At 37.4% G+C, this 143,870-nt stretch overlaps 12 protein-coding genes, 3 non-coding genes and 2 pseudogenes across 15 annotated transcripts; 7 read left to right on the top strand and 10 right to left on the bottom strand.

The window, feature by feature from the left end:
- The first annotated feature begins 1,189 nt into the window (after positions 1-1,189).
- LOC112089175 lies at positions 1,190-1,955 on the top strand. The gene is made up of 3 exons (XM_024160151.1): positions 1,190-1,437; positions 1,527-1,746; positions 1,803-1,955. Exons 1-3 carry the CDS (start codon positions 1,190-1,192, stop codon positions 1,953-1,955), a joined length of 621 nt encoding a protein of 206 aa, XP_024015919.1.
- A 5,911-nt stretch (positions 1,956-7,866) lies between these two features.
- LOC112089591 lies at positions 7,867-7,974 on the bottom strand. Its single transcript, XR_002901224.1, has one exon. It is a non-coding gene; the product is annotated as a small nucleolar RNA R71 (small nucleolar RNA).
- Positions 7,975-34,140: 26,166 nt separating this feature from the next.
- LOC18025650 lies at positions 34,141-46,478 on the bottom strand (annotated as a pseudogene).
- On the bottom strand, positions 44,925-63,431 carry LOC112089174. Its single transcript, XM_024160150.1, has 6 exons — positions 63,261-63,431; positions 63,135-63,197; positions 62,279-63,035; positions 60,567-62,168; positions 45,472-51,595; positions 44,925-45,255 (listed from the first exon to the last, which is right to left on the bottom strand). Exons 1-4 carry the CDS (start codon positions 63,429-63,431, stop codon positions 60,895-60,897), a joined length of 2,265 nt encoding a protein of 754 aa, XP_024015918.1. The 3' UTR covers positions 44,925-45,255; positions 45,472-51,595; positions 60,567-60,894.
- Positions 62,848-62,954, top strand: LOC112089593. Its single transcript, XR_002901226.1, has one exon. It is a non-coding gene; the product is annotated as a small nucleolar RNA R71 (small nucleolar RNA).
- Positions 63,432-67,249: 3,818 nt separating the features above from the next.
- LOC112089173 (meiosis-specific protein ASY2-like) lies at positions 67,250-73,178 on the top strand. The gene is made up of 7 exons (XM_024160149.1): positions 67,250-67,315; positions 70,677-71,490; positions 71,573-71,704; positions 71,782-72,099; positions 72,297-72,415; positions 72,493-72,681; positions 72,726-73,178. Exons 1-7 carry the CDS (start codon positions 67,250-67,252, stop codon positions 73,176-73,178), a joined length of 2,091 nt encoding a protein of 696 aa, XP_024015917.1.
- An 887-nt stretch (positions 73,179-74,065) lies between these two features.
- Positions 74,066-79,692, bottom strand: LOC112089172. Its single transcript, XM_024160148.1, has 2 exons — positions 76,545-79,692; positions 74,066-76,443 (listed from the first exon to the last, which is right to left on the bottom strand). The coding sequence occupies exons 1-2, from the start codon at positions 79,690-79,692 to the stop codon at positions 74,066-74,068; spliced, it is 5,526 nt and encodes a 1,841-aa protein (XP_024015916.1).
- Positions 79,693-80,549: 857 nt separating this feature from the next.
- Positions 80,550-81,150, bottom strand: LOC18025649 (oleosin 1). Its single transcript, XM_024160316.1, is given in 2 exon segments — positions 80,550-80,844; positions 80,846-81,150. Coding segments are annotated over 2 exon segments (411 nt in total). The 5' UTR covers positions 81,100-81,150; the 3' UTR covers positions 80,550-80,687.
- Positions 81,151-81,495: 345 nt separating this feature from the next.
- On the top strand, positions 81,496-83,454 carry LOC18025648 (NEDD8 ultimate buster 1). Its single transcript, XM_006408764.2, has 3 exons — positions 81,496-82,267; positions 82,345-82,447; positions 82,534-83,454. Exons 1-3 carry the CDS (start codon positions 81,528-81,530, stop codon positions 83,389-83,391), a joined length of 1,701 nt encoding a protein of 566 aa, XP_006408827.1. The 5' UTR covers positions 81,496-81,527; the 3' UTR covers positions 83,392-83,454.
- A 5,576-nt stretch (positions 83,455-89,030) lies between these two features.
- Positions 89,031-91,199, top strand: LOC18025647 (serine/threonine-protein kinase Aurora-2). The gene is made up of 9 exons (XM_006408763.2): positions 89,031-89,158; positions 89,665-89,772; positions 89,851-89,997; positions 90,081-90,176; positions 90,264-90,359; positions 90,448-90,544; positions 90,629-90,746; positions 90,845-90,917; positions 91,059-91,199. The coding sequence occupies exons 1-9, from the start codon at positions 89,123-89,125 to the stop codon at positions 91,158-91,160; spliced, it is 873 nt and encodes a 290-aa protein (XP_006408826.1). The 5' UTR covers positions 89,031-89,122; the 3' UTR covers positions 91,161-91,199.
- Positions 91,200-91,342: 143 nt separating this feature from the next.
- Positions 91,343-94,750, bottom strand: LOC18025646 (endoribonuclease YBEY, chloroplastic). The gene is made up of 12 exons (XM_006408762.2): positions 94,311-94,750; positions 93,938-94,189; positions 93,769-93,864; positions 93,411-93,588; positions 93,229-93,297; positions 93,053-93,153; positions 92,849-92,941; positions 92,678-92,749; positions 92,314-92,433; positions 92,177-92,227; positions 91,900-92,088; positions 91,343-91,731 (listed from the first exon to the last, which is right to left on the bottom strand). Exons 1-12 carry the CDS (start codon positions 94,713-94,715, stop codon positions 91,564-91,566), a joined length of 1,794 nt encoding a protein of 597 aa, XP_006408825.1. The 5' UTR covers positions 94,716-94,750; the 3' UTR covers positions 91,343-91,563.
- Positions 94,751-96,614: 1,864 nt separating this feature from the next.
- On the bottom strand, positions 96,615-98,941 carry LOC112089171 (annotated as a pseudogene).
- A 1,214-nt stretch (positions 98,942-100,155) lies between these two features.
- On the top strand, positions 100,156-101,223 carry LOC112089170. The gene is made up of 5 exons (XM_024160147.1): positions 100,156-100,340; positions 100,432-100,552; positions 100,640-100,816; positions 100,905-100,958; positions 101,023-101,223. Exons 1-5 carry the CDS (start codon positions 100,156-100,158, stop codon positions 101,221-101,223), a joined length of 738 nt encoding a protein of 245 aa, XP_024015915.1.
- Positions 101,224-110,321: 9,098 nt separating this feature from the next.
- LOC112089169 lies at positions 110,322-113,855 on the bottom strand. The gene has a single exon (XM_024160146.1). It carries the CDS (start codon positions 113,853-113,855, stop codon positions 110,322-110,324), a length of 3,534 nt encoding a protein of 1,177 aa, XP_024015914.1.
- A 1,441-nt stretch (positions 113,856-115,296) lies between these two features.
- On the bottom strand, positions 115,297-116,145 carry LOC112089168 (uncharacterized protein At4g02000-like). The gene has a single exon (XM_024160145.1). The coding sequence runs from the start codon at positions 116,143-116,145 to the stop codon at positions 115,297-115,299; it is 849 nt and encodes a 282-aa protein (XP_024015913.1).
- Positions 116,146-134,491: 18,346 nt separating this feature from the next.
- On the top strand, positions 134,492-138,361 carry LOC18025643. Its single transcript, XM_006408759.2, has 12 exons — positions 134,492-134,783; positions 134,856-134,946; positions 135,023-135,147; positions 135,235-136,152; positions 136,226-136,499; positions 136,577-136,703; positions 136,780-136,904; positions 137,402-137,483; positions 137,572-137,689; positions 137,823-137,986; positions 138,060-138,180; positions 138,311-138,361. Exons 4-12 carry the CDS (start codon positions 135,973-135,975, stop codon positions 138,317-138,319), a joined length of 1,200 nt encoding a protein of 399 aa, XP_006408822.2. The 5' UTR covers positions 134,492-134,783; positions 134,856-134,946; positions 135,023-135,147; positions 135,235-135,972; the 3' UTR covers positions 138,320-138,361.
- Positions 138,362-140,501: 2,140 nt separating this feature from the next.
- LOC112089585 lies at positions 140,502-140,609 on the bottom strand. The gene has a single exon (XR_002901219.1). It is a non-coding gene; the product is annotated as a small nucleolar RNA R71 (small nucleolar RNA).
- Between the last annotated feature and the right edge of the window lie 3,261 nt (positions 140,610-143,870).

The following is a 143,870-nucleotide window of genomic DNA, read 5'->3' as shown; positions in this document are numbered from 1 at the left end:
GTTCGCGAGATCGAATTGAAGGCAAAGCAAGAAATATGAGGTACATCTAAACCCTAAATCGAGTCAGTACTTCAATTTCGTGGGTGTGTTTGATGAATATTGCTAACATCGAAGAGTGTTGTGTTTGTGCAGCGGAGATGATAATGTGAAGCTCCACATTGACTATGTAGGTTCAATGTCGAAGGTGCGGAACAAGTTATGTTATAAAGGAGGATTGACGGCTCCTATGGTGGTAGACTCTGATTTACTCACCTTTTCTATTTTCGAAGATTTTAGTAGAAATCGGGAAGTTGCGAACGATGTGGTGAGATTGTGGTATAGACTTCCTACTGAGAATATGTCGATGGTTAGATATGTATTTGAGGATAAGGATCGTGAGCTTATGAAGATGGCATTAGAGGAGAAGGATTGTAGAGAGGTTCACATCTACATTGAGCATAGTGAGATTCCACCATCTGTAGGTGTTGAGACTAGAGCGGAAGATGATGATGGTGAGAATGGTGATGATAAAAACAGTAGTGATGAAGAGGGTAGAGAACAAGAGAGTGACGAGGAGGATAGAGAACAAGAGAGTGACAAGAGTGATGTTAAACAGTGAGCAAGAAAATGAGGAAGAAGAGAGACATGAAGAAGGTGCTTTAGTGGTTAACAGAGAAGAAGAGTGTGGAGTGCCACCTGAGGATGACAATCAGATATTAGGTGAAGGAGATGATGACCCACGGTTTGACAATATGTTGGCATTACTCGAACAAGAGCCTTCTCCTGTATTTCATGGTGAGACTACTCATCCTATTGCAGATGACGAAGGTGTGGATAGTGACATTGAAGGTGAGAGACCAAAGAAAGATGGTGGATACCCAGATTCTCCAGAAGACACTGATGAAGAATGGGCTAATTGGAAGAAGACAGATGACCGTGGAAGGAGGTTCAAAGGAAAGAGTAAGGCTGATTATGGTTAATGCAAACTTTTAACAATGGAGATGAGTTCAAGGATCAACTATTGAGGTATGTTTTGAAAACTCAATATGATGTGAAGTTGAGTAAGTGGAACTCTAAAAGGTATGCAGCGATATGCACACATGAGAAATGCAAATGGAGGATCTACTGTTCGGTGGAGAAGCCAATACGGAAATGGATGGTCAAAGTATATGAAAAAAAACACTGTCATTTGCCTACGGGAAGAGCTAGGATGCTGAAACAAGGTACTATTGCAAGGCTTTTCAAAGAGGAAGCAAGGCGACGACCAGAGATAAGGAGTTCTGATATTAAGGATGAGCTAATGCACAGGTACAAGATCTCAGTTTCAATCTTCAAGTGCCGAAAAGCAAGGAGAATTGCATTGGATATGGTTTTGGAGACTCAGAAAGAACAGTTTACTAAGTTGTGGGACTATGAAGCTGAGTTTTTAGGTCTAATGAGGGAGTTAGGACCGAGATTGTAACCATTAAAAAGGATGGAAAACAGGTGTTCGAGAGATTTTATTTATGTTTTGAATAGCTGAGAAGAAGTTGGAAGAAATATTGCAGACCTTTGATAGGGCTTGATAGTGCTTTCTTAAAATGGGAGTTGAAGGGAGAGATACTAGCTGCTGTTGGTAGGGATGTAGAAAATAGGATTTATCCTATAGCTTGGGCAGTCGTTAGAGGGGAGAACAAGGATTCTTGGGAATGGTTCATTAAGAAGTTGAAGGCTGATTTAGATTTGGGTGTAGGAGATGGAGTTACATTCATATCTGATAGGCAAAAGGCACTCTTCATCAATGCTTATGATAAATACTAATGAATTTTGTACGTCTTATGCAGCGTCTAAAAGTAGCTCTTGCTACTGTTTTTTCAAATGCTGAGCATAGAAATTGTGCAAAACATGTTTACAGGAACTGGAAAAAGAAATATGGCAATGTTGATTACAAGCCATTTTTCTGGAATGTGGCATACAGCAAAATAGTGGGAGAGTAGCAACTTCATATGGATGAGCTCAGAGCATACGATGCAGAGGCACACGATGATTTGTTAGCTACGGAGCCAAAGACTTGGTGCTTTACTTTTTTCACTGGAAATGAAAGGTCTTCTAATGTATGCAGCAGTTTGTCAGAGAACTTTAACAGGATCATTAAAGGAGCTAGAGAACTGTCTCTGATAAACATGTTGGAGGTAATTAGGAGACGGGCTATGTAACGTATAGCACGCAGATTGAAGAAATCTAAGGCGTATATATTGCCTTTTCCAAACAAGGTCGGAGACATATTAGAAGCAAATAGAGAGGAGAGCAAGGACTGTTCTGTGCTTACATGTTCAGACAATTTTGTTGGGGTCGGTTTCATCCCAACCGGTCAAAACCATGTCAAGAATAAAATTTAACTATCGGGAGAGCCGATGGTAAGGGCCGAACTCCCACATAAGAGGAGGAGGCCGAGCTGTACCCAATGATGCAGATGGGTTGAGCCGTGAGGAGGCGATAGGTGAGCCGCGCATGAGAGAAGATGGGCCGAGCTGTGCAAGAAAGAGAATGGACCGAGCCGTTACCTTTCGCAAATGGGCCGAACTGATCCTTCCGAGATGGGCCGAACTGATCCTTCCGAGATGGGCCGAACCGAAGTCTTGAAGGAAGAAAGCCCATAAAAACCCTAGGCGATGTCTTGAGGCGGTGGCCGCATGAAGCGATAAGGAAATGTTCCTAAAATCTCTCCAGAGATTCTCGGCTAGGCGGTTTAGAAAGTTAGTATAAATAGACAATGTATGCAATCCATTCTGGAACTGGGGCAACCCTAAGCAACAAGACCTAAACACTTTCACAGCAATAAAAACCCTCTTTCGATCTTACTGTTCTTGCGATTACCCTAGAAATTTCGGATCCCTTAGTTTTTCCTTACAAATTTTTGGTAGTACGAGTTTTGGCTCACACAATTTGGTGCTGTCTGTGGGGAGTCGAAACTTTCTTACTCTAAATCGACAATACTTTAAGATCCGAAGAACATGGCGAGCAACACCCTCGACGATAACAACAACAACAACAACAACGAAAACGGCACGGAGAAGGACGCTCCAGCATCAGGCACAACGACAGCAACGCCCGAAACCCAAGAGGAGATGCGAAACATGATGGCTGCGTTGATGAAGAAGATCGACGAGCAGGACAAAAGAAATGAGGCGATTACAGAGAGGCTCGACGCGATGACGGCCGAGCGACGACAACCAACTTGGAGAGCCGGAATCTCCGACCCGATGGATGGAATCCGGAGACGCTTCAATTTCTCAACGCCTGCAGAGGCCTCGGGGAGCGGCGCAAGAAACCCCTTGGCTCCACCAATGTTTCGTCCCCTCGGCGGACAGACTCCCGCGGCAACCCGAGTCAACATGACCGAGCCGCCTCCACTCCATCGGAACTCAAGGCGACGAGCCGGCGAAGAGGAGAATGACGCGATCGACGTGGACACCCTACAGAACGATGAAACCACGAACTCGCAACAAAACGGCTCGGCTCGGCGAATAAGCCAAGAAGAGCTCGCCTCAGCACTAAACGGCGTCCGGACTGACGAAATCACCGATCCGGCTCGCGGCGACAACCCGACTGAAGAAGAAGAAAACCTCCAATGGATCGAGCAGGCGGAACGCGAAGACGAGCCGAGGAGAGAATAGCGGGAGCGACTCCCACAATCAAAGGGAATGACTCACGCGCAAACCCTCGAAATCAAAGAGCTGCGAGCCTCGATGGCTCGGACAGTAGCCGAGATACGCGCCATGAAGTCTCAAGTGCATAACGCGACGAGTGCTGCGCTCGAGATCGATCGGATGCTTGAAGAAACCCAGAGAACACCATTCAAAGCGAGAATCACAGAGGCTAAGATTCCCGAGCCCGGGAAGGTGAGAATCCCGTTCTACGAAGGAACAACCGATCCCAAAGCACACATCACAGCGTTTCAGATAGCAATGGGACGAGCTTTCACAAAGAACGCTGCCAAACTAACCGAGCAGGAAGTAGATGCCGGATATTGCTTGCTCTTCGTGGAACATCTCAAGGGAGCCGCGCTCGAGTGGTTTTCGAGGCAGGAGCGCAATTCAATCGGCAGATTCCAACAGCTCTCCGCCTTGTTCCTTAAACAATACTCGATGTTTATGGATAGAGGAACTTCTGATGCCGACCTGTGGACGCTATCCCAAAGACCGAACGAAGCGCTTCGGGATTACATGGCAAGGTTCAAGGCGGTCGTATCCAAAATAGAAGGAATAAGCGACAAGGCTGCACTCGAAGCTCTGAAACGGTCTTTGTGGTACAAATCCGAATTTCGATGGGAAATGGCACTCAACATGCCACAAACGATTCAGGATGCCTTGCATCGGTCATTAGACTTCGTCGTAAACGAGGAAGAGATGAAGAATCTGGACGAGCAGTACGAAGCAACGAAAGCAGCGATCCGAAGCTCAATTTTGACGCGCCCCTCAGAGAAAGGCAATCCGTCAAACAACGCAACAACGCAGAGCTCGAACGAACCTAGAAGCGGAGGTGCTCATAACTACCAAGTAGGCACTGAACGCGGAAGAGGAGAGCCGCACAACAACACTTGGGTAAGAAAGCCCACTAACTACGACGAAAAGGCATTCTGCGAGTATCACCAGACCCACGGGCATTCAACGGCACAATGACGAACTCTAGGAGAAAAAATCGCAGCTAAGATGGCGGCAGGAGAGCTCCAGAACGCGGTTAACCTCAAAAACCTCGTCCCTAATGAACCCGCAAATCCCCCCCGACGGGCGATAACACCAGGCGCGACAGGAGAGGCGAACTTGAAGAGCGATCCGAGCCCAGGCAAAGGATCAACATGATTATGGGTGGATCTCAATATTACCAAGACACGGTGTCCTCCATCAAAGCTTATCAGCGCCGAGCCGAAGCGAAGGAAAATTGGACAGAACCGACCGATATCCCGATATCCCGATCGATAGACCACACAACGACCCACTGGTGATCGAATTGACGATCAGGGATCACGATGTAGCGAGGGTGCTCATCGATACTGGAAGCTCGGTAGACGTCATTTTCAGGGAGACACTCAGAAGGATGGGAATCGATCTCTCCGAGGTGACGGCAATCCCCAAACCTCTAACCGGATTTTCAGGAGAAACAACGTTAACTATGGGAACAATTAGGCTCCCTGTAGTAGCTGGTGGAGTCACTAGGATCGTCGAATTCTGCGTCACCGATCACCCAACAATCTACAATGTGATTATGGGAAGTCCATGGATCAACGCGATGAGGGCGGTCCCTTCCATCTATCACCTCTGCCTCAAATTCCTGACTCCAGCAGGCATAAAAACAATCTGGGAAAATCAGAAGGAGTCGCGAATGTGCTGCTTAGCGGAGCACAAGCTGAGGAACCCCGTCACCGACGCACAAGCAGACATAGATCGCAAAAAGATGAAGACGGATCGAGAGCCTGCGAACGAGCTCTCGAAACTCTTATAGCAATTACAGATCATGGAGAGCCGCGAAACGCGCGCCGAGCCGGTATGTGATGCGGTGGACTCGGTGTGCATAGACGAAGCGCGTCCAGAACGATGCGTCGAAATCGGAGCAAAACTAGAAGAACCTCTGAGAAGTGATAACACCGTATTTTGACCACTTTTATGGATCATAATTGTATTTATGCAGGTGTTTTAACTCTGTTTTCAAAGGTTTTTAAAGTGTTTTCAATGTTTTAGAGTTTCAAAAGACTTTATAGGAAACTTGGGAAAAAGATATGCAATTTGGAACAAATGAGCAATTTTGGATAAATGCAGACCGTCAGAAGTATGACAAGCGATGAAGACCTTCTCACCGCCTGATCACCCCCAAAATTTGAGAAAACATAGAGGATCCAACTAGCTTCCTAATGCACTTGGTTTGGAGACAATCCAATGGTTAGATCTTCAGATACTCACGATGCAAGAATGACAGAAAATGCAGTTCCGGAAGAGAGCATGTGCCGGGACCGCGGCCAACACCCATTTTCCCGCGGGTAGAGCCACCGCGACCGCGGACTTTGGTCGTTCACTTTCCCGACGACTTAATTAAAGCCCAGATCAATTCCTTTCGTTATTTTGGAAGCCCTAACTGTCCAGAACCACCCTAGAAGCTATAAATACCCCCTTTAGGTCATTCCTAAAGGTGTGGAGAGGACATAAGATAGAAAGAGAGAGAGATTTCGTGGAACCCTATAGAGGAGGCCGCCGCCGTCGATCCCGAAGAAGGAGCCGCCGCTGGAGAGCATCATCGCGCCTCCACCTGCAACTCTGTTCTTCGTTTTTCTTCCTTCTTTTCTTTAATTTCCTGCAACTTTCAATACTCTGTGATGATTGTTTACAATATGTTTGAGTAGTTACCCAGTTGGGTTTAAAGGGATTTTTCAAAGGGAATTTCATGTGTCTTTGCTTATGAATCGATAGATTTAGGATTTATAATCTTCTAGATGTTCTTTGTTTGCCTTTAATCTTACTGCGTGATTCTCTGCTGGCCACTTAGAAGCCGATCTGATATGATATGTTGCGAAAGTTTTCATTGATTGTCTGAACTAGGGTGAAACGAGCAATTCTTCTATTGGAGTGGAAACCTACCTGTAATTGAGTTGTGAATGTTGATGAGTCTTGTCCTGCTATTGCATCTTCTCCCTTCCAGAATCAGAATGGAAACCTACTGATTAGGGTTGCGAGAGATAGTTGTTTAGTGCTGCGAAAGTAGGCTATTCATACTTCTGTGCCTTGAGTTCTAGACCATACGTAGTTGATTACCTTTATCACTTGTTTAAAATCGACCTAGCATAGACCATGAACCCCTGCGAAACCCCTTGAGCCCCCAACGTTTGTCTTTCATTGCTTACAACCTTTAATTTAGTTTGCTTTTCATTTGCTTGTTCTTTGCTTTCAATCGCCTAGTTTAATCGCCATTTAGTTGCCTTCATTCGCTTTTGTTTAATCGATTTTTACTTGCTTTTATTTGCTTTCACTTTCAATTGCTTTTACTTGTTTAGCTTTCTAGTTTAGATTTAGTGACAACAAAAACCCAAAACCAAAACCAAAACCCTTTTAGTTCTAATCTGATTTAAGCGTTGCAGTGAATTCGTACTGAAACAACTAAGTCTCTATGAATCGATACCCTAAGTACTACAGCGCACATCTGTGCACTTGCAGACATTTAGGGGTTATAAATTTAAAACCTGAAGCTTAGTAAAACGAAAACCGACCAACCCCGCTTTTGCTCGCAACCAAGTTTTTGGCGCCGTTGCCGGGGACTTTGATTTGTTTCGTTGCGAATCCCAGCTTAAATCCATTAGAACACTTGTTTATTTTTACTTTTTCTTTTGAAATTTTCAGGTTTCTCTACAATGAGAGACCGGGAACAAGTTCCCGGAACTTTTGGTGATCCACCATATCATGTGGATGGTGATCCAAACGATGATGACCTGACTGATGATGAGTTTGAAGAACCAATTTATGATGACAATGAGCTGATCGGATCGGTCAAACACAAAGATGATGATGAACTGATTGGAAGTTTCGATTCACTCAAAAAGTTCATGGGAGATCGAAGAGCTATTCAACCAGCCTTACCTGAGGATGGCAAAACCGAAATTAAGGTACCCCATATCCATTTAGTTCAACAAAATCAATTCTCTGGTTATTCATTCGAAAACCCGATAGACCATATCGAGACTTTCGAAGAATTATGTGCAACCATTACAACAAATGGGGATTACCACAAGTGTAGTCTTTTCCCATTCTCTCTTAGAAATAAGGTCGGCACATGGCTAAAATCTTTGCCACCTGCTTCACTAAAAACGTGGGCAGCGTGTAGAACTGCTTTCCTAAATCGTTTTTACACTAGAAATCGTTCAAATCACTTAAGAAAGAAGATAAGAACTTTTAAACAAAAAGAAGATGAAGATCTTTTAGATACTTGGGAAAGATTTAGGGAATACCAAAGAGATTGTCCACACCATGGATATGCCGAGGAATACCTGCTAGGTATCTTCTATCGCGGTATAACTCCAGAGTTACGACACTCTTTCGACATAGCAAGTAATGGAGATTTCACAACTAGATATGTAGAAGATGCTCACGTTTTCATTAAAAATTTAGGAAACAGCATCCGAAATCAAGTAACCTTTGGTAATTCTGCACTTCCTGAGAAGAAAGAAGAAATTTCAGAAGTTATAAAGTGTCTCCGTCATATAATGAGTCATCTTGGATTGCAACAACCAAACAAGGCACACAATACGTGTAACTTTGAAGGTTGGGACAACCCAATGGATTCTTATCGTCAAGGGATGGTTAACACTGCAGAAGTCTATCAAATTCAAGATTTTCCATTCGTTTCTGATCACCGCGGGTCCATTCATCCGGACCGCGGCCAAGCAAGGTTTCACCGCGGTCGTAGCTGTTCTGACCGCGGCCAAGACCTATTTCACCGCGGTCGTGAGCCTCCTGACCGTGGGAAACTGTCTTTCGAATCTGCCTGGAAATCACCTTCCGAACCAATCTCGGCTATTCAATCTAATCCTGTTTCATACCCTAGTTTTCCCTCTTCTGAAGCTGAAAACCTAAACAAAAAGAATTTAGAGCTTGAAAAATCTATGTCTCAAGAGATTAGTGATCTTAGATCTGAACTAAAAGAGATGCAGAAGGATCTCGATACCCTCCTTAGCATAATGGTCAAAACTAATTCTAAAAACTTAGAAAATTCTGAAGAGGAGCTAAGTGAAAATTCTTTCGAAAGCTCAAGTGAAGCAGATCCCTCCGATCATGTGAAAGCTATCACACTTAGGAGTGGATTAGCTTACAAAGAGCCTGAATTTCCTAAAGATCCCGAAGTTGAGAAAAAGGATAAGGAAAAAGAAAAAGAAAAAGAAAAAGAAAAAGAAAAAGAAAGAATCACGAATGAAGATGTTGAAAAAGAAGTGGTAGGAGAAAAGGATGGAGAAGAAGTAAGAGAAGATTCATCCCAAGAAATTATCGGAGAAGACCCGATTCCACCTCCACCAACTCGTGTCTACAAACCTAAACCTCCATATCCTAGAGCCTTAAGAGCCCCTAAGAAAGAGAAAGAAAAAGCTAAGCTGAAAGAGTTGATTGATCAGTTAAATGTGAGATTACCTTTTGTAGAAGCTTGTGCTATGATTCCTGCTTTAAGAAAATACATGAAGGATATTCTAACAAATTCTTTAACTCTTGAAGAAGGCGTTATGATGATAACCCATGAATGTAGTTCTATCCTGCAAAGCCCTATCCCTGAAAAGAAAAATGATCCTGGAAGCTTTGTACTTTCATGCACCATCAATGACGTAGCTTTTGAGCGTGCTCTCTGTGATTTAGGTTCTAGCATAAACATGATGCCTCTTTCAGTAGCAAAACGTTTAGGACATCACATTTTCAAGCCCACTAAAATTTCCTTAGTATTAGCTGATCGTTCTGTTAGACAACCTGTAGGTATCTTAGTAGATGTTCCCGTCAAAATCGAAAAATGTTTCATATCAACTGATTTCGTAGTTCTAGAACTAGAAAAAGAACCTAAGGATCCACTTATTCTTGGACGACCATTCCTATCTACAGCTGGAGCCATAATAAATGTTCCTGAAGGAAAAATTGACCTTCATCTAACCGGCCTAGCTATGCAATTTGACATGAACAAAAGTTTCGATAAACCAACTCTGGATGGCAAAATTTGTTGGGTTGATGAGTTAGACGGAATTATTGAGGAAGTCTATGAAGATCTGCTTCTAGACGACCCTTTAAGTGTCACGCTTTCACCCGCAAAAGATGAACGCAATTTCCTTGAAGAAATTTCAAGTGAGTGTGCGCGTATGCTTGATAAATCCGAAACCTATAGGAAACCTCTGCACTATCTAGATCTTAAGGACCAAACAAACATTCCTACACCTCCTAAAGACACCGCTGCAGCAATTAATGATCCTTGGAGCGAGCTTAAAGCCCCTAAAGTCGAGCTTAAACCTCTTCCCGTCGGACTTAAGTACGCTTTCCTTGGACCAAATTTTACTTATCCTGTCAAAATAAACTCTGATTTGACGGAAGAAGAAACCACAATGCTGTTGACTGAGCTGAGAAAGCATAGAAAAACCTTAGGATATTCACTTGATGACATACCTGGAATCTCTCCAGATCTTTGTATGCACAAGATAAATCTAGAGGATAATGCTAAAAACTCAATCGAAAGTCAAAGGAGACTGAACCCTAATCTCATGGATGTTGTCAAGAAGGAGATTATGAAGCTTTTAGAAGCTGGAATAATCTTTCCTATCTCAGACAGTACTTGGGTTAGCCCAGTTCATGTTGTTCCAAAGAAAGGAGGAGTCACTGTCATTAAAAATGATAAAGATGAAATGATCGCTACAAGAACAGTAACTGGACATCGTATGTGCATCGATTACCGGAAACTGAATGCAGCAACTAGGAAAGATCATTTTCCACTTCCATTCATAGATCAATGCTAGAAAGATTAGGTAATCACCCCTACTATTGCTTCCTTGATGGATACTCCGGATTTTTCCAAATTCCTATTCGACCGGAGGATCAAGAAAAAACGACATTCACTTGTCCATATGGCACGTTTGCTTACATATGTATGCCTTTTGGATTGTGTAATGCACCTGCTACCTTCCAGCGGTGCATGATGTCGATCTTCACAGATTTTATTGAGGATTTCATGGAAGTATTCATGAACGATTTCTCTGTCTATGGATCTTCTTTTGAAAAATGCCTAGGCAATCTTGGTAAAGTTCTGCAAAGATGTGAAGATAAGCACTTAGTATTAAATTGGAAAAAATGTCACTTCATGGTACGAGACGGAATCGTGCTTGGGTACAGGATTTCGGGAAAAGGAATTGAAGTTGACAAAGCCAAAATCGAGGTCATGACAAGCCTACAACCACCACAAACGTAAAAGGAATTAGTAGTTTCTTAGGACACGCAGGATTCTATAGGCGATTCATAAAAGATTTTTCTCAAATAGCTAGACCTCTTACGCATTTGCTTTGCAAGGAAACGAACTTCGAGTTCGATGATGAGTGCTTAGCCGCGTTTCATAAGATCAAACAAGCCCTTGTCTCCGCTCCAGTCGTGCAAGCACCTGATTGGGAACTCCCGTTCGAAATAATGTGCGATGCAAGTGACTATACGAAAAGATAAGAAACTGCACGTAATCTACTACGCAAGCAGAACTCTAGACGAAGCTCAATGCAATTATGCTACAACAGAGAAAGAACTTCTAGCTGTCGTATTTGCATTTGAGAAATTTCGTTCTTATCTCGTAGGATCTAAGGTCATAGTTCATACTGATCATGCTGCAATCAAGTATTTAATGTCTAAGAAAGATGCTAAACCTCGGTTGATAAGATGGATCCTCCTACTGCAAGAATTCGACATCGAAATTCGAGATCAGAAAGGAGCAGATAATGGAGTGCAGACCATCTTTTACGAATTCGAGTTGAAGAAAGATTTCCTTTAAATGACAATTTGCCTGTAGAAAACATCTATTCTATAGATACAACCCCCACCAATGCTAATACCGCACCACCACGTCCTCTAATGAGACGAGCAGATGCTTTCAACACCCCATGGTTTAGGCACATAGCAAATTACTTAGCAGCTGATGTAGAGCCCCCACAATTTTTCGGGTATAGGAAGAAAAAGTTTCTGAAGGACATAAGACATTATTTTTGGGATGAACCCTATCTCTATAAGAGATGTGCTGATGGGTTATTCCGAAGATGCGTGGCTGAAGAAGAGATGGAAAGAATTTTATTCGGATGCCATAGCTCGTCTTATGCAGGACATTTTGCAACCTTCAAAACCGCTTCAAAAATCTTACAAGCAGGTTTATTGTGGCCTACTTTGTTCAAAGATACTCAAGCTTATATATCGCGATGCGATAAATGCCAAAGGATGGGCAACATAAGCAAAAGGAATGAGATGCCTCAAAATTTTATTTCTCGAAGTCGAAATTTTTGATGTCTGGGGAATAGATTTTATGGGACCTTTTCCTACTTCTTTTGGAAACCAATATATCTTAGTAGCAGTAGACTACGTCTCTAAGTGGGTTGAAGCAGTCGCTAGTCCCACCAATGATGCGAAAGTTGTCATGAAGCTGTTTAAATCTGTTATATTCCTGCGTTTTGGAGTTCCTAGAATTGTGATAAGCGACGGAGGATCGCATTTCATCAACAGAGTTTTCGAAAACCTTCTTAGAAAGAATGGAGTTACACATAAAGTTGCTTCTCCATACCATCCCCAAATCAGTGGTCAAGTAGAGATCTCAAACAGAGAAATCAAGTCGATTTTGCAGAAAACTACTGCAGTTCATCGCAAGGATTGGTATAACAAGCTTGACGACGCATTATGGGCATATCGAACAGCATTCAAGACACCATTAGGAACAACTCCATTCAATCTAGTTTATGGAAAAGCATGCCACCTTCCAGTAGAACTCGAGTATAAGGCGCAATGGGCTATCAAGGAGATGAACATGAATCTGAAAACAGCTGGAGAAAGAAGACTACTTCAACTTCATGAGTTAGAAGAAATCCGACACAATGCTTACGAAAACTCGAAGATCTACAAGGAGAAGACTAAAACATATCATGATAAGAAGATTATTCATAGAACTTTTGCTCCTAACGATAAGGTACTTCTTTTCAATTCTCGTCTTAAGCTTTTTCCAGGAAAATTACGTTCGAGATGGTCAGGACCCTTCACGATAAAGGAAGTCAAGCCAGCCATACGGAGCCATTGTCCTGTGGGACAAAACCGGAAACTCATTTACAGTGAATGGACAGCGTGTAAAGCCATATCTGGCTGAAGAAACAGAAGACGAAAGAGAAGTGATGTTTTTGATTGATCCATCATCGGCCAATGATGAGACCAAGGAGTGTCACGACCCCGGTTAAGTCAAATCGAGCAACAATGTCAAGCTAATGACTTGAAACAAGCGCTTAGTGGGAGGCAACCCACTTGGTATTTTATCTATTTCCCTTTGACCTTTATTTTCTATTTCCATTGCTTTGTTTCTGTTTCATTTAATTTCAGGTTTTTAATAAGGAAGAACAAAACAAAAAAGGACGAGCAGCACTCTCCAGCACGATAAGTTCACTTAAACATTTCAACATTTCTATTTTCTTTACCATTCTTTCCAAGATTTACCACACTGAGGACAGTGTGAAATAAGTCTGGGGGAGGATGTTCATCCGTTACTAATGAAATTTGATTTGTTTTGAGTTTGTTTTGGACACATAAAACTTTTTAAAATGTTTTCTAAAATGTTTTTTTCAAAATGTTTTTCAAAAATTGTTTTCAAAAATGTTTTTCAAAAAGTTTTCAAACCAGGAACACAGTAAACATTTCTATGACGAATTAGACCAGTGTGCTTCTACGCTATTTCCTCGTTTTTTGCTCTTTCGTGATTTAGGCTTAGACTAGGCGGTAGCTAAGTACTTGCATTACGAAATCCCACCAGAGGACTTCTATTCATGGAGATTCTTTCTGACAGGATATACTAGCTCATTTTATCTGGACTTAATTTTGACTTAATTCTCTCATTAAAGCGTTAAATCAGGGAAACGAATCATACATTCAGGACTCCTTTATCCTTTTACCACTTTTTGTTGATCCTGAATGGCTAGTTTATCTTTAGCTAGTTCCCCACCGAACCTAACCTCTTTCAAACCACATGCATTCTTGTTTTTCATTGTTCTATATGCAGATATGTGCAAAAACGTCGGAGAGAAAGAGGATCAACGCGGTTTTCAGTCACTGAAGACGGAGAGACCTGCGATTTCATTGGAATGATTCAACAAAAGGAGATAATTCAGTTTGCTTTGGAAAAACTTCAAAATCTTGGTACAATTTCGTCCCTTACACTATTTCTTTATAAAAGGTTATTTCCTCTCTAAAAAAAAAAAAAAAAAAAAAACGAAAAAGAAAATAAAAATATGAAGGGAGAGGAAATTAAAACCTTAGAGAGTCTAGGAGGATCGAATTTTATACTTGAGGCAAGCTTGATCTGATTATATGGAGTTTTGGAGATTATCTTTATGATTCCCGGAAAAGATCTAAGTCTGGGGGAACAGCTGTTTACAACAAAGGAGGAAGATTATGCAGCAACATTTGGCAAAGGAGAAGTGACTGAAAATCTGCGGTCATCAACAGGTCCTTCTCTCTCTTGCGGTTTTGCATAATATCTTGCATCCTCCATATTCTTCAGGTAACCCTAAACACCTAAGCTCCACCACTTAAATAGCCTTAATGCCAAACGACGTCTACCCTGAATAATGTCTTTGATGAGAATTCACTAATATACTTAATGAATGTAGAGAGCTAGTTGACTGGAAGTTAGATCTAAGTGTGTAGATTTTCGCATGACGGATTAACGGACTAGTTTGCTTGTATTTTGGTGAGAATTTTCTAGACTAGATCCAAATAGATGTTTCACGATAAGTTATGGTTTAGAAGGACGGTCACTGAGATATTGTTTAGTTCCTGCGATTTTTCAAAAATTTCTTTCCTGACTTAAGTTTGTTTGAGGACAAACAAAAAGGTAAGTCTGGGGGAGTTGATAACATCATATTTTGACCACTTTTATGGATCATAATTGTATCTTATGCAGGTGTTTTAACTCTGTTTTCAAAGGTTTTTAAAGTGTTTTCAATGTTTTAGAGTTTCAAAAGACTTTATAGGAAACTTGGGAAAAAGATATGCAATTTGGAACAAATGAGCAATTTTGGATAAATGCAGACCATTAGAAGTATGACAAGCGATGAAGACCTTATCACCGCCTGATCACCCCCAAAATTTGAGAAAACATAGAGGATCCAACCAGCTTCCTAATGCACTTGGTTTGGAGACAATCCAACGGTTAGATCTTCAGATACTCCCGATGCAAGAATGACAGAAAATGCAGTTCCGGAAGAGAGCATGTGCCGGGACCGCGTCCAACACCCATTTTCCCGCGGGTAGAGCCACCGCGACCGCGGACTTTGGTCGTTCACTTTCCCGACGACTTAATTAAAGCCCAGATCAATTCCTTTCGTTATTTTTGAAGCCCTAACTGTCCAGAACCACCCTAGAAGCTATAAATACCCCCTTTAGGTCATTCCTAAAGGTGTGGAGAGGACATAAGATAGAAAGAGAGAGAGATTTTGTGGAAACCTAGAGAGGAGGCCGCCGCCGTCGATCCCGAAGAAGGAGCCGCCGCTGGAGAGCATCATCGCGCCTCCACCTGCAACTATGTTCTTCGTTTTTCTTCCTTCTTTTCTTTAATTTCCTGCAACTTTCAATACTCTGTGATGATTGTTTACAATATGTTTGAGTAGTTACCCAGTTGGGTTTAAAGGGATTTTTCAAAGGGAATTTCATGTGTCTTTGCTTATGAATCGATAGATTTAGGATTTATAATCTTCTAGATGTTCTTCGTTTGCCTTTAATCTTACTGCGTGATTCTCTGCTGGCCACTTAGAAGCCGATCTGATATGATATGTTGCGAAAGTTTTCATTGATTGTCTGAACTAGGGTGAAACGAGCAATTCTTCTATAGGAGTGGAAACCTACCTGTAATTGAGTTGTGAATGTTGATGAGTCTTGTCCTGCTATTGCATCTTCTCCCTTCCAGAATCAGAATGGAAACCTACTGATTAGGGTTGCGAGAGATAGTTGTTTAGTGCTGCGAAAGTAGGCTATTCATACTTCCGTGCCTCGAGTTCTAGAACATACGTAGTTGATTACCTTTATCACTTGTTTAAAATCGACCTAGCATAGACCATGAACCCCTGCGAAACCCCTTAAGCCCCAACGTTTTTCTTTCATTGCTTACAACCTTTAATTTAGTTTGCTTTTCATTTGCTTGTTCTTTGCTTTTCAACTCGTCGACGACCAATTTGCGCGAGGCGGGATCTCCGGATGCCGGTTTGCGTTTCTTCTTAGGCGGCTCGTCCTTCTGAACAGCCACGCCTTTCCCTTTATCAGCGGCCGAACGTTTTCGGCTGGAATCATGTTTCTGAAGATGCGAAACCGAGGGTTTGACGACTTCGGAAGAGCCAGAATAGCAGAGTTGGAAGGAGTCTTACTCCGCGCCGCAGAATCATCTTTAGGTGCCTCGGGAATGATTTCACCTGGTTCCACCTCGGGTGCCCCTTCTTTCTCGTTCATCTCGGCAACGTTCGCCCCCACAACTCGGGACGCGCCCTCACCATCGCGGCTCGGCGGAACGTCTTGAGGAACAGCCTCGGCCTCCCTTTGAGCCGCTTCAGCGGTTCGTCTCACAGCCTCTTCTTCTTCACGCCTCTTTTTATCTCTGAGAGTAATGATCACCATTTTATCCCTTGTGTCTTCTGAGGAATTTGAAGATGAAGAGCTAACAGGAACTCCGGCACGAATGGCTCGTGCTCTTTCCACTCTCTCAAATGTAAAATGCTTCCTCCAGTTAACTTTCCGAGCCGCAAGAGAATCTCGAACAACAAAGAGGTCGTCGGGAATTGGAGGAAAAATGTTCCAAACTACAAAAACAACACGAAAACAACCAGCTCAGTAAGGGAAGATTATACGATAAAAAGTTCCGAGCCGAGGCAAAGCTTCGGATCGGCTACCAAGTGGTCCCCAAGCGGTCTTAGTTTTTTGAATGTAATCCTCGCCAACCGACGCTTTGTTCACCAAGACATAGAAAAAGCGCTCGGTCCAAAACTGATCCTTGCTTGGAAAACCACTTATGATCCGGCGATTGGGCTTGTTGGAGATATAAAATCGATCTCCCTTCGGAGCTTTTCTGATTTCCAACAAGGTGACTTGGTTCAATGTCGAGCCCGCATTCAAAGCTTCGAACCAGAATGCCGATCATGTGTCGCAGACCCCTCGGCATAATCTGCCCGATCGAGATCCCGTGTTTCCAGAGGTACTCAAGGATAACTCCGGGGATCGAACCAGAGAAAACAAAGCTCAAAAAACGCCTCGTACAGAGTAAAGTGATTCTCTGGGGGTTTGTCGGCTCGGTCACTCTTTTCTGGAAGGACGAATTCTACCGCCTCGGATATCCCCAAACGGCATCTCAATGCCTCGAGTGAGTCAGGGGAGGAGAGCGTGGAACCGGGCGGGTCATGTTTTTGTCTTTTCACTCGTTTTTGCCTCCTTTGCCCACACGAAGAAGCACCTCGGGACGCCATGAGACGTTCTAATTCGAGCTTCGCCTCAAACAGATCAAAGGGAAACGCTTCCTCCTCAGCTTTCACTGCGGCAGAATTAACATCTTCGTTATAAACGAGACCCTGAGGGCGGCTCGTCGAAACCGACGGCTCGTTATCTGGAGAAAGAGCGCCTGACGAACTTGAACGATTCGACGCCTCGTCGCTTTCAGACGAACAGTTGAAAAGGCTCGGCGAGACAGAAGCCTCGGAGGATCACGTTACACCTTTCACCTCAGCGTCTACCCAGCTCGCTCGTAGTTAAAGAGCGAATCTAACGAATCGTTAGAACAGTTCGACATGATTTACAGATGGTACGGAAAATACAATACTACGCGGCCAACTTTCGTCGGAAAAAGATCTGGGACGGCGGAGACCTCTGAACCCTAGCCGGAAAATAAATAAACTAGAGAGAGAAAGAAGAGAGAAGGGAGAGTTACCTTTTAGTGAAAACGAATGGATCTTAAGATTATGAGAAGGAACGAAGGAGCTCACCTATTTATAGGACAACCGAAGCGCGTGAAGTCTGCGTGGACCTCGGGATGACGCAAAGGTGTTCAAAAAGGGCACGTGAAGTCCGCGGCGAATGCATAACCTCTTGGCGCGTCCGTCATACACGTTAACACTCAAGATATCTTGGAGAGAACTAACAGCCGCTCTGTCCAGGTAAACCGAGCCCCCGACACAAGCTATGGTTATCTGAGATTATCTCATCAAGCTGTGTGAACCGAGCCGTGCTTTGTCGTTAAGGCTCGACAATTTCATAAGAACGCCTCGTCATCTTCGTTAACACGAAACTGCTCGGCAACTTTCTTAGAAAAACGCCTCGTCGTTACCTTGAACCACGGCTCGGCAACTTTCTTAGAAAAACGCCTCGTCGTTACCTTGAACCACGGCTCGGCATTATTAATAGAAACGCCTCGCCGTTACCTCGAAACACGGCTCGACATTATTAACATAAACGCCTCGTCGTTACCTCGAAACATGGCTCGGCATTATTAACATAAACGCCTCGTCGTTACCTCGAAACACGGCTCGGCATTATTAACATAAACGCCTCGTCGTTACCTCGAAACACGGCTCGGCATTATTAACATAAACGCCTCGTCGTTACCTCGAAACACGGCTCGGCATTATTAACATAAACGCCTCGTCGTTACCTCGAAACACGGCTCGGCATTATTAACATAAACGCCTCGTCGTTACCTCGAAACACGGCTCGGCATTATTTACATAAACTCCTCGCCGACACCTTCGAATACGGCTCGGCGCGGCCTACACCAAAACGCCTCGGCATAAACTCCGCCAAAACAGCTCGTCAACTGTCCCTCATATCAGTCACCTCGTCTCCATAACGGCTCAGCAATCTTGTTCCTGATACGCCTCGCCTGTAAACATCCCACGACTAGGAACGATAAATCTCGTCATTCTCACCTCCGAAACTGACAGGCTGGGGGGCTAACTGTTGGGGTCGGTTTCACCAACCGGTCAAAACCATGTCAAGAATAAAATTAACTATCGGGAGAGCCGATGGTAAGGGCCGAACTCCCACATAGGAGGAGGAGGCCAAGCTGTACCCAATGATGCAGATGGGCTGAGCCGTGAGGAGGCGATAGGCGAGCCGCGCATGAGAGAAGATGGGCCGAGCTGTGCAAGAAGGAGAATGGACCGAGCCGTTACCTTTCGCAAATGGGCCGAACTGATCCTTCCGAGATGGGCCGAACTGATCCTTCCGAGATGGGCCGAACTGATCCTTCCGAGATGGGCCGAACCAAAGTCTTGAAGGAAGAAAGCCCATAAAAACCCTAGGCGATGCCTTGAGGCGGTGGCCGCATGAAGCCATAAGGAAATGTTTCTAAAATCTCTCCCGAGATTCTCGGCTAGGTGATGTGGTGTGTGCTGTCGTGAGGGTTGTCAAGTTTTACCCTAAATGAAATCAGTAGCCGCAAGTGCACAGCTGATCGATTGTAGTACTTAGGGATCGAATCCACAGGGAAGGAGGATCTTTTCCTGCAAAAAGCCTTTGAAATAAGTATAAAGTAAGGAAGTCTAGAACCAAAACGGTTTTGTGGGGGTTTGGTAGTGTGTTTAAAATGTAAAAACGAAATATTAAAAGAGAATACGGGAATTAAATGACCTAATAACTAAACTTAACGAAAATGACTAAAAATGTAAAAAACGGATATCTAATTGCTTAAATGAAAATGAACTAAAAAAGGAAAGAAAATATTGAACTAAAGCTTGAAAGAAAAACAGTGTAAGTAATGGAGAAGAAAGCGTTGGGCTTCAGGGAAGTTTTCTCAGGGGTACGAACGATTCAAAACATTGCTAGAGAGTAAAATTGATAAGATCTTAGCTTAAACTTTTCGAACTGGAGTCACGGACGTATGAATACGCCACTGTCGTGATCATAGACAACTATCTTTCTTAATCCTGACCAGTAGGTTTCCACTCGGGCCCTGGAAGAGAAGAGATTCATTATGTTTAAGACTCGTCCTAATTCACAAATCGCCCATAGGTAGGTTTCCACTCCTATGTTTGTTTTGCTCTCCCAAACTAGATCTGATACCGGATGAACACTTTCGTATCACCAAGCATCTGGATCAGATTGTAGTTCATGACGCTACTCTCATGCAGTAAAAACGAATTCAGAAGAAAAAGTTCTAAGATTCGGCTCAAAAGCTCATGGAATCCTCATCGAACATATAAATCCCCATCGAAAATGCCTTAATCCCAACAATAAAACTACTCAGATATAATGAACGAAATCAAAGACATAGTATTAAGAAGTAGAATAGAAACCGAACTTGATAAAGAAGGAACAAGGGTTCAAGAGAACAATCTCTCTCTCCCTAAAAGCTAAAGCAAAAACAATAAAAGTATGAAGTAATGATAGATGGTATTCGGTTACACATCGTTTAGGGTTCCTAAGACATGTATTTATAGTGCTCAAGACCTCTCTGGATGTCACTTAGGGTTTCTCCAAATGTGGGCTTCAGAAATGGGCTTTTTGGGCTCGGAGGTTGATGGCCGCGGTCGGGAGTGCTCTGACCGTGGGGAATGAGTGGTTTGCCGCGGTCGGGATGCTTCTGACCGTGGGGAATGAGTGTTTGGCCGCGGGTGGAAGTGCTTGCCGGCTGGTTTACGGGACATCTTACTCTTCGCGTATCTTTTGATTGAACCGTTGGATTGCCAAGCTGTAAAGTGCACTGGAAAGATGATACTTCCATCTTTAAGGTCTCCAAATTTGAGCTGGATCAGACGGTGAGAAGGCCTTCAATCAGGGGTGAACTTCTGACGGTTTGACTCTGAGCTGCAATCTGGTTTTCTATCCATTTTGTTAAGCTTTTCCCTAAGTTACCTGAAAAGAGTCTTGGAACTACAAATACTAGAAAAACATAATAAAAGTACTTAAAAGCAATTAAAAACATTGAAAAAGTATTTCAAAACGATCCATAAAAGTGGTCAAAATACAGTGTTATCAACTCCCCCAGACTTAAACCTTTGTTTGTCCTCAAACAAAGCAAAAGCCTAAACTGGTTAAGTGAAAACAAAAATAGGAAATGCACAAATCTCATAGACATGAACTCCTAAACTAGGACCAAAGATAGTGCATCAATCCACAACTTAGTCTAGAAAATTCTCACCAATGCACAAGAGATACTAGTCCACTTTTTCCGTCTTGCAAAACTTAAACAATTTAAATCTTGATTCCAGTCAACTAGCTCTCTATATTCATTAAGTTCAATAGTGAGTTCTCATTAAAGACATCATCCAGGGTAGACGGCGTTTGGCATTAAAGGGCTATTTAAGTGGTGGAGTTAAAGTGTTTTTGGGTTACCTGAAGATCTGGAGAATGCAAGATAATATGCAAAACCGAAAGAGAGATAAGGACCTGTTGATGACCACAGTTTTCAGTTACTTCTTCTTGCCAAATGTTGTTGCATAATTCTTCCTCCTTTGTTGTAAACAGCTGTTCCCCCAGACTTATATCCTTTCCAGGAATCAGAAAATAATCTCCAAAACTCCATAAAATCAATCTCCAGTTGCCTTGGGACTTAAAATTCGACCTCTCTAGACTCTCTAAGGCTTTTATTTCCTTTCTTTTCTTATTTTTGGAATTTAGTTTTTTTTTTTTTTTTTTTTTTTTAGAATAGGAAAATGCCTTTTAAAGAGAGAGAGACTAGAGGACGAGATTGTACCAAAATTTGAGATTTTTCTAAGGCAAACTGAGCTTCCTCTTGTGTTGAATCCTTCCGGGAAGTTTTCTGGCAAATCACAGGTCTCTGTCCTTGGTGACTGAAAACTGCGTCGTTCCTCTTTCTCTCCAACGTTTTTGCACTTATCTGCATATAAGACAATAGAAAACAAGAGTGCATGTGGTTTGAAAGAGGATTGGTTAAGGTGGGGAACTAGCTAAAGATGAACTAGCCATTCAGGATCAACAGAGAGTGGTAAAAGGATAAAAGAGTCCTGAATGTATGATTCGTTTCCCTGGTCTAATGCTTCAATGAGAAAATTAAGTCCAAATTAAGTCCAAATAAAACAGAGCTAGTGTATCCCTTCATCTAAATCGAAATTATTCATCCTCTGGGGTACTTCGTTTCAAATGTGCTTAGCTACCGCCTAGTCTAGTCCTAAATCATGAATGAGCAAGTCACTAGGAACAGTCGAAAAGCACACAGTCAACCATCATTGATTCATGTTCACCATTCCCTTTTAAAACGTATTTTGTTTTGAAAACCGATTTTAAAAAACTTTAAGGAAAATGCAAAAAGTGAAGATAATGCAAGACTCATGAAAGAAAAGTTGTTAGAAAGGGATGAAATCCTCCCCAGACTTAAATCACACTGTCCTCAGTGTGAAACAAGTCGAGATTGGATGAGAAAAATGCATAGATAATCGAATTGGTAAGGAAAAAGAGAACTTACCTGGATCCGGGATGCTGGTGGAGATGAACCGGATTCATTCGAAGGGGTTTGGGAAGGTGATAGGTGGTGATGAAGGTGGTGGAAAGTGATGAATGAGGTGGAGGGTGATTGGTGAGGTGAAATGAGGTGAAATGGGTGGTTTGGGTCGGGTTTGGATGTCAACGACCAAGTGCCGCGGTCAGGGGCTTTACGACTGCGGCAACCAAGTGCTTGGCCGCGGTCAGGATCACGCGACCGCGGTCGAACATGTGTTTCCCGCGGTCTGAACACCTGCGACCGCAGGGGCTTATATCGCGGCCTCTTCCTGCTTCTCCTTGGTTCCTGCTGGGCCGAGCAGTCAGGTACCATCCTTCTTTTTGGTTTTTTCTGGTTTTTTGATTTTTTTTTGGCTTTTTTGTTTTATAAGAAACACCTGAAACTAAGAAAAAGAAAAAGATCGAAAGAAAAAGAAAGAAAAATTCTAAAGAAAGCAATACCTAAATGGGTTGCCTCCCATTAAGCGCTTCTGTTTTAAGTCGTTTAGCTCGACTTTTGGTGTTGGACGTGACTTATTCCAATGAAGAAGACTTTGTCCTGAGACAATTCTTTTTTGACATCTCCTTGCTTTGCTTAGCAGGTTCTTCGTCACTCCAAAGTTCTTCTTCAAACTCTTCTGCTGCAGAACGTTTTCCTGCTTAGCTGTTGTATGGAACAGTTTCTGTGAAGACATCTTTGTCGATATTAGCAAATGAAATCCTCCGGTTTGGCCAGTCCATTATAGCTCCGGAAATTGCTAGAAAAGACCATCCCAGAATCACTGGATATGTTGCATCTCTCGTCTCGACAATGTAGAAGTCGACAGGCACTATGCAATCTCCTATTCTCAAAGGAATTTCATGAGCTATTCCTTGAGGTGTTGCATTAGAATCATCAGCTAGACTAATCTTTGCTCTAGTCCTGCGCAGGTGTTTGATACCAAGTCTCAAAGCAATTGCCTTGGACATCATGTTAAGACAAGCTCCAGAATTACAACGCACGTTTTTAAACATTTCTCCTCTAATAGAACAAGAGATAAGAAACTGACCTACACCATCGATTTTGTGAAGTGTTCGAACAGGTTTACATTTTCTTGCATGATTGAACAAGTTTTCTATCTCAGGGATTGATTCTTTGCTCTCACAGAAGTAGTGGCCTATCATGACGTCCTTGCAAGCTCTGGCAAATGTGATTCCTTCAGGCAAATTTCGAACCACATCATTAAATTCATCGAGCTTTTCTTTGCTGATTCTGTTGGTGTAGTGGCTGCAGTCTTCCGGAATTTTGAGTTGAATCGCATAGACAGCTGCTTCTAGTGTTGTCATGTATCGAGCTCTCATAAAGTATCTATGGATATCCTCTTTAGACTCTTTGCAGTACCTGAAAAAGACTTGCAAACGACCAAGTTTCCAGATTTCATCAAAGCTTAAATGAGCAGGGAATGACCTGACTACGTTGTTGAACTCCATTAGCTTCTCTCTACTGATGTTGTTGGTGATCCATTGAATTTCTCCTGAGTCGTCTTCTGAGGAATATCCTGCGTTTGGATCTTCTACAAACAATCCATACTCTTCATCTTCAGAGTATTGTTCTTCATACTCATCTTCACAAGACAAAGCCATGTTGCAAGGCCATGACTTGTCCTTTTCTTCAGATCTTTGGGTGCTTATGGAGCAAACCAGTTGTTGATGGAGTGGTTTAGTTATCCCAGGAGGTGTACCAGACGTACAGATGCTTGTATGAGCTGAACGGGAGTGTTTTGGGACGTTTTTACGGTTAGCCTTGACTGCAGGTGACGCGACCGCGGGGAAGCGACCATGGGCCGCGGGTAGACCCAACACGACCGCGGGGGAGCGCTTGTTGGCCACGGTCGGAGCCAACGCAACCGCGGGGATTTGCCTCCGAGTTGCTCTGCTGCTGTTGCTTCCTCCTTTGCTTCCTGGATGGTCTCCTGGGTCTTCTGGCTTGATGTACTTCCTCTCTGGACTTGAGTCTTTAGTTTTGGTTGCTGGAATCTGATCTCCAAGTCCTTGCATGATCTCCTCAACCTTTTCTTCAACTTCATCAAGAGCATAGACTACTTTGTCCATGGTTGAGTCAAGCTCTTCAGTTTTGTCGATGACTTTGTACACCTTCTCTGAAACTTCGACTGTAAAGTCATAAGACTCGTTTCTTAGCTTCGTTTAAGGCTTTTTCCACGTCATCAAGTTTGAAATCCAGGTCCATGACTTTGTTTTTGGTGTTGCGAAGCTCATAGTTGTGCTTTGCTTGCTCTTCCTCCATGTTGTTGAACCTGTTAGCGATCATAGCTGCGTCCTTGGTTGCACGTTCTTCAATTGAATTGACTTGTGAGGCTAGGTTATCGATTTTTTCATTGAAAAGTTTCGATATCCCATCAATCCTTTCGTTTAGAGCAGTTGTAGCGGTTGCTTGAGCTTCTATGAACTGTCTGATCACGCCTTCGAGCTGACTCAGTCTGTTGCTGAGCTGGAAGTTCTCATCTTGCTGGAGAACTTGGTGAGGTAGGCGATACATAGAGTATCTAGGGTTTGCCATTTGAGGTGCGTAGGGCTCCTTCTGGAACGTTTTGTAGTTTTCGGGTTGAATTTCTTCGTAGAGATTGCGTAGATATTGCTTCTCTCTGCGTCTGGTAGCTTGAGGAGTGTTATAGAAACCTTCCTCATAGTGTATATTTTGATTTATAGGATCCATATCTTCTGAAATGGAAACAAAATAACCAAAAAATGGAAAATTGCAGAAAAGGGGGTTCTAGAGTCGCTTTACTAACCTTTCTCGGGGTTTTGCAGAAAAGAAAACGCGTGCCTTCCCCGGCAACGGCGCCAAAAACTTGATGTGGTGTGTGCTGTCGTGAGGGTTGTCAAGTTTTACCCTAAACGAAATCAATAGCCGCAAGTGCACAGCTGATCGATTGTAGTACTTAGGGATCAAATCCACAGGGAAGGAAGATCTTTTCCTGCAAAAAGCCTTTGAAATAAGTATAAAGTAAGGAAGTCTAGAACCAAAACGGTTTTGTGGGGGTTTGGTAGTGTGTTTAAAATGTAAAAACGAAATATTAAAAGAGAATACGGGAATTAAATGACCTAATAACTAAACTTAACGAAAATGACTAAAAATGTAAAAAACGGATATCTAATTGCTTAAATGAAAATGAACTAAAAAAGGAAAGACAATATTGAACTAAAGCTTGAAAAAAAATGGTGTAAGTAATGGAGAAGAAAGCGTTGGGCTTCAGGGAAGTTTTCTCAGGGGTACGAACGATTCAAAACATTGCTAGAGAGTAAAATTGATAAGATCTTAGCTTAAACTTTTCGAACTGGAGTCACGGACGTATGAATACGCCACTGTCGTGATCATAGACAACTATCTCTCTCAACCTTGACCAGTAGGTTTCCACTTTGGCCCTGGAAGAGAAGAGATGCATTATGTTTAAGACTCGTCCTAATTCACAAATCGCCCATAGGTAGGTTTCCACTCCTATGTTTGTTTTGCTCTCCCAAACTAGATCTGATACCGGATGAACACTTTCGTGTCACCAAGCATCTGGATCAGATTGTAGTTCATGACGCTACTCTCATGCAGTAAAAATGAATTCAGAATAAAAAGTTCTAAGTTTCGGCTCAAAAGCTCATGGAATCCTCATCGAACATATAAATCCCCATCGAAAATGCCTTAATCCCAACAATAAAACTACTCAGACATAATGAACGAAATCAAAGACATAGTATTAAGAAGTAGAATAAAAACTGAAATTGATAAAGAAAGAACAAAGGTTCAAGAGAACAAATCTCTCTCTCCCTAAAAGCTAAAGCAAAAACAATAAAAGTATGAAGTAATGATAGATGGTATTCGGTTACACATCGTTTAGGGTTCCTAAGACATGTATTTATAGTGCTCAAGACCTCTCTGGATGTCACTTAGGGTTTCTCCAAATGTGGGCTTCAGAAATGGGCTTTTTGGGCTCGGAGGTTGATGGCCGCGGTCGGGAGTGCTCTGACCGTGGGGAATGAGTGGTTTGCCACGGTCGGGATGCTTCTGACCGTGGGGAATGAGTGTTTGGCCGCGGGTGGAAGTGTTTGCCGGCTGGTTTACGAGACATCTTGCTCTTCGCGTATCTTTTGATTGAACCGTTGGATTTCCAAGTTGTAAGGTGCACTGGAAAGCTGATACTTCCATATTTAAGGTCTCCAAATTTGAGCTGGATCAGACGGTGAGAAGACCTTCAATCAGGGGTGAACTTTTGACGGTTTGACTCTGAGCTGAAATCTGGTTTTCTATCCATTTTGTTAAGCTTTTCCCTAAGTTACCTGAAAAGAGTCTTGGAACTACAAATACTAGAAAAACATAATAAAAGTACTTAAAAGCAATTAAAAAAATAGAAAAAGTATTTCAAAACGATCCATAAAAGTGGTCAAAATACGGTGTTATCACTAGGCGGTTTAGAAAGTTAGTATAAATAGACAATGTATGCAATCCATTCTGGAACTGGGGCAACCTTTAGCAACAAGACCTAAACACTTTCACAGCAATAAAAACCCTCTTTCGATCTTACTGTTCTTGCGATTACCCTAGAAATTTCGGATCTCTTAGTTTTTCCTTACAAATTTTTGGTTGTGCGAGTTTTGGCTCACACAAATTTGTTTGAGGTTTCACTCGGATGTAGCTACGAGGTATATCTTCGCCTGCGTCATTGTGTTTGTAGAGAATGAGACCTGACTGGCATTTCTTGCTCACATGCGGTTTGTGTAGTCAACAAGAACCACTAACAACCAGAAAAGTAATTTTTTTTTCAAGTATATATGTTTTCCTTGAATGAAACAGGGTTTAATGTAATAATCCTTTTATTGCAGCCATGTCGATATCTGCTACAGGACTGAAGTTTGGATAGAAACCTACCGAGACAACATCAAGCCAGTTAATGGGGAGATATATTGGGAGAATACAAATAAGGAACCAATTGGAGTTCCAGGATTCAGAATAAGATACCAAGGAGACCTAAGAAAAAGAGGATAAAGGCTGCGCATGAGTCTCCTTCTAAGCCAAAACGAGTTACAAAACATGGTAGAACAATGACATGTGGAAATTGCAAGCAGGTTGGACATAACAAACAAGGTTGCAAAAATCCTGCTTTTGTGGTCTAAGGTCCACCTCGCAAACGTGGAAGACCTTGAAACATGTTGTAAATGTAACCTCTTTCTCTCTAATTTTTGTTTTTTTTTTAATTAAAGTACTTGAGTAATGCTTTTTGTAAGGTGTTTGTTTCAAACCTTTCTATATTTGCACTCACAGGATGGTGAAGCTAATTCACATCCAAGAAAAAAACGCAACACTACTCAATCACAGCCTCAATCACAGCCTCAATCTCAGCCGCAATCACAAGCGTCCACCGTAGCTCCAGGTACTGCACCTCAACCATCCTCTGCAGCATCATCTTCTAATACTGCACCTGCTGGTGGACGTCGTGGTCATCCTCCAGGAAGAGGAACAACACGTAGGAAGGTGACAGTTCCAAGAGGTCATGGAGTCTTCATGTGTCCATATACCAATCGGGTCTTCGAATGCTTTGGTCCAAATTCAAGAGAGGTTGGTGGTAGCTCTTCATGAGGACCAAATTCACGGAAGTAGTTGTCTTCGAATGCTTTGGTCACCTCTGAATTATTTGCTTTTGTTGTTTGCTTTTCGTGGCTTTTGTTGTTTGCTTTGTTGTCTTTGGTGTCTAAACTCTAGTCATTTGTTTGCTTTGGTGTCTAATTAAACTCTAGTCATTTGCTGGCTAATGTAATGTTTTATTTTATTATAAAGTTTATAATATAATTTTAGTTAATGATATTTTTTGTACGTTTTTTGTTATTTAGAAAGTTGTATAATTTTTATTAATAATGATTAAAATTAAAGAGTATTGTTGGGGTCGGTTTTCACCCCAAGTAGATAAACCACCTCAGAATGGCTAAGTATGGAAGAAAGATAAGTGGGAGAGCCGTGGTCGCCAAGTGGGAGAGCCGTGGTCGCCAAGTGGGAGAGCCGTGGTCGCCAAGTGGGAGAGCCGTTCTCACCATGACAAGTGGAGAGCCGTTCTCACCAAGACAAATGGGAGAGCTGTGCAGATAGGCCAGTAGGGAGAGCCGTGAAAGAAGACAGGTGGACCGAGCCGCATCGAAAGAAATGGGCCGAGCCCCACTTCAACATGTTTGGGCCGAGTCGTGTATCGGTGCGGTGGGCTAGATCATGTCTCCATGGCAAGTGGGCCGAGCCGTGAAGAAGGCTAGATGGACCGAGCCGTAAAGAAGCTTGGACGGGCCGAACCAAAGCCTTGAGAGATGAAGCCCATGGAAAACCCTAGGCGAGATGCAAAGGCGGTCAGTCGCACGAGGCGATAAGGAAATATTCTGAAAATCTCGCCCGAGATTTTCGGCTAGGCGGTTTAGAAAGTTAGTATAAATATATGATGTATGCAATTCCTTCCGCCAACTTTTTGCAACCCTAAGCAATAAGAGCTAAACACTTTTACAACAAGAAAAACTTTCTTTCGATCTTACTGTTTTGGCGATAAACCCTAGAAGTTTCCGATCCCTTAATCTTTTCTTAGACAAATTTCTGGTTGTGCGAGTTTTGGCTCTCACAAGTATAATGTAATATTTTAAATTTTGTAAAATTAGATTTGAAGTTTTACTTTTAGAGACAAACACCATCAAACTTCAGATTTGAAATTTGGCCAACCTCAAATTTAAAGTTATTTTTAGAGATTGCCCCTAAGTTTTACTTTCTCTGAATGTGCAAAATTACTAATGTAAATCTATTTAAAATAATAGTTGCTCTTTATCATGTTATAAATAAATATATTATCATTCACCACGAGCAAATGAAATTCTTTATAACATTTGAAAATATGCCGGATAGTTTATATGCAACTTCACTGTTCACACCTATACTACATATATATAAGATATTTGTTTTTATGAGCACCATGGAAAATTTGATCTTTTTAACGTACAAAAACATAACAAGCAGCTCTACATTGCATCGCATGGAGATTTTCTGTATTAGTTTTACAAAATTCACACATTATTTTGGGAAAACTTTATAACTGGTACAAAAATATTAAACAAATATATGATAGGTATGACTTTTACTCTAATATGCTATGTATTTATAATATTTTTATTCTATTATGTTGCTCCCTACATGAATTTCTACACAATTGGAGAAAACATCTACTAAAAAAAAAAAAAAAAAAAAATCGAAGTCGCCGCTAAAAAAAAAAGAATTCTTTTAGCCTCTCTGGTGACCGGCGTTGTTGTTGGCACCACGAGAGGATGTTTTGTTGGTGTCTTTTTTTTTTGGGCTACATGCGATCTGGCTGGTCTTTTAGAAGAAAAAAAATAGATTTCATCAAGGGATTTGTGCCTCTGGAAGCTTTGTTCTTCTCGTTCTTTGGTGTCGGTGTGGTGGCTTCCTTGGTGCGGTGTTCTCGTTTGCAATTGTGCAATATGTGTTTTCTTGGCCACGTCTGGTGTTTTGAACTGCATCAGATTTGTAAGGATGTGGTTAAGATATCAGATTTAGGTCGTGTTTGGATCTCAGAGAAGTGAGTAATAAGTGCAGACTTTTCGCAAACACGGGCGTTTCTTTCAGATTTGAGTTGTGTTGGTTGATTGTGTTTTTGCGTAATTTTAGTCCCTACAGGCGGTTTCCAAAACCTAGTATTGGGTCATAGCAGTTTCCGAGTGGACTATATAGATCTATGTTCTCGTGGTTTCAGTACACTGAGAGCAGCTTCAATAAATTGAGACAAATATTATGAAACTCTTTCAGATCTCCACTCTTTAGGTTTATTAATGCAAATGACTAGTTTCTATCTAATCCAGAATTGATTGTTGCCATGCTATCTAATAATTTATTGGTTTATGTCTTATTTTTCTAGTGTTGTTTGATTAGCTGTCTAGTTGATTTTTACTTGTTCTTAACTTTAGATTGTTATAACTGCTGATAAGTGGTTTCTTGTGCCTGCTAAATCGCTAATTTTTACTATGGAATTGTTTAATCCTTTATATCATTTTCTAGTTGATCAATAAAAATCACCTAAGATCATCCAAATACTCGGTCAACAGTAGCACCTAAGATCATCTTAAACGGCTGAAGATGCGGATATTAACATAAAGCATAGTAAGGTGTTTAATTTATAATTTTTTATTTCAAGAGTATACGATCAAATATATTAAATTCATAATTCTAACTGTATAGATGAAAATTTATTGTTTTATTATTTTATTGTGTGAAATGTATTTTGATGTTTATAATATATTTCTGAATTAAGTTAAGTATATATCGATATACGTTTAACTGTAAATTTGATTATATATATTTAGATTACTACACAACCAATCTATATATTTATAAATGTTAAAATGGGTTAATTCTTCTGTTTAATATGTATCGAATCAATTTACTATGCTTTATGTTTTGACAAACGAACTGAAAAAGGACCGTAATTATAAAATATAATCATAACTCATCCGTTCATATTACTTTATTCATATACATATTTACTAATTTTGAATAGTTTAATTTTTAAATTGATTGATTATTATAAAAAATACAGTAACATATTCATTTATCATGAAAATATTAATTAAATTCAAATATTTAAATAGAATTTTAACTTAACCAAAGGAAAATTTAAATTTGAATTAATATCCTGTTTATTATTTTGATGAGAGACAATAACAATTAATTTTGTGATTTTGATAAGGAATCTAACCTATATTAAAAAAATCCAAAATTTAAATTGTTATTTTAGTATTTTTATACAAAATAAAATATACTTTTATTAGTATTGCACTAAATTGACTTGTTGGCAAGTAAAATAGTTATCCAGAAAAATTATACCATAATATGGAAATTTTCTTGTTTGGACACAAAGTGTGTCTCTAATCTAATAGTATTGATATCTTCGTTATCTAAGAATGATACTTAAATTTTTTGTTTATCACAAAAGTATTTTAGAATTAACAATGTCTGAATGATTCGAATAAAACAACCCAAAAAAACTTCCAAATGATTTTGTTGAAAAATCAAATTACCATGAAATTGTAAATAACACTCCATTCATTCAAAATAATAGATGTTTTATTGATTTTTTTTTCTCAAATTATGTGACTACCGAAAGCCCGAACATTCCCTGTGGACAAAGTCTAAACCATATAATTTAATTTTCCATTGGAGAGAAAATCTCTCCCAATGTGAATCGAATCGGTGACCTAAGATCCTTAGGTTTTCGGTAATCTAAGGGCTTAAACACTAACCCAACTCATCATTGGTAAAAAAAATTTTATCATTGGTTGATTTATGTTTAGGTGGATAGTAAATAATATTTTTTAAAAACAAAAAAAGTTATTGTAGGAATTAATTGATTAAAAAGGTAAGAAACTTATTAATTCTCTTATAGAGTTTTGCTGAATTTGTGTAAAATCTTTTTTAATTTACAGAGAGCTTTTTGTACTTCAAAAAAAATCATCAAAAAATTATATGTTAACAAACTTTATGAATCCAAAGGATATACATTAAAATCGGAAATTTTTTTTCTTCAATTAAATTGTAAAGAATTTATATCTCAATAACACTAGATTTACAAAATTACAAAATCATCAAAAACTAAAAGTTTTGATTAACAATAAATTTTGAATAGAATTTAAAAGTTATTAAACCTATAACAAGGGGTTGTATAAAACAATATTAGAATCTATAAACCAATAACAATGTAATGCTACAACTCATAAAAAAAAAAAAGATTCTACAAATTCTAACATCATTTAAAATTCAATCTTCACTGAACTCAATAAAACCTAACTAGGATACTAGCCCACACATGAATATTTTTCTAAAAATTGAATATAAATGGAGCGGTGTTAAGTCTATTGAAAGTTTGTTTTTTCGGTTCTGATGGGTTCATGTTGTTATACATATCCCTCACGCATGTGTAGGCAATTAACATTTTACATAAAATGAATGATATGTGTATTTTTTAATGAACAATGATTTGTGATTTACGAAAAATGGGATTACTGGTAAGGAGTGACCTTAATTGTTTTTCTCTAACGTATGATGAAGTTACCTTGACTTTATAGTGGAAGAAGTGATCGATTAATAATATTTTGTTCTGATACTCTGATAACACCGTATTTTGACCACTTTTATGGATCGTTTTGAAATACTTTTTCTATGTTTTTAATTGTTTTTAAGTACTTTTATTATGTTTTTCTAGTATTTGTAGTTCCAAGACTCTTTTCAGGTAACTTAGGGAAAAGCTTAACAAAATGGATAGAAAACCAGATTTCAGCTCAGAGTCAAACCGTCAGAAGTTCACACCTGATTGAAGGCCTTGTCACCGTCTGATCCAGCTCAAATTTGGAGACCTTAAAGATGGAAGTATCAGCTTTCTAGTGCACTTTACAGCTTGGCAATCAAACGGTTCAATCAAAAGATACGCGAAGAGCAAGATGTCCCGTAAACCAGCCGGCAAGCACTTCCACCCGCGGCCAACAACCAATTTCCCGCGGTCAGGAGCATCCCGACCGCGGCAAACCACCCATTCCCCGCGGTCAGAGCACTCCCGACCGCGGCCATCAACCTCCGAGCCCAAAAAGCCCATTTCTGAAGCCCACAATGATTCCCTCATTTGGAGAAACCTTAAGTGACGTCCAAAGAGGTCTTGAGCACTATAAATATATGTCTTAGGAACCCTAATCGATCATATTCTATCTTTCTTATTGTTTTAGAATACTTTTTTTGCTTTAGCTTTTAGGGAGAGAGAGATTTGTTCTCTTGAACCCTTGTTCTTTCTTTTTCAATTTCGGTTTCTATTCTACTTCTTAATACTATGTCTTTGATTTCGTTCATTATGTCTGATTAGTTTTATTGTTGGGATTAAGGGATTTTCGATGGGGATTTATATGTTCGATGAGGATTCCATGAGCTTTTGAGCCGAATCTTAGAAATTTTTCTTCTGAATTCGTTTTTACTGCATGAGAGTAGCGTCATGAACTACAATCTGATCCAGATGCTTGGTGACACGAAAGTGTTCATCAGGTATCAGATCTAGTTTGGGAGAGCAAAACAAACATAGGAGTGGAAACCTACCTATGAGCGATTTGTGAATTAGGACGAGTCTTAAACATAATGAATCTCTTCTCTTCCAGGGCCCGAGTGGAAACCTACTGGTCAGGATTAAGAGAGATAGTTGTGTATGATCACGACAGTGGCGTATTCATACGTCCGTGACTCCAGTTCGAAAAGTTTAAGCTAAGATCTTATCAATTTACTCTCTAGCAATGTTTTGAATCGTTCGTACCCCTGAGAAAACTTTCCTGAACCCCAACGCTTTCTTTCCCATTGATTTACACCGTTTTTCTTTAAAGCTTTAATTCAATATTGTCTTTCCTTTCAGTAGATTTTCATTTAAGCAATTAGGATATCCGTTTTTCTCATTTTTATTCATTTTCGTTAAGTTTAGTTATTAGGTCATTTAATTCTCGTATTTTCTTTTAAGATTTCGTTTTTACATTTTAAACACACTACCAAACCCTCACAAAACCGTTTTTGTTCTAGACTTCCTTACTTTAACTTATTTCAAAGGCTTTTTCAGGAAAAGATCCTCCTTCCCTGTGGATTCGATCTCTAAGTACTACAATCGATCAGCTGTGCACTTGCGGCTATTGATTTTAATTAGGGTAAAACTTGACAACCCTCGACACACCCACACGACCACGATCATACTCGTAAAATTCTATTTGACAAAGTAGCTAGATTCAATTAGAAAGTAAATTATTTATTCAAAATGAAAGTTTTATTAATTTAAAATTCAAATGACATATTTGATGAAAAAAAAAACATAAAAATAGTAAACTGAAACAATTATTAAAATTTATTATCAAATGCATAGTCAAAATCCTAAAAAACTAGTATTCTAGGTGATTAGGTGTTACGGAGAATCCAACCCAAACGTTCTTCAATGGACATGCAGACAAATACGTCTTTCATCTTCAGCTTATGAATCTTAGTTACCGCATCATACCGATATACTCTTCCAAGTTGGGAATTTCTTTAATAGCATCCCAAACATTATTCTTTTTTTTTTCAGTTTCTCGTACCTCTTCTTCTCTTTGATGCCTTTCTTCTCTTTGTTGAATAAGATTTATGAGATTAGTGCTAACTCCAATCGTTTCAGTTATTACCTTTTCAGAACGATCACCATGATTAATTGACTCTGATGGATTACCATGGGTTTTGACTCGCTTCCTAGAAGGTAGTTTTTCTTTAGGAGTTTCATATGATCTTTCGTTAGCTTCACAAACATTCTCCATATGAACATCTTCTCTTTCTTGAACATCATTTTCAACTTCAAAAGTTGCAGCATTTGAATCACCACCTAGTCCAAACACGTTGTTTCCTTTTGCAATAGCACTTTCAAAAATGATTTGTAAATCTTCAAAGTCTTCAAAAGTGTTACTCCGCATGTATTCATGATTTGGGTGTCCCTGAATCATTGTGACATATTCATTAGTGAAAAAAAAATTATGAAATTTTAATGATAATATTTAAGAGATTAAAAAATACCTTAAAATATTCTTCCCACACCTTAAAATTATGAAATTTTAATGATAATATTTAAGAGATTAAAAAATACCTTAAAAAATACCTTAAAATATCTGAAGCAGTGAATTGTTTTAAAATGGGATCCCACCCAAACCAGAGCTACATCGGAGAAGTTCTGCGTAGCTTTGATATTCTTTTTTCCGGCCAGCCGAGGTTTTTGTTTTTTATATTAGAACTGGCAGTATCCTCGTCTCAATCGTTGATTTGCTTATAGAACCATTGAGTCGCGCCATCCCTGTTTGATACCATCCACCAATAAACGTTTCAACAATTGACTTTCCTGGAATGTCCACGAGAAATATCTACCTTTTTTTTTTTTGTTGCGAACCTTCTCCAGTTTCCATCTAATTAAGAAAAAATTACATGAACATTAACGTACATAAACATACAGTGTGAAAATAATTCAATATATATATATATACATATATATATATGTATATGATAGAACATATGAAACAACATTAATTGAGAGATGGAAGACCTGTCGAGAAAAATGGAAAACAATTTATTATAAGTAAAAGTATACAAAACAATGTAATTGACTACAAGAACTACTCCTTTCAAGAATGCAAAAAATGATACCTTTTTTCTTAGTGGTATTGTTTTTTTTTTTTTTGCTTTGAGAGAGAGATGCAATGTTATATATATAGAAGGGAAATTACATAACAGATAAGTTTTGAGTTTTTAAATTTTTTTAAGTTATACTAATCTGTAGGGATTTTATGATATATGGTTGACTGGAAATTATGATGAACAATATTTGAAATTCAAATACCATTTTGTAGAGATTTTAGGATATATGTATAGATAACTAGAGATTTTACGATATATAATATTATATATTGATTAGAATTTGTACGACCAGGTGAAATGGATAGGAGAATAGCGTTTTGCAGTTGAAAAGATCTGTGAATGAGAATGCCCCTAATGTTTTGATTGTTACCTTTGGATGAAAAAAAGAGAATATTACGACCAATTCATAATTCCTTCCAATTCATAGCATAAAAGCACATAACTGTTTCTTTACATTTTACAATCAATTTTCTATTCAATTCTTTGTAAATGACGTTACCACTAAATCCACCAAATATTGAATAACACAGATATTTAATAGAATTAAAATACTCATGGATCCAATAACAATAGAATTTAAAGCATTTCAAAAAAATGACTACAAATACTTAGATCCAATAACACATACATTTAAAAGAATTGATGGAATACTTCATTGAATAACACAAGAATTTAATAGAAATATTATTTCCTTCAAATTCAGTCGAATTCTTTAATCCAACCCCCCCCCCTCCCTAAAGTTAAGAATACTTGATTGTTGTTATTCTTATATATATATAATATTTACTTTGAATAAAGAGAATAAAGTTGAAGATCACATATATGGGTGGAAGTACATTAATTTAATTTTGTTTCTAGATATTTAACAACATGTATATTGAAGTAAAAATTTGAATATATTATAGATAACGATTAATTAATTTCAACAAAATGCATCTTCTTTGTGAAGCAGTGAGAATGAGGTCAAATGTAACTTAATTGGTTTTAATTACAAAAGACTTTTCAGAAAATATGAAAAACACACTAGAAACAATGGATAGTGAACAATCTCTTTACTTACTCTATAAAATAAGAAACAGAATAGAAGATTTTCCAAGTAACCAACAATAAAAAAATTTGTTTTCTAAGAAAACTGCCTATAAACTCCTCTTCTGTTCTGATTTTCTGAGAGATGGACAAAAAACATATTTACATCAAATAATCTTCTTCATTTTGTTTATGACCTGTAATAGAAAAGAGAAAGTAGTTATTATGTTTTTTTTTCTAAACTATCTCTTCTGATATAATTGATTTTTTTGTGCGTCTTTCTAGGATCAGATCAGTATCAATAATAGTTTATTTGTTTTAGTTTTTACAGGTCTGAATGGAAACAAAATATTTTCATTGTATTACTTGTCAGTGCTCACTTGATAAGAAGTATATTGTCAGTACTTTCTACAAAATTCAATAGAGAGTACTGCCTATGTACTTCTTGTAGAGTGAGATCCAAGTAATGCCGAAAGTTTTTAAAAACCAAATTGTCTAATTAACGAATATAATCCTATTAAGTGGAAGTCGAAATGTTTTTCTGTATCATTTTTCCTGTTTAACCGCTAATTTAGATAATGCATTGTCATTTAAATTTCATTGTAAGCACTTTAATTAGGGAAAAAAAGATGTTATAGATGTCAGTTATATTTTAATTATTAAAAATACAAACATTTCCTTAGTAAATTTAAGATATTGTGAGATATTTATTTTCATGTGTGTTAAGCCAATAAATATATTTAGTCAGGTTAACAGTATATCAATATATTTATACCTCAATAAAGAATATTCTGATAATCTTTAACATTCAAAATTTCAGATTTATGAAATTGTCAAATGTGACATGTATATATTGAAATAAAATCTAACTGATTAAAGAATAGCTGAGTAACCTTTGAGTATATTCTGTTACATTAATTACGAATGTGCAGGCTTGAACGTTTGTAAAGATATAATGTAAATGGACCAATGTCAAGTATATTGAAAGTTATTATATATGTTTTTGATAGGCTGATATTGGTGTATATATCGCAATATTGATATAAAGATCACAACAATCTGCAAAAAATGTAGTAATTAACCAATGTTTTGCATTATTTTCCATATAGTTGACAAATTTTGGGGGCAACAACCATAAGATAAATACGTGACACATTTCTGGTTATCCATCGGTAACCGGGCAAACGAATATTCCATTGCAATTTAAAAATTGAGAGTTGAATTACAAAGATATCTGGAAAAGAGAGTCATAACACAAAAATTGTATGCATGAATTATATTGAATACCTAAACGAAAAAGGAGCATCGTAAACTATTAATTGTTGTCCTTCTTACTGCAAAAAAAATATATATATAAAAAAAAAATCATTATTGTCAATGACTTGTAAATTTGAAATGGTATAAAAAATCGTTAAATAACTAACCTTGAACATATTGAATTTTCTTTATGGAGGTAGATATTATAAATTGAATTAAAAAAACATTCAGAACCCCTGCTTTTATTTGTGAATAAACTCTTCACAACAAAATCTTCAATCTCAAACCATTAACCTTCGGTTAACAGAGGTTCGAATAAATCATGAAATTGTCTTCTAACTCGAACGTGTATTGTATCATCCTTTACAAATGAAATAATGAGTATAGTTTATATATGTTAAAAATAAAGTAGAAATACTTTAGTTAGTTACAGGTAACAATACATTTTTATTAGTACCTTCGCATCAGCCAGAAGCGATTGTAATGTTACACCTTGATGTGGTATATATTTAGTCCACTTTCTCAACAATTTAACACGGACCAACCATTCAGTAGAACTAGGTTAGAATATCCAACAATATTATAAAGTTCTAGATCTTTTGTGTTGTCTGGAATCTCAGCGCTGATGTACTTGTCAATGTTATCAGTAGTTCGTAATTTATTCTTATCTTTCAAGAATAACAAAATATGGGCGTGTGACAAATCCCTCTTCTGGAACTCTATCATGTACATAGATGAAAGAAATTAGATAAAAGTATAATCGGTCAGGAATACTGTTACATATAAATAAATGACAGAAGTTCAACAATGGATTAATATAACAATAAAACATGCCGGCAGCTGTTGGACCAAAAATAGCTTCTTTTTTCTTTGTTAGATCAGTCATCAGCTTATCCAGCTTCATCATGAAAACTCGGCATATAATGTCTGGTCTATCCTCTATTATGAGATTATATATCTAGAGATACCTTGTAATCTCAGGCCATTTTGGATTGCATGTAAATGTTATAAACAAATTCGAAAAACCAAAATATTTTCATTTGGCCATAACATCCAGATAGTGTTGATTCATATAACGTGATCCATTGGTAAAAGTCGCCGGCATATAAATTCTTGGTCCTTCTGAACTAAGGTTTTCGTCACCAGCTTCAGATGCCTTCTTTATAGTTGTATAGTTATTAGAATGAGTATTTTTCTGATTGAACCAAATATAACGTAGTCTACTGGATTCGATGATGGTATACGCATCCACAAGAAACTGTTGAAATAGTTGCTTCAGTATCTCGTAACTGAGGATGAAAATATTAGAGTAGCACAATGTAGAATGATTTTTAAATGCTCAACGCGTATTCTAATTTATTTATATATTAGAGAACAAATCTTGAGAATTTGTGACGTCAGACATAGGGAGGTTATTTAAAACAACACAAATTGAAAAAACAACCTCTGAACGAATATTCATATGATATCACACATACATATTAACAAAAATCATTACGATCTCTACCTATTTGGTTTGTTAAATCGAACAATGTATCAGTATTTTGCTAATTTGTGTGGGTGATAGTAGATGAGTTAACAATAGATGGTGACTAGTGGTATTGCCTACATCTACCACCTGCTCAATATGTAAGGTAAAGAGTGGTTTTAATGTGTTTAAAATAATTATACCAATGAATCTCGAGTGGTCATATATGTGGAATAATAGTCAGATTGATACTACATTACACTTTTGTAATGGTGGTGAATTTTGACAGATCTTATGTTGTCCACCTACAAAATTAATTTACGCAATCATTAAAATAATTTTTCAAATGATGAAAGAGTAGACATTTGAGAATTGGTTGAAGTGTATAGAAAAAAGAGAGTATCAGAAAGATTATTTACGTTTTCGAATATGTGGAGAATCTTTGTCAAGTTGAATGCATTGACGTATACCATTATCACTATGCATTTCAGTAGAAGATTGTCCAATTTTTTCACTCCTTGGTCTTCCACCTGATTATAGATGACAAAGTTTAAATGTTATTTGTATATCTGGAAGAAAAAAGGATTATTAAAGTGTGCTAACGTTTCAAGAGTGGTTGAGTTCTCCTTGTTTGATGAATTATTTCCATAAGCCATTTCAGAACTTTGGAGAGACTAAAATTTTGAGGCAAATCTGTATGACTTTTTTGAAATTTAAAAATGTTCCCCAAAGAATTTTTTTTTTTCCAATTTTAAAAAGATTTACAATTATTGCTTTCCAAAGATTACGTTCTTTTTTAAATTACGATTGACTATATATACATATAATTAAATTAAAAATCTACATTCTCTTGCAGGTTAAAATAAAATCTTCTTTCATTTTATCAGTAAATTTTTAAATTCAAATTAAAATTCAAAATACAGTTGACTATATATATAATTAAATTAAGAATCAACATTCCCTTTCGGGTTAAAATAAAATACTTTTATTTTTAAAAAAGTTAATACACACAATCCCAATATAAGTACTCCATTAATTATGCTATCTAGTTGTAACCGAATATTCATATACAATATTCAAGCACACACATGAGAAAATATTGATATATTTGATAAATGACCGACAAATTTTTTCAAAATTTTTAAAATTAACAATAAGATTTACATGTTATGTCCATTCGAATTAATTTATCGAATATTTACCAAACTCTGATGAACATATATAATGGAACGAAGGAAATAATTAGGTGTAAACACGGTATACATTACTTTTTCTAAAACAAATTTCAAGAACATAAATATAATAAGTAAAGGATTGCAAATAATGTATATTGAAAGAATGTAATTAGAAATAAAAATTCTTGAAGAAAATTATGGAAAAATGGTTTAAAGTTTTTTTTTAATGAAATTCCTTCCTAGGATGCTTGTTATTCACCGATCTTTCTTAATCTCTTTCATCGTTACGGTCAAGAATCTTCAGATGTTTCTTAGATTCCGGAGTCAGAGAAGATCTATAGGAAATATTATCAATGTCTTTAGAACTCATAGGCATCAACGATTACTACAAAAGAACAAAGTTGTGAACAACTTAGCAACTAAAAATATTTAAGCCAAATATTACTATATCCAATTAATTATGACATATTACATCAGATCTAGAATCCCAATCAGTCATAATAAAATACTAATTTGCTAAATTTAAAAGGAAATATACTGATGAGAACGTTTCTGTTGACCTTGTCGTCGTTGATTGACTTAAAATCAGTTAAATATTTTTCAAAAATGTTTGAAGGGAAATCAGTAATCTCTTTCGCCCGAGTGGTCCTGCAGAAACTGATATTGAATGGTAATGGAGTAGTCCTAAAAACACCATAGTACTTTTTGAATCAGAAGCAATTAATCGAAAGTGATTTCCCTTCAATAAGAAGACCCTGATGTTTTTCAATCAACTCTTCATCAATTGTGGCGTGAATCCTAGTTCCTTGTACAAAACAAAAATAGTATAAGTATGTAATCTAGAGATTGCGAAAATAACAGAAAATGGAGTACATACCTCTTCGTCCAGCAAAACCATTTCTATTATAAAACCCGACTGTTTGTTCTTCACTTTTCATAGGTAAAATATCTTATCCCTATCTTTCTGAATTTCAGTGGATAAATATAATTTTACAAAAAGAACTATAAGTGCTGAATGGCTGCGTACTATAGACATTTTGAGAAAAAAAATGGTATCTTTTTAGGATTTTGGAAGGCTTCAATATATAAGAAGAACAATTGAGCACAAGAAAACCTTAATTATTGATATTTGGAGGGATACTCATTAATTTAAAAAAGAAATGGAATTCAAATTCAGAATATTCATATTGTGCATAGAAGTAGGTGTAGTTCTGGAAATCTTTGACATTCAAAGTTTCAGACTGATTGAATTGCCAAATGTGACGGGTATATAATGAAATGAAATCTAACTGATTAAATATGAAATTAATATTGGAAAATCTAACTAATAAATATGTAATACCATCTCCATCGCCAAGTTATAGTGGGAATATAAGGGTTTTAAGCATTTAAAAAAAATCAGAAAAAGGATAAAACGCTTACATACTGGGTTGATAAACTCTTGTGGAAGAACTTCTCCCTTTTGGATATATAACCACGTGGCAGCACTTAATTGGAAGAAGCTTTTGGCAAAAAATATGTTCACCTCGTTTTGGGCTTCAGAAGGAAATTTTTTAAAAAAATCAGCCCATTAAATCAGCCCATTTAACACTTTAACAACTCCTAAAGAGTTTGAGAGATGGACTTCAAAAAAGAGAAGGGATTCTTAATTTTTAAAGATGTCAAATTTAATATTAAATAATGTTTAACAATCCCTCATGAGTATGAAGGTGGAGATGCTCTAATATTATATTTTCTTCCAAACGATTATTAGGCGAAACGTTTTAAAAACATTTTCAAAAATGTGAATGAATGGGCCGTATTTTCGTTTGAGCTTTTGGATGTTTTATAAAGAAAATAAAATGTGACGGGTCGGGTATAAAAGATCCGCGTGTTTATCCGTTTTTAATTTCTTCGAGTATTTATAATTGTTAAACAGAAAAAATTAAAAAAATATACTGAGTCACATTTCTTAACAAATCATGTTTTGCAAATTCAGCATCTTTGCCATATCACATTTGACGTGGAATAAATGTCATTATTAACGGGATAAAGAGCTCCAGGGAAGCGATCTAGTCAGCGAAATTAAAATAAATAAGCGATTTTTTAATATTTTCATTAATCTATATTCCCATTTAGTATATAGGATCCCCAGTAAACTTCCTTCAATTAATATAAAAAATTTTAGTTATCAATTATTTTAAGATTAAGAAAATATCTATTTTATCATAAATAAAAATGAACCATACAATGACTTCGTTGGGTAGGCAATTTGTACGATGCTTGGATATGTGAAGATTTGGTCCACTTCTAGGGATCCACTTGATTGTTACTCTTCCATTTATTTTCTAAATGCTTGGAGTCTTTGGACTGTGGAGCAAAGGTTATCCATTAAGGAGTACTTATCCCACGTGAAATACTCACAGCCAAAGATTCGCAATATTATACACAAAATTGTCACTAATCCGACCATAAATAAAATAAACGACAAGATTAATTATTATGAATTTAAAAAGCCTATTTGACATCTTTCAGATTGGCTCGGGAGACAAATCCTCTTAAATAAATATCACCTAACTTACTTTTTAAAGATAATTTTTGGTTCGTGGCTATTAAATTAAAGAAGCCAAAACTTTTCAACTTTTGCTTCGATTATAAGGCTCTGAATGAATAAACAATGATTATCACAAGCTATCATAAAGACTAAAGGAAGTAGAATCACTATCAATTATATTCTCATAAACTATATTGAGAAAATTACGAAAAAGGATGATTATCCATGTTAGAGGACAGATATTTTTTTTTAATTTCATATACTTGATTGATTAAAATATGGTTTCATATCTGAAACCTAAATACACATATTATATTTGTATTATAGCTGAAATTATGACGATCAAAATCTATAAATAAAAATAAATAGAGAACTTTATAAATAAAAATAAACAGAGAACTTTGGTTGTTTTTTTTATTGTAGAAGATTGGAAAATGATTATCAAACAATAATCAAAAAAATTGTTGTTCAACAAGATCAAATATGATTCATGAATGGTTTTAACATAAAATTTGCGGAGTAAACTTAATAGTTTTATAAAAATAAAAATAAGTATTTTAGTACAAAGCTAGTTGCAATAAGAAATGGTCGTCGAATGTTTTTTTACTCTTTGTCCTTGTTTTGATTTTATACTCCACGATTGTGTTTAATTTTACCGTTTATTTCATCTAATTAACCATATATTGTTTTAATTCCAAGGCTCCAACCATCAAGATCAAATGCCTTAATTCACTAGTTTGAATGAGTATTTGGTCTGGCTGAGATTGACTAACAGATTTGCAATTAATAACCTTTCAGCATTTGATACCTTTCAGCTCGGCTTGTCAGCTCATATACTTTCTTGATTTTGTCTGGTTTTTAATTATTGGGCTTATTTTTAGTAGACTGAATTTTCACCCTCACTGTTAGCCCTCTAATTCATTTGAAAGATATTTGGACCATTTGAAAGAATTCAAGGAGTTATCATTTATCTAACTAAAATCCTGGCAAACAAACTTTTTTTTTTTTCCTTTTTTCCCTTGCAAATCACTTGATTTTTGATTTGTTATCTGGATTTTCTCCGCTAATCTTTCTATCTACTTTCCTTTCTCCTTACCACTTTCTTCTTTAGATTCTCTTCTTTCCTCTTCAAATTCTTCATAATTCCAAGCTTCTCTTTTATCGATAAGTTGTTTCTCATGCGATTATTTTATTGCTTCTCTAGATATCTTCTTTCTCTAGAAACTTTTTTCCTATAGCGCTGTTATGGATATTTTCGTCAAGTACCGTTAGCTTCTTCTTACTACGCTAACTATCGACCATGACCATAAGATGGTTGATACCACTGATGGTTGTTGGACCAATTTTTAATGCAGCCCAATAACTCATTAAATATTGCTAAGTGTGAAAAGAAATTGATGCAGCGCATCATTACCTTGTCTTACACATATTAAGTTTTTGTGCTAGACAATGATTCGGTTTTCTATTTCTTTTGCGTTTTTTTACTTATCGATTGTTTTTCTTTTTCTCTTAAAAGTTATATTTCCTCTTTATATTAGGTTAGATGTTAACCTAATCGTTGAACTATTATTATAAATAGGTTTCTAGATATTTGTAAGAGATCAGCCATCTTTGAATTGAATTTATAAAAGAGTTTTCTCTTATTTTGAGCTTTTGCAATAAGAGTACTCTTCAAAACTCAACCCTAGTTTTGATCTATCGGTGATACATCAAAACATATCCCACTTATTCTTGAGCTTCTCGGGAAACTCTTAGAACAAGTTATCGTTACTAGCTTTCGCTTCTACATCAGAAATGAAACCCAACAGCTCATTAATATGTGAGGACATATCAAAAATCCTACATTGAAACTTTGAAAAAAGTTGGAGTGATATAAATATATAGACACAACTATGTCTTTAATCAAAAGTGTGAAGGAAAACCAAAGGATGTTCTTTTTAAGCCACGTTTTGGTTAACATTTCTCATCCAAAACATAATGATTTTTGGTCCAGATTCGAATTGAATTGATGACTTAATTCAGTCAACAGTCAATCCCGAAAATCTTGCCAATTGAATTGACGACTTCAATGAGTCAACAGTCAATGATCAATTGCTAAAATCTTGCCAAAAATCATGGCCAGTTAAAGCGTCATTAACACGCAAATTAATTGTGGATTCCTGTCAAAGCTCTCTTCTCATAGGCTATATATATGAAGCATGGAAAACCACATCATGCTAACGACATATGGAAAACCACATCATGCTAACGAAGCATGAAAAACCATTGGTCACACAGACATTTATGTGGTTTGCCTCAACCACCAAGCGATGAAGATCATCTTTTCTTCCAGGCATGACCCGCAGTATAATATAGTCGAACCCTATGTCTCCGCACAGGTCGATCACCTCGTTCGAACTACTCTACAATCATTAGCCAAGCAACTGAGATGAACAAACAAGTATGCTGGTGCTTCATCTAATGTTTTCTTTAATCAATTCACTTTCTCATGCTCCTATCTATATGCATCAATCATATTAGTGTTCGTACTTCGTGACACAAATTAACCAGAGTAGATCTAGATTCAACACATCAAAGATAAATAAATAGAGCAATATAAGCCAAGATCTAATCCTCACCTTGACATTTTTGCAGACCTGGAGCAAGGAGAGTGCGTGACGAAAGAATCAAAAATTCAACAAGAAGGTTGGGATTCTCAGTGACTTTTTCTCTCTCCGACAGCGGACAGCGGCGGCAGCGCAACGTCGGCGGTTGGCAGCATGATGGCGACGGATCAGCGGCGGCGGCTGAGAGCAGAGGGAATCTCTGTCTCTCAGAACTCTGTCTCTCTTTCTCTCTCTCTCTCTCCCTCTCTCTCTCTCTCTCTCTCTCTCTCTTTCTCTCTCTTTTCTCTGTGTGGCTGTAAATGATGATGAGGGGAAAAGTGAGAGGGATGCTCTCTATTTATAGGGAGAGAGGAGGGGTTGCTGGGGCGGGCTGGCTGCTGGGCCTGAGAATTGGGGATGTTACAACTCTTCCCCTATTGGAAAGAATTTGTAACCGAATTCAGTCCCTCCTCATATGTTTCCATTCCGTCCTGAAAGAGTTCAGGGTACTTGTTTCTCATCTGATGCTCCCGTTCCCATGTCTCCTCGCGAATATCATCTCTTTCTCAACTGACTTTCACCATTTTGGTCTTCTTACCATCAATCTTATTCTCTCCGAATTCCAAAATCTTAGACGGCTTACTTAGAACTGTTAGATTCACTTCCAGGTTGATTGGTGGGTTAGGCAGAATGGACTCTGGTTACATACTAACTTTCTAAGTAGCGAAATGTGTAGCGAAATGTGGAATACAACATGAAGTTCATATAACTCTTGAGGCAGCTGGAGTCGATATGCTACTTCACCAATTCTTTCGACTATGGGGTAGGGTCCCATATACCTCGGCTTAATCTTTTGCAGCTTCTGGGGCCTTTCATTTCCTCTAAAGGCTCAGTTTCAGATACAATACATCTCCCACTTCAAATGACAAATCTCTCCGACGCATGTCTCCATAACTTTTCTGGCGGTCATGAGCCTCTTTCAACCTTGACTTAAGCAATTTCACTTTCTCAGCGGCATCCTTTAACAAATCAGGACCCATTTCTCTCAATCCCCCCCCCACGGTTGTCTAACAGAGTGGCCTACGGCACGGTCTTCCATACAGTGCTTCATACGGAGCCATTCTGATGCTAGAATGATAACTGTTATTGTAGGAAAATTCCGCCAACGGAAGATACTTCCCCCAATTTTCTTCCCAGTCCAGAACACAAGATCTCAATAAGTCTTCCAAAAGTCTGAATTATCTTTTCTGATTTTCCATTGATTTAAAGATGAAAAACCGTACTCAGATGCACTTTCGTTTCCAACGTTTTCTGAAACCCTTTCTAAAACGAAGCTGTGAATTTCGCATCCCGGTCTGACATAATGCTGACCATAACTCCATGTAGTCTCACAATCAGGTTCAAATATTTTTGTGCCAAATTTTATGCTCCAGCAGTTTTCCGTATTGGCACGAAATGAGCAGACTTAGTAAGACAGTCCACAATTACCCAAATTGCATTTTTTTATCCAATATCATCGGTATACCTGTCACAAAATCCATGGTTACAATGTCCCATTTCTATTCTGGTAATGGTAAAATCTGAAGTAATCCACTAGGTGCCATGCGTTCCGCTTTTACTTGCTTACACATTGCATATTACAAGATCCATTTTTCTATGTCCCTTTTCATTCTTCCCTAATTATAGTATCTGTTCAGGTCGTGATACATCTTGGTATTTTTCGGATGAATGAAAATTTTTGAATTATGAGCCTGGCTCAACACTTCTTTTCTCAACTCCTCGTTGTTCGGAATACAAACTCGATTCTTATACATATAAGCTTAATTATTCGATGTGTGGTATCCAATCACCTGTTTCTCGACCATTTTTTTCAAAGCGTCATCCTTTCCGTGTTCCTATCAAATTTTCTGCAGTAGATCCGCATTTTCTAAAGCTTCTAGCTCCATGAAATTTTCTTCCCCTTCCATCACACACAACTGATGACTCGCTAAGGTCGCAGTTAGATTCTCCATTTCCTTTTTCTTAGCGATATAGCTTATGCGTTGGTTCAAAGCATCTGACACTTGATTAACCTTTCCCAGGCGGTAGGCAATATCCAGATCATAATCTGCCAACAATTTCATCCCTCTTCGCTGCCTCAATTTCAAATCACTTTGGGTGAAAACACATTTCAAGCTCTGGTGATCCGTGTATATTTGCACCTTCTCCCCGTACAAATAGGTGTGCCAGATTTTTAAAGCGAACACAACTGCTGCTAACTCCAAATCATGAGTGGGTCGTGCTTCCGCAACTGTCTCGAGGCATATGCTATGACTTTTCTTTCTTGCATAATTGCGCCATCTATACTCGTTCCACATGCATCAGTTTAGACCTCATACGGTATTACTGTCCTTGGAAGTACATATACTGGAGTTTTGGTCAAACACTTCTTCATCTCCTCAAAACTTTTAACTTCGAGCCTCAATCCATTCAAATTTTTCATCTTTCTTAACCAAACTCAACAATGGCTTTGACAAACTCGCAAAATCTGATACAAACCAACAGTAATATCCGGCTAGTCCCAAAAATCTATGGACCTCAGTAACACTTTTAGGAATAGGCCATTCTGTCACAGCATCAATCTTTTCCAGATCCGCTGCTACTCCTTCTTCTGAAATAACATGACCGAGAAATCCTATTTTCTTCTGCCAAAAGCTACACTTGCTTAATTAAGGGAAGAGCTGATCCTGAAGCACTAATTACAGATGTCAAGCATGCTCCCTTTCATTTCTCGAGTAACCAAAATATCATCAATGAAAACAATCACACACTTGTCCAAGTATATTCAAAAAAGATTGTCCATCAATTTCATAAATGCACAGGCACATTCGTCAATCCAAACGGTATCACAATAAACTTGAAGTGTCCTTAACGGGTTCGGAATGCCATTTTCTTTATGTCCTCTTCAGCTATCTGAATTTGATGGTAGCCTGATGCTAAATCAACTTTCAAAAACCACGATGCTCTTTGCAGTTTATCCAACAACTCATCGATTCGTGGTAACGGATACTTGTTCTTAATTGTCACTTTATTCAATCTTCCATAATCGATACAAAAATGAAAACTCTCATCTTTCTTCTTTACGAATAACAGTGATGCTCTCCATGGTGAACTGCTTGGTGAGATAAAAGCTTTGTCCGTAAGGTCTTCCAATTGCTTCTTCAATTCTACCATTTCAACTGGTGCTAACCGATATGCAGCCTTCAAAATAGGGGCCGTCCCTGGTTCTACCTTGATAGTGAAATCATCTCCTCATGACGGTGGCGGTCTAGTCAACAGTTCAAATAGGTGTGCGTACTTGTTGGCTACTGGTATATCTTCTAATCTCTCCATCTCTCCTTCTCCGGTCATGGATTTCGCCGTTAGATACGCCTCACATCCTTTCTCCATTAAATCTGTGGCATTAATCATCGAGATTATCGACACACCAGTGTCCGTCTTAATTCCTTGGAACGTTAACATTTCTTCTGGTCGTGGTATATAGGCTCGCGTCTTCTTACTGTCCATAATGACTTGGTAGTGCGTCAGCCAGTCCATTCCGAGAATTACGTCATATTGGCTCAACTTCATCTCCATTAAATTCTAGAAACTCTGCTCCTTCTAGCAGAACTGCTACATCCTCATGCACACCAATAAACCTCACTTGTTTGGTCCCGACAGTCTCAATTGCTTTCAACTTTGGTATGAACTTTCCAGTAAAAGTCCAACACTTAGTCAACATCGGGCTAACGAAACTATGCATAGCACCAGTGTCAAACAAAGTGTAAGCTATCGCTCCCCCTATGGAGACAGATCCTATATAATTTTTATATTGATGTCTAAGTATGCAATTTCTATTTTACACAAATTCACAAGCATCACGACCAGCTTTTTTAAATTAAATTAATTCATTTACGTACCAACTATTGGTGCTGCTCCTTCATTCTCAGCAAGCGCATACACATATAGTCCTACAGCTTGCCTCTTAGCCGGTGGTGCTGGTAACGATCCTTGATAGGCTGTGGGGCCAGTTGATTGAGCGGAAACACCTTGCACACCTTGGCATAATGTTCATGCTTTCCACACCGGTGACACTGATCGCCCTTTCCAATAGCACATCAATCCTTCTGGAGGTGTCCACCTCTTCAACACCCAAAGAATCTGATTACTCTACAACATCCAAAGTGTTTCTTTTCACAGCGGTTACACATTCGAGCGTTCTCGGAAGGAATGCTTCCAGACATGTCAATCCAAGTCCTCTTTCGTGTCTCCTGAACACGAGTAGCACGAGCCTGAATGCTCCTGGTCTTCTTCAGCTCTTCTTCAATACCAACTTCCTGAATAGCAGCTGTTTCCACTAACTCCACCAAGCTTGAGTACTTCTTGATCGAACAACGATTCTTCAGCTCCAACCTCAAATCTTTCATGAACTGACAAACCTAATCAGCCTGAGTGAAACTCTTCCTTGAGAATCTCTTTAATCTGTTGAATTTCTCCTTGTACTCTCTCACACTAATATTTCCTTGGCGCAAATCCTCAAAAGCACTTTCTATATGGTCCATTGCCTCTGGTGAAAAATACTCACGAGAAAATTCATCCTTGAAGTCATCTCATGTCAGCTCATAGTGTCCATGGACTCCTTCTACCACACCTTTCAACCAAACCAGCACCTCGTCTCTCAAGTTCTGATCCGCTAACTCCCTTCGATAACCTTTTGGGCATCTCATGCACTCAAAATTCTTTTCCAACTTCTTCCTCCAATTGTCAGCAGTGACAGGGTCAAACTTTCCCCCAAATGATTCTATGTTCATGTCTTTCAAGTGCCTTATTGCCTCATAATATGTTAGTCCAAACGCATTAGGCTGCACTGGAGGCGATGGTGGCACAATCTGTTGATGAAGCGGTGGAGGTGCATACTGTTGTTGCACATCCACTGGTGGCAGCACCAATTGCTGCTGATCATACGCTGTAGACGGCACAAACTAATAATGAGCAGGCGCAGGAGGTGGTACATTCTTCTGCTGAACATCCACTAGCGGGTTACGCTCATTCTGAAAGTTACCAAACATTTCCTGGTAACGACGCAACTCTTCCAACAATGCAGCATGAGCTTTAGCTGTTACCTGAGCAGGGTTCGCCCCATTGTGGTTTTCATCAAGCACATTGTTCCAACTCTCATTTACACTTCCTTGAGGTGAATTGACTTCATCCTGGTTCACTGGTGGAATTACAGCATGGACTGGACCTTTTTTGGCTTTCAGAGGCATCTGAAAATAGAATAATAAGAGAATCAGCAAGCATGTCGACCCGGTCCCGTCTAGACTAATCTTCCTACGAATAAAATCATCACATAATGAAAAAAACATTCTAGGTGGTGATTTTGTAGAACTTTAAAAAATCCACAAAGTTTTTTTTTAATTCGAAATTCAGAAAACCGTTTTTTTTTACTATTAATCCTAGAACTACTTTTCCTGATACCACTGTGTGAACACCCGACCCATCTACCAGACGAACCAGCCTAAACACCCGACCCATCTACCAGACGAACCGGCCTAAACACCCTCGATTTCATATCGGTTTACCACATTTACCAAATCCGAATAATACTTTTACTCCATTAATACATTCAAAGTCTTGCAAATAAAATCCATAACTTAATTTTTAAATAAACCGAAGCAAATGCAATTCTAGTCTTTAAAAGAAATAACTGAAATTCAAATAAAACTTCAGAAAAACCCTTCCAAATCAGCACACCACTAGGGACTACTCCTTGTATCCTTCGAGAGCGTAATCTTCATACTCACCTGAAATTAAGAATGAAGGGTGAGCTGTTGGGAAATTACTCAGTGAGGACCAAACCCACACTTTCACTACATTTATCCATCTATTTCCAAGATGCGAAGCCTAAAACTAAACATGTAACAAGCAGAGCTCTACAAGCACACAAGCAATTTCATGCGCACCGGATCATAATGCTAACAAGGCATAGAAACCACATCATGCTAATAAAGCATGGAAAACCATTGGTCACACAGACATTTATATGATTTACTTCAACCACCAAGCGATGAAGATCATCTTTTCTTCCAGTCATGACCCCCAGCATACAATAATCAAATCTTGTGTCTCCACACCGGCACTACAAGAAAATAGTTATATTGTGACAAAAAATTTGGTTACAATAAATATTATTTCATAACAATAAAGATATTGTGACGTCTTTGTAACGATTTGAAAATGGTAACAATATGATCGTCACAAAAAAATTTTGGTAACAAAAACGTCACAGCGTTTGCTACGAATTTAAATAGTAATCATTTCATCACAAACTGTAACAATATAAACAAGTAGCAAAATTATTACAATTAGCTACTAAAAATAACATCACAAAATCGTCTTATTATGTGACTATCAATAAGTCATAATTCCGTTGCTCATTTGGGTGAAATTCTAGTCTCAAATTGTTACAAGAAAAGACTAAAAAGTGATCACTAATACGTCCTCATTTACGACTATTTCTGTCTCAAATTTGTCACACTTTATCACTAAATTATCATCATAAATACCCTTTAAATAGCTGATTTATCATATTAAATTTGGTTCTATTTTTCACTAAATTATCATCACAACATTTCATTTTAATTAAAAACTGATTTTTAATCTCAAATTTGTTACAAATTTACATAGTTATTTTTAAGATTAACTACCAAAGTATGTCAAAAAAGAAAAAAAACATACATATTAATAACCGTATACAGTAATAAAAATTATATCAAAATCTAAACTAACAATTTGAAAATAAATTACAAAAGGAAACATAAAATAATACTGTTCTCATATGCGGCTTTCTGATCTGCTCAAAGTTTAATCCCTAAGCTACTCTGCAAGAGCACAGATGTGCAGTTGTAGTATAATAGGGGTCGAACCACAGAGACGAGAGATTCGCTCAATAAACTCTATAGGCTTGAATTACGCTAAGAAAACACAATGAAATTAAAAGCAACAATGAAAGCAAAACGGTTGTAAACTCGATGGAAAAGAATTAGGCTCAGGATATTTCTCAGGAAATCACAGAATGCAGATTAATCGATAAATCAGGGTTCAGGGTTAAGCACAGTTCTTGAACTCAAATCACGAAATTATAATTAACCAACTTCCGTTGCGAGAATTATCTAAGTCTAAATCCTATAATTCCAAATTCCTTTGCAAATCCTAAAGACATAAACCAGCTTTAATGCTCAAGTTCGATATGTTCACAAAGTATCTAAACCGAATTCCTTTGCGAATAGCTACTTTGCTCACCCTAGGTTCTTTCCAGTTATTCAATTACACTTCCGTGTCAATCAATTAACCTAAGATCTAAGTTCTAGGTGGCCAGTCTAGAATTACTTTAAGAACAACCTATAGTGAAGAACTAAATAGATTATGAACCCTAACTAATCAATCAATCCAACATCTAATGAAATCCTTTATGAGAACCCTAAACCTAACAAGCAAACTACTCAGACATGGAGATTGAAGCAATAAACATGAATGAATAGATTGCAGAAAGCAGTAAATAGATTAATAAATAGGGATTCGAAATCTTCTCTCTCCGGAACAGAGTTTCAGACTTGTCTCCCCAAAAGCTCTCAAAAACAAAAGTTCTCTCTAAGAAAATCTAAGGTATCGATATAAGGTGGCTAAAAACCCTATTTATAACTTAAAAACACGTTTTGGGCTTCTTAGGGAATATTTGGAAACTTCTGGGTTCAACTCCTTCTTCAAACAGGAAACAAAATCGATTTTTCCTTATTTCTTCGATCGGTGTCGAGCGTCACTCTCCATGGTGTCGAGCGACACTAAAGCACAAAATCCATCATTGACGAATTTGATCCTGATTAAGCTCCAAAGTGCTCCAAAATCTCCAGTTAAGCTCCAAACGTACATAAGACCTGTAAAGACTCCAAAAGACTCGAAAAATACTAGAAAGACTCTATAAATAAGACCTATACCATGGTTAAAAACATTAAAACCATGATATATCAACTCCCCCAGACTTAGCATTTGTTTGCCCTCAAGCAAACAGAACACCAAATAAGAGAAAGAGGATTGAAAACGCAGAGACTCAACCTTTCACTGGAACATCGCTTTTGACCGATCGCCCTGCAACTCAACTACTGCTTCATCATTCCAAATCGAACCACCATGTACTTTTCCGCAGACATTCACAGCTTCCCAGATTAAGTCCAAAATTCCACAGCATTGTCCATAAACCCTCATCGCTGGGTCTCACTGATGATTCAGATGCCAAGAACCTTCTAGACTCTTTCCCGTACTATACTTTGACAAATCAGCCATACACACTTTGGTACTTTTTCTCTCCCCCAGACTTATTCTTTTCACACACTCATCATCTTTTTTTTTATGGCATATACTCGATAAGGGTAAAGCTGCGAGTACTGATGGTGTTTGCCATTGATAACACCGTATTTTGACCACTTTTATGGATCGTTTTGAAATACTTTTTCTATGTTTTCAATTACTTTTAAGTACTTTTATTACGTTTTTCTAGTATTTGTAGTTCCAAGACTCTTTTCAGGTAACTTAGGGAAAAGCTTAACAAAATGGATAGAAAACCAGATTTCAGCTCAGAGTCAAACCGTCAGAAGTTCACCCCTGATTGAAGACTTTCTCACCGTCTGATCCAGCTCAAATTTGGAGACCTTAAAGATGGAAGTATCAGCTTTCCATTGTACTTTACAGCTTGGCAATCCAACGGTTCAATCAAAAGATACGTGAAGAGCAAGATGTCCCGTAAACCAGCCGGCAAGCACTTCCACCCGCGGCCAAACACTCATTCCCCACGGTCAGGAGCATCCCAACCGCGGCCAAACACTTGTTCCCCGCGGTCACACTTGTCACGACCGCGGCCATCAACCTCCGAGCCCAAAAAGCCCATTTCTGAAGCCCACATTTGGAGAAACCCTAAGTGACGTCCAGAGAGGTCTTGAGCATTATAAATACATGTCTTAGGAACCCTATATCGTGGAACCGAATACCATCTATCATTACTTCATATTTTTATTGTTTTTGCTTTAGCTTTTAGGGAGAGAGAGATTTGTTCTCTTGAACCCTTGTTCTTTCTTCGTGATCTCTCCTCAATGGATCAGAATTCAATTCCGAACCACCACAAAAGAGGACTTCGCAGCCACTACAAATCAATTCGCGAAGGTTTAGAGGAACAAGGATTCTGCTGGGAGACCTTGTCAACTTACAATGCCCACGGAGATATCCATGATCCTCTCTTTGATGAAGATATGTCGTCTGTCTCCCAAACCGAGATTGATGATATGCTTCAGGAGCTCAATGAATCAATGGATGATGGGTATTGGGTATCTAGTGAAGTAGGTGGACAATCCTCCATCAAGTTTGTTAGAAAGAGCCCATCAAATGAAATTCCTTTGGATCATCACGTCATGGAAGCCAGCCATCAAGAAAAAGGAGAACCTCTTTCCATCCCTAGTGACGATCTCGTCTCTGCCGATTCATTCAAGTGTTTTGGAGACGACAAACAAGATCATAAGTCCCTTCCTCTTGATGAACCAAAGCCTTTTTCTCCTTCAGCTCCTCACCACCTTGAATGTAAGACAGACCACGTGGAAGATAAGACACTAATGGTGACATTTAAACCACCATTGGAGGCGCTTTCTAAGACGAAGGATTCCGAGAAGTTTGATGCCCCATTCTCAATCAAGGAAGTGAAATTTCGTGATTCTCTTTGTGAATCTGGACCTGATGTGAATCTCATACCAAAGACCATTGCGGAGAATACAGGTATTTCGATTTTTCATCCCTCTAAGATTTATATTCACTATGGAGATTTTTCTGGTGCAGCTCTACTTGGTTCCACCGGTTCCCATGCTATGGAGATGAGAAACAATGCAACAAAACCCTTGATACTTGGTATTTCGTTCCTAGCATCTGTTGGAACACTCATCAACTACCTGCATCAACATATGAGTTTCCTGAAGATCAACAAGAAAACCCCATACCCGGTGATTACTACAAGGAACTCTCATTGTCTGACAATAGGGAGCATAGATGATCCAATATTTGACCCTGGAGGAACTACAAAGGATGTTGGATACGTTCTAGAAAGAAGAGCACCCAAAGAAAATGCTGGATTTACAAGTTTGACAAACAAAGGTATTTTCCTATGCACACCTTTAACCAATGCTCATATAAGAGGTGATGCAGACGTAATTGAAGCAAGAGTGGAGTTTAAATGGCTCTCAAGACTCTTTTCCGAAGGCTCTCCACAAGGAAAAAGAATTGGAGACAAGAAGCAAGAGGATCTGAACATCTTTCATAGGACATTCGGCACCGCGGTCGCGTGTGCGCTACCAGCGGCCAAACAACCTTTCACCGCGGTCGCGACACTTCCACCAGCGGCCAATGCTCTTTTTACCAATTCTCCAACAGTTCAAGCCATGGCGACACCTCTCCAAGCAAACTGTCCTCACCTTGGATGCTTAACCATCTCCACCACTTCAGATCATAAAGAATCATCTGTCCTTGTATCTTGCAACATGGTTCAATGTCATGAAGTGAGAGAGACCTTATTCACCTCATCATACAAGCATCTAAGACGTTCTCCTGTCACAAGTGGTGTTGAAGACTCATACTTCAAAGAAGTTCCAAGACTGATTTTTGATCCTGGAGGAGGCTACCATCTCGAATCTGAAGACAAAATTTCCAATTGGAAATGGCGTTATAAGGGATATACAAAGGAAAACAAGGAGATGTCTAAAAAGACTTGTCTCAGGACAAGGTCTTCTTCATTTGAAATAAGTCTCGTCCAACACCAAAAGTCGAGCTAAACGACTTAAAACAGAAGCGCTTAATGGGAGGCAACCCATTTAGGTATTGTTTTCTTTAGGATTTTTCTTTCTTTTTCTTTTGATCTTTTTATTTTTCTTAGTTTCAGGTGTTTCTTATAAAACAAAAAAAAAAGCCAAAAAAAAAAAATCAAAAAAATCAAAAAAATCAAAAAACCCGAAAAAAAAATAAAAAGAAGGATGGTACCTGACTGCTCGGCCCAGCAGGAACCAAGGAGAAGCAGGAAGAGGCCGCGATATAAGCCCCTGCGGTCGCAGACGTTCTGACCGCGGGAAACCTATCATCGACCGCGGTCGCGTAGTTCTGACAGCAGCCAAGCGCTTGGTTGCCGCGGTCTTATAGCCCCTGACCGCGGCACTTGGTCGTTGACATCCAAACCCGACCCAAACCACCCCTTTCACCTCATTTCACCAATCACCCTCCACCTCATTCATCACCCTCCACCACCTTCATCACCACCCATCACCTTCCCAAAACCTCTTCGAATGAATCCGGTTCATCTCCACCAGCATCCCGGATCCAGGTAAGTTCTCTTTGTCCTTACCAATTCGATTATCTATGCATTTTTCTCATCCAATCTCGACTTTTTTCACACTGAGGACAGTGTGAATTAAGTCTGGGGGAGGATTTCATCCCTTTCTAACCACTTTTCTTTCATGAGTCTTGCATTATCTACACTTTTTGCATTTTCCTTAAAGTTTTTCAGAATCGGTTTTCAAAACAAAATATGTTTTAAAGGGAATGGTGAACATGAATCAATGATAGTTGACTGTGTGCTTTAGACTGTTCCTAGTGACATGCTCATTCATGATTTAGGACTAGACTAGGCGGTAGCTAAGCACATTTGAAACGAAGTACCCCAGAGGAATTTGAATGATTTCGATTTAGATGAAGGGATACACTAGCTCTGTTTTATTTGGACTTAATTTTGACTTAATTTTCTCATTGAAGCATTAGACCAGGGAAACGAATCATACATTCAGGACTCCTTTATCCTTTTACCACTCTCTGTTGATCCTGAATGGCTAGTTCATCTTTAGCTAGTTCCCCACCTTAACCAATCCTCTTTCAAACCACATGCACTCTTGTTTTCTATTGTCTTATATGCAGATAAGTGCAAAAACGTTGGAGAGAAAGAGGAACGACGCAGTTTTCAGTCACCAATGACAGAGACCTGCGATTTGCCGGAAGAGTTCCCGGAAGGATTCAACACAAGAGGAAGCTCAGTTTGCCTTAGAAAAATCTCAAATTTTGGTACAATCTTGTCATCTAGTCTCTCTCTCTTTAAAAGGCATTTCCTTTCCAAAAAAAAAAAAAAAAAAATCCAAAAATAAGAAAAGAAAGGAAATAAAAGCCTTAGAGAGTCTAGAGAGGTCGAATTTTAAGCCCCAAAGCAACTGGAGTTTGATTTATGGAGTTTGGAGATTGTTTTCTGATTCCCGGAAAAAAATCTAAGTCTGGGGGAACAGCTGTTTACAACAAAGGAGGAAGGATTATGCAACAACATTTGGCAAGAAGAAGTGACTGAAAACTGTGGTCATCAACAGATCCTTATCTCTCCTGCGGTTTTGCATATTATCTTGCATCCTCCAGATCTTCAGGTAACCCGAAACACTTTAACTCCACCACTTAAATAGCCCTTTAATGCCAAACGCCGTCTACCCTGGATGATGTCTTTAATGAGAACTCACTATTGAACTTAATGAATGTAGAGAGCTAGTTGACTGGAATCAAGATTTAAATTGTTTAAGTTTTGCATGACGGAAAAAGTGGACTAGTATCTCTTGTGCATTGGTGAGAATTTTCTAGACTAAGTTGTGGATTGATGCACTATCTTTGGTCCTAGCTTAGGAGTTCATGTCTATGAGATTTGTGCATTCCCTATTTTTGTTTTCACTTAACCAGTTTAGGCTTTTGCTTTGTTTGAGGACAAACAAAGGTTGAAGTCTGGGGGAGTTGATAACACCGTATTTTGACCACTTTTATGGATCGTTTTGAAATACTTTTTCTATGTTTTTAATTACTTTTAAGTACTTTTATTACGTTTTTCTAGTATTTGTAGTTCCAAGACTCTTTTCAGGTAACTTAGGGAAAAGCTTAACAAAATAGATACAAAACCAGATTTCAGCTCAGAGTCAAACCGTCAGAAGTTCACCCCTGATTGAAGGCCTTCTCACCGTCTGATCCAGCTCAAATTTGGAGACCTTAAATATGGAAGTATCAGCTTTCCAGTGCACTTTACAGCTTGGCAATCCAACGGTTCAATCAAAAGATACGTGAAGAGCAAGATGTCACGTAAACCAGCCGGCAAGCACTTCCACCCGTGGCCAAACACTCATTCCCCACGGTCAGGAGCATCCCGACCGCGGCCAAACACTTGTTCCCCGCAGTCACACTTGTCCCGACCGCGGCCATCAACCTCCGAGCCCAAAAAGCCCATTTCTGAAGCCCACATTTGGAGAAACCCTAAGTGATGTCCAGAGAGGTCTTGAGCACTATAAATACATGTCTTAGGAACCTTATATCGTGGAACCGAATACCATCTATCATTACTTCATATTTTTATTGTTTTTGCTTTAGATTTTAGGGAGAGGGAGATTTGTTCCCTTGAACCCTTGTTCTTTCTTTATCAATTTCGGTTTCTATTCTACTTATTAATACTATGTTTTTTATTTCGTTCATTATGTCTTAGTAGTTTTATTGTTGGGATTAAGGGATTTTCGATGGGGATTTATATGTTCGATGAGGATTCCATGAGCTTTTGAGCCGAATCTTAGAACTTTTTCTTCTGAATTCGTTTTTACTGCATGAGAGTAGCGTCATGAACTACAATCTGATCCAGATGCTTGGTGACACGAAAGTGTTCATCAGGTATCAGATCTAGTTTGGGAGAGCAAAACAAACATAGGAGTGGAAACCTACCTATGGGCGATTTGTGAATGCTGACGAGTCTTAAACATAATGCATCTCTTCTCTTCCAGGGCCAGAGTGGAAACCTACTGGTCAGGGTTGAGAGAGATAGTTGTCTATGATCACGACAGTGGCGTATTCATACGTCCGTGAGTCCAGTTCGAAAAGTTTAAGCTAAGATCTTATCAATTGTACTCTCTAGCAATGTTTTGAATCGTTCGTACCCCTGAGAAAACTTCCCTGAACCCCAACGCTTTCTTTTCCATTGATTTACACTGATTTTTCTTTCAAGGTTTAGTTCAATATTGTCTTTCCTTTTTAGTTCATTTTCATTTAAGCAATTAGATATCCGTTTTTTATATTTTTAGTCATTTTCGTTAAGTTTAGTTATTACGTCATTTAATTCCCGTATTCTCTTTTAATATTTTGTTTTTACATTTTTAAACACACTACCAAACCCCTACAAAACCGTTTTGGTTCTAGACTTCCTTACTTTATACTTATTTCAAAGGCTTTTTGCAGGAAAAGATCCTCCTTCCCTGTGGATTCGATCCCTAAGTACTACAATCGATCAGCTGTGCACATGCGGCTATTGATTTCAATTAGGGTAAAACTTGACAACCCTCACGACAGCACACATCAGCCATCGAGTCCCCGAGTTGTCCCCTTACCTTGTATCAAAGGTTTTCAGCGAATAGTTGGGTCATAGGAAACTTTCCTACCCCTCACTTCGTTCCTTTGTGTGATCATTCCAACTTAGAAGTGAAATAATGGGATCCTTGGAAATTTTCCTAGCCCTTCACTTCTAAGCGAAAACCATCTCAATCTTTTCGCCTTTTTCTTTCTTTCTTCACCTTTTTAGCTCATCACAGGGAGAGAAACACCAACATTAAATTTCACACAGGCTTTCATTTGTCAAGTATGAACGAGGAATCAAACTCTATGAACATCAGTCACATCAATGAGGTAAAAGAAAGAGTTCAGAAATTAGCTCAGGTTAGTGGATTCTGTTGGAAACATGGACGCCTCTAGTCAACTGGTCAGCCTCTGGATTTTTCATTAGTCGGATCTAGACTGAATCTGCAGCAGTGGTCACTTAGATGAAAGATCAGCACAATAATTCCAGGAAATGCATCATAATCTCCAACAGGTTTTGACTCAAAAACGTCTTGACACGACTGACTCTTAAGAGAAACAAACACAATGTCAGCAACTACCTCCCCCAGACTTGAACAACACTGTCCCCAGTGTTATCTAGTAGGAAGTTGGTGAAACAAAAGAAAGGAAACAAAGAAACGTAGGAAAAACAGAGAACTTACCTGGCTGCAATGATGGTGTCAAGCGACACTGATGATGGTGTCGTGCGACACTTGTTCTTCTCGTACCAAATTGCAGCAGACCAATCCGAATTTCTGGTTTGACTCCGGTTCCCTGATTTCCTAAATTTTATTTTTTTTTTTTGACTGGTGTCGACCGACACTGATGGTGATGTCGCTCGACACTAACCACTTCGTATCTGTTACACCTAAAACACAAAAACAGAAAATAAAAATCAAAAGAAACAAAAAGACTTATGTACAGACTTACCAGTGGATTACCTTCCACCAAGCGCTTGTTTTAAGTCATTAGCTTGACTTGATGGATGGGCTATGCATCTGGTGGATCAGTCAGTGGCAAAGAATGCCTCTGTGAAAGTCGTCTCATCCATGGTGGTGTGTAAGCGTTGTGTGCATGAGGTCGTCCAAGGAATACAGGAATAGCAACAGGGTGGGATCTGTGTTTGTGTGGCCTTGACCTTTGCTTTGGTGGAGATGAATAGAGTGAGATGTTTTGAACTTCCTGATCAACAGCAGTCACTGGTTCTGTAGACGTTTTCTTCAACTCAGGTTGATCTCTCACCTTCTCAGCATCAAACACGTTTTGATCTCCAACTATCACTTCAAGTATTGCACTGACTTGGAATGTCTGACCATCTATGGTTGAATCCTTCAGCCTCTCCATCTTGAAAGTCATGATGGTATCTCCCAAGTGGAGATCAAGGTTACCATGCTTGGCATCAATTACCGCTCCAGCTGTAGCTAAAAACGATCTTCCCAGGATAAGAGGATCTTTGGGTTCCTCTCCATATTCCAGAACCACGAAATCTGTAGGAATTATGCAATCACCAACTTTGATCGGAACATCCTCCAAGACACCTATTGGGATTCTTTTAGATCGATCTGCTAGGATCAAAGAGATCTTAGTTGGCTTAAAGTCAGTCATCCCAAGGCTAACAGCTACAGAGTGTGGCATGAGGTTGACACTCGAACCAAGATCACACAGCGAACTCTTGAACCTCTCTGAGAAGATAGAGCAGTCCAAAACAAAGTTTCCTAGGTCTGCGAGTTTCTCTGGAATCTTATTCTGAATCACAGCACTGACCTGTTCAGAAATCATCATCACTCTTTCCTCATGACTCAGAATATTAGTCACCATCTTCTTCACATAGTGTTTGAGAGTAGGAGCAATCTTCACAGCATCAACCAAAGGAATCTCAATCACAAGCTTCTCCATCAAAGCCTTGCATCTAGCATCATCTAGCTCCTGCTTAGACTTCCTAGGACTCCTTGGGTAAGGAACCTTAGGTGTGTAGACCTTTTCCTCAGCAGATTTCGGACTTTGAGCAATATCAGCTTCGCTCTGCAATTGGTGACGCGCGACACTGGTTGTGGTGTCGCTCGACACCGGCTCTGCAACTTCGAAATTTTCTTCAGATTCTTCCAAGTCCACGATTTCATCCTCAGAAATACCCTTTTTCAGCACAGAAGTCAACTTTTTACCACTTTTTAACGAGATGGCACTGTAGTAATGCCTAGGATTGGTATCAGTCTTCCCAGGAAAGAATCCGTCTTGCCTTTTTACAGACTCTGCAGTTTGGCAACCTGAGTATCAAGCTTCTTAACATGAGTGTTCAGAACTTCAATTTTTCCATTCAGATCCAGATACAGAGCATCAATCTTCCCATTGAAATCCACAGTCATCTTCTGCTGACCTTCCAAGATCTGTTCCAGCATAGACTTCACCTCATTATCTGAAGTTTGAGTAGGAGGAGAACCATAGTTCCTTGAAAAACTGTTGTTGGAGTAGGATGTCTGGTACTGAGGTTTGGAGCTGTAACCAGAAGAGTTCTGATTACCTGTGAAGGTACTCCTCTGATTATTTCCACTGTAATTCATGTTCCCTTGCTGAGTACCAAATCTCTGACCCTGAAATCCAGCTCCATTGATGAAGTTAACATCCTCTTCCTCAAGTGCTTCATCTGGTTTGAAATTTTTAACCTCTGCAGCGTATCGGACGGACTTCTTACCCACTAGAAGGCTATGCACAGAGTCAAGCTTAGCCTTCACCTCAGCAATCTGCGATCCATCCATGTTTCCACCCTGCTTCTTTCGCTGATAGTCTGCATTCTTGGTACTATTGCTAGATGCCAAGTTCTCAATAAGCACAACAGCGTCTTCAGGGTATCTGGTGTTGAAGTTCTCATTGCTTGAAGCATCAAGAGCCATCTGAGATCTCCAATCAACACCTCTGAAGAAACTACCTAGCAGCTGAACATCACCGAAACCATGATGGGGGCAATCTCTCTGATATGACTTGAATCTCACCCAAGCAGCTTTGAATGCTTCAGTTGGTCCTTGAGAAAACATTGAGATTTTGAGTCTCAGTTCCTCAGACCTGGCATCATCATAGAAATTGTGCAGAAAAGCATTCCTGGTCTCCTCCCAGGTAGTCAGCGAACCTGGTTCTAACTGCTTCAGCCAGTTAGTTGCTTCTCCAGCAAGAGAATAAGGAAACAGCTTGCAGAGGAGGAAATCATTGGACACTCCATTGTATTTGATGCTGGTGACCAAGTCCTCAAACCTCTCGATGTGATCCATAGGGTGCTCATGAGAGTGACCATGAAAGGGATGCTGACCCACAAGAGTGTAGTACACAAGTTTCAGCTCAAAATCGTTTCTTTGAAACGCAGGGACGCGAATCGCAGACTGATTTGCATAGAATTGCTCAGGCCTATTGTAGTCACCCAGCGTCCTGATGATGTTACCCTCTCCATCAAGTCGCTGGCCTCTCTCATTACACACATGACCATCTTGGTCTCTCCAGACTCCAGCATCATCATGAACCAATGCCAATGCGTTCTCCATCTCTGCTGGTTTCTGAGACAAAGAGAAAGTAACAAAGTAAAAATAAAATTAAGAAAAACGATGAGTGTCACGCGACACCACTAGTAGTGTCGCTCGACACTAAGAAAAACTTAGTCAAAACTCAAGAACTAAAGTTTAATGGCGAAAATCAAGTCCCTGGCAACGGCGCCAAAACTTGATCTGCTCAAAGTTTAATCCCTAAGCTACTCTGCAAGAGCACAGATGTGCAGTTGTAGTATAATAGGGGTCGAACCACAGAGACGAGAGATTCGTTCAATAAACTCTATAGGCTTGAATTACGCTAAGAAAACACAATGAAATTAAAAGCAACAATGAAAGCAAAACGGTTGTAAACTCGATGGAAAAGAATTAGGCTCAGGGTATTTCTCAGTAAATCACAGAATGCAGATTAATCGATAAATCAGGGTTCAGGGTTAAGCACAGTTCTTGAACTCAAATCACGAAATTATAATTAACCAACTTCCGTTGCGAGAATTATCTAAGTCTAAATCCTATAATTCCAAATTCCTTTGCAAATCCTAAAGACATAAACCAGCTTTAATGCTCAAGTTCGATATGTTCACAAAGTATCTAAACCAAATTCCTTTGCGAATAGCTACTTTGCTCACCCTAGGTTCTTTCCAGTTATTCAATTACACTTCCGTGTCAATCAATTAACCTAAGATCTAAGTTCTAGGTGGCCAGTCTAGAATTACTTTAAGAACAACCTATGGTGAAGAACTAAATAGATTATGAACCCTAACTAATCAATCAATCCAACATCTAATGAAATTCTTTATGAGAACCCTAAACCTAACAAGCAAACTACTCAGACATGGAGATTGAAGCAATAAACATGAATGAATAGATTGCAGAAAGCAGTAAATAGATTAATAAATAGGGATTCGAAATCTTCTCTCTCCGGAACAGAGTTTCAGACTTGTCTCCCCAAAAGCTCTCAAAAACAAAAGTTCTCTCTAAGAAAATCTAAGGTATCGATATAAGGTGGCTAAAAACCCTATTTATAACTTTAAAACACGTTTTAGACTTCTTAGGGAATATTTGGAAACTTCTGGGCCCAACTCCTTCTTCAAACAGGAAACAAAATCGCCTTTTCCTTATTTCTTCGATCGGTGTCGAGCGTCACTCTCCATGGTGTCGAGCGACACTAAAGCACAAAATCCATCCTTGACGAATTTGATCCTGATTAAGCTCCAAAGTGCTCCAAAATCTCCAGTTAAGCTCCAAACGTACCTAAGACCTGTAAAGACTCCAAAAGACTCGAAAAACACTAGAAAGGCTCTATAAATAAGACCTATACCATGGTTAAAAACCATAAAAACCATGATATATCACTTTCAGCGTTTGGCGATCTGCTGATGTTAGAAAACGGTTGCGGTTCATGTTAAGGTGTAGTTGGGGTTTTGTGGTTCTTATCAGCGTCTTCTGATTCTTGTGCACGAAGCAAAAAGTGTGGCGGCGAGGTTTTAACTTAGTCGGCGGTTAATAAAACCCTGGTGGCTTCCTGGATATGTCTTCTATTCATACCCGCTTTCTGTCCAATCTTATTTTGCTCAGATCTGACCGTAATCTCGCTCACAAAACCCTATGTTGAACTGTCTTCTTCTTCCTCTTCATATACTTCTTTGATGATTTTCTCTGAGCCGGCTCTGATCTGCTCCGCTTGTCCTTGAACCTCCGATCTGCTCTCTATAGACCTCCAGATCATTGCCCAAACCACGCTTTCCTCTTTCTCCTCCTCCGACAAGATCACTCCCTTCCTCTCTTTGTTATGGACCCAACGGCGAGAAACACACCAAACAACATAGGCGACGGTGGATGATGCACTGGTGGATCATTGCCCAAACCACGCTTTCCTTTTTTCACTATTTATTCTCGACGACATGCTCTCTCTCTCTCTGTGTAAAGCGGCGGCTTTTCTGTCGAAGGATATTATACATATATACACACGCACACTCCTTTCTGTGTCTAAGTGTTTTTGGCTAATGGGTTAAATTAACATATAAAATTTTGGCTAATGGGCTTTCTTATTTATACACATAAAATTAATTACTATTTGTTTTAATGATTATAAATAATTAATTTCTCTCTTATTATTTGTTCATAAAAAATATGAAAAATAAATTATGTACATCTTTGTAAAAAACCATATGTATATATATATATATATATTAGCTTATAATCATAAAAAGACTAATCATCTCTGCAAACTTTGTTTTCTGGATATTTTTAATGTTCACTAAACCAACATTAAGTTGTTTTTCTTTTTACATTACCAACATTTTATAAATCCATTTTCAAATAACTGAACTTTTGTACTTATCATATATTTTGGAATATTTTTGTTGATAATCATGATTCACCAATGTTACATGGGTTATATAACCGTGGAGTAGTTGAAAAAATAAGAGATAATCATGGATCTTATTTTTCTAGCTTGTAAAGTTTGATCGAAATTGAGAGCATAGTAAATGTAAATGTTTAAAATCTATTTAGAAAGAAAAAAATCTATTTAAAAAGGACTTGTATTATAGAAAAATAATATCAGCATTTGGATTTATACAACTTCATCAATATATAGATATATATTCTTCTGAAAAAAAAATGTTAAACGAGCTAATTCATTAGAACTTATTACTGAATAAAATGTTCATACATCAGTCTAAAATTGCAACGAATTTGCTACACTTTTCAGTTGCATTTTTTACGATTTTTTTTTTTTATTTGTAGCTATTAACAACTAGCGTTTAGTCATTACATCGTCACAAATTGCTACTGATCAATCCATTATAAGTTTGTAACTAAGTTGTGATAAAATATTTGGTCATAATATTGTCACAGTTGTTAGGACTGTTACTTTTGTCACAATTTTGTTACTAATTGCGACAAAAGTTGGCTACAGTTTAGATCATCATAAATATTATGACGAAACAGTTACTCATTTGTGACATAAAATTTTGGTCACGATATTGTATTAAAAATGTCATAAATTTATGACGATTTATTTCCGTATTAAAATTTAGCCAAAATAGCTCCATTTTTTGTAATGCGGTCGATCACCTCGTTCTAACTACTCTACAATCATTAGCCAAGCAACCAAGATGAACAAACAAGTATGTTGGTGCTTCATCTAATGTTTTCCTTAATCAATTCACCTTCTCATGCTTCTATTTATATCCATCAATAATATTTGTGTCTGTGACACAAATCAACCTGAATAGATCTAGACTCAACACATCAAAGACAAATCAATAAAACAATAAAAGCCTAGATCTAATTTTCACATTCACAGTTTTGCAGATCTAGATCATAGAGAGCACGTGACGAAGGAATCAAGGAGTCGACAAGAAAGTTGGGATTCTTGGCGACTTTTTCTTTCTCTCGCGGCGGACGGCGGAAATAGCGGCGGCTGCAATCGATGGTGGTGGTGGATCGGCGGCTGTGGCTGGCGGCAGTAGCTGGTCGGCGGCGATTGGAAGCCGAGGAAATCTCTCTCTCGCTCTTAAAACTCTCTCTCTCTCTTTTTCTCTGAGTGACTGCAAATAATGATGAGGGGAAAAGTAAAATGGATGCTCTCTTTTTATAGGGAAAGAGGAGCTAGGATTACTAGAGCGGACCAGTGCTGAACCTTCTACTGGGCCTGAAAATTGGGGATGCTATATTGATATCCTGGGGCAAATATATTTTTCTTTTTTGCTTTGTTAGTTAGTTTTCTTTATTTTTTTACTCAAAGCTTTTCTTTTTGTTATTTTTCTCAGTTGATCACTGCCCACAATATCTCTATTAAATAGTATTAGATGAGACTGTGCGGATCTGCTTATGATGCAAACTCTGAAGATTGCATTTCCGAGCTTTCCACCCAGGTAGGATCTCTCAGACTCCTTGCCGCTGGTAACAGTAAACTTGTCGTCTATCTTATTTTAAGATTGTAGCTCTCTCGCAGATATGTGGAATTAGGTGAACCATATTTTAAATGAAAACTAACTAAATAATTGCGAAAGTGTGTTTTTTGTTACAGAAAAATCACATATGCATATCTAATCTCTCGAAAATTTCTTGTTAGTAAATTTTTCTAGTACAGACACCATTTTCACTAACTCTTCTCAATCTTTTTAAGATGGAATACATGTCACTCCTTCAATACAGACACCGCTTTTACAAATTCAAAGCAATCTGTGACAACAAATATTCTAATAAAATCAAATAATTCATTGCTCCTATAAAAGCTTTTAATTCAAATGTGTAGAAGAGAGAAACTTTTACGAACATTTCTTGCTCCCATTATCAATCTCGTTACATGAGCCATCTACATAACGCCATCTACATAACACACCACCCTTCATGATATGAAATTACCATAGAAAATATTATGTTTTGATCAATAATGCATACCCATAATACATCAATAATTATCTTTTACACTCATTTTAATACAACTACTACACAAACATGAGTATAAAAAGTATTTTATCAAAAAAATGCAACGACGATATGCATGAATTGAAACTTCCGATCTTCTCTAGGACTGCCACATAGTTGATGCTTTTCTCCACCTATACACGTGTTGTGTATGATATGGGCCTTAACTGGATATATGTTGTACCAAACTTTGCCCTCTGGGCTTTAAATCGATATTCAGATGACAAAAAAAGAAAAAAAAAAAAGTCTTCCAAATTTCAAACTTTGGACAAACGTTATTATTAAAAAATTAAAAGATCAAATCATTTTCAGAAAAGTGCAACTCATTATATCTCAAATTTCAACAAAACATAAAACATCTAGTCGTACAAATTAGAACCGTACAAATTAGAACATAACCCGACAATCAAATATCGGAATCTGGGTTAGATCACCACATGTACAGTACACCACAGTCACCGCTCATTATGTATTACTAGATTTATATCTGCACATACGCACAGATTTTGTTTCACATAATATAAAAATATATTTGTGTTTATATATATATATATATATATATTTAATTATAAGAATATGATAATTTGTTTGATTGTTTAGTATTAGATTTTAAAAAAATAAATTCTTTGTAAAACAAATAACTTTTTTTAAGGATTTGAAATATGATAATTAAAAAAATTATTCTACTATTTTAGAAATTATAAACATATTATAAATAAAAAAGACGTAGATAAAAGTCATATTTTTTTGGTTGAATTGCTTGAAAACATATAATTACCTCCAATTTTTAATGTTCTCAAATTTATGACATGTACAATTGCCTTGATTCTGCAAGAACTACCTCATACGTTATGTTTCACAATAAAATGCAGCTATAATAATATCATATTTGACCCATAAAAACTGTCAAATCTTTGAATGAAGATAACGCTACATTTTTAAATTTTTTCATACAACAAGCTTCGAAAAAAGTGTTTATGATAAAGATAAGCCGGAAGAAAAATATCAAGTTAGTATAAAAAATTATTAAAAAGTTTTAGACGAATACCAAAAAATTAGAAATGTAAAAAGTTAAAAATGTTGTTTATTTATTTTTGTTAGGAATGTGAAAAGCTTTAATATTAATGTAATTTAATAGTTATGAACATAAATACATATGAAATAAACATTAAATAGAATAGTTAAGTTAAAAGTAGTAGTATTAATTAGTTTTTATTTTTTTTATTTTAAAATTTATAATTTATTAATTAATTGAAAGGACAGGTGTCCTCCATTCAGATGCTGATGTGGCGGAAAAAGTTCACCTAAAATCATATATATGATTAAGGCCGAATTAAGGCCTAGTAGTTATGTTTTTTTGGTTCAAACCTAGTAGTTAGTTTAAGAATCTGTCCCCAAAACTTTTCTATTTCCCCTGCTTGTTGAAATGATTTTTACTTTTAATTGTAAGTAATGTTTCCTTTTTTTTTAAAGAAAGAAAAATGTTTCCTTTTTTCAAGAAAAAAAATTGTTTCCTTTTTCCCCCTTTTCTAAACCAAATAATAAAAATAAGACCAATCTGCTATCGATGACCCGAAAAAAGAAAAATTAAAAATATGCCATTGGATACTCTTTTTTCACTTTACCACAATATGATTTTTAAACTTGTTGATATATGAATATCGACAAGGGGTAAAACAGTACTTTTAGATCGGTAAACTCGGTTTTATTAGATCGAATCGAGAGGATACAACTGAGTTCGGTTATCAAGTAAATAATGACGAACTAAGACTTTATGAAACTAAGAATCTAGTGTAATGAGTTCTCAGTCTCTAAGTCTTCCCTAGAATATCCTGTCTTCTCTAGTGTCGATTCATCTCCCTTTATATATATTCTCTGAGTCGGTCTTCAAGCATATCTTCGGCGATATGAGACCGAGAGGACTTTCTTTTTCTCTCGGTTCCTTTCCTTTTCTCGTGTTAGTTTCCTTTTTCCGTTAGGAAACTTTCCTATTTTCGACCGAACTCGGGGAGCTTCTCCGTTCCTTCGAGAAGCTTCTCGCCGACCTCGGCCTAATGGGCTGCGTTCGGCCCAAGATTTTATTCAGCCCAGTCTTTCCGGTACATTCCTTTGTAAACCGGGCTTATATTACGCCGATTTCGGTTTGTCCCGGAGAAAACCGGGGTGCGGTTTTCACCTCCAACAGTTAGCCCCCCCCCCTCAGTTCGATGAAAGGAAGTGGCTTTAGTCGAACTTATTTGATTCAAAGTAAGTCACAAACTGAGATCGGTAACTGCAGTCGATTCGCATTCCCGGACGTTTCGCACCCTGTCTTCAATGAGGCGCGTGAATTCCGAGATTTTTGCAAAAATCGAGGAACCCACGATTCCCACTGTTTATAAGTGAAAAACTTCTTCTCGCATTCATTATTCTCGTTCAAGCATATATAAGGTACGCTGCTCTCCCTTCTCTCTAGATTTTACTTCTCTCTCTAGTTTTCGTTTGTAGTTCTCTCTCGTTTCCTCAACTCTCGCCGCCGCGATTTCTTGGGTTTTCCGATCGACCTTCAAATTCTCCGATCGATCTTCAACCTTTTCCGATCGATCTTCAAGTTCTCCGATCGATCTTCAACCTTTTCCGATCGATCTTCAAGCTGTTCTTAATTTTTCACAGATCTTCTTTCGACTCCATTCCTCCGAACTCAACATGTCTTCGAACTCTTCTTCAATCAATTCCTCCTCTAATCAGATCCTTCCAGAAGATCGTCGCGAGCCTTCGGAGCCGAGCTCTTCCTCTTCACATCCTCGTTCATCTGACTCTTCTTAGGGGGAAGGCAATCCCCCACAGTTAGTTCGTAAGAACTCTAAGTCGGTGGATGCGAGCAGCAGCCGTGCTAGGGTTCGAGTCGAAGCTACCGAGCGACTGGCGACAGAAACTCGCGAGACGGAAGCTCGGGTTAGGCCGAACGTTGGTGGTATTGACCACGAGATCGAGGAGGTCGAGGAAGCTGAAGGAGAGAATCAGGAAGAGGGCGCTACTGAGGCGGAAGCTGCCGAGGATAACCTCGATGCTGTGATTCATGCTTCGCCACCACTTCCAACGTGCAAAGTCGTTCGTCCCAGCAACGTGCCATCTTCCTCTGTCTCTCCGGATGCTGTTCGTGCCGTGCTCGAAGAAAGCGGACTCTTGGACCGAGTCATCTTCATAATTCCAGAAGCTGGAGATCGACCGTGGGACGTCCCCGAGGGTTTCCTCTGCGTTTACCTGACATACTTTACGCAGTGCGGACTCTCCTTCCCAATTCCTTCTCGCCTGCTCGGCTACTGCAATCGTCGTGGCGTAGCTCTCACGCAGGTGATGCCGGCTTCGATAACGAACTACGTAGGGTTCGTATCTCTATGGGACGAGCTCGGTGAGATTCCAACCAGTCGGCTTTTCGAGGACCTCTTCTCGGTGAACATCCACAAATCCAAGGAGTGGTTCTTCGCTGCGAATGCTAAGCCGAAGAAAAACATAGTCACTGGGCCTAAACCCAGTAAATTCAACGACTGTGAATCTCTATACTTCTTCCTTGAGATGAACGATATCACAGTCAGTAACTCTGACATCCCGACTCAATCGGAGTGGAAGATTCCGATCGGTAGATTTAGATGATCTTGTACTTTGTCGTTTTTCTTATCAACTTTTTATTTCGCTAATTCTCCCTCGATTCATCTTTGCAGGTCGTCATCTTCCGAGCATTATTCTCAACTCCGGGCTCACATCTGAATTCGAAGAAGCCTTCAGCGAAGCCGGTAAACGTCGTTGGCCCGAAGTTTGGGAAGAAATTCTCCAATGCCGATCTAAGAAAGCAGGTTTGATCGTCGAGCTTATTTTCGTGTTCTTATTTTGAGTTTATTCCGAACTCCTCCTTGACATATTTTCATTGCAGCTTCTGTCCGAGAACCGAAACCGCAGAAGCCAAAAGCTCGAGCTAACAAGCCCCGAGCTGCTCCAAGACGAAAAGCACCTAAGTCGCAAGCCAAACGCACACGAACTGCCAGGATGCTGTCACTCGACGAGATTCCAACTTTATTCGATGAAGAAGAGCCGAACGTTGCAGATCCGACTTCTATCCCTGCCACTGAAGTGACGAACGAGCAGCCCGAAGAACTGCCTCCTGCTGCGAACTCACCTGACCAGACTGGTCAGAAGAAGCTGAAGAAGAAGAAATCCTCAAAGAAGATAAAGAGAATCGAAGGGTCTTCTCGTATGCCAGACACCGCTGCCGAACTGGATCCTCCGACAGCTGCAATGTCGGATCTCGCGATTCCTTAGGATCAGCCTGAAGCCTCCAACTCCCGGAAAAGGCGACATAGGGAGCACGCTGAGGACTCTCCGGAGCCGGAGCCATTCAAAAGGACTAAGGTGTGTTTTGACTATGATGAAGAGGGTCCTTTTGAGGAGACATCGACGCTTGCGCCGATCTTTACCACAAGATCTCCTCCGACGTCCCGAGTCTACCAGCGATCTCTGACCTCTGGTTCCCTAACTTGTACAAGGGGATTGCTCGTACCACCGCCGTGGTACTTCTTCTATCCCTTCTTTTTATTTTGATATTTTTTCTAAGTATGAGCTCTAACCAATGCTTCACTTTGTGCAGCTCGCCAGCCAGACCAACACTCTGGTCGCCGCGTACGAGGTTGCCCTGTACGACGAGCAAGTGAGAGTCGCGGAGCTTGAGGAGAGGATCGCCAAAGCAGAAGAGCGCCTTGCTACCGAGCTCCAAATCAATGACACTCTCCATTCCTCGGTCGATTTACTGAAGCAGGAGAGCGCTGAGCTTAAAGCGGTAAGGACCGCCTGACTGAGGCTCAAACATTGCTTTCTCAAGAGTTCAAGAAAGACCGGGAGCGACTGAGGGGCTTGGTGGCAAACTGGAAGGCTCGAGCTAAGAGCGTGCATGCAAAGGCCTGCGAGCGTTTAGAGAAGGTCATCCGGAGCTTGGACGACGCTGACAGGGCTCGGAAGCCGTACTTGGTGGTCAACCAGCTCACAGGAGTTCTTGGCTTCATCAAGCAGTTGAAGAAGAAGGGCTTGTACGAGGTCCCGCCCGAGATGGTAGCTGACATCGAGGCAAAGCATGCCAAGGCGTTGGAAGACTTCCGTTCGGTCGATGCTTGCGTTCTCACTGAAGAGGATAAGAAGATGTCTCCTTTCGCGGAGGAGGATGATGCGCCGGCTGTGAATGTAACCCAAAGCGCGCAAGATCCTGCGAGGCGCGAACAGTTTGGTTCGAACGAGGATACACTTAACGCTGATCAAGCCGCAACCTCAAAGACCGCTTAATCTTTTTCTGTTCTTTTTCTCGAACTCATTTGCCCTTTCATGGGTTATTTTGCTTGTATTATTTTTGTTTCCGAGCCCTTAGTGGGTTCTTGAACTTATTTGCCTCTCGGGAGGCTTTTAATTATATGCTCGTTTCTCTTCTTCTTTCTTATCTTAACGATTTAGAAGAATCTTTTAAGTAGTAGATCGGTATCTAACTTGAACTTTTACTTTATTTCGTTGGTAACGATTTGTGACTAATGCTTAAAGTACTAGATCAATACACATAATTTTATCTTTCGATAGCGAATTGCGATAATTCGGCTTACGTTTTGCGAGTGTTGTGAACTCTGCTTATGGTGCGAATCTGAGGAGTTCGGCTTATTGTGCGAGCATTTGAGCTCGGCCTGAGGAACCCAAGTGAATCGTTTCGTACTGGAAGAGTGAATTGATTCAAACTCTTGTAAACGCACGAAACGAGTTCAAGGTTTTTCTAAGTCGAACCTAAGTATGCGAGATGTGCTCGGCTTATTGTTCTTGGTGACTTAGAAATTTTACTGCGGGACTGGCCGCGGCTTTTGATATGTGGTTTTACCACGGCATCATGTGGGTGCTTGCGAGACGGATCTCGGCTTTTTAAGTTGGCATTCATGTGGAATGCTATCGAACAACTGGCCAGGAAGTCGATGTAAGAACAAGGATTTCGGTATCTTGTGTTTTCCGAACTAGAACTTAGACGTTTTTGACTTAATAAAATTTTATTGATGTTATAGCTGGACTCGGTAACGAACTGCCTACGTACCCTTTAAAGGGATCAAGCCATTCGTAGTTCTAAGTACAAAAGTATTTCTTGCTCCGACTAAGTAGTTTAGAGGCTTTTTTTTTTTTTTTGATCGGTTCGTAACGAACTAATAGTAGTACCGTTTGAGATGCATCGAGTTCCAAGATCGTTGGATCGGAGTTCCGTCTAACTTCATGAGTTGATAAACGCCGGGCTTAACAACCTTCATCACTTGGTATGGGCCTTCCCAGTTCGCGCCGAGTTTTCCTGCGTTCTTTTCTTCTGTGTTTTGATAGACCTTGCGAAGTACGAGATCGCCATCTTCAAAGTGACGGCCTTTAACCTTCTTGTTATAGTAACGAGCTGCCAGTTGTTGATAGTTTTGTATCCGGAGTAATGCTCGTTCGCGATGTTCTTCGACCAAGTCGATTGTGTCGAGCATCATGTCGTTATTCGCGTCGGGTTGCTGGGTGAACATGGTTCGGCGAATACTTGGGACGTTGCGTTCGGCTGGACACATAGCTTCTGTACCGTACGCAAGGAAGAATGGTGACTGACCAGTCGAACGTCCTGGTGTAGTTCGGTGAGACCACAAGACACCATCGAGCTCGTCCGCCCAAGTTCCCTTAGCGGTATCGAGTCGCTTCTTCAGACCATCGATAATGGTTTTGTTCGTGGCTTCGGCTTGTCCGTTCCCTTGTGGGTATCGCGGGGTGGAAAAGCTTAGTCGGATTTTCCACTTGGCGCAAAAATCTGTGAAAATTATCGAAGTGAACTGGGTTCCATTGTCCGTAACGATCTCGTACGGGACTCCGTGTCGGCAGATGATGAACTTCCAGACAAACTTCTTGACATCGATTCCATGAATCTCGGGGTATGCCTCGGCTTCGACCCACTTGGTGAAGTAATCTGTGACGACCAAAACGTACTGCTTCTGAGTCGTAGATCGGCGAAAAGGACCGATGATGTCCATTGCCCAGCGCATGAAAGGATATCGTGCGGTCGAGGTCATCAAGAGCTCGGTAGGAAGGTTGATCATTGGGCTGTGCCGTTGGCACTTCTCGCAGTGTGCTGTATACTTTTCGCAGTCAGACAGCATAGTAGGCCAGTAGTAGCCAACTTTTTTGATCTTGAATGCCAAAGACCGAGCTCCGGAGTGATTCCCTCCTTCTCCTTCGTGAACTTTCTGCATTACTTCCATGATGTCGTTGCCGCGAACACAAGTCAAGAGTACGCCAGACGCATCCCATTTGAGGAGAGTGCCCTTAATGACCACATATCGAGCTGCTCGAGCCTTAAGGCGTCGAGCTGCCCATTTATCTGTCGGGACCGTTCCATCTCCTATGTAGCCCACAATTTCTAAGGTCCAATCTTCGGGCTCGTCTTCACCTTCGGCTTCGATATCGATTGGAATATGTTGGCCTTCGGATTTATCTTCGAGATCAGATCCGGTGTCATCTTGTTCGTCAAAGTTGGTGTTGAGATCGGTGACGACCTCTCTGGGTTTTGTCTTTCGGGTGAGAGGTGGAGCGAGATTGGGTTGGGCTTCATAATCACGTCGTCGTGTAATGATGTTGCAGTTTGGAGCAGGCTCGATACTTGATCGCTCAATTGCCGCGATTGGGATAGTTCGCCGAAGATCGGGATCAGAATTAGTTGCGAGAGCGGCTAAGGCGTCTGCGGTTGCATTCTCATCACGGGGTATCTTTGTAAGCTCGAAGGTTGAGAACTCCGAAGCAACATCCTTAAGGATTTTGAGGTACGCGTCCATGCGGTCATTCTTGGCCTCGTATTCGCCGTGAAATTGGTTAGCCACAAGTTGAGAATCGCAGTAGGCATGTACGTGCTCGGCGCCGATACCTTTGGCAAGTCGTAGTCCGGCGATCAATGCTTCGTACTCGGCTTCGTTGTTGGACGCCGGGAAGCCAAGGTGGAATGATTGTTCGAAAACCTCTCCTTCGGGGGATTTGAGACGAATCCCGACGCCGGATCCTTTATGGGATGAGGAGCCATCGGCGTGGAGAATCCAAGGTTGTATGACAGGATTAGCTTTGACGAGCTCAGGTGGGAGTTTGACCAAGAAATCCGCTAAGACTTGAGACTTCGTTGCAGTTCTTCCTCGATATTCGATGTTACACTCGCTAAGTTCAATGGCCCACTTGGCCAGTCGTCCGGATTGACTTGGACTATGGAGGAAGGTGCGAAGAGGGTAGTCGGTTAGGACAACGATCGAGAAAGACTGGAAATACGGGCGTAACTTCTTTGCAGAAATAACCACGGCAAAGGCGAATTTCTCCAAGGTCGGGTAACGATATTCCAACCCATCGAGGGATTTACTTATGTAGAAAATTGGCTTCTGCTCGCCACGGTCCTCTCGAACAAGAACACTGCTGACCGCGAACTCCAAAATTTCGATGTAGAGATAAAGTGTCTCGCCGGTTTCGGGTTTGGATAAGATGGCGGCGTAGACAAGTATTTCTTCAGCTCGGCAAAGGCTTCTTCGCACTTCTCATTCCACTCGAGATGTTTGTTACCGCGAAGAAGTTGGTAGAAAGGTAAGCACTTGTCTGTCGATCTGGATATAAATCGATTCAATGCTGCAATACGTCCGGTGAATCGTTGAACTTCGCGTTTGGTTGTCGGAGACGGGAGCTCGAGTATGACTGCAATCTGTTTTGGATTAGCTTCAATGCCATGCCATGTGACTATGTATCCGAGGAACTCTCCAGATGTTATGCCGAACGTACACTTAGTGGGATTAAGCTTCATGCCATACTGATCCAAAATATCAAAGCATGTGCGAAGATGACCTACGTGATCGGAATCGACGAGCGATTTCACGAGCATATCGTCAATGTAAACTTCCATAGTCCGTCCGAGCTGGCTTGCAAACATCCGATTCACCAATCGTTGGTATGTTGCTCCAGCATTCTTCAGTCCAAAGGGCATGACCTTATAGTAGTATATGCCGCGGTCCGTGATGAACGACGTCTTTTCTCGATCTTGCGGATGCATAAGAATCTGATTATATCCGAAGAATGCGTCCATAAATGAAAGTAGCTCGTTCCCGGCAGTTGCTTCCACGAGGCGGTCGATATGAGGCAAGGATAAGCTATCTTTCGGACATGCCTTATTGAGATCGGTAAAGTCGACGCAAATCCTCCATTTACCGTTCTTTTTCTTAACGACTACGGGATTTGCTAACCAATCAGGATATTTGACTTCAGTAATAGATCCGGCTTTGAGCAACCGCTCGACCTCATCGTTTACGGCTTGTGCCTTCTCTGGTCTGAGCTTTTGGCGTTTCTGCTTGATTGGCTTATACGTCGGATCGATGTTGAGCTCATGACACGCGATCTGTGGATCGATCCCGGGCATATCTTCCACCGACCAAGCGAAGGTTGACGAATGCTGTTTCAGAAAGTGAATGAGTGGCTCGCGGATGATTGGATCGAGCTCGGCGCCGATTCCGACTTGACGCTCTGGCCTTAGTTCGTCGATGCAAACTTGAACGATCGACTCCTGCTTAGGTTTTGTCTGCTGGATGACGAGCTTGTCCGTTGGTCCTAACGAACTAATGACACAGGCTTGGTTGGCTGAATGAAGTCTGCACTCGTTTATGTAGCATGATCGAGCGACGGCTTGGTTTCCTCGGAGAGTGTAGACACCGTCGGGAGTCGGGAACTTCAGGCATTGATGGTACGTCGAGGCGACCGCTTTCATCGCGTGTAACCAAGGCGTACCGAGATTAGCGTTGTAGATCGCCGGTTTGTAGAGGATGAGGAACTGGATAATCTTTGCGACTCCACCGAGGTAGATCGGGATGTTGACCATGCCGACCGTCATGCAGCGTTCTCCATCGAAACCTGTAAGTGGGTTGATAAAAGGCTCAATCCTATCGGATGATAAATCGAGCTGATCAAGTGCTTCCTTGAAGATGATGTTGACCGAACTGCCTGTATCGACCAGAATGCGGCTAACTTCGACGTCGTCCAGAAGTTGTTCGACAACAAGGGCGTCGTTATGCGGTTTATGCAGCCCGATTGTGTCGGCTTCGGTAAATACCAAAGGTGTCCCTTTCGGCGGATCTTGTGGGGCTTTGGGCGCGCTAGCGGCCTGTCGACTGTATTCTTTGATAGCTCGAACCGAATAGCTGCAAGCCTCGATGGCTCCCATTATCATGTTGACGCGTTTCCTAGCTTTGGGAGCATGGTTCTCTTGTGCTCGGTCGTCGCGATTTCGTTTCTGTTGTTCGGGCAAAGCAGGCGGGTTTGGTGGCGGCGGTGGTAACGCCGGTAAAGTTGGTGGAGTTAGCGGATCCTTAGTGATTGCGTTCTCGAGCTGCGCGTTATTCGGTCGAGGCATGTTTGAACGACGGAGATCGTCAATCGAGGTCTGTCCACTGTTCTTGGACGCGTTTAAGCGACGGAGATCGTCAACTGAGATTGGCCCTTTTCGATATTGGCCGAGTAGGTATTCACGCAGGTGTCTGCACTCTTCGGTGCTATGTCCTCTTCGGTTATGGAATTCGCAGAACAAAGACTCGTCCTGATCTTCTTCACCGCGGACCCATTTGTTGTTCCACTGTTTGGTCGGTTGTTGGATCGCATTAGCGTAAAACTTCTTACGATTCTCGTACCCTCGACCGTATCCAGATTGTGGTTCGTTAGTTGTTACTTTCGAACGTTCGGGTTGCTTTGTTGAATAACTCTGCTCGTAAGCGGCTTCTTCTTCCTCTTCGGCGATGTAAGTATTAGCTCGGTGTAATGCATCTTCTAACGTCTGCGGAGGGTTCTGCGTGATCGCGCTTCGGAAGCTAGTCTTTATCCGAGCTCCTTTCTGAAGGCATAAGAGGGCTGCTTCATCGCTGATTGTACAATTAGCGACAATCGTCTTAAAGCGCTGGATGAAATCGTGAAGGCTCTCGCTTGGTCCTTGGGCTATTTGCCAGAGCTCGGAGTTCTTGGTGTTCTGGCCGATGAACACGGAGAAGTGTTTGACGAAGGCCGTCGTTAACTCCTTGTAGTTATCGATTGAATTGGCCTCGAGTCGCGAGAACCAGTCGAGAGCTACTCCTCCTAAACTTTCCACAAATAGTTGGCACTGAACTGCGTCTCTCTCCTCGGCGGATTTGAACTGGTATCGATTCATGCAGATGCCGAACGATGTTAAAAAGTGCCAGGGGTCAGTATTGCCTTCATAGACCTTTATCTTTAGTTTCTCCATATGTTTGACCAGCGTTCCTGCTACGCGTGGTGTGAAGGGTGTCTTCTGTGTTTCTTGAATGACGCGCTCGATCTCCGGAGCCGCGCTCGTTGCTTGGTGTATCTTCGAAGTGATCTCGCGAAGTTGCGCCTTCATTGCTTCGAACTCAGCGTCTCGGCTCAAATCCGATGCTGGTGCATTTGCTGATCCGACTGCGGTAGACCTCATAGTTCCGGCTGGATCTCCGTCAGTATTAAGATCGTCAATGATGTTCCGAACTCGAAGGGGAGTTCGTGCTTGACTGAGTTCGGCGATTTGTGCCGCCATCTGACTGAAACGTTCCTCGCTCCTTTTGTTAATGGCCTCAAATTGGGCGTTGAACACTTGGAGCAGCAATTCAGTTCTGTATCCTCCTACTGCTGCGGGGGTTTGGCCGTCTACAGTTCCGGCGTTTTCCCCGGGAATTCCTCTTTCTTGTTCCGTTGGGACGTTAGCGTTCTCTCCCCCGAGAGGGTTTCTTTCCTCGTGAATGTTGGTTTGATCTGTCATTGCTGATTCGATCTTATCCGAAGTCCGATTTAAGACTGAAAATTCTGTTTAGGCCCCCTTCCTGGCGCACCAATTGTTGATATATGAATATCGACAAGGGGTAAAACAGTACTTTTAGATCGGTAAACTCGATTTTATTAGATCGAATCGAGAGGATACAACTGAGTTCGGTTATCAAGTAAATAATGACGAACTAAGACTTTATGAAATTAAGAATCTAGTGTAATGAGTTCTCAATCTCTAAGTCTTCTCTAGAATATCATGTCTTCTCTGGTGTCGATTCATCTCCCTTTATATATATTCTCTGAGTCGGTCTTCAAGCACATCTTCGGCGATATGGGACCGAGAAGACTTTCCTTTTCTCTCGGTTCTTTTCCTTTTCTCGTGTTAGTTTCCTTTTTCCGTTAGGAAACTTTCCTATTTTCGACTGAACTCGGGGAGCTTCTCCGTTCTTTCGAGAAGCTTCTCGCCGACCTCGGCCTAATGGGCTGCGTTCGGCCCAAGACTTTATTCAGCCCAGTCTTCCCGGTACGTTCCTTTGTAAACCGGACTTATATTACGCCGATCTCGGTTTGTACCGAAAAAAACCGGGATGCGGTTTTCACCTTCCAACAAAACTAATATATGAGCATTTTGCAATGAAAAGATAACTTTCGCAAGGACAACATTTTCAAATGATACAAAAATATTTTGTTAAGTGATGGAAAATTTGGAATATCGAAACATGAATAACACTGACCATAGGGAAGACAGATTAACAAACAAAAGAAATCAAGGAAGTTAAAATTGTATGGATCACAGGGAATAAAACATTTCACATCTTTTATAGTATATATATGTCCAACAAAGAGTGGACAGTACCAAAAAAAAAAGCAGTCGTAAGATAACATAAAACTTAATTTAACATTGAGATCATAAGTAAACCTAAAATTTAAAAGAAATCAGAAGGTGGATCTATATGATTATTACTATTTTTTGTTTTGTTATCATTATTACTAATTACTTGTGGTTTGGTGTGTTTGTGACTGAGCATAATGCCCCAACTCTTTAGCTTTCTCCGATATCTTCATCTTCGCATAATCTACTTTATCCGCTCCCATCAGATGTTTCCCAATGACGTACTTATAGATCCACGATAAAGCCGTCGCTGCTGCCACCCGAAAATAGAAATCCTGCTGTTAAAACCCCAATTGTTATCACTGCTGGCACCAGCACCGGGCTGAAGAGAACCATCAACGGTGTAGCTATGATTAAACCTATCATTGTTTCGGTGAGCGTCAGTCCAGAGAGTACTAGAAGTGACAAGCCGATCATCGCAGCTGTTAGGAATCTCATAGTTTGTCGAGTCAACGGTGGTGATATTGACGATGATTCATGGAGATTTCGCGACATTGGTTGTTCCGCCATTTTCTCTCTTTGTTTTTGTTTTTTGTTATTTTGTGATTTGTGAATGATGTGTGAAAGTCGATGAATATAACAGAGAAATGGAAGGAGACACTTGGCGAACGATGAGAAGCGATACGTGCGTGTGTTAAGTGGGCGTGTCAGCTCTGCATGGAACTATTCTTGACGTTGACGAGGTACTGACACGTGATTACTCAGATTTGTGTATCAGATATCTGATTGAACGCTCCTGAAGCAGGTTATTGGGCTACTATCTGGGCCTATCGTGATTGCACTTGCAAACATGCAAAGTTGAATTAGGTATATTTTTTTTTTTTTTTTTACTATGGTTATAAAAATCCACTCGAATAGATTTGGAGAACTTGCATTGACGGAAAAAAAAAATTTGGAGAACTTTCTCAAAAACCTAATTACTCGGACGAAGTGATTCTATGGCGAAACTCAAGGTTGCTGGGACATGGAGAGGCATAATAGAAATAGAACTCGAGAACTGGACTGTAACCATGTTGAGAGACGAAGTAGCCAAGCGATCGGGCCTCGATCCTGAATCAATCAAACTAATTTTCGCCGGGAAAATCCTCAAAGACCATGGCGATGGTACTCAGACGCTTGCTCAATTGGGTATTAAGGACACCTCGAAGATCCTCTCCAGTCGCGGTGCAGCAGCAGAAGAAGGGAAGTCTATCATGGAGGAGGAAGAAAGGTCAAGACGTCTCTCTCGTGTCAAAGCTGCAGCTACAGCGTTGTCCAAGAGACACGCTGATGGTTCGTTGCCGATCGAAGACTATAACATAGAGCTGGAAGATCAGGGAGGTCATAGAGTAAATTTTGGAACAGAGACTGATCAGAGTGCAGCAATGATGGGTCTTATGCTACATACTAAGGGAAAAAGTCTAATAGAAAGGGGAATGTATTCTGATGCAATAGAAGTTCTTGCCATGGCAGAGGAATCGTTCTTGGTCTGTGATCCCAAGATTCTCGAGTTTGTTGACAACATCTCTATAATGGAAATCGACATTGTATGGTGCTATTTCTTGCTCCGGGACCTCAAATGCCTGTCAGATGCTGGCGTCCGCCTTGAAAAAGCAAGGAAAGGACTGGAGCGTGCTCATGGGAAGGACCTTTCTCGTGTGAGACTCCTCCAAGCTGGTCAATGTCCAGAATTGGCACTGTGAGTTCAGATTCATTATATTTGTTATTTCTACGGAGTAACCTTTTTGTTAAATATTTTGTGTTTCTACTGGCTAGATATGTGAGACTGGAGTTACTAGAAGGCGTGGTTGCATATCACACTGGTCAAAATCATAAAGCCTTGAATGCACTGAAGTCCGCTCATGCAAAATTGTTGCAGGTCAGTGAGTTGTTCTGTAATATAACTTCACTCTTAATGATATTCAATTTTTAATAGAGTTAATGTTCTTTGGCAATGTGATGCAGCTACAAATACCCGATGAAACGCTGTCCTTAGTTATGGGTATGGGTTTCCAGGAGAAGGATGCTAAGAGAGCTTTACGACTGAACAATCAGGATATCGCGAGTTCTGTTGATTTCCTCATTGAAAAGAGGGCCAAAAGAGTTCAAAAGCTGAAGGATAATCACCAGAGACAAAAAGAGATACTTGAGCAGAAGACGTATGGAGTGACACCCATGAAGAAAGCTGTTGATATGCAGATGCTTGACAGGCTCGTCTCGATTGGATATGCGAGGGATCTTGCTGCTGAATCCCTCAGGAGAAATGAGAACGATTTTCAGAAAGCTCTTGATGGACTTACGAATCCAGAAGTTAATTGCTCGATACAGGTTTACATTGAATCTAGGAAAAGAAAACGACAGGAAAAACTAGTAGGCATAACAGTCGACGAACTTGTTTCTATGGGCTTTGAACGAGGACAAGCAACCTCTGCTTTGGAGGCAGGTGGCGACCGAGAAGATATCATTCAAAGGATACTATCTTTAGAAAAAGCAAACCCAGGAACTGCTACTCTTATAGGCAATGGCGGTACAGCGAGTAGTACAGACAATGGGGCTGGAGAAAGCATATCAAATGAAATTGATGGTGGGGCAGAGCAGGACGCTGAGATGAATGATGAAACAACGGATGAGATTGAAAACCGAGGAAGCACATCCGGTGAAAGTGATGGTGAGGAAGAGCGGGACGCTGAGATAGAACATGAAATAGCAAATGAGATTGCGAAGGTTGATGCTTTGTCTGCTTATGATATCAATCTTGATAGAGAAATTGAAGCTATAAATGAGTACCTGGGCATGTTAGATGCATCTCAGACTTCTGGTTGAAGAGCTGTTCCCAGCAAGAGAAGCTAAGATTCAGAAAATTGGAGATAAACGAATAATAATACTCATCAGACTTATTGCATGGCCAATATGGGTATGGTACCTTAATTAGTTTGTTTTTTTTTTTTCCTTTCAAAGTACCTTAATTAGTTTTTTTTCCCTTCAAAGTACCTTAATTAGTTTTTTTTTTTCCCTTCAAAGTACCTTAATTAGTTTTTTAGTATGATTTGCTATGCAGAAACTAATTTACTAGAATTAGGTATATTTATTTTAAATAAAAAGATTTGGTAATTGAGGATATATAGTTGAAAATTGTTATAAAAACAACTGAAATTTTAACTTTTGAGTTTTGACCATTCATGACTTATCATTGTGATTAGTCTAAATCATAAAACTATGTTGATTTTAAATTTGAAATTTTAATATTTATTGACTGAGCCAAATATATATATATAATATAAATAAACAACTATTCAAAATCATAGTTAACTGATATGATCCTTTTTTAGTTTATCTTAAAACTCCAAATTTTAAATGTTATTTTGTGGTATGAGGTTTTAAGAAGAAAAAAAGAAACGATATCATATCAGTTAACCTTGATTTATAACAGTTTTTAAGCTATTTATCTACTCTATTTATGGATTTAACATTATATCTAATCTGGTTTAATTAACAATGTAATTTAAATTTGAAGTCAAGAGAATATAATAATTTAAATTGTGTACGTGATAGTTTGTGTTTTGATTGATCAAAATTTAAAAATTTATGTTTTTATATTTTTATTATATCAAATTAAAAGTATTTTAAGTTAGTAAAAATAATAAAATATATATGAAAGAAAAGTTTTAGAGAAGTAAAAAAAAATTAAAAGAGCGAATTTATTGGAAATTTTTCTGATATCAAAATTATTATCTGCCGTAGTTTCTAAACCTTATGTTCTCATAAAAAAAATCCTAATTTATTTAATTGAACATAATTTACAAGAATTGATTATATATGTATTAATTGGAATTGAGAAGTTTGGATAGTTTAGTGATGAGTGAAAAAATCTGAATATAAATAGTTTGGAAATTTATATTATACTAGGATACTGGCCTGCATGCATGTGCGGGCTTGAACGTTTTTTAAAAGATTGGATATAATTGAGCTGATGTTAAATATATTAAAAGTCAGTAGATTGGTTTCTGATGGGCTCATATTGGTATATAGATTGCGATGGGCTCATATTGGTATATAGATCGCGACGAATTACAAAATATTTAGTCATTGATCAGTGTTTTGTCATTTATTTATATAACGGTTTATTTGTTACTATTACTACATATATTATATATTATGTAATGACAACAATACATTTAACTTATACTAAGAGCGTCTAGGTGATTCGTCATGCGAACCAACCACCTATTCGCTCTTAAGACCAGTTTATTATAAAAAAAAAATTGGCTAGAATACTAAGCCGCACACATGTATAGCATGATTAGTGATATAATTTTTTTTAATATACTTAGTATTTATATGGGTCATGACTATGTAATGACCATCATATACTACGATCCTAGGGGGTTTGCCAACATGTACGGTCGTAATAATCTTGTCAAAATAAGTTATGTAAAGGAAAAATGTAGTTCAGCTATAAGTTATCTGTGATAGTGTCAAAACTTTCTCGGCATATTATTAACAAAATTTTAGTTTTTATTTTTCGTTTTTGAGTTATAGTTTAATTGATAAAAGAATTTCTTTTGGGAGAAATTTTTTTTCTTTGTTTTCACATGAGAAAATATTATCTAAAATGTGTTTACACAATGAAAAACAAATACAATAACAAATCTCCAAACATATTTTCCTAGGGTCATCTAATTTAAAGGCTAGATTTAAGACCAATATTGAAATATTTCAAATATATTTTCCTCGGAAGAAAAAAACTTAACAATAAATGTACTAAATGTAATGAACAATCTCAATCTAAGACCAATATTGAAATATTTCAAATATATGAGTTTGATATATTTGGGATGTCATGTATGTTCTGCTAACCTGTTAAAAACCCATGTTTGTAAAACACAAAACATAGAATGACTGGACTACACATCTCAAACAAAAAAAACCTATAATTGAAAATTGTATATATATGTAAATGAGTTAAAAACCCCTAGAACAAATGTGTTTCATGCAACAGATGTCCTGTAAACAATAAAAAAAAACATGTTAAATTCATTAAATCTTATCATAGTTGATGAAAAACTTATTAATTAAAAATAATCAAAGCAAACAAAACTTTTTGGAGAAATATATTAGAAAAGGGAAAGATCGTCTTTAATTCTGAAACCTTACATGATAGAATTCTAGTGATGAAGACCAAAATTTTCATTTGCATTAGTGCTCGGGATTCCAGTCTAGACCAAACTTTCCTCCATATCCTAGACCAAATTTTCCTCCATGTATTTTGATAAAGCATTCTGACTTGTTTTCCAGAAAATGTATTTCCTGTTTCTGTAATAATAACAAAGAAATTTTATTAGTTTAAAATTTAAAAAACTGCAAGAAATAAAAATTGAAACGGTGAAAACTACAATTAAATTTTATGGCTAACAAAGATGAAAGGGATTGAAGAACGGGTTCTCTTATATAAGGTAAATTTAGTATAGCTTGTGAGATAAGTTTTGATAATAAATAAATATAAATTAAGACAAAATCTTCAAATCGTTATAATTTACCAAAATTGTAGCATGAATATAATAATTAAAATGTGATATTCAAGAATTTACACTTTGAATATTCCATAAACAATTGGTCGATATTATTTTATATATATTAATTAAATATTTTTGAATTTTATTTTTGTAAAATATAATATATATGTAGGAATATTTCTTGGTAGAAAATATTTGAAAAATATTGCGATCTTTAATTTGGTCAATTAGACTTTATTGACGTACATAAAATTTATGCTGTTATGAATTTGTATTTGATTTGGGTAAATAATTTAATTGTAATCAAAATTCATCATTAATTGCAATATTCAATCAGTTTCAAATCATATATAGTTGGTTTAGGAAATTTTGGCTATGTTACACTAATCTTTCCTAAAATCCTATGATGATGCCGATAATAATGCTAATAATTAAATACTTTCTAAATTAAATGATATTTCAAATATATTCACGGTTTTTTAATGGGTAAGGTAATTAAGATCCGCTCATTTTTAATTTCCCGGTTAGAAGATCTTTGTATTTAGAATATAAATATAACTAATCAGGTTGTTTTTTATTTCTCTTTCTCATTAAACAGGAATCAATCAAAAATCTCAATTTAATCAGTCTTTGTCATGTCATATTTGACGTGGAATAAACGACATCATTGACATAAACAATGACTATTTTTTAAGCCAATCAAATTAAAACATCTAGGATTTTTTCATTAAACTTTATTTTCATTTAATATATATGATAAACTGATCAAACGAAACTACTTTTTAATTAGTAAATGTACTTACAAAGTTGTTTAATTTCACATAGAGGCTTCTTCACCGTATCTTGCATGAAATCAGCTTCCTACATCTGTAGTTCTGTTGAGAACTCTGCTAGATCTTGAAAAACAACTTTTTCTTTTTTGATTGGGTCAAATGGTGCATGCTGATGTAAATGAGCAACAAAAACAATCCATACCCATCATAGTTAACCTAAAGTGAAAGAAAGAAAAGCAAAATCTATGAATATTCTAAAACATGCTATAAGAAAATATAAAACTACTTCTTTTGCATCTCATTAATGTCATCATCCATGATTACTACCAAGAAAAGCATTCAAAAACCAAATCAAATATTAGAATCATGATAAATATATGAACATCAACAACATAGATGGCAAACCGATAACAAAAAAAAAAGAATATTGGCATCAGAAACTTTAAAATAATGCATGTTATGAATCTGCATTACTATTATATCATGGTACATAGAAGATGACAATTAGTCACGGTGCTATTTTTCAATCAATCTTTGAGAGATTAGACTGAATATCATGGAAAAACAGGTTTTAATGCAAAAATATATAACATAATATACTGATAGTATTGCCAGGTTTAACACTAACAAAAATATTGAAAAGTAGAACGATTCTTTGAATTAGCTTCATACCATTGAGATCCTGCAAAGAAAAAAAAGAAAAGAAAAAAGAACATCAGTTCAAATCATTATTGAACATCAGATCCGGCAAATGGACTCTCTATTTATATAAGGTAAAATCATGCGAGGATTTGTTAGAATAAAGAAGAATAATTCTTTTGAAATCTTTATTTTTAATTTGGCTAATTATTTGGTACATTCGTGAAGCATATATTAAGAATATTCGTTAAACATATATTAGGAAGCTTGCAATCTTTACAAATATCTCGGAAATATTTAATTATAACATTTGAACAATACATAAATTGTGCTTTGCAAGTTTTGAAAATAATATCACAATTTCTAATTTAAGGAAATAAAAATATTTCAGAGTATTTCAACAACTAAATAATAAAAGATGCATTCAATGATATTTACTAATTCAAATATGAAAACAGAAAGATATGAAATCTGTATTACTAAAAGAATGTTGTCTACATGCATGATCATATTTCTTTAAATTATAGGCAGCAAAATTAACAGAACAAATTTTTAAAATTTAGAATTTAAGGCAATATCCTAAAATTATGTGATTCTAAATTATCATTGATGCAATAACGGAAAATCTACATTTATTGTTTAGATTTAATGTTAAAATTTTTTTTATTAAAATTGTATTCGTTATTTATGAAATTTTAAGTTCTAAATTCCAAAATTATATTTATATTTTGCATAATTATGTCAAAATATTTTACATAATATGCTTTCAAAAATATGTAAATATATGTTGCTTAATAATTTATTATTAAATTAATTTATATAGGAAAATATATAAACAATACGAAAGAGGAAAATTATATTTTAAATTAATAAATGTCAAAAAAAATAATCTGAATTTTTAAAATTGTGAATTAAAGTAATATATAAACAATTTAATTAATTAAACAATTTTTTGTTATTAATATTTATATGATGTTAAATATTTTGGCCCATAAATTTATTTTAGCCCAAAAATTTAATTATTTTGGCCTAATAAAAATATAAATTATCAGATTTATTTTTGGGCTCAAAAATTATTGAGATTGCCATGTCACATTTGACGTGAAATCTCTCATTAAACAGGAACCAATCAAAAGAGTGTTTTTACCATGTCATATTTGACGTGGAATAAACGTCAATGACAGTTTTTTAAGCCAATCAAATTAAAATATAGGATTTTTTCATTAAACTGCATTTTCATTTAATATATAGTATCGTTTTCTTAACCCTAATTTTATATCATATCGTTTTGTTAAAAAAAAAAGTTCAAAAACAATTAAAGTTTAAAAAAAACCCCTATGACCTAAAAGATATGGTCGGGTCGGGTACTGGGTCGGATAACCCTACTCGAACGAGATACCACATGACAAATTTTGAACACAAACCTCAACGGTGATATTGACACGTGACAGCCTCTGAATTCGACCGTTGCTGCTTTGCTGGTAGACGTTTTTTTCCCTTTTTAAAATTTTATCCCTTTCTTCTCCATTCGATCTGTATGTTTTGTAAATTGGTCTTTCTCTCTCTTTCGCTCTCCTTCTCTCTCTCTTTCTCCATCATTCTCTGTATCTTGGCTCATCGATCTCTTTCATGGGGATTTCTACGGAGACGCAGCAACAAGAGAAGGTAAGAAATCACTGGTTCTGATTCATGAATTCGAACTACCACATGATTCCTCTTTCTTTAATCGAATCCATTTCAATTAGGTTTTGTAAATATTACCTGATCTCTCGCTTTACTTCCTTGGTTCGTTTGCGATTTCTTGCGTTGGTCTGTGTTAATGGAATGTGTTTCATTCTAATTCGATCTTTTCTGTTTAATTTGAGAATAATTTCCTCGCAAGATTTTGCAGATTTCGAGCAAATTAATGATGTATGTTTGTGGATTTAGCGATAAAACCGAGGATTATGATTTGGGATCTAAACGATCTTTGATTTTATCGATATATTGTTTTTATGCTATCTTGATTGAGAGGATAATAGATCTTCGTTCAATTTTAGATTAACAAAAGACTTTTGTTTGGTAAAATTTGTCCACTTTCGAGATGTGATTCAATTCAGATCGGTTTCTTGCGATTAATTATCATTTTCTGAGAGTGAATTGGAATGTGTTTGTGTGATCTATTGTATCAGGAGGCTTCAGAGACTGCACAAAAGAGATGGACTTTGAGCGATTTCGACATCGGAAAGCCTCTTGGCAGAGGGAAATTTGGACATGTCTATCTAGCAAGAGAAAAGAGGGTTAGTAAGTTCACAATTTTGAGTTGTTAGAGAAGTAATTTTGGTGTCTTTTTAACCAAAGTTGTCATTTTGTAACAGAGCAATCATATTGTGGCTCTAAAGGTTCTTTTTAAGAGCCAGCTTCAACAATCTCAAGTTGAACACCAGCTTAGGAGGGAAGTAGAGATCCAGTCTCATCTTCGGCATCCCAATATCCTACGGCTATATGGCTATTTCTATGATCAGGTGTTGTGTTTTGTAAGAACTTCTTTGTTGACTTACAATATTTGTCTCTTTGAAAGTCAACAACAATTTCTTGGTTGTTGCAGAAAAGAGTCTACTTGATTCTAGAGTATGCAGCTAGAGGTGAACTTTACAAAGAGCTTCAGAAATGCAAGTACTTCAGCGAACGTCGAGCAGCAACTGTATGTTCTGAATGTGTTCAAGTCTTTCCTATATTCACACTTCTTGTGGTACGAGTTAACAATACACTTTTGTGTTTATTGTGGCAGTATGTTGCGTCGTTGGCGAGAGCACTCATCTATTGCCATGGGAAGCATGTGATACACAGAGATATAAAGCCAGAAAATCTATTGATTGGTGCTCAGGTAACAAATACTAATCTATTTAATCTTCGACGCCATGTGATTGAAGGTTAGCTTGCATATTTATGTGTATTCGTTGGTATACTATCAGGGTGAGCTCAAGATTGCAGACTTTGGATGGTCAGTACACACATTCAACCGCAGAAGGACTATGTGTGGCACTCTGGATTATCTTCCACCTGAGATGGGTAAGTGGAAGCTATTTGATTTCTAAAATTAGTCTCAATCGGTAACCAGTTAGATAATTGACTTTTCTGCTATTGGAATTACAGTGGAAAGCGTAGAACACGATGCTAGTGTTGATATCTGGAGTCTTGGAGTTCTCTGTTATGAGTTTCTTTATGGTGTCCCTCCTTTTGAGGCCAGGGAGCATTCAGACACATATAGAAGGTAACTAAACAATTTCATTAAGCTTAGGATGAGATTAGTTACATATGTTGTTGTTATCGAACAAATTAAGAACACTCTTTGTTCTACAAACCTTACAGGATTGTGCAAGTGGATCTAAAATTCCCTCCCAAACCCATTGTGTCCTCATCTGCAAAGGATTTGATTAGCCAGGTTTCTACTCGCATTTCTAGTAAAACATCTCTTAACCATACATGCATTGAAGAGTTTTTTTTTTTTTTTTTTTTTGGTTAAATGTTAAATTATGCATTGAAGAGTTGATTCTGATTTTTTTGCAATTTATGATCGAAACAGATGCTGGTTAAGGCATCTACGCAACGTTTGGCCTTGCACAAGCTTCTGGAGCATCCTTGGATTGTGCAAAACGCAGATCCATCGGGCATCTACCGAGGTTGAAGAAGCTTTCATGCGTCCATGCAAAGAAGAATAGATTGCATTCTGGTTGTATTCTTGGAATTACTAAAAGGAATTCGACCAATTCATAGTCTTATCATCTACCTAATGTTGCAATTTTTTGTATTATATCTGTTAACAAAGTTTATAGCAACCAGATTCGTGTAACGTGACATCAATTAGTTTCGAATCTTGTATCACTTTGTTTTAATAAATAGTTTCGAATAGTTTTAAACTAACACCATATTTGTTCTATGAATTGGTCATCAATCATTTTCTTTCAAAAGTTGAATGAGACAAGAATGAACATTGTTTTTTTTTTCCTTTCTAATTAACCTCAATAATGAAATTTGGTATAATATTGTTGTAAGCTTGAGTCGAGTGTGACACTGGTGGTGGTGTAATCTCAGAAGGCGTATCGGTAAATGGCATCAGCAACACCATCTTCGTCGTTGCTTACACCGATTACATCAGCCACGGCCTTTGTCTTCTCTGCACCGTTGCTCATAGCGACTCCAAATGAAGCAAGTTCCAGCATCTCTATGTCGTTTTCCCCATCCCCAATCGCCATTATCTGATAAAAAAAATCCGGTTTGCTTAATAACGAATTATCATACTTATGAACAAATAGATCAAACAAATCCAGTCTAAGAAGCTTGAGTTCAGGGGTTGGTATTCGAATTTTCGTTTTGGTTTCTCCGGTTTTGACTTTGAAGATAACAAATTTCAGTAGATGTTTTACCTCATCCGCTGAAACGCCCAAATGATTGAGTAGCATTTTGACACCGTTCCCTTTGGAGGTTCCTGGTGGGACGATTTCTAACATATCTGATTGAGCTTGAACGACATTAGCACGGTCTCCTGTAGCTTCTGACCAATACGGACGGATAATAGATGAGACTCCCTCGGTCGTGTCCATAAAAATCACTTTCTGCGGATACAAGATAACCAAACATTAGTACTTAGGCTTCTACAGATGTAAGAAAGCAAAATCTTAAGTTCTAACACCCGGAATTTACCTGAATGTCAGCTTCAGCTATAAGTTGATCAACCGACGGTATGATTTCGGCCTGTTAACATAAAACAAGTAGAGATAGTGTAAGAACCTGATAAGATAACTAGAAGGCGAGAGAGCGTAACGGTTTCATCAACCTACCTTTGGCTCATTGTAGGTTGTGTGAAGAGAATCAACGAGAGGGTGGTCAAATAATGTCAAGCAGCGATCTTGGCTGAATGCAATGAGAGGAATCCCATGCTCCAGAGAATAACGACACGTCTGCATATCACAAGTCAACATTTTGGCATGCATGAGACAGAATTCCTAGCTCTTAGTTATTCGGTCACGATCACACGGATAATAAGTTGAAGACAATCAAAGGTAGCTAAGTAGTTTTCTGCTTCCCATGGTAGAGAACTATGATGCAAGAAGACTCAGTTCCAGAATTCTAATGCATGTAAAGCGGAGGGTGTGATAATCATATCTGTGATGGTCGTTTTAATCTTAATTCTAAGTGAATTACCTCTCTGCAGACATCTCGGTCCAAGTTTCCTCTATAAACTTCTTTCCCCTGTCTACCATAGACAAGTAGGCCCTGCAATTAAACAGAATTTTAGTGAGATATATGGTGATATAGAAAGCAGATATATACAATTAGAAAGGTGTATCTCACTGGTTAAGAAAGAGAAGGGACCTGAACGAATACGCCAGGAGAGGACTCTGAAACAATGCCATCGGATCCAGCTAGATTAGCCATTTTCAAGATTCTGATCGCACCTGGGCGGGACTGTGACAAATAGATGAACTTAGCAATAGCCATCTCCAAAACATTCTGAAGAAGAAATATTAACAGAAAAGAAGGGAAGACATTATTAGATAGATACTGTTCTCTTCTCACCTTCCCCGTAGCTATCACGACTTTAAGTCCCCTCAGAGTGGCTTCTTTTAAAGCTTTCGCATTAGCTTCTGAAATCTGACTTTTACTGTTAAGCAATGTGCCTAGCATTCACATTAAAATCCTATCAGAAATAGAAGGAAATCGAAAGCGAGAACTACAGATTGTTGAACACTTACCATCCATATCACAGAATATATAAGAGAACTTTGGTTTGTAGAATCTTAGGCCATCCCCTTTCTTCCTGTCTTTTAACAGTAGTCTTAGCAAGGACAAGCAAACAGTATTTTGATAGTAACCCCCTTGGCGGAGGAAGTGAACGATGGTTGCAATTTGCTAACTCGTATATAGAGGAACTTACCATCTGATTTCTCCGGCTGAGGTTTAGCTGTTTTTTCGATGTCATATGCACTCTGAATGAGCCCTTTCCCTTTCCACCCAAGGCTCTTTAGAAGCAACTCCTCCTGTTCTTCCATTTCTTTCTCTGCCTCGTCGCTGATTTCATGATCAAATCCCAGTAGGTGTAACAACCCATGAATCTTTCAAAAAACATAATGGTATCAGTAAAACGAGGCTGCAAAAAAGATCAAGAACTATACTTCTAAGCAAAAGGAAAATAAGATAACCAAAGAAAATTCTTAGTGTAGTTCTAATTTACACAACATAAGGATCCACATTTTACTTCTATGTTTTGGTTCAAAAATAAGTGAGTAACCTACCACAAGAATGCGTATCTCATCAAGAAGGGTGTGCCCTCTCTCTGCAGCCTGCCTCGCAGCTGTCTCAACAGAAATGACGATATCTCCCATCATAAGCTACAAGAACGATGCACCGTGCGAGTTAAAATCAGACTGTTAAAAACCAGTAAATGAAAATAACAACTCTTACTACTGGAAGCTTCAGTTCAGGGACATGTTGCGACATTGACAGAACATCGGTAGCATGATCTTCGTCCCTCCACTCTTTGTTGAGTTTAGAGATGAACTCATCGTTGCAAAGCATTACAGACAATTCCACGGTTTCAAACCCACCAACATCTTCTATGTCAGTTTCTCTTGTTTTATACTTAGAATCTTTCAATCCATCAAAAGCTAGCTTCATTGCCATTGGCACATTGAGACGAAGCATTTCCGCAATATTCTACAGAATCTCAAAAGAGAGAATTAAGAACAGCAAATCGAAACAACCAGAGCTTATGACTCTCCCAGAAACGATGATTTTATATTCAAATTCGATTATCAAAGACAAGAAATAGATAAACCTGAATCTCAAGATCATTAGGAAGCTGCTCCTCGATGCAGATACTGACACTAAGCTCCAATTCCTGTTTCTTCTTAGGTGCTCTCTTCCTCATCTTCCTACTATATTCTCTCCTCTCCGCAAACACACGACCCGCCGGTTTTGGAAGCTTCCAGTCTCTTCCTCCTCCGCTGCGAAGGGCGTGGAATCTCCGGCGGAACATGGAAGAGAAATCCGAGGTGGACAATGAGGAAGAAACATCGAGACGATTCGCTGTGGTCACAAGAGCAGTTCTCGGAGAAGACCGTAAGAAATGGGGTTGGAGGAGACGGGCATGGTGGTAAAAGGCGGCGCGTGGCATTTCACGCGTTCCTGCGGTGGAGCAGAGACGAAGATGGCGGAGGATTGGGCAGAGACGAGAGAGCATGAAGAGAGTGGCTCAGAGATGCGTGAAGGCGTCTTCCGGTCTGCAAATTTTCCTTAGGTGTGGAGAATACAAACCAAATCGAACCGAAACTATTCGAACTATAACCAAAATTATACACCGAACAAACCAAAATTGATCAATTTAACTATTTCAGTGTCATTAAACCGAATTAATAACTAAATACTAGTAATCACATTAACAAACGAGAGTTTGAATTCCGGAAAGTTTTTTTTCTAAATCGTTTAATAGTGGGTATAATGGAAAATCGAAGATTTCTAATCTAATTAATGCACAGGTATAAAGATCATATAAACCTCTATAGTGATGATTTTACAAAACATATTGTATGTTTTTAATTTTGGAATTATTGAGAATCAAAACCTAGTTTAGTAAATTAGATTTAGTAAACTTATATGGAAAAAAGATCCGATAAATCAAAGAATCGAGTTAAAAACCATACTAATATCTGTGATTAAACAGGCTAAAATCTATATTATTAAAAGAGATACATATTTAGACTTTATAAAAATATTTTAATTATTATATCCAATATTTTAAACCCTTCTTATATTATTGTCATCGTATCAATCTGAAATTTCATAATGGAATTACAAATCATTATTTGGATAGTCCAAATAATTCCTATATTTTCCATATATTTTAGATGCACTTTACCTACCTAAACCAAAATATTTCGTATTCTGTATATATAGAAGTAATTAAACTAAATAGACTCCCTATGAAAAACGAACAATATTGCAAATCAAATATATAAAAATGATCTTAATCTATCATATTCCAAAGACATTTCAAATTCAAATTCATAATTAACCGCCTACAATATTTTCCATCTTCTAAAGATTGCATCCAACATTTACCCTAGCATCACCACATTCGTTATTTCGCTATATATAGTTACCACTGTTGTTATCGAATTCATCACACCAGCTAAGCAATATTTAGCTTACATACTCCCTCTTCAAAATTATGCGATGTCGACCTTCACATCCCTCACTGCCCTAAAGCCATTCAAAACCCAATGGAGGATCCGTGTCAAGATACTGAAGTTGTGGAAACAATATTTGAATGGGATCGAGACTATGGAGATGGTCGTTGTCGATGAATTGGTATTGCTTTATACTTTGTTTGTTCGCTATTCATACTGATCCATTTTGCTTATATATTTTTTTTTTACATTTTGCTTATTATTATTATTGCCATGCAGAATCAAACTATGCATCTGAGTATGAAAAAACAGTTCATCAAAAAATTTGAAAATCTTATAGAGGAAAGAACTACTAAGATCATCACTAATTTTCAAGTCACTCACAACGGTGGTAAGTTCAGGACTACCTCTCATGTTTACAAGATCCAGTTTGCTGCCACGACGTCTATCAGACCTTCTGAAGATTTGGATGCCACAATTCTTGGGTTGAAGTTTGTGAACTTCACTGATATTCACGATGGCAAGTTGAATCCTGATTTTCTAATAGGTAAATGGTATATATATATATATCTCGCATACATTATGAATATGAAACAAAGCATATTACATCTAATTATGGGTTTATATTTATATTTTACAGATATTGTTGGACAAATTGTTAGTATTGGTGAGGTTGAGATTCTCAACGTTAACAAAAAACAGACAAAACGTCTAAAAATGACACTTCGTGACACCAGGTTTTTTAATTCCCTTTGACACCTTAATATTGTTAATAAGACGTCTAATCCAGTGGCGGAGGCAGAAAAATCATTGACATGGGTCATAATAGAAAAAATTGTATAAATTTTAATGGAAAAAGAAAAAAAAATCACCACTGATAAACATCTCAAAGATGTACTCTACGCTCACTCATATTTTGAAATCGTTTTATCACAGTTTCATTTGTGATAGTTTCAAGCACCTGTTTTTCAATAAAACAAACTAGACAATCGCTTAAAAACTCATCACCAATGCTATTACGCAAGGTCGTCTTCACAATTTTCATTGCAGAAAAACACCTTTCGACGGTTGCAGTCGCAACAGGAAGAATCAAACATAGCTTCAAAAGACGATAGACCAAAGGATGAGAAAGATGTTTCCCTGTCTCCACCAATACACAAGCAAGATCACCAAGACTTTCTAGGTTAGTAAACCTATCATCCTTTTGTACATTATCAAGGTAGATGTCAAGTTGATGATCAAGTGATCTCCGCTCTACAAAACTAAAGTCATCTGGATAAAGCTCAGCCAATCTCACCAACTTTGACTTGTCAAATTGACGAAAAGAATCTATCGGAATTAAGGATGCCATACAAACAAGTAGCTCAGAATTCACCTCGTCAAAGCGATCATTAAACTCTTGAAGTTGCATATCTAAGACGGTGTAAAAACAATCCACCTTATAATGATGCAAGTTGGTTATACCAGTCTTTGTCCTTGGCTTTCTTGAATCAACAAACTCGTCCTCGAGATTAGGCATTTCAGTTTCATTTTTGTCACTAAAAGAATAAACTTTAGCCACAAAATCATCCCATCCATCATCTCTAAGCTTTTGCAACTGTCGTTTAGTAGATTCCACCAATGAAACAGCATTCAAGATCTCTTGGTCTCCTTTTTGTAGAGCCTTTGATAATTTATTAGTGAGTCCAAGAACAACAAGCAACATCTGTAGATAGAAAACAAAATCAAAGGTGTGAAAATATTTGAGGAGGCCATATGCTTGTTGTCTGTTGGTGCTGTCTGTGCCATAATTCTGAATATGTTCAAGAACTTCAACAATACACGGAAACATCTCAACAAGGCGCAATAATGTCTTATATGTGAACCCCAACGAGTATTTCCAGGTTTTTTAAGTGATCGGTCTTGATTCAGCCCAGTTCCACTCTTTATTTCACCATTCTTGATTCCTTCATCCATTCTTTTGCGATTACTTTCAGTGAGAACTACTTTTCTTTTGCAAGAAGCACCAATCACATTCAATAAAAGATGAATCATGTCAAAAAATTCTCCTACTTGATTATGTTTTTTTGCAACAGCCACAACAACCAACTGTAATTGATGAGCAAAGCAATGAACATAATAAGGTACCTACTTTCTTTCAAAATAGCGCAATCCATTGAACTCTCCTTTCACATTGCTAGCTCCATCATAACCTTGTCCTCTCATCTTTTTAAACTCAATGCATTTTTGGCAAATAAAGAATCAATAGCATGCTTTAGAGTTAAAGAAGATGTCTCTTTCACATGACTAATACCAATAAATCTTTCTTTCACTAACCCAAATTTATCAACAAAGCGAAAAACCAAAGCTATTTGCTCTTTATCAGAAACATCAGCAGATTCATCTACCAACAAGGCAAAGATATCATTATCAATTTCTTGGATAACAGAGTTAGTTACCTCTTCTGCAAAGCAATGTGCAATGTCTTTTTGAATCGGAGGAGATGTCATCTGATTATTTTTAGGAGCATTGCTCAGCACAACCTTTCTTACAGCCTCATTCTGACTAGCTGTATATTTCAGAAGCTCTATGAAATTACCTTTGTTTGTTGAGACGTCTTTCTCATTATGAGCACGAAAAGATAAGCCTTGATGTAAAAAGTTTCTAAAACATCAATCAAAGCACTCAAACGGATCCGATACTCATCTTTCATAATATCGTTTTGCTTATGTAAAGCATGCCTGATAGACTGACCTTGTCTCATCAAATCTTCACATTTATTTTTGGCATTGCTGTGAAAACTAGTATGATCACCCACATGTTTACTGAAGCTATCAGCCTTATTCCAGCTAGGTAAACCCGTCGATACAAAAGCATCACACCCACTTTGTTTTCCAACTTGAACTCTGAATAAGTAACAAAATAGGCAAAAAGCCTTTTCTTCTGCCATGCTATACTCTAACCAATCAGGATACTGATCAAACCAATGTGGATTAAAGCGCCGCAATGCATTTCATATTGACTTTTGTTTAAAAGTATGACCTCGAGGTTGACAAGGTCCTATAGTCAAGTATTGCGTCGTACCTTATCTCTTTGATCAGGATGATAATCTTGAATGTTTTTTCGCTTTGCGGATATGTGGTAAATCATCCAATTCAATATTAGATGGTGGAGATCTTCTTTTCAGAAACTGTTCCATTGTGTTTGACTCTTGAATGTTTTTTCGCTTTGCTGGATCATGTGATAAATCATCCAATTCAATATTAGATGGTGGAGATCTTCTTTTCAGAAACCGTTCCATTGTGTTTGACTGTTGAATGTTTTTTTCCTTTGCTGGATTTATATTAGATGGTGGAGATTTGTTTTTTTCAGAAATCGTTCCATTATATTTGACAGTACAACCTACATGTACACCAAAACAAAAATATGTTAATCATAATTTAATATTTAAAAATTTGTAGCATAATATATAAAACAAATTGTGTACTATTATGAGAGGCATGGATGGTTGATGTCTATATTTTAAATTGCTTAAAATAGACAGTCAAGCAATTTAGCCACATCTTAAGAGATTTTTAAAAATAAAAGGAAGTTTCATATAATTACTTGAAACTTATCTTGCTGATCGATATACAACTTCCCTTTTAAAAAAAACACCAATGTGGAGCTTAGTTTCTAAATTATATTAGAATGAGTCCACAACTTATAAATAACATTTTAAGATGAATGAATCTTATATATAGTGAAAGTTTTCCTTCTAAACAATTGAACTTGCCGATGTGGGATCAGTACTCTTAATGCAACATTTTTTGTTTTTTGTGAATCCACGTGGGTCAACTGACCCAGGTCCAGCAAGGCTCCCTCCGCCACTGGTCTAATCTTTTTTGTGTTTTAGTGATGTGCGCCTGAATTGTGTTTTCTGGGGGAATTATGCCGAAAGTTTGGAGAGTGTTGCTACACATGCAACCAATCTACCATTTGCTTCGTGTTACGATTTGGAAAGTTAAGATTGTATCAAGGTACGAAACAAATGTTTAGGTATACAACCAAAATATTGTTTTTTATAACTATACATAACTTTCAAGCCATTTCATTATTTAGGTGTATGGAGCATTGATAATTGTTATAGTTCTTCAATTGTGATCACAGATCCTGATCTCCCTGAAATAAATGTTTTTAAAGACCGGTATATTTATAAAATCTAAAACTTTTACACTTTTCATTTTAGTTTACTTTCATATCACTAAAATGCATCAAATTTAATTTCCTTTACAGCTTACCAAAGGATGATGTGACTTTGTCATACACACACCCTAACCAATTGACCATTGTCAATTCTGTTTCTGTAAGAGATGATTTCTTTTTACATATCCCTCGCCGGACAATAAGTGAAATACTTGGTGCTTCTGCGGTATTTTTTTCATTCAAATACACATATTTCTTAAACAACATATGGCGATTAGGTTTTTAAAAGTTTAGCAATGCTTCAATGATTAGGTTGAAAAATGTGTGACTATGGCTACCATCATGTCGATCGACACTGAGTTTGGATGGTACTATATGTCATGCAAAGTGTGCTCTAAAAAGGTGCTTCCTCTTGAGATGAATTTGTTGAAGGAGCAATATCAAGGGAGGCCATTTCCTAAACAATTATGGAAATGTGGCAAATGTAAGGATGATGTTGAAAGTGTTGTACCAGCGTAAGTATGTACAAAAGTTTTAGTTATAAACAAATATTTTAACTATTTAATTATAATAACAATATTCATATATTGTCCTATGATAACTTAGGTTTATGCTGACTTTCCGTGTTATGGACAACACTGGCGAAACAAAGTTCTTAATCTTTGATAAGCTTGCCATGGAAGTTGTAAATCAAACAGCTGCACAATTGACTGAATCTGTGGAAGAGGTAGTTATCCAGTTTACTATCAACTCTATTATAGTCAATCTTACTATATATATTAAAAAACTTATATGTTTGCTAAACTGCTTGCAGATCCAAGACCCAGACATTCTACCTCTTCCAATTAGTAACATGTGTGGGAAAACTTATCTGTTCAAGCTATCTATTGAGAGTTCAACCATCGGTTTCAACAGTGACGTCTACAAAGTTACAAAGATTGTGACCCAAAGTGATATGGTCAAAGAATTCTCAGAAATATCCGGATTTTTGGTTTAATCCCTAAACTATTTATTCATATTACTATTTATTCATATTTCATTGCCTTTTGATAATTGTTAACTTATTGTTTTATTTATAGACTACCCCTGATGTCAAGTCTGAAGAAATAGGGTTTATAACTCCCGATGAACAGGTATGCTAATTTGTTATTAGATGCCTCTCATTAAGATTATATTTGTTCACACCTGTCATTTTAGGTTCCTAAGATGTTACTTGACAGTGGTGACGATGATAATTCACCACAGTCAAAAAGGAAAAGCGAGGAGATGATTGACTTGGATGATCATAATGGAGAGCAGTCTACTTCTAAGAAACCTTTCACTGTGGACATGAAGACTGGATCGAGTGAAGAAACGATTTCTCTGAAGCCTGTTAAGAAGGAGAAAGTTGATGACTGAAGTCTTCGTTTCTTTAACAAGATGCATTATCCTGCTTGCTTTGTTTCTTAGGATTTACTACAATATCTCATTGTTTAAGCTTCGGTTATTTTTTTTCTTGCCCGTAGGATTTGTCATTTGCTGTTTTCAGATGTTCTTGAAATTTGTTATTTGAAGTTTAATAAAAACATGAATTTTTAACTATATTATGTTTTGCTATGTTAATTAATAACTACGGAATTTTAATTTATCAGTATAAATAACAAAGTAAAATACCCTTTCATATACGGATTGTTTTGCCAAGCAAGCCTAATATCAAAAGAAATTCTGCATGGCAATTAAACATTTACAGCATTCATGCAAAATATTTGGAGCCATTATTACTTTGGTAATACGGATATCTTTTTAGCACTTACGATTAGAGTTGTATCCTAAAACAACTCTGTATTTAAATATAAAAATATATTTACATTTTACAATATTAGAAAAATGATCGTAACTACCATATTATGTCGTATATAGATGCTAATTGGTGAATATTACACAACCAATCATAATTAAAACAACTTAACTTAATTATGAAATTTTCCATGTTCAGATAAATTCTCAATTTATTTGTAATATTAACAAATTTTCAGAATATTGTAACTATCCTATTAAGATGCCTACTACTTCTCATTTTTTAATATTAAATATATCCTACTCATATATCGATTCTCTACATTCGCACAAATCTGTAGAAAAATGAAAAAGAGCAAAAAATCGTCTTCTGCAATGGATAATGAACATGACATCTTAACCAAAAGACAGAAATTGGAATTCATCAACCCAGGTATAAAATTTATGGTTTATTCACTAATAAACTCAAATTTATACTTGGATTTTGATATTCTTAACTCAATACAATTTATTACTTAAAATCCGATTTTTAAATGGTCTATCTAAAGTTCCACATCTATTTTTCTATTATTTACAGAACACAATGGACATATTCAAGTTACCCCTGCACGAGTACCATTACCAGTACCTATTTCAAATCTTGATGCTTTCGAAAATATTTTGGGAGATATCAGTAATATTCAGAACCCCCTGACAACTTCTAGTACTCGGAAAAGGAATCAATGTAGTATGAGTACGTATTATATTTATTTCCAGTCGGCCAAGATGAAACAATTAGACAACTTATATTGCTCAACTATTTATGATTGTTTTGTAATTAGTTAATAAACATGGAGTGAAACCTTAAAGTTTTCATTATATACAGATCCCAATGGACAGAATGAAGTTACCCCTAAACGAAAAGCATTGACAGTTCCAATTTCAATTCCTGGTGTTTTCTGAAATATATTAGGAGATATCAGTAATACCGAAATAACTCCAGTGCTTCAAGTTATCCTTAAAGGAACCAACTTAGTCCGAGTATGTAGTATATTTATTTTCATTGTAATCAATTTATTCATTGACAACTGCATTATCTTGATATTTTGTTGTTCTCCTGTAACATGAGTAACAGGAAAAGAAAATTACACAGTTACACAAACAAGTATTTTTTAACCCTTCTTCTTTATGTTTTTGTTGTCCTGAGTGAAACCACTTTTATAACTGAAATATTTTCTTTATAATATCTAGCAAGCTCAGTCACTCCATGTTATGACTCAAATCAACTTCTGCCAACTATACCACCAGCAAATATTTGTGATAGTCCATATTCTATATCAGGATACTCAAATATCACATATAACCAAAATCCTGATAAGACCAGGAGAAAAAAAAACTCAACCAAGTAAGCTTACATTTATATATATATATATATATATTTATTATAATCAAGCTTTATATACATTAATTCATTTAGTTTAATATTTTTTTAATCAATTTAATTAGTATAAATATGACTACTTTGTTTCATATTCATTTTCAGAAAAATTAGATCAACCGATTGTTGGAAAATATGTTTTACCCGATAGAAACATAACAGATGTTCCAAGAAATCTCAATTTCTACGCTGGACCTTCAAGTTCAAGAAATAAAAATCTAGAATTGAGTCGTCCATCTAAAAGTTCTAGAAGTGCACATACGTTTATATTTATTTTAATTCAATCTCTGTTATACCATTTCCATTTTATATAATGAGTTTTTCTTTACTTGATCTTCATCAACTAGCAAAACGAAGAGATGATCCATCAAGATACAACATATGTGAAAAGATAGAGTCTGCCCGTATCCTTAATAACTTAGTTGTTATATCCTGATTGTTTATATACTCGACTAATTAAAGAGATTGCTTAATCACAATGGTGTCCTTCATATTATCAATTAATAGTTGTTTCGTTTTGGAACTCTGCTATGGAGAAAGCAATGCAACAATGTAATATATCACCCAAAACTATTTCGCAATCAGGTATCATGTATTATATATGTTGCAATATTAGTGTATATTTATGATGTATATGACAGAGAAAATATATTTTATCTTATCTAACATTTTGATAAGTTGGTTTACTAAAAAAATAGGCTCTGTTACTTCATCGACTTCTACTTTATCTAAAAACCAAGAAAAAAAATCTGCAAGGAAAAGGAAAGGTATAGTCATGTATAAGTTTATAGGGGAATTCTTAAAGACTTTAAATTAATATTGGACGTCTTTTAATTGTTATATTTCTTCAATATTTGTACAGATACATCCAATGATCCTATTCCTCAATCACAAAGTTACCCACTAAGTAACATTAGCAATTCTATTTTTGAGAATCAAAGATTGTTAAGGATTAATAGGAGACAGGTTATGTTGAATAAGAGACATGCAAATATTTAAGCTTCAGGTATGTATATTCATGTTACTTTGCAAGGTCTTCTATAGTCTATCGTCATTATTATTGTCGTGTATTGCAAGGTCTTCTATAGTCTATCGTCATTATGATTAAATTTTTCTATATCATTCACTTCCACGAACATGAATGTGTTGTCAGGAACTTCGACAATCTATGATCCAAGTGATTTACAATCTACACTATCATTGGAAGGTGTAGAAAAGAATTATACACCTTCAAATGATCGTGACGTCCCTGTATGTAGTACTGTTCAATCTCTAGTAGATATTGAACATGTGATTCAGCCTAATGGTAACATAGTTTACTTTGTATGTATCAGCTTAGTGTTTACTGATACATAATAAATTAGAATTCGTCATGTTATAGGTTATCACGATGATGGCAACCCTATTTATCATTGTACCCACTGTTCTGCCCGTATGTGGTTTAACGAGAGGATCAACAAGAAAAAAAAATGAAGACATACATTTTCACGCTGTGTTGTATGCAAAGAAAAGTAAAGCTCCCAATGTTACACCAACCTCATCCTCTACTGTTATATCTCTTCACAAGTGACGATGAGATTTGTCGTCATTTCCGTGAAAACATCAGAGCATATAACATGATGTTTTCTTTTACCTCTATAGGAGGTAAAATAAATCATGATATAAACAAAGGTAAAGGACCACAGGTTTTTCAGCTACATGGTGAAAACTACCTTCTTATTGGTATTTTGATGCCTAATGCAAATGAAAAACCCAAGTTCTTACAGCTTTATATTCACGATACGATTAATGAGATTCGTAACAAAGAACTTTCATTAAGGTACATAATTATTTATTCATTGTTTTAATTCTGACTGTGTTTACTATGACCAAATTTGAATATATTTTAATGTTTTCATTTATAGCAAGAATGGAAAAATTGACAACAAGCTATGGCCTGAGTTAATTGAAGCTTTAATGAAGATGTTAAATCATTGCAATCCGTTGGTTAAAGCTTTTCGTTCTGACAAGGACATGTACCAAAATTCAGGTATTGAGGATACTGTCTGAATGGCTCTTATAGCCAAGAGAGATAAAGATGCTAGAACACATAACTTGCCAACTGCAACAGAAGTTGCTGCATTAATTCCTGGTGATTTTGAAGAAGGGTTAGACAATAGAGACATTATGTTAGAAGCAAATGATGGAAATCTTCGAAGAATCAGTGAATTATACGTTGGTTATCTAGCTCTGCAATATCCTCTGTTATTTCCTTACGCTGAAGATGGCTATCAAGTTGGTATTGAAGATGGATTTTCACATAAAGAGGACAGAAAAAGGAAAAATATCAGCATGAGAGAATATTATTCATATCGAATTCAGGATAGGTTGATGGAATTTCAGGCAATAATTCGGTCTAAACGACTATACCAGCAATTTTTTGGTCGACGTATTTACAATGATTGAAGCTAATAGATTACGATACTTCAGGAACAACCAAGTCAAACTTAGGTCTGAGAAGTTTGTAAATTTAGTGAAAGCGCATAATGAAGGCCAGAGTGATCTATCTAATACTGGAAAACTTATTTTGATTCCTGCATCTTTCACTGGTGGTTCTAAGTACATGAATAACAATTACTTGGATGCAATGGCGATTTGTAAATACTTCGGATTTCCCGATTTAATTATCACTTTCACTTGCAATCCAAACTGGTCAGAGATTGTTAGGTATTGTCAGAAACGAAATCTGAAACCTGAAGACCGGCCTGATATTTGTTGTCGTATATTCAAGATGAAGCTGGAATCCCTAATGACAGATTTGACTGAAAAAAAATAGTTCGGTGAAACTTTTTGTGGTATGCTTTAATATATCGAGTTTATGTCATTTCATCTACTAATACAATATATTTTACTCTACTGATTATGTATTATACTATTTTACAGGAATCTATACAATTGAATTCCAGAAGAGAGTACTTCCTCATGCTCACATTTTGATTTGGATGGCATCAAAATACAAATTTCCTACACCTGAATCAATAGATAAAGTAATATCAGCTGAGATTCCTAATAAAGAAACTGATCTTGAGTTATATGAAGTTGTGAAGCAGAACATGATACATGGTCCATGTGGTAATATAAATAAGAGTTCTCCATGCATGGTAAATGGACGGTGCTCCAAGATGTTTCCAAAGAAATACTGTGACCGGAATGTTGTTGATAAAATTGGTTTTCCACATTATAGGAGGAGACAAACGGATGATTTTGTTGAGAAAAATGGTATCACACTTGATAACAGTTGGGTGTTTAGGAAGTTATCTTTGCGTTATAGAGCACATATCAATGTTGAGTGGTGTACACAAGCTAGATCAATCAAGTACTTATTCAAATACATCCACAAAGGTCCTGATAGAGTTCTAGCTACTATCGAGAATAATGCCAAAAACATTGGTGAGTTTGCGAACGAGGATGATGACGACACATCTGAAGTTACTAAAGATGAGATTAAAGAGTATTTTGAATGCAGATATTTATTGTTTATCGAACTTACAATTATAACAATTCAACACTTCTATTGTTGTTTTCCTCATATGTTAAATTATTTCTAATTTTCTTAATTTATCAACAGATATGTATCTGCTTGCGAAGCAGCTTGGCGTATACTTGCTTTTGCAATACATTATAGAAGTTTGCCAGTGGAAAAATTATATTCCATCTCCCTGGGGAACAACCATGCGTGTATGGTGATGATGACCCGATAGAAACAGTTCTTAATCGCCGATCAGTTCAGAGTTCAATGCTACTTGCTTTCTTTGAAGCTTGCGAAAAATACCCTGAGTTATCAAAGAATCTAACCTATGCAGAATTCCCATTAATGTTTATATACGACAGAAAAGAGGTTGAGTGGAGGCCAAGACAAAAGGGTATGACTATAGGGAGACTAACATATGTTCCTCTAGCATGTGGTCAGCTTTACTATTTACGTGTATTGCTAAACAGGATCCAATGTCCAACTAGTTTTGATTTTTTTGAAAACGGTTGACAATGTTTTATATCCTACATTCAAGGATGCATGTTATGCTTTGGGTTTGCTAGATGATGACACTGAATACATAGAAGCTTTGAAAGAAGCAAGCATTTGGGGATCAGGATCTTTCCTAAGGAAACTGTTTGCTGTTATGCTCATTACGGATAGTATTCTTAATCCATGTGGAGTTTGGAATGAGACTTGGAAACTTCTTTCAGATGATATCATACATCGACGAAGGAGATTAGAAAACAGAGAAGGTATTTACCTTAAATATTTGGAACAAAATATATGTAGGACATTACCATTGTATTATATTTTATTAATTGTTTCCATCGTTTGTTGTAGATTTAACTCTTTCTGAAGACCAACTCAAAAATTATACATTGGATGCAATTGAGATAATTATGCGTAGCAATGGAAATTCTTTGGCTTATTTTGATGGTATGCCTCTTCCATCTGATGGTTATCATAATGCTTCCATTAATCGATTGTTATTTGATGAAAGGAATTATGATAAGGATGAGATGTCTGCTATCCATAATAAGATGTTTCCTCGTTTAACTGAAGAGCAGATGAAAGTATACTCAGAGATAATGGAAGCTGTTACATTAGATCAAGGTGGTGTTTTTTTCCTATATGGGTTTAGTGGAACAGGAAAAACACATTTATGGAAAATTTTGTCTGCTGTCATTCGGTCTAAAAGACAAATTGTATTAAACGTGGCCAGTAGTGGTATAGCTGCTCTTTTATTGCCTGGTGGAAGAACAGCTCATTCACGGTTTGGAATTCATTTAAATCCAGATGAGCTATCTACTTGCAATATGCATCCAGAATCGGATTTAGCTGCATTAGTGGCTGAGGCCTCACTAATCATTTGGGATGAAGCTCCTATGATGAGTAAATTTTGTTTTGAGAGTTTGGATCGGAGTATGCGTGATGTTATAACTAGGCATAAAGATAAACCTTTTGGTGGAAAGGTTGTTGTTTTTGGTGGTGATTTCCGACAAGTCTTGCCTGTTATAACTGGTGGTGGAAGAGAAGATATCACAAGGGCATCTCTATGTTCTTCTTATCTATGGGACGAATGTAAAGTTTTGAAACTAACCAAAAACATGCGTTTATTGGCAGACATTGATGCAAGTATTGCAGAAGAAATCAAATCTTTTTCTGAATGGATTCTTCAGGTAGGCGATGGTAAGGTTAATCTACCAAATACAGGGGAAGTCATGATTGATATACCCGAGAAACTTTTGATAACAGAGTGCAATGAGCCGATTAAGGCTATTGTTGAATCTGTTTATGGATTAGGATTTGAAGACCAAACCGATCCTAAATTTTTCTAGGAAAGAGCAATTTTATGTCCAACTAATGATGATGTATGTGCGATTAATGATTACATGATGTATGCTCTTCGAGGTATAATCTATAAACATAATCGTTATTTGTATTTTTATTGGCTTATTATATGTAGTACTATGGTTTTAATAATTTCTTATTAAAAATGCTTCTTTTTGTAAACAGGTGAAGAGAGAGTCTATCTAAGTTCAGATTCTATAGATCCATCAGATACTTCAAATCATGACAGTAGTGTTTATATTCCAGACTTTTTGAATAACATAAAGATTTCTGGTTTGCCTAATCATTGTATAAAGCTGAGGGTAGGAGCACTTGTCATGTTGCTAAGGAGTATTGATCCCAATAGTGAGTTATGCAATGGAACCAGGCTTCAAGTGACTCAGCTAGCTGATCATATCATTGAAGCAATTGTGTTAACAGGGCATACACTTGGTCAAAAAGTCTATATACCAAGATTGTCTGTTTCACCTTTTGAAGGCAAATTCTCTTTCTGAATGAGACCGAGACAATTCCCATTGATGGTCTCATTTGCTATGACCATCAATAAAAGTCAGGGACAAACACTCTCAAGTGTTGGTTTATATTTGCTCTATCCAGAGTTAAGTCTAAAGCAGGGCTAAAGGTTCTCATTGTTGATAAAGAAGGCAACCCATAGAAACAGACCATGAATGTCGTCTTCAAAGAAATATTCCAGAAGCTTATCAAGTAGAACTATTTGGTAAGTTACTATTTTTTATCTTCTTTATATTTTTGATTTATATATGACGAATTTTTTAAAATTTCATTTTTGTTTTGTCATGTTCAGGAAATTTTGCAACCAACTCTTCCTTGGAAGCAATAATCATTCTACATTTTTTACCCTTTAAGTATTTCTAGCTTCTTTCACACAATTGTAATTCGGATACTATGATATTTTTTGTTATATATTTTTTTCCAAATCATGGAAATGGCCTTTTTATGTATTACATGATAAAATCATTCAGAACGTAGTGATTTTATATATATACTGAATGAAAGAAGTTGTCTGAGATTTTAAATAAAATATTATATGAAAGTTTGTATAGATACTGAATGATTGATATAGTATCCATACATATATATGATCTTTGTTATTATAGTTTCAGAGATTAGTACATGATGTTTTATTACGTATTTGTATTTAATTTAATCAATATTTACAAATATTTGGTTGATTCATAATCTTTCAGTTACCTAATATATTTCTTATTAGTTAAGTTAATATCAATAAAACCCTATTACGTGAAATCCTTTCCGATTCATATATATATATATATATATGGTTATCTTTTACATATAGACTCTCATTCTCTAAATCAGACTTAAAGAGAAAACAAAATGTCTCTTCTTATTGACAAAATTTCTAATCTTGATCAGTGTACAACAGAATGGACTGTGCATCTTAAACTAATAAAGAAGTGGAAGCAGTACACTCGACATCAAGGGACTACCCTTGATATGAATATGATAGATATCGAGGTAAAAAATATGATATCTATAACAGAATCTACTTATATATTTTGTTAACCGAATGCCTAATAACTGGTTTTTATGTTCTCTGTCAGGGTAATAAGATCCAGGCCAGAGTTACAAAGAAATTCATTAGGAAATATGATTGTTTACTGATTGAGGGATCATGGTTTGAAATCGATGATTTTTCTGTAATTCAAATACCATCGTGTAACACTATTCGATCATACAACAAAATGATTCAATTCATAATCTCTACCACGGTTAAACCACTTAATCATTTTGAGGGTACGTATGTTTTATATGTCATCATATTTTTGAATCTAATTATGAAAAACTATTGAATATTATGATCATTTTTTATGTCGAAAATGTATAGTCAGAAGGACATGTTTCAATGGTAGGAGGTGCACCCTTTTTTTTGAACATCTAATGCATTAATTGAGAAGACTAAGCGTTTAATACAGGTAGTTCAGCCAGAGCTTTCTTCGCAATTGAGTCTGCGACAGAATTAAGCGATCTAGAGATGAAATTGAAAGTAACAAGGGAGAAAGAAGCAGAGATCGATTTGATGTCTTGGAGGACGCCATAAATCTCGGCTGGGAGGTCTCCCGACCTGATTGCTGCGATGAGCGTTTGGGAATCTGAGTTGATGTGGAGGATCTGTCTCTGTACAGATCGGGCATACAAGAGGGCTTCTCGAACCGTCAGTGCCTCAGCAACTAAAGGGGAGCTCACAAACTTTTCAGTATGTGAATGCTCGCTGATGGGTTGTCGGTTGGGTTCCACGAATATCCATCCAAGGCCCGCCGATTTGTCCTCGGATCTCCAAGCTGCGTCTGTGAAACAGGTAACGCTATTCGGGTCTGAGACTCTTGAGATCTGAATTTGCCGGTTGCTTGTTGGTGTTGGTTGTTGTGGCTGTGCATCTAACCATTCTCTTGCGTCTGCTACTGCTTTGGTGATGGTTTCTCTGGGAGAGAAGGATCTATTTTCAAACAGGAGGAGGTTTCTGGCGGACCAAAGGGCCCAGCAGATCCATGGAAACAGAGAGCTCGTGGTGAGTCCGGTTGGTGGAAGACACCTCCAGCTTTTTTCTGCTTTCAGTCCGGTGATGAAATTGGGGATGGACTCAGCGTCGACAGGTGAGCTCGTCGGGGCTAGTGTCCATGTAGCTCTCGCAAATTCGCAATGAAGGAAGACGTGATCGGTTGTCTCTAGCTGGTCACATCGTTTGCAGGTTGAGTGGGTTGGGAGTCCTCGAGCTTGGAGATTTTCACCTACTGCGATTGCTCCCTGGATGCATTTCCATAAGAAGATCTTCAGATGAGGTGAGCAGTTCGTATTCCATAGATCAGGATACCAGTTAATTCTTGGTTCAGCTAGGTCGGAGTTGTCTATGTCTTGTCTAGACATCATAGCCATATTGTAACCCGATTTTGTTGTGTATGCTCCCGAGGTTGTGCTGAGCCATGTATACTGGTCTTCAGCTCCGGTAAGACTCGGTCTTCTGCACAAGATTTCATTGAGGAAATCGGGGAGGAGCTCTGCTACTTTCGTTGGATCCCATTCTTTGGTATGATCCTTGAAGAGGTCAGCAACCTTCAGGTTCTGTTTTTCTTTTTCAACAGGGCCATATAGCTTAATTGGTTCCTCTATTGAGATCCAGGGATCTGACCAAAGGTTTGTTAATTTTCCATCACCAATGACTTTGCCAAGGTTTTTCAACAACAGGTCGCGACCAATCAAAATCCCTGCCCAACCATGGGATGAGACAGATGGCTGGGCGACTTCGAGAAAGCTGGAGTGATTGCAATATTTCCCAAGTAGAACCCGAGATAGAAGAGCTTCTGGGTTTTTCAGTATCCTCCAGCTAACTTTGGCTAGCAGGGCATCGTTGAAAGCCTGTATGTCTCTGAGGCCAAGTCCTCCTTCCTTTATCGGTTTTGTGAGCTTCTTCCATGAGGTCCAACTAATCTTTTTTGTTCCCTGCTTGTCGTCCCACCAAAACCGAGTGAGAGCTGATTGGATTCTTTTGCAGATGCTAGCAGGGAGTTTAAAGCAGGACATTGTATACGCCGGGATTGCCGTAAGAACGGATTTGAGTAAAGTGAGCTTTCCAGCTCCCGATAGGAATCGCGATGACCAACTGGCGGCTCGTTGCCGGATTCTGTCCACAATTAAGGTGAACATGTCTTTTTTCCGTCTGCCAAAATATTCAGGGAGTCCCAAATATTTTCCCTGTCCACCCTCTTTACTGATTCCCAGCTTTGCTTTGACTCTTTCCTTGGTTTCAGAACTTGTTTTTGCCGAAAAGGTGATGGAGGACTTTTCCACATTGATTTTCTGACCCGAGACCAATTCATATTGTTGAAGGATATTGGAGAGGGTTGAGCAACAACGATCGTTTGTTTTGCTAAAGAACATTGTGTCGTCTGCAAAAAGCAGGTGGTTGATCCTTGGGCTTGTTCTCGCAACACGAATGCCTTGTAAGTGTCCTTTTTCCTGAGCTTGGTTACATAGGCTAGATAGGACTTCTCCACATAAAATGAATAGATATGGTGAGAGGGGGTCGCCCTGTCTGATGCCTCGACTTGGTATCACCAGTCCTTTTGCCATATCATTTATCAGGTAGGAATAAGATACTGTAGATACACACTGATTAATCCATTGGACCCATTTCGGGTGGAAGCCAAGTTTCAGTTGGACAAGCCTTAGGAAGTCCCATTCGACTCTGTCGTACGCTTTGCTCATGTCGGTCTTGACCGCCATTGAGCAGTGCTTTTTTGCCTCAAAAGTCTTTAAGAATTGTAGGACCTCGTGAGTTATAAGAACATTGTCTGAAGTAGCACGGCCTGGTATGAATGCTGATTGGTTTTCGGAGATGATCTTGTGTAGTAGAGGCTGGAGTCTTTGCGTCAAGATTTTAGAGATGATTTTATAGAAAACATTGCATAAGGCAATAGGCCGATAGTCGGATACACTTTTTGGACTCTTTATCTTAGGGATGAGCCTGACATGTGTATGGTTGACGTTTCGTGGCAGGGTGCCAGTCAGGAAGAAGTTCTGGATCTCCTCGGTGATTGCTGGTCCGACAATGTTCCAGTTTGACTGGAAAAAACTAGCAGAGAATCCGTCGGGTCCTGGTGCTTTGTCCGGATTGATGGAGAAAGCAGCGTTCCTCACTTCCAGCTGTGTTGGTGCTGCTATAAGTCTGATGTTATCCTCCTCCGAGATGCGAGGTGAGAGACACTTTTCAACAATCTCTTCTCTTTCTGTTTGTTGAGTGGTGAAGAGGTCTGTATAGTAGCTAGTGATGACCGCAGCAATTTGGTCTTCTTCGTAGACTATGTGGCCCTCCGTGTTTTCGATAAGAGCAAACTTGTTGATAGTCTTTCTCCCTTTGGTGATTGCATGGAAATATCCTGTATTTTTATCCCCTAAGCTCAGCCAGGTTTGCCTACTTCTCTGTCTCCAAAATTTCTCTTCTGCTTTGTAGGCTTCTCTTAGTTTTTGGTTCAGGGAATGGATCACCAGGTCGTTTATTGTAGGTTTTGACATTGCTTCTTCTAGTTTTCCACGCATCTCATCCATGGTTTTCTTGTTATTTGCATGGTGCTCGCGGTTCCACTTTGATATTTCCCTTCTGCATCTGGCTATTCTCGATTTGACGGAGGCACCAGGGTGGGAGTTCCAGGTAATTGAGATGAGCTGTCGGATCTCTTCATTGTTACGCATCCTTCTATCATATCTGAAGATCCCTTGTTTCTTGTGTTTCGTAGGTTCCAGGAAAGAAATGACAGGGCGGTGATCAGATCCCTCGAAGCGATCGTAATGGCAGTGGGCAAGTGGAAACAGCTCAGCCCAATAGCTGTTTGAGCAGGCTCGGTCCAGCCGAGAGTGGATAGTGTGCGAGTTCCTTACTCCCCTCCATGATAAGGCATTTCCAGAGTGGCTCAAGTCGTAGAGGTCGCATTGGGCCATGAATTCCCTGAAGTCTCCGAAGGAACCTTCCGCTCGTTGGGGTCCTCCGGATTTTTCTGAGTTATCTAAAATTCAATTAAAGTCTCCTGTTATGAACCATGTCGCGTCTTTTGATTGAGCCAGGAGCGTAAGCTGTTCCCAAATCTCCTTCCTCTTTGATGTGCCAGGTTCTCCATAAAGGAAGGTTGCGTAAAAGGATTTTCCTTTGTATTTCATGGCGGTGTCAATGTAGTCTTTGCAGGCCGTCAAGATAGAGATTTCCGCACTTTAGTTCCAGAAGAGGGCGAGTCCTCCACCTCCTGGGCTGTGAGGTGGTACCAAGTGGTGATCATAGGTACTGAGATTGGTGAGTTTCTTGGTAACGAAGTCATTTCCATTCTTTGTTTCCATGAGGAATATAATGTCTGGAGCTAGGTTCTTATGCAGCTCCTTTATGCGATGAACTGTTGCAGGATTCCCCAGCCCACAACAGTTCCAGCTCACAAGCGTTAAGGAACCGGACCTTGCGGATGGTGAAAATCCGCCTTGTCCTTGGAGATTGCCGGAATGATGACGCTTCTTGGTTGGTTGGCTGATCGACTTGGTCCCGAGTTCGTAGGGTGTTGTGCCTTAGGACTCGTAGGAGTTGCATTCAGCGGAGTCTGTGTGGGTCTGTTCTGCTTATCTATACTCCTTGATGGTCCTGCAGTTATCCTTCTTCTGGGAGATTGTTGTATCTGGTGAGCTTTTAACTTTCTCGAGCTAGCTCCTCGTAAGAAGATGGGACTTGGTTTATTAGTTCTCTTTGTTGGGGGTCTGCCTCTTCTCTTTTTTGCAGGTTCGATTGGTTCAGACTCTTGGGAGCTGTTGATTTGCAGACTTTTTGGAGGCGATCAGGCCGACTCCTCAATTCCGCTCCTTACTCTCAAGGTTTCTTCTCCTACTCTAGGAACTCCAGTGGTGATGGTCTGGTGTGTTTGCTGCCTCGGTAATGAGGCTGCTGCGATGATTTGAGCTGTTTCCTCCATCATGCCTTGCCTTTCTCCTTCATAAACTCTTTGTAGTCGTGCAGCACTTTCCACTGGATCTGGGAAATTAACATACTAGATGGTGACTTCCTGTAAGTCTTCCATAATTTTAGAGATGCGGTTTGGGGTGGGGGAGGGGAAGGCCACTAGATCCAGGTTACGTTCCAGGGGGAGTCTGTCAGGTATGTTTTGCGAGGACCCCTCGGTCTCCGTGTGATTATTTGCATTTGTCTTTTGTCTCCAGACTTGTTGCTGAGGTGTTGAGTGGGGTTTCTCAGGGAGACGTGTTGGACTCTCTCTACGACTTCGGTGCCGGCCCTCAGCTGAATCCGAATGGGAGGTGGATCTCCTGTCCCGTCTGTGGTGAACGTTAGAGGTGGGGGGTCTGTGTCCAAGTCCTCGTTTGGGTTCTGTTCCCCGATTTCTTCTGTTTTCTATCTGGGAGGTATCTCCATCTCTGGAGGCTTTGAGCTCAGAGGGTGGTCTCCAAACGATCTGCCATGTCTGTCAGTTCGAGATTTGTAAGGTGTTCCTCTCCCTTTTTGGTTGTTGTCCAAGCTTTTCTTTGCGTCACTGGGTTGGGTAGACGTCGTGTGGTAGTCGTTGCGCTTTGCCTTGTTCCTCGTGTTTGGGCAGTTGGTAGTAGAGTGGGTGAGGCGTTGGCATATGGAGCAGTGGTTTCCCAGCTTTTCATAGGAAAGGGTTACAAGCACTTTTTTTCCTCCTGTAAACTCCATGATGGTTTCCTTTATGATAGGTTGTAGACCATCGATGGTGACGCGGATCTTCGCCGAAGTTTTGGTGATGGTGAAGGTATCGAGGTAGCCAAGTTCCTTGCCGATGCTGGAGATTAGCTCTGGTTTCCAGTAATGGAGGGGTAGGCCCTTCAGCTCAATCCAAAAGGGGATTTGGGAGGGGAAATCTGCGGAGATAATGGGCTCCCATCTCTCAATGATGACCATCCAGCCAGCGTATTGGTACGGTCTGTTGTCCAGTACTCTTTTTAAGTCGTCTTTGTTGTCGAATCTGTACTGGAAACAGCCATGTCCTAGGTCTGACCCTATGGTTTTCCCCTGCAGGTTCCATCTTTTTGGTAGGAAGGGAAGCATGGCCCAGATTCGTTGTTCAACGGTGTTGGTAAGTCTTCCTATCAGAGTGAGGGAGTTTTCCTGGATGAGATCTGATGTATCCATTTCTTGGACTTTGATTCTTTTGCGAGGAGGGCTTCTTGGTGAGTAGTCAATCGCTTTGCCTTTCTCAGTAGCGGAGAGTCTGCGAGCCATTGTTGAGACAAGTGTAGAGGAGCTGCCGCTGTTGCTGGAAGTGATGTAGATGTCCTTGCTGTTGTCCGCTGCCGTTGTAGAGGGCCCTCCGACGATGGTCGGGGGCGGAACCCGGTGTATCTGTTTCAAAGGCGGTTTTAGATTTGAAAGAATTTGCTATTTTGGGTAAAAACAGGGTAGATAACGGTCACTATCTACCAAAACCAGGCAGGTTGAAACTGTCTTGAGAGTTGTGTCTGGGAGAGAAAAACCATGAAATGGAGATAGTATATCTTAGTAGCATTGTAGGAGGTGCACCCTATATTATTCATTTAAATAGGTAATCCTGATTATGTGGACTTTTTATTTATATTAGAACTGATGAATGCACATACTATTAAGAATTTTATGTTTTTTGATATTAACAATATATGTTTGTTGAACTATGCAGGTTTATAAATAAGCCCATGGATGCAGCATGAATAAGACGTTTATTTCAAAATAATTTAGCAGATACATATCGAATCAGATTATCTGTTAGACTTTTATTTTATTTGTATTATTTAAGTTATTTGTTATATCGACCTTTATGATATTATTTATTTTGTATACCTCAATAATAGTTGATTTAATTCAGTACAATTTATCATATATTAACTCTTTAAGTGAATAATTATTCAGACAAACAATATGTAAATTTTCTAAATTGATGTTTCCGAATTAACAAAGTAATGAATTAGAAGACAAAACATATATAAATGATAAGGATTTAATATTAAAACACCATACTATATACAGATTAATGTAACCGACGTTTATTAAAGACATCATCTATATAAAGAACACATTATGGTAAACAAATATTTACCTAAATATATGTATGAATCAACTGAATAAATTTTTTATGGAAATATATGTATGAATCAACTCGCCTAATTACTTAATTAGATGTATTTTTATGGAAATATATGTATCATATTTGTTTTATATATATTTTATATCCTTATTCACTATGACAAACAAATTTCACTATATTCAATATATCTCATGATAATTAGTTGGACTAATATGAGTTTGCCTAAATATATTCAATTTCAGAAAAGCTGCATATTTAGCAGAAAGAGTGCAGTTGATTGACCGATGCATATACCTTTTTTCCAAAATGAATGAATCTTTCAAAAAAGTAAATTGCATAACCTTATTGGTTACATAATCGGTTTCTAATCCCTTTAACGTGTAGGGTTTTGTTTAAACAATTTAATTATTATATATCCTATCAAATTAGATATCCTTGCCGTTAAACTTTTGTAACATCCATTTTATTAAATTGCTTTACTCTCTTTGAAACAGAAATTTACACACTAGGGTAATGGCTTCTTATGACTACATCAACGATTCGCATCTCGATAGAACAAATTGGAGCCTCCGAGTTAAGGTACTGAAGAAATGGATTGACCAAGGAACTCCTAATCGTGATTCTTTACAGATGATGCTCATGGACGAAGAGGTTTGTTAACTATACTAATTTCTAATTTCTTATATTGCTTATTTTGGAACATAACTTTTCATATACAGGGTGATATGGTTCAAGCATATCTGTATCATGCCGGTTTGATAAAGTTATATGATAGAGAAATTAACGAGGGTGATTGGAAGACTATCACAGATTTTGTGGTCTTTGAAGATCCGTTACCAGAACCAAATTCTCCAATCGGTTGGGCTATACATTTATTGGAAAATACGACCATAACTGATACTGAACCAAGGGAAGTGGAATCTGGAAAGGGCTTCTATTCTTTCTCAGAAATTCTTAAAGGCAAAACCGATACTGAATTCCTTGTTGGTAAACATTCTAACTTTTATTTCAAATTTAATATTTATTGAAATAGGTGTATAATATTCAGGTTGCATGGAACTGATTAGGTCCTTTTATACATATATATATATATATACAGATCTGTTGGGTTTTGTTATTAGTACTGAAGAACTAAAGGTTGTAAAAGATCAAACTTGCCTAAATAGGCCTAACAAAATGACTCCTTCTATCACTTTCACAATGAAGGATCACAAGTAAGCATTGCTCATTATGTTATTTTTTATAGTTTAAGTTTTTTTTTAATACGAATATTAAATACTTCATATTTTATCGTGTAGTGATATGCAGATTCAGTGCAATGCCGTAGGACAGTTAGCTGTTGATTTCAATAACAAAATATGGGATGTCAGACAAATCCCTGCTTTGTGTCTTCTAACTGATTGGAGTATCAAAAATGATGGAGGTTTGTGTTACAGTATAACTCTTTATATCGTTTTTTATAAATATGGTGACATGTTAATTAAATACATTCATTCATTTACAGGTAATATATATCTCAAAAGCAGAGGTGGAATAACAAGATTTGAATTTCACCCTGAGTTAGAAGTAGCAGAATCATTTTGTAAAATGTAATAATTTTTATTTTGTCAATCTTACTTTTTCACTAATTTGTTTACATAACTCATAACTATTTTTATATATGTCATTTTTCTAACTAGGTTTTGGAATAATGAGAAGAAATCAAACCAGTCAAAAAGAGCACTGAAGAATGATGCCGAGGCTACATCATCTTCGAAGAAGCAGAAGAAATGAAATACTGATTATGTTTTGAACTTTCGTGTGGGATGATAAATAAGATACATTATGTTTTTATCTTTTGTTAAGTTTAAATGTTTGGACCTTATATTTTGCTTTATTTATATAAATTGCCTGCTTCTTAGTATTATCAAATTTCTCTCAGAATACATACATCGCATAGTATTGATAAGTATGTATATGTTTGATATTTGCATTACGAGATAGCTAATATATATTTCAGTTGTCTTCAAAATTTAATTCATATTAAAATATAAACATAATTCAATTTTCATATTTTATTTCCTTATATTTTTTCCATATTGTCTCTTAAATCTGTGAATTAATTGTATACTCATTATGGTAATCATATATATATGAATATGACTATATGATACAAATATTAAAATTTACTCTTCATACAAGAATTATCATTCCACTATTGAATTTTATATTTGCGATGCACTTAATCTGATACATATCCTTATAACCTTCTTAATAAAATATCATTCCTGCAAGAAAATTCAAAAAACGAATGTCATATCCAACTATCAAATCTGAACAGACCATTCCATGCATAGACATTGATAATAATGCAAATAAATTTATCTTTGAAGATTCAGTAAAACAATTTCAACGTTACTGTCAGTATATTCATTATGTAGAGAATCTATGTTCATGTAAATCTATGCGTAAATAACTTTGACTTGATATATACCAACTTCCTACTTTCCTATATTATATTGTCTATCAATGCATACATTGTCTTTGTAAATCCAAAAAAGTCAGAAACAGTTACTCTGATATTAATAACTGCTTCTTGATATCTATATACCAAATCTTCTCAATCGTTGCAACTCTCCAAAAATGTTTTAACTTTCCAAAAAATAACACACATCGCATCTGTTCAATATTTTTTCTATACATACTACATTTTCTCTCCTAAACTGTTATCTTTCCATTCATACGCCTAGAAAAAACCCTACTCTCTTCTTTCATCCAAAAACTCCATCTTTTACCAAAAGAAGAAGAATCTAATGGGTGAGTACGCAGGTGTTAACAAACTTCATGCATGGAGAGATGATTGGATCATTAAGGTCAAGGTTTACAAGCGCTGGTCAGTTAAAGACGACGCAGGCTTACCGGCAATGAACTTCATTTTTGTTGACGAGAATGTAAGTTATATATTTGACATTAGTTATCTATTGTATGATTGCTATGTTTACATAGTTTTATTAATATTTTTGTATATTTTACAGGGTAACAGGATCAATGGATTTGCTACAAACAGAGCACTATCCTATTTTGAATATGTCTGTACCCAAGGAAAATGGGTGAGGCTAACTAATTTTCGGATAGCCAATTCTGAATGGGAACTAAAGGGAAGGACTACAAACCACAGTCACCAAATTATCCTGACACACGAGGCAAAGGCTGGATCTCTCAGGCCACAGACAGAAGATCCATTCATCAACTTGGTTGAATTCAGTGCTATCTACCGAAAACCATTTGCGCAGTACTATCCAGTTGGTATGTTATTTTTAGACACTATATTTTTCATTGCATGTTCTGTTTACATAATTAAGTTTGCGTACACATACAAAACCTATTATGCTTTAAGATTTTGGTTTAAGTAACTGAAATATCTGATTATGTAATTAGATTTGATGGGAAGTCTTGAATCTATTGGCGAGGTCTACACCCAGTGTTATCCAGATGGAGAAACAAAGCGAGTTCTTGAGTTCACCCTTAAGGATGCAGAGTATGATAATAGTTTAAGTTTGTTTTAAATTTTGTTACTGTTTTTTTTCCTGACCCTTCGTTTGTAATCAACTTAGGGATTATTCCTTCAAATGCTTTGCATATGGTGACTTTTCTGTGGACATCAGAGAAATATGTAAAGGATTCACAGGTCCCTTCACTATTTGTGTTTTAACTGATTGGACAGTTAAGAAGAATATCGGCATGTATATATTTGTACTAGATCATTTTATCAAATTATTTGTGATTTGGAGAAACATGCAATTTCTCATTGGATTTATGTTATCTGTTTATATGAACTGACTATCCATGAACATGAAAACACTGGCTTCTCTCGCTTTCTACTTGCTCCACCCATCGATCAAGTTTCAAAGTTCAAGAACAAGTAAGCATTCAAATTATCTTTCCTTTTACGTTTCAAAAACTCAAACTTTATATAAATGAGTCGTCATTTATATTTTGCAGGATTACCAAAAAAATGATGGCTTCGTCTTCAACTCAAGGAACTTGCGCAACTAATGTCGACTAGAGATGCATCATCATCTGTTGCGTTTTAAGTATTTTTATTTTCTAATTCTGTGGTGTGATGTTGAACTTTTCTATTTCGGCTAAAACTTAAAACTTATCGTATGTTTTTGTGGATCTTTTCGATATTTGCTGCTTAAATTCTACTTATTAAGAACATATTTATATTTTCGAATTTCTGTTTGTTCTATGATTTAGAAAATTGTGGTAGTTTAGATAATAGAAAACTATGTTCGTTTATCTAAATGTTTTAAAAAAATTTGGTTAACTAAAAACCAGGGAAATTAGGTTATAGAATAGAACCTCAGTTTTTATCTTCCGATATGTTTAGTATATTCGATAAACATAGCTGATTATTCTTTCTAATAACGTTTATCTTAGATTATAATGGACATTAGTTATCTCTACAATATATGAATCAGCTTTAAGATACTAAAAGAAAAAAGATAGTTCAATTAAGTTTAAGTAGATTCAACTAAAAACTATGCTCAAACCAAATAAATTCTGAATTTAATTAATACAACTTCAGCAGTAGAAACACTACAACAAAACTATATGAATATATTATAGAGTATCATATCTTTACCTCTGATAGCTTCTGCAAACATAACAGTGATTCCCACAATTGAAAAAGAAAGCTAAAACTTCGAGAAAACCATTATTCTCTATCACATCAATAGATCTTCGATGTCATCGATGCTTCCCTCTGTTTTTATATTTGTTTCCTTTTAAACTTGGATATATAACTCTGTATTCATAAAAGGCATATTTAGTAATTACACACACATCTGTCTATTTTAATACTCTTTGTATTTGTTGTATTACATAAATAATATACCAAGCTATAATATTAATATTAATAGTCGAACATTTTAATTTTGTGTTTCTTTACATAATACACTTTAATTTATTTGGTAATTGTTTCTTATAATTAGCATCATATAGATATTTATGAAATAATATTAGTAATCGGTTAACTTCATTCATTTGTGTATTTTACAAAAAGGAAAACTATTAAAAACAAAAAAAAATACAAAACAAATCAATAAATAGTTAGTCACATATATAAAGTCCATTTATCTTATTTCATTATGTTACTAACATAAATAAGCACTTAAAATAAATTCCGTTTCAAATACTACAAAATGCGCAATTAATCAAATATTATTCAACATCCTGTATACATATATTATAGTACTTCATGATTTCTGTTTAAATGATAACAATCATCTCGTGCACAGCACAGGTACTATAATAGTCCGAGATTAAACAGGCTAAAATCTATATTATTAAAAGAGATACACATTTAGACTTTATAAAAAATATTTTAATTATTATATCCAAACACTATTTATTTTACTTTAAATATGTTTTATTTTATATTTAAATTTAATTCTAAAAATATATATATTAATTTAGATTATTTTAGATTTCTTTGAATATTTTAGTATCTAGTTAAATTTTTGTATTCTAATAGAAAAAAACTCTTGATTATTGATACATTCTATCAATTTAAATTGGTCACTATAGGTTAACTTAATAAAATCATATTACTAATAAAAGTTGAAGCTAAATGCCTCTAAGGGTGTCCACATAGGATTAAAAAAGACAATTCTATTGGTCCACATCAATATTCAAAATTAAGAAATTTCCAAAAACTAATATTATTGTTAGTAAAATATTAATTAAAAAGAATATTACTTAAACAAAATACAAATTTACTTAGATATAAAATAATATGCAATCAATTAAGGAAGGAAATTAAATTTTAAAATTATTTTTCAGTTTTTTTATAGAACTGATATAAAAAAAATTGAAGATCATGAAAAATCTTATTTTCTTTTATTAGAGAAGAAACAAATACTAATTATTTCGTGTAAATACTATTTTTATTAAATAGTAATTGATTAATTTTTTAATTGTTTTAAGTTATCTTTTTAGTATACTAACCTACAAGTATTAGAAGAATTTAAAAATATTTATATAAGTTGAAATTGTAAAAAAATTAAACAATATTTACTATAACATAAAAAATAACACATATATTAATATGTGGAGATAATTGGTGGTTTAAACATAATTTAAAGGTGATAATAAGTTTGTGAAATCTATTTTAATATATATCAAAAAATTAATTTAATAGTTTATTAAGGGGTGATTAAATGATATCAGTATAAGTTATACTCATTAAAACAGTAACATAAAGAAATTTTTTTTTTGCCTTTCGTGGTTGTCAATAAAAAATTATTTAAAAGTTATCACACACAATATGTTACTCAACGAAAGGTTTGGTATTTACCAATTTAAGACAAAATTGACTAAAATTTATATTGAATTCATCGATTTTTGTGATTTGAAATTAGTTTTAAATTTATTTTATATTTATTTATTGAAAATATATGAATGCAAAAATTAAGTTTATTAGTTTATTTTTTAATTTAGAATAAATCAGAAATTTGTATCGACTAAACTAGCTAAGGAAAGAGAATAATTTTTAATTTTATCATTTTTCAGAAAAAGCATACATAACAAGGATGTTACTGATGAAAAAAAAACTTATTTTCTTGACTAATAAGTGATGTATAGTACTTTATTTTTCGTGTTAATACTAACTAAGTACTATTTAATTAGTTTGTTACATTTTAGGTTGATTTTGATATACATTAATTGTGTTAATACTAAATAAGTACTATTTAATTAGTTTGTTACATATTAAGTTGATTTTGATATACAAAATGTTAAACGTTCAACAAAATAATATATTTTTAAAGGTCACATATATAAATACAAACAAGATCGTTAAAACCTCAAAATCTATATATAAATTTTGAAATTCAAACTGAATTACCTTCGATAAATTTTATTACAATAAATTAACCTCTAATAAATATAACTACCTAAATATGATTTTTATCAATATGATAGCATAAAAAAATACGCGTGAGTGCAAAATCTAGTATTTATAACAAATCAATATATAAATCAAGCAGAATAAAGAGAGGCATTAAATAAATATAAAATAAGGATTAAAAATTAGGAGTAAATGGAAAATTCCTTCCAATCAGATTTCTACTTTTTTCTCAACTTTAGCTTAGAAACACACACACTTATCATTTTTTGTTCTCGTTTTTGTAAATCGCTCTTAAAAATTAAAATATTAAAACCATTTTACTCTAAAAAAACTATCACTTCTAAATTATGCTCGTTTATGTTGAACCCTAAACTTAATGTTTATTGCTTGATAGTCACTCGTTTTTTGTTTCTTAATATAAGTCAAAGATCTTTTAATTTTATTATTTACAAAATTTAACTGTTATAATTCTAGATACAACAGTTCGGCGCTAGAAGGATGAGAATAGGCAAATCTAAACTTTGCATAGAAGAACCACCATGGATGAATATGTAGTTGTGTGTGAAGTTTCGGATAATGTCACAAGTGATCTAACCACAAAAGGACAATAATAGCAATGAATCAAATCTTTGAAAAAATTGTTTTGGATAAAACAACACAAACACAATCACTTGTTGAGCCCTGCTCAAAGGTGATAAGAACGCAAGTTCCGCCATAATCAGATGTAAAACCAAAACCAACAACAACTGTGCCACTTTGGAAATAACGGAAAAAATTCACATCTTCAAATACGTCGCAATTAAAAATTGATCCATTCTACCAAGGTTAAGGCAGTGGAAATGTGTAAGTACTTGCAAGGGATGGAGTTCGGATTGATCCATCTGACCTACCTTCTGTTGACCTCTTTTTAATCAATTAAATCCATAACCTTGGAATCCGGATAGATCAAATTTGTCCCTATAAATCGAGAAAGAAACAAACAAACTCAGCACATTCCACAAAGGGTCAGTCCCACAATCTACCCTCCACCACCACCTTTTTATCCGTTTAATTTACATAAGCAAAATCCAGATCAAAAATCTATTGTGACTCATGATTCTAATCTGGGGGTGGACATGAACAATTTGGTCCACAGATAATAGCAAACTGTGATCAAATTGCTAGATTGTATATCTGACAGGATGTTAATACATTCATAAGGTGCACGTTGAAAACCAAGAAGGATTACAGGATGTAAACTCATAAGTCCATAATGCATCTAGCACATCTCTTGAGATTGATCATGTCGTTAAAGAAACTAAGAAAACTCCATCACTACAAGAGAACACCTGGTTTGCAACGAATTTTTACGATGATCTAAAATCGTTGTAACTATCCATCGAATTAATGATGATTTAACGTCGATTAAGACATTCGTCATAAAATCATCATTAATTTGCGACAAAAAAATCTATCGTTAAATCGTCGTAAATTAACAACGATTTTATAATGAATATCGAAATCGACGTTAAATCATCGTTAATTAATCACTATTTAACGACGAATTCAGTTCGTCACAAATTACCGACGATTTAGCGACAAAATATGAATGAGGTGAAACACGTTTTATTTCTTGGAGCACCAGTTTTTCTAATTCGATGTCAATTCGATGGTAAACAAAAATTCGTTGTTAATTTGATGTTAAGTTACGTTGTTAATTCGATAGTAACCGAAATAAAAATCTATATATAGTGCTAGCCTCATAATCAAAAATTTTACAATTCTCACAAATAACAAAAGTGATTGGATATTTGATCACTGGGGAATAAGTTTAAGTTTTAAAAAAATTCACTTCTCTTAATTAAGAGTTGATATTGAATAATTATACGAAATGTCATCCATATACGAAATTCGTAAGTGGATGTACAATCGTATTGATTCTGTGGGATCACTAACAAAAGAACTCAGTGAGGGGGTGGATGGATTAATGCATGACGCGGGAAAACTTCCAAGGGCGATTTCCAGTCGTATGATGTATTGCCCTTGTCCTAAATGCATGAATAGAAAATGTATCATTATCTCGAAGGTGTGGTCGAATATATTAAATAGAGGATTTATGCCACATTACTTTATATGGTATTATCATGGAGAAGGTCATGGAGAAAATGCAGCTAGTAGAAGTAACAATTACCAAGCATCAAATTTTGTGGTTTTTGTTTGTAGCAACGATATGACTAGGATGCATCAATTCATAAAGAAGTGGAGACGCACTTTACCGAGAAAGTGCAGCTTCGCTTTATCAACACACAGTTTCTGACTGGAAGAAAGTGTGGAAAGTCAAAGGTGATGATGCAAAGCCTATTAGCATGGACAAAACACTATGGGATGGCTTGGTGCGGTATTGGATGATTCCGCACTCGATCACTATTTCGGAGAAGTGTTTAAATTCCCGCAACCATGTTGGTCCGGACGGAAAAAGGTTGCTTTTCCTCATACAGCTGGTTAAACACCATTTGCGGGTGTTCGACTTCAGATGGTACGTAAATTTATTTATATTTTACGTTTAATTTAATATGGTTTCTATCAAAAATATTCTAATAACTTTTTTAGTAGGCGGCCGAGAATGGAGACGAACTCCCTCCTATGACACATGTTTTCGAAAAGTGCCACCCGAAAGAAGAGTGGTGCCCTTATTTCGGAGAAAGCTGAGCAGATCTTCAATGAAGTAACTTCAAAAATTGCCGAGCGAGAGACCCAAGTATCTCCTGGAGGTTATTCAGTTCAATCTGGAGGGTTCACTACTCGCGATATTGATCGAATCTTCAAGGAGGTACAGTAAAACCTCTATAAACTAATAATGTTGGGACCATAATATTTTATTAATTTATAGAGAAAATTTGCTTTCTGCCTATAATTTCTAAAACTTTCCTTGAAATAATGTTATATTTTAAATTTTTAACAAATCTAGTAATGTAAATTATGATTAACAATCATAACAATCGCAATAAAATAGTTTTTAATACCATATTGGATTGTCCATGTAAAAATATACATGTTCATAAGTTTAAAAATTTATAAAAAGATCATGACTACTATCAGTATTATTGATGATAAAACTGAAGATAACACTATAATACATTTAAAAATATTTACAGCTAAAAATATAAATTATCACATTAAAAAAGAGATCATAAATTTTGAATGTATATCGTAAAGCACCAATAAAGTGTACTAATATAATAATTAAAGAGATAAGATCCAATGACATTTTAACCTTAAGTAAAAGCAAACACATTAGTCATATTGTAAAATATTATATTTACATATATTTGCATAAATATATATAATTATTAATTTATATTTATGTTGCGATCATATATTTACATAGAGATTTCAAAATAAATTATTATCTTATTATCTTATCGAATTTGATGGATTTTTACATTGGTCCCAACTCGGGACCAGCCAATTTATTAATTTCTGTGATTATTAATTTATCGAGTATTAATTTATAGAGGTTATACTGTATATATTTAAAAAATAAAAATTAATATTTTATTAAAGTTTAGGTATTTTTAATTAATTTATAATGAAATTAAATTTAAAATGTAGGTTGCCCCTTAAAAAAAGGGAAAGTTTTAGGGTTGGGATCTATTCGAGACGTCTCGACCGCTTCGTCATATGCACCACGCCGCTGAGGGCCAGAAGATGATGATATAGTCGTTCTACGGGCCAAGATTGCAACTCTAGAAGAGTCTCAAACCGCATATCAGCAGGAGGTTCAAGAGGAGCTCTCAGAGTATGATTCGATCTTCGAGATCATTGCTCTCAGGAATTCAGATGTTGCGGCTGCCTTGCGAGAAAAACGGCAAAAGCGTGCAGCAGAAAAGGCGGCAAGAACGGGGACTCAAGGAGCGACCACAAGTGATGGAGCGGCAAGGGATCAATCGCAGGGTCCGGTAACCAATCTTGCGGCGGATGAGGATTTTGAGGATTTCGTACTTGATCTCGATAATTAGGATATGATTTAATTTTGTTTTAATAAACATATTTTATTTCAAAACATATTTTAATTAAATGATTTTTTAATAAATAAATTTCAAATAAATTTTAGATTTATTTTCATTTAAATAATAAATATTTTTGTAATATTTTTAATATTTAAAATATCATTGTTGAATCGTTGTAATTTAACAACGATTTAACGTCGAACACATTCCGACGAATTTAAGTCGAAAAACGAGTTACAACGAATTAATGTTGGAATGATATTACTTCGAATTGCCAATGATTTTACAACGGATTACCTTACATCGTCAAATCGTCATTAACTTTACGACAAACTTACGACGAAGTCTTCCCATCGATTTTACGACGATTTACGTCGTGAATTTCCCGACGATTCCGCTTTTACGTTAATCGATTCACGACGAATTATGTTTCGTTGTTAAACCGTTGTTAACCTCATTTAACAACGATATTGGTCGTTGTAAATCATGTTTTTTCTTGTAGTGCATTCTCAGTACATTTTGAGAATACACACCAATCAAAGATGTGGGAATGTTTAAGCTTCTAGTTTGTGAAGGAAAGATGAATCATAAATCGCAATAGATAGCATTTAGGACTGCGGTCAAAAGGGCTTATATAGGCATTGCATTATATAATTGCATTATAGAAAATGAAGCGTGAAACACCTCATCCTGTATTCTAAGTCTGTGGAGTTTGTTCCTGTTCAGATCATTATGTGACTCTGAACCAATCAGTTTTTTTTAAGGTCAAACTCGCAGTTAAATTTGGTTCAATTGTGTATTATGTGATTCATTAGATTAGAGTCTAAAATTTAAGGAAAAGATTTGAATATTTTATTGATTAAGTAAATGATTCATTACAACTTTCGAGTCTGCATATAAGCTGTTACAAGTATGTAAAGATCCTAACTATCTGAACCGCAACACCACCCATATTTCCCGGCTAAACGTCTCGCGTGCGTAAGCCCTTTTTTCCTCACGGTCATTGTTACCTGAAATCCAAATAGTACAAGTATTTCCCTTTTTACTTAGTGGTTCATGCTTATGTGTATGTGAATTATGCTTTTATCCCAAACAATTATATTTTCCACAGAATAGATGGCCTTGATAAACCGAGACTAAACGCTAAAGGTTTGGCCGAGTCTTGGTGGATTCTTCCTGTTCCCCAAGTCACTCGCCTTACCACGCAACCCTTCGATTTGTTTTGCTGCTTTGTCATGATAAGCGGTTAATGAGTATCCGACCCAGTTAAAACCAAGACCGAAAACTGATTGTGAACATATTAGCCAGGCCAAATGTTCGATATAATCAAGCCCACACTTTACTGATCTCTAGACTTCTCCTGACAGATACATTAGCTAGTCTGACCGCATAACGAATAGATAACACCCTCACCTTTGCCATGCAGTTAGGATGAGACACTTTCCCATCACGTATTTCCTGCACCCAACTAGCCTCCGTGAACTACATCCAATGCTTCGGCCTTAGTCTTTATTTTCCTCCATAAACCCTGTTTCTCTCGCATCTTTCCTTAGTATTTTGGGATCTATATCCCTATGTTTATGCGTGCGTGAAAATGTGGCCAAAGGGGCATATTTATAGGTTTACTCTTTGATAACTGCCATATTGCGGACAGATGCGTTGTTGGATAGACGTGTTATTTGGTCGAACAGGCTTTGCAACCATTCAGTCATAATCGCCCATGGACTAGCTAGTTCTAATCACTCAGCTAACCCAATTGTCGATCACTCGGTCTAGCTGGACCAGCTTCCTGTCAGCTGGTCCAGCTAGCTTAGCTCGGCCATCCAGCTCATTTTAGCTCAGTCTGACTTATTGAGCTTCTCCCATCTATCTTCTCGGTCTTTTTTCTCCTTTTTCCGACTAAATCTTAAACCAATCAACCTAGCCGATTCTTTTGCACCATGGCTCGATTATTTATTTAGACTCCCAGCCTTTCTTCTCCAATTCTCGGTCCATACGTCCCGATGATCCTATTGTGAATTGAGAACATTACAAAGAGCAACAACTTTTGAAACATACTCTTTCGAACTTCTGAAGATGATGTCGCATTGAAGAAGTTTCTTGCATTCTCAATACATCTAGAAGAATTTGGGAGGAGCAAGAAGGTCTTTATTTTTTTGTTCTCTATCTTTTTTACTCCATATACAAACAACACAAATGCCGACAAGTTAATAAACAATGATCGTGTCTACTCTTCTAGTATTTCATTTGTAAATTTGGAACTACTGTTTTGGTTTTCTAAGTTGTTTTAGATACTTATTTTGTTGACCTACAAAAAATTATAAATATATACCTATTTACAATTAAGGGAAATTAGGTGGTATGACACAATTTTGGAACCAAATTTATACTATTAAAATATTCAAGAAAATGGATAGAAAATTACCCATAACCTACTTGCCTTCTCGATAACACTATATTTTTTTTCATTTTTGATATTTGCTTTATTGTACTACTAGGTTTGGCCCCGGGTTATGCCCGGGTTTTTCATTAATTTTTTTTAGTTTTAAATTAGTTTTAAGTTATAATTTGTATTTTGAGTATATACAACACATATATGTATAGTGTGTTCATACTTGCATATTATAAAAATGCATATCATTAGATGAATGCAAAATTATTAGAAAGTATAACCAATTTTGTTTCCTTAAGGTTTTAAAATATTAATGTATTTTTTAGATCTTCATTATATAAATAAAATGTTGTAGTTATGGCAAATGTTTTGTGGAGTTAACAACTTCAGTAGTATATAAATATACCATTAGAAACTATAAAAATAATACTTTCCCTTATCATGACTTTTTGACAAATTACTAATCTGTAGATAATAGCTTGTAGCTTAAAAATGATAGACTAATTAGGTAATTATAAGTAAAAAATATAAACCTAAGACAAAAATTGATGCTGCAATACTAAAAAATTGAACAAAAACCAAAAGCACACCAAACTAAATCAGAGCAAACCAACTCAAACTTCTGCCATCCAAAAAATGAGGCAGCATTTACTTTACTATATAAGTCATTTATCTGCAAATGGTTTAAATCATGAGGCAAAAAAGTGGCGAGTATTCATGTTTCTAATGGACTTTAGCTGCTTAGTATGATGACCTGTACCTAAAACGTTTTTTTTTAATCATCGTAACCATAGCAGTATTTCTTCGTTGTTATTTTCGTCTTGAGTTTCACTTACTTGACCATGTGATGATATTTGATCAAGGCCCCTTTAATATATCATGTGGCATAAAAGAGGAGAAAGGTCAATTCACAATATATCACTTGACTATAACGTTTATTTGTTCAATTTCTAAATATAACATTTTATATCGAAGCATAATGAAATAATGTAGAAGCAAAAAACATTATAAAACATGTAATTTCGTCTCCACATGAGATGTAATTACGTTGAAACTTATTTGTCTGGATCGTGAAGACCATAAGTATTTTTTCATGTCCCTTTTGGTATCACAAAGCCTCTCATAGTTTTGTATTAGATATTTATTTGAAAATTAAGACTACATGAGCTAATTTTAATCACTCACATCGATCTGGCTAAAACCAAATAAGAAAATCCACCTTACACGTTTTGTAGACGAAATCTTACATCTTCTTAGCAGCTTCTAAGGGCATATGGTAATAGAAAACCATATAGGTTAGTATAACCAATGAATTTAATAGGGTAGTTTGTCTTTCCTACTGCATTACCGACCAAATGTAATGAGAAATTAAATCACCTAAAACAGAGACATGGAAAAGATTAAAACTGAAATAAATCATCATAGATCCAAATATCTAACCGCAGACCTAGATGGCGTCCGCTGGTTCCATCGTTCATCACGTGCTCTTGCTTTGCTGCCTCTCCAGAGATTGGAAACTGGCTAGAAGATATAATGATCAGAGATTTAAAGCAGAACTCTTTGATTATAGCAGTGACTTAGTTGTACTGTAGAGATTTGAAGCACCATGAGAACAATCTGATATGGAAAACCTGCATAAATAAGTAAGGAACATATTCAGATTTACTTTGACGGTTGATAATTTGATTCCAAAGTAGAGTAATAGATGACAATATTGTTCAATTCTGTAAAGAAATTAAAGCCAATAACCTAGCTACTGAATCGTAGCCGCCTGTTTTCAACTTACCCGTAGGTAAAGAGGACTCGTAATAACAGATTATGGGTGAAGATAATACTGCTTCAAATTAAAAATAAGGTCAGACATAGAATCTTTGGCCTCATTTCTGTCTCAAAGAGACGCCAATGAATCTGTAAGATTAGAAGATGAGAAGACGAAAAAACGATTTTTGACCTTTCAATAGCTTGATCGAATAGCACAGATCCAAAAATAATTAAGACTACAAAGAGGGAAAGCCTTGGAATTGGTCTTCTGGATTTGTGTTGACAGTTGCCGATTGGGTTTTCGAAACTAGACAAAAAAAGTGTTGACAATTATGTGAAGAAATTGCGATGACAATATTTTAAGTTCGGATGAATAATGCTCGGTGCAATTTATAAAGAAGATAATATATCAAAAAATTCAAAACACAAAACAGATCATTGGCCATCATGTCTGTTCGATTACCTCTTTGTTTTTCTAACTACTCCAACAGGTTCAGAGGATGCCATGGCTGTGATAGTATATGATGGGTAGAAATGAGTTGTAAATTGTATTGGTGGAAGGATCAGAATTTATATAAAGAGGATGGAGAAGTGGCGGTGATGTGGAAGTTATTAGGAACGATTGATGTTTGAGATTCTCCATCGTGGATTTAGGTTTGAAGGGTGATTTAAGTGTGAAGTTACTTTGTTAGAGAAATTAAGTTTGAAGGTATTTTGTAACGACTTATGGTTTGAGCTTTCCTTTCGTTGAATCTGATTTGGAGATAGGATGAAGATGAATCGTTTGAGGGGAAACTGTTGCGGTGAATTTAGGGTATGAGGAAAGCAGAGAAAGGTGGGGAAGCTCAAATGTATTCTGGATTTCGTTTTGGGCTAATGTTTTGGGTCTCTATCTAATGAGCTTCTTTCTATTCAATTTTCTGTGTTACTGTGTTGAGTGGCCTGATTTCATAATTCTGCAATCACTCTTTTAACGTAATTAAAGTTTTCTTAGTTATGCGTGACTTTCAAATGTTCTCATTGGCTGATTATTTTGTTGATTATTTTTGCTGATGTGGTATAGCTGAGAGACCAGGAAATCATAACTAAGAGACCAGAAAATCAATCCCTTTTATATAAAGGAGATGCTTTTTGCTCTACTTTTCTCTTTACACATTTATCTTCTCTATTTTCTATCCACGCTTTCTCTTCCCAAAAAATAAAATAAAATACTATTGCTTTCTTGACCTTTTCAGTTTATTCTATTTTTCATTTACCATTCAAAAATCATTCCTTTTTTGAATCACTAAAAAAACAGTGGTAGTAGACAATCTTTGAATCTACTATAATAAAAGGAGAAGTTTGAGGTTCCTCAGGGTATCCACATCAGCCAAAATAATATGTTCTGGGAGGATGCCACGTCAGCACCACTAATAAGTCAACAAAACTTATTAATACTTATACAAGCAATTATCGGTGGCCCAAATGAAACCCACAAATGACTTATACATAAAATCTTATTAACACCCCCACAAAACAAATGAACGTAATATACCCATTACCGTACAATGATTCGTACCAGCTGTGATAGTGGTCACCCAATATATAGGATCTACTAATTAACAAAAAGGCATGCATTTCCTTTAGCTGTATAAAGTACCTACCAAATTCAGAATCTAAACAATCTACAATACAAATTAAACAAATATGGGAAACAAATATCCCTTTCTATGTCATTTAAATATAGTGAAAATCATGAGAAACATGAAAAATCAAAAACTCAATATTTGCCTCCCAAAAAAGAACACAAATCAATCAGAAACAATCACTCGGTTCTTAAACTCATTAATAATAGCTTCACAAAGATCCCTTTCTATGCCATTTAAATATAGTGAAAATTATGAGAAACATGAAAAATCAAAAACCCAATATTTGCCTCCCAAAAAAAAAAACACAAATCAATCAGAAACAATCACGGAGATCGGTTCTTAAACTCATTAATAATAGCTTCACATAACACGAAGACATATAAATAAAGCAAACGTTCATCAACCAAAAACAGAAGCAGAAGAAAACTAAAGACTGACATTAACAAAAAATTCCAGAAAATAGCAAACAAAGGGATGCCAATCTCCAGCTTCAGAAACGTTGATCTCCCAATACATCATAAGAACGACATACAAACAGGTAAAAAAAAGGATCTCGCATCTCACAAAAACAAAATTATATACTACTGTCTGCCGGCTTAGAATCTACTCTAATAAAACCTCTTCCCAGGAACGCTGTACACACCTACACCCACAACATACTTTGATTTAAGGACCTTAAGGATGGGCCCCTTAAGTGTCACACTCTGCTTACGTATCAATCGTCTGTGGGAAACACATCACCACACAAACAAAGAGATAAAAATGGGGACCACATTCCTTCTTTTAGACGTAAATGTATACACATCTTCTCCTTAAATTATCAGCCTGAACTTATCTACCACTAACGTAAATCATGATCACAAACAGGGTGAAATGATCGAGGCTACCATGCATTATTCCATAGCAGAGCAATACAAGAATTACTTAAGGGAAGGAGGAATATATGGAGTCTCCCAATTCATAGTCCGTTCAAATAACCAGAGGTTCAAACTCACTCCACATCAATATGTCCTTCGGCTGACAAAAAAAACTATTATTTTTGCACTGACTGGAAACTTACCCACGATACCTACCAACAAATTCTGGCTAAAGAACTACAACAGCCTACAAAGTTTAGGAGGCACAAACACTGAGCTACCAGGTTCGTATTACACATTCACTACCAAATTAGTAACCAAAAAAAAATCTCCAAACTAACAACAATTTATTGCAGATGTCATCGGCAAGATACGAATTATACAAGGTATAAATCTCAGACAACCAAACTCCAAAACAATTGTTTGGGTAGGCCTCGAAATCACCAGGTACGCACAACACAATTAATTACCAAAATAACGAATAAAACCTCAAATGACATAAAAATTTATCGAATATTCACAGAAACACCATCATCAAAGTCTTAATATGGGATGAACAGGCAGCGTATTTCCGCCAAGCCTTATGCATCAAAGATCTGAAACACTCAACTATGCTGATCACAAGCATCAACCCAAAAATATATAAAGGTCCATTAAAATGAACTCAAATAATCGCTTAATCAATTAACCAAATAAGACCCGAAATCCACTAACCCAAAAAAAAAATCAATGCAGGGAAACTACAGCTTCATACAACCCCAGTGTCAAGATTTTACTTCGATTGCACATTGGCATCTCTCAGAAGAAGACGGCGATGACTACAATCCAACAATAGATGCGACAATTTAGTTCACCCATCGAAAATAATACCGATATTATTTGCATGACATATCTACTTTCCCACCAATGTTCAATAAGGAAAAAAAGTCATTCCAAAAAATCTCATATACTCCCTTAAAAAAAAGAACCAGGAAAAAAAAAACAAACATGTCTACGTAAACAAACAAAAACTATAATGGGTGTACTTTTAAAAACAAGACTACAGATAAGCCCAAACCAAACATATCCAACAAAACAAATCCATTGTCTCTACGTAATCAAACCCAAAAAAAAAAATGGGGTACAATAATAATAATAAGAGGATTACAGATAGGCCTACAGTTATTGTACAAAATACACACCAATATAAGCCCATTTCATATTAATACAGATTATACAACACCTAAACAGCCCAATAGTAATTTAAACCTAAATCTTCTTCAACCCTCATACCATCGAAGCTTCACCATTTCTGTTACACAGCAAACAAATCGATTGACATCCCTCACAGTTACAGGAGCTTTCAATTCAGGCGAAGTAAATGACCACTACTTTCACAATCAAACCTCCTAACAAAGATGACTATAAAAACTCAGTTCCCACAACCCCACCACCACACTATCTCCCTCACAAATAGCTTCTAAACAAAGAGACATGGCGCCAAATGCTACAACTTCTACTCTGAAACCACTCTCCATCAAAACGTTTGATGACCTTGAAGGTGATTTCTGCAAGGATGAAGTTTTGGTCAGGCTGATTCATTTTTGGGAGTCTCGGAATTTTAAAAAAGGCAACATACTGATGGGTGTAGAACTGCTCCTGATCGACACCAAGGTATGCCAAATATATACTTTAAATAGAGATTCATTTTAAAAAGGTATTGTCATATCTAATCAACTTTTTACAGTCAACAACGATGCAGGGATTCATATCGGCGAACCGATTATTCCGCTACAAACAGGCGTTGAAGGCAAACTCAATTTATAAGATGAAAAACTTCATGATCACCGATTGCAAAACTCTTTACAAGGTGTCATCACACAAACACGGCATCAGCTTCACAAACCACACAACTTTCGACGAACAAAATGATGCCGACCACAAAATTGATACCCAGCAGTTCAGGCTCCGGACTTTCCAAGATTTAGCTCCCATTGTGGACAGACACTGCGACCTTTATGGTAACCAAATCTCTCACCTCAACTTCTCACACCACCAGACCAGTAACTGAAAGTCTTTGAGGTTGCTTTCAATGCAGATATCATCGGCCACATCCGCCTCATAAAGGGAGATAACCTCCACAATCCTACGCCAATGTCTGTAGTTCCAGAAACTCCAGATGGGAAACAAGATGCCATGGTTTTCTTACATGTGCAAATGAAAGAGTACGTAACTCCACAATCTCAAACACACCTCTTAATACCTTATGTTTAAACACCATTTTCCTATTCTTATTAACAGTGGCGAAACCGTCCGTATATACCTCTGGGACAAAATTGCTGCAAAATTCCGCACTCGCTGGAATGAAAGTGAAACCAAACCGGCTGTAATCTTGATCACCACCATAAACCCAAAAACAGTTGGAGGTATCATTCTGCGTTTTTCTTGACAATTCTGTCATGCCAAAAAAAAAAAAAAAACTTGCTGTAGCCTAAATGAAAAAGAAAAACAGCAAGAACCACATCAACAAAATCATGAATCCACCTATATAAGTTTATTCGTTTGATTATGTTTAGAAATTTTAAAATTCAGATTTTTTAAACAAAAGAAGTATGTATTTTATTCGAATATTATTTTCCCCACAATATACATCATTTTATTTTTCCCACACTAATAAACAAATTCTGCTTCAAAGTTATTTTACTTCTATTTTTCCAGTTTGCTCAACGTTATTTTATTGCACTGGTTAGTATACCTTTTTTTAAGGTCGAAACTTTTCTCTGTAAATTGATGAGAAAAATATCTTCAAAATATTTGCCTTTTATGTTTCAAAATTTCGATACATGTGCCGCCTACAAATTAAAGAACAAGTTTCAGATGTTACTAGTTTTTATTATAATTTAACACCGTCTAAAAATTGCAGATGCTATCGCACTGAGCTCCACATCTGCCACCCGTCTTTTCTTCGATTCTGACATTTCTGAAACCAAAGAATTTCCGGAGAAGTAAGTTAACACTAATAATCTACATTTCAATTGCACTTCAACCATTTTCGTGCAAGAACTAAATCAGCCTCCCACATTTATACTTTAGGCTAGGTACAGATGGAGAAAGTGCTGCAGCTGTAAACAGCTCCTCCAGCGCAGTTACAAAACTTGAGACCGTGACGTTAAATGAGATTCAGAAGTTCGTACAAGATGAAACTCCACAGGTAAGCAATTTTCTACCATTTTACTAACAGTAATATATAGGTGGCCACAAACTACTATTCACACAGCAATCCAAAGGCACAAACATATCAGCCATGGTTAACAAACCAAAACCTATTCCAACCATCTTACTAGATCGCTAGCTTTGTTTGCACTGCAACAATTGTGGATGTACTCAGAGAATATGGATGGAACTTCATCTCCTGCACCGGGTGTAAGAACAAAATGAGAAAATCAGAAACATCATTGTTCTGCACCAATCCCAAGTGTAAAAAACCCAACAACCTCGGCCTTCTCAGGTTTGATATTTAACCCAACTCACAGATAAGACGCACGATAACAAATCTCAGAGAATTTCTTTTGTATTTCCAGTTATCGTATTGAAGTTGCAGTCCGCGATACCAACGGCCTCGCAACCTTTGTCCTTTTCGACAGTGAAGTCACCAAACTTTGTGGCCGAGAAGCTCCAGAAGTTATGAACAAAATGAAAGCGGTATGAGTCAACTTTCCAAACTGCCCCCATTGAAAATTACACCAACTTTGCAAACTTATTTCTCTCCATTGTAGGGTTGATAATACCGTATTTTGACCACTTTTATGGATCATAATTGTATCTTATGCAGGTGTTTTAACTCTGTTTTCAAAGGTTTTTAAAGTGTTTTCAATGTTTTAGAGTTTCAAAAGACTTTACAGGAAACTTGGGCAAAAGATATGCAATTTGGAACAAATGAGCAATTTTGGATAAATGCAGACCGTCAGAAGTATGACAAGCGATGAAGACCTTCTCACCGTCTGCTCACCCCCAAAATTTGCGACAACATAGAGGATCCAACCAGCTTTCTAATGCACTTGGTTTGAAGACAATCCAACGGTTAGATCTTCAGATACTCCCGATGCAAGAATGACAGAAAATGCAGTTCCGGAAGAGAGCAAGTGCCGGGACCGCGGCCAACACCCATTTTCCCGCGGGTAGAGCCACCGCGACCGCGGACTTTGGTCGTTCACTATTCCGACGACTTAATTAAAGCCCAGATCAATTCCTTTCGTTATTTTTGAAGCCCTAAGTGTCCAGAACCACCCCAGAAGCTATAAATACCCCTTTTAGGTCATTCTAAAGAGGGGAATCGAAGGAGAGACAATCTTAGAGAGAGAGATAGAGATTTTCGGCTTCTAAACCCTAGGAGGCCGCCGCTCTTGGAGGAGGAGCCGCCGCTGGAGGAAGACATCGCGCCTCCGTCGTCCCTTCCGTTCTTCGTTCTTCTTCCTTCTTTTCTTTAATTTCCTGTAATTTTCAATACTCTGTGATGATTGTTTACAATATGTTTGAGTAGTTACCCAGTTGGGTTTAAAGGGATTGTTCAAAGGGAATTTCATGTGTCTTTGCTTATGAATCGATAGATTTAGGATTATTAATCTTCTAGATGTTCTTCGTTTGCCTTTAATCTTACTGCGTGATTTTTTGCTGGCCACTTAGAAGCTGATCTGATATGATATGTTGCGAAAGCTTTCATTGATTGTCTGAACTAGGGTGAAACGAGCAATTCTTCTATAGGAGTGGAAACCTACCTGTAGTTGAGTTGTGAATATTGATGAGTCTTGTTCTGCTATTGCATCTTCTCCCTTCCAGAATCAGAGTGGAAACCTACTGATTAGGGTTGCGAGAGATAGTTGTTTAGTGCTGCGAAAGTAAGCTATTCATACTTCCGTGCCTCGAGTTCTAGAACATGCGTAGTTGATTACCTTTATCACTTGTTTAAAATCGACCTAGCATAGACTATGAACCCCTACGAAACCCCTTGAGCCCCAACGTTTGTTTTTCATTGTTTACAACCTTCAATTTTATTTGCTTTCCATTCGCTTGTTCTTTGTTTTCAATCGCTTAGTTTAATCGCTTTTTAGTTGCTTTACTTGCTTTCGTTTTTGTCAATTGCTTTTTAGTTTTTAATTGCTTTCTAGTTTGATTTAGTGACAACCAAAACCCAAAACCAAAACCCAAAACCTTTTTAGTTCTAATCTGATTTAAGCGTTGCAGTGAATTCGTACTAAAACAACTAAATCTCTGTGGATCGATACCCTAAGTACTACAGCGCACATCTGTGCACTTGCAGACATTTAGGGGTTATAAATTTAAAACCTGAAGCTTAGTAAAACGAAAACAACAAACCCCGTTTACAATCCCGCATCAAGTTTTTGGCGCCGTTGCCGGGGACTTAAATTTGTTTCGTTGCGAATCCCAGCTTAAATCCATTAGAACACTTGTTTATTTTTACTTTTTCTTTTGAATTTTTCAGGTTTCTCTGAGATGAGAGACCATGAACATGTTCCCGGAACTCGTGGTGATCCACCAAATCGTGTGGATGGTGATCCAAGCGATGATGACCTGACTGCTGATGAGTTTGAAGAACCGATTTATGATGACAATGAGCTAATCGGATCGGTCAAACACAAAGATGATAATGAACTGATTGGAAGTTTCGATTCACTCAAAAAGTTCATGGGAGATCGAAGAGCTATTCAACCAGCCTTACCAGAGGATGGCAAAACCGAAATTAAGGTACCCCATATCCATTTAGTTCAACAAAATCAATTCTCTGGTTATTCATTCGAAAACCCGATAGACCATATCGAGACTTTCGAAGAATTATGTGCAACCATTACAGCAAATGGGAATTACCACAAGTGTAGTCTTTTCCCATTCTCTCTTAGAGATAAGGCCGGCAAATGGCAAAAATCTTTGCCACCTGCTTCACTAAAAACGTGGGCAGCGTGTAGAACTGCTTTCCTAAATCGTTTTTACACTAGAAATCGTTCAAATCTCTTGAGAAAGAAGATAATAACTTTTAAACAAAAAGAAGATGAAGATCTTTTAGATACTTGGGAAAGGTTTAGGGAATACCAAAGAGATTGTCCACACCATGGATATGCCGAGGAACACCATGGATATACCGCGATAGGTATCTTCTATCGCGGTATAACTCCAGAGTTGCGACCCTCTTTTGATATAGCAAGTAATGGGGATTTCACAACTAGATCTGTAGAAGATGCTCACGTTTTCATTAAAAATTTAGGAAACAGCATCCAAAATCAAGTAACCTTTGGTAATTCTGCACTTCCTGAGAAGAAAGAAGAAATTTCAGAAGTTATAAAGTGTCTCCGTCACATAATGAGTCATATTGGATTGCAACAACCAAATAGGGTACACAATACGTGTAACTTTGATGGCTGGGACAACCCAATGGATTCTTATGATCAAGGGATGCCTAACACTGCAGAAGTTTATCAAATTCAAGATTTTCCATTCGTTTATGATCACCGCGGGTCCATTCATCCGGACCGCGGCCAAGCAAGGTTTCACCGCGGTCGTAGCTGTTCTGACCGCGGCCAAGACCTGTTTCACCGCGGTCGTGAGCCCTCTGACCGCGGGAAACCGTCTTCTGAGCTTGCCTGGACACCACCTCCCAAACCAATCTTGGGTATTCAATCTAATCCTATTCCATATCCTAGTTTTCCCTCTTCTGAAGCTGAAAACCTAAACAAAAGAATTATAGAGCTTGAAAAATCTAGGTCTAAAGAGATTAGTGATCTTAGATCTGAACTAAAAGAGATGCAGAAGGATTTCGATGAAAGACTATCCACCCTCCTTAGCATAATGGCCAAAACTAATTCTAAAAACTTAGAAAAATCCGAAGAGGAGCCAAGTGAAAATTCTTTCGAAAGCTCAAGTGAAGCAGATCCCACCGATGATGTGAAAGCTATCACACTTAGGAGTGGATTAGCTTACAAAGAACCTGAATTTCCTAAAGATCCCGAAGATGGGAAAAAGGGTAAGGAAAAGGAGAAAGAAAAATAAAGAATCACGAATGAAGATGTTGAAAAGAAAGTGGTAGGAGAAAAGGATGGAGAACAAGTAAGAGAAGATTCATCCCGAGAAATCCTTGGAGAAGACCCGATTCCTCCTCCACCAACTCGTGTCTATAAACCTAAACCTCCATATCCTAGAGCCTTAAGAGCCCCTAAGAAAGAGAAAGAAAAAGCTAAGCTGAAAGAGTTAATCGATCAATTAAATGTGAGATTACCTTTCGTAGAAGCTTGTGCTATGATTCCTGCTTTAAGAAAATACATGAAGGGTATTCTAACAAATTCTTTAACTCTTGAAGAAGGCGTTATGATGATAACCCATGAATGTAGTTCTATCCTGCAAAGCCAAATCCCTGAAAAGAAAAATGATCCTGGAAGCTTTGTACTTTCCTGCACCATCAAAGATGTAGCTTTTGAGCGTGCTCTCTGTGATTTAGGATCTAGCATAAACATGATGCTTCTTTCAGTAGCAAAACGTTTAGGACACCACACTTTCAAGCCCACTAAAATTTCTATAGTATTAGCTGATCGTTCCGTTAGACAACCTGTAGGTATCTTAGTAGATGTTCCCGTCGAAATCGAAAAATGTTCCATACCCACCGATTTCGTAGTTCTATAACTAGAAAAAGAACCTAAGGATCCACTTATTCTTGGACGGCCATTCTTATCTACAGCCGGAGCCATAATCAATGTTCCTGAAGGAAAAATTGACCTTCATCTAGCCGGCCTAGTTATGCAATTTGACATGACCAAAAGTTTCGATAAACCAACTCTGGATGGCAAAATTTGTTGGGTTGATGAGTTAGACGGAATTATTGAGGAAGTATATGAAGATCTGCTTCTAGAAGACCCTTTAAGTGTCACGCTTTCACCCGCAAAAGATGAACGCAATTTCCTTGAAGAAATTTCGAGTGAGTGCGCATGTATGCTTGATAAATCCGAAACTTATAGGAAACCTCTAAACTATCTAGATCTTAAGGACCAAACAAACATTCCTACACCTCCTAAAGACACTGCTGCAGCAATTAACGATCCTTGGAGCAAGCTTAAAGCCCCTAAAGTCGAGCTTAAACCTCTTCCCGTCGGACTTAAGTACGCTTTCCTTGGACCAAATTCTACTTATCCTGTCAAAATAAATTCTGGTTTGACGGAAGAAGAAACCACAATGCTGTTGACTGAGCTGAGAAAGCATAGAAAAACCTTAGGATATTCACTTGATGACATACCTGGAATCTCTCCAGATCTTTGTATGCACAAGATTAATCTAGAGGATAATGCTAAAAACTCGATCGAAAGTCAAAGGAGACTGAACCCTAATCTCATGGATGTTGTCAAGAAGGAGATTATGAAGCTTTTAGAAGCTGGAATAATCTTTCCTATCTCAGATAGCACTTGGGTTAGCCCAGTTCATGTTGTTCCGAAGAAAGGAGGAGTCACTGTCATTAAAAATGATAAAGATGAAATGATCGCTACAAGAACAGTAACTGGACATCGTAGGTGCATCGATTACCGGAAACTGAATGCAGCAACTAGGAAAGATCATTTTCCACTTCCCTTCATAGATCAAATGCTAGAAAGATTAGCTAATCACCCTTACTATTGCTTCCTTGATGGATACTCCGAATTTTTCCAAATTCCTATTCGCCCGGAAGATCAAGAAAAAACGACATTCACATGTCCATATGGCACGTTCGCCTACCGACGTATGCCTTTTGGACTGTGTAATGCACCTGCTACCTTCCAGCGGTGCATGATGTCGATCTTCACAGATTTTATTGAGGATTTCATGGAAGTATTCATGGACGATTTCTCTGTCTATGGATCTTCTTTTGAAAAATGCTTAGGCAACCTTGGTAAAGTTCTGCAAAGATGTGAAGATAAGCACTTAGTATTAAATTGGGAAAAATGTCACTTCATGGTACAAGACGGAATCGTGCTTGGGCACAGAATTTCCGGAAAAGGTATTGAAGTTGACAAAGCTAAAATCGAGATCATGACCAGCCTACAACCACCCACAAACGTAAAAGGAATTCGTAGTTTCTTAGGACACGCAAGATTCTATAGGCGATTCATAAAAGATTTTTCTCAAATAGCTAGACCTCTTACGCGTTTGCTTTGCAAGGAACGAACTTCGAGTTCGATGATGAGTGCTTAGCCGCGTTTCATAAGATCAAACAAGCCCTTGTTTCCGCTCCAGTCGTGCAAGCACCTGATTGGGAACTCCCATTCGAAATCATGTGCGATGCAAGTGACTATGCAGTCGGAGCAGTGCTTGGCCAACGAAAAGATAAGAAACTGCACGTAATCTACTACGCAAGCAGAACT

Source organism: Eutrema salsugineum, unplaced genomic scaffold, assembly GCF_000478725.1.
Source record: "Eutrema salsugineum unplaced genomic scaffold, Eutsalg1_0 scaffold_12, whole genome shotgun sequence".
Lineage (NCBI taxonomy): Eukaryota > Viridiplantae > Streptophyta > Magnoliopsida > Brassicales > Brassicaceae > Eutrema > Eutrema salsugineum.
Note: the sequence above shows the minus strand (reverse complement) of the source record. Positions and strands in the feature narration are given on the sequence as shown.

Coding starts and splice junctions, on each gene's coding strand:
- LOC112089175 (XM_024160151.1), top strand. CDS start 1,190: ATGCTGAAACAAGGTACTATTGCAAGGCTTTTCAAAGAGGAAGCAAGG. Junction 1,438..1,526: donor AGGGAGTTAGGACCGAGATT/GTAACCATTAAA, acceptor GAAATATTGCAG/ACCTTTGATAGGGCTTGATA. Junction 1,747..1,802: donor TCATATCTGATAGGCAAAAG/GCACTCTTCATC, acceptor CGTCTTATGCAG/CGTCTAAAAGTAGCTCTTGC.
- LOC112089174 (XM_024160150.1), bottom strand. CDS start 63,431: ATGGAGAACGCATTGGCATTGGTTCATGATGATGCTGGAGTCTGGAGA. Junction 63,198..63,260: donor CAAATCAGTCTGCGATTCGC/GTCCCTGCGTTT, acceptor CTTGTGGGTCAG/CATCCCTTTCATGGTCACTC. Junction 62,169..62,278: donor GCTGGAACAGATCTTGGAAG/GTCAGCAGAAGA, acceptor CTTGATACTCAG/GTTGCCAAACTGCAGAGTCT.
- LOC112089173 (XM_024160149.1), top strand. CDS start 67,250: ATGAGACTGTGCGGATCTGCTTATGATGCAAACTCTGAAGATTGCATT. Junction 71,705..71,781: donor ATGCCGATCTAAGAAAGCAG/GTTTGATCGTCG, acceptor TTTTCATTGCAG/CTTCTGTCCGAGAACCGAAA. Junction 72,100..72,296: donor GAGAATCGAAGGGTCTTCTC/GTATGCCAGACA, acceptor CCTTTTGAGGAG/ACATCGACGCTTGCGCCGAT.
- LOC112089172 (XM_024160148.1), bottom strand. CDS start 79,692: ATGACAGATCAAACCAACATTCACGAGGAAAGAAACCCTCTCGGGGGA. Junction 76,444..76,544: donor AGTTCAACGATTCACCGGAC/GTATTGCAGCAT, acceptor TGGAATGAGAAG/TGCGAAGAAGCCTTTGCCGA.
- LOC18025648 (XM_006408764.2), top strand. CDS start 81,528: ATGGCGAAACTCAAGGTTGCTGGGACATGGAGAGGCATAATAGAAATA. Junction 82,268..82,344: donor CAATGTCCAGAATTGGCACT/GTGAGTTCAGAT, acceptor TCTACTGGCTAG/ATATGTGAGACTGGAGTTAC. Junction 82,448..82,533: donor CTCATGCAAAATTGTTGCAG/GTCAGTGAGTTG, acceptor AATGTGATGCAG/CTACAAATACCCGATGAAAC.
- LOC18025647 (XM_006408763.2), top strand. CDS start 89,123: ATGGGGATTTCTACGGAGACGCAGCAACAAGAGAAG. Junction 89,998..90,080: donor ATGGCTATTTCTATGATCAG/GTGTTGTGTTTT, acceptor TGGTTGTTGCAG/AAAAGAGTCTACTTGATTCT. Junction 90,918..91,058: donor CAAAGGATTTGATTAGCCAG/GTTTCTACTCGC, acceptor TGATCGAAACAG/ATGCTGGTTAAGGCATCTAC.
- LOC18025646 (XM_006408762.2), bottom strand. CDS start 94,715: ATGCTCTCTCGTCTCTGCCCAATCCTCCGCCATCTTCGTCTCTGCTCC. Junction 93,298..93,410: donor TCAGCCGGAGAAATCAGATG/GTAAGTTCCTCT, acceptor TACTGTTAAAAG/ACAGGAAGAAAGGGGATGGC. Junction 91,732..91,899: donor TGGGCGTTTCAGCGGATGAG/GTAAAACATCTA, acceptor TTTTTTTATCAG/ATAATGGCGATTGGGGATGG.
- LOC112089170 (XM_024160147.1), top strand. CDS start 100,156: ATGGCTACCATCATGTCGATCGACACTGAGTTTGGATGGTACTATATG. Junction 100,553..100,639: donor TGACTGAATCTGTGGAAGAG/GTAGTTATCCAG, acceptor AACTGCTTGCAG/ATCCAAGACCCAGACATTCT. Junction 100,817..100,904: donor CAGAAATATCCGGATTTTTG/GTTTAATCCCTA, acceptor TTTTATTTATAG/ACTACCCCTGATGTCAAGTC.
- LOC112089169 (XM_024160146.1), bottom strand. CDS start 113,855: ATGGCCCAATGCGACCTCTACGACTTGAGCCACTCTGGAAATGCCTTA.
- LOC112089168 (XM_024160145.1), bottom strand. CDS start 116,145: ATGGCTCGCAGACTCTCCGCTACTGAGAAAGGCAAAGCGATTGACTAC.
- LOC18025643 (XM_006408759.2), top strand. CDS start 135,973: ATGGCGCCAAATGCTACAACTTCTACTCTGAAACCACTCTCCATCAAA. Junction 137,484..137,571: donor ACCAAAGAATTTCCGGAGAA/GTAAGTTAACAC, acceptor TTTATACTTTAG/GCTAGGTACAGATGGAGAAA. Junction 137,987..138,059: donor AACAACCTCGGCCTTCTCAG/GTTTGATATTTA, acceptor TTGTATTTCCAG/TTATCGTATTGAAGTTGCAG.